Genomic DNA, 140,010 nt, shown 5'->3' on the forward strand with positions numbered 1-140,010 from the left:
CTCTCCAAAGCACACACCGACCCAGGCTGACGTTTCCCTGGGCCTGGCAGGCCCAGCAGAGAGCAGAGCAGCGCTCAGAAGCACGGGGTACCTGCACGGCACGAGGCCCCACACCGCATCCCCCTCCTGTGCTCATCCCCACTTCATGCACAGCATCACTATTTATACATGAAAAATGACTGCGATTTCCGCAAAAAAACAAACTGCCCCCTCAGTCCATTAATAAATCCGCTTTCGCTGCCAAAACATTTTAATTTCCACTTCTCCAGACTTGCTTTGTCTTCATTGCCTCTATTTTTACTGCATTTTGTGACAGACGGCTCGTCTCTGACAAATGCAAGTTTGCCCTTGTGGTAAATCTTCCTGCAGTACGGCCAGCGGGATATTCGCAGGGCAGGATCCTTGCCTTTTTTTTTTTTTTTTTAATTGTTCTGCTAATTCCCACCACTGCCTGCAATTTATGGGGTGGACTGGCCATACCCGGGGGAGAAACGGAAAGCAGGACTGCCCGCCTGCTTTGCGGACAGGCTGGGCAGACCACCAGCCTCCTGTCCCGGCAGCTTTAAGACTCGTGCAGAACTGGCTGACGTGCCGGGGGCTCCCATTTTTGCTGAAATTCCCCCCGAAAAAAAAAAAAAGAAAAAAAAAAAAACAGGCGTTAACGGTGCAGGGGGCTGTCGGTGGTGCTTGGAGCCCCCCCGGATTGAGGCGATGCCCACCCCTCGCTGCTCGCACACTGAGGCTCGTGGTGTCCAGCACCAGCTTGGTGCAGGATATGCCCCCCCGAGCCCACCACCCTTTATGGGGAGCCCCTTTTTTAACATTTTTTGGCTGGGGGAGTCGGGAAGGGCTGCGCAGCGGCAGGAAGGGGGCTCAGAGGGGGTCCGGGGGGGGTCCCACCGGTAACCCCGGAGGGAGGCACCGCTCCCGGGGGTTGGGGGGGACCGGGGCCGGTTCCCACGCCGCATCCCGGGGTCGCCGCATCCCGGCCAGGACCCGGCGGAGCGGGGCGAGGCGGGGGGGGGGGGGAGAAAAAGGGGAGGGGGCCGTTCCCGGGGCCGGCACCGACGGGAGGCGGCCGGGGGCGGCGGTGCCAGCTCGAGCCCTGCCCAGCTCCGGCTCCGGTTGGTGCCGTCGGACCCGGGGGGCGCGGCCACGGAGGGGCCGGTGCCGGTAAAGCGGCGGAGCGGCAGAAGGGGGGGGTCACCCCGCAGGATGGAGGGCCACCTGGCGCGGTGCAAGATCGTGGTGGTGGGGGACACGCAGTGCGGCAAGACGGCGCTGCTGCACGTCTTCGCCAAGGATTGCTACCCCGAGGTGCGGCGGGGAGGTGGTGGGGATGTTTGGTGGGGGGGGGGGGGACACGGCCGGGGCTCGGCTCGGCTCGGCTCGGCTCATCGTCCCTTCTCCTCCTCCTCCTCCTCCTCCTTCCCCCCCCCCCCCTTTAGAGCTACGTGCCCACCGTTTTCGAGAACTACACGGCCAGCTTCGAGATCGACAAGCAGCGCACCGAGCTCAACATGTGGGACACCTCAGGTGGGCTGCCCCCCCCCCGGGGAAAGGGGTCTCCAGTTGGGGGTGATGCTGCCCGGTCCTTGCTTGGGGTTTTTTTGGGGGTCCTCTGTTCCCTCTGCTCCGTGCTGGTGTAGCCTTTTCCTCCCCCTCCTCCCCCCCCCCGGGATGTTTCGGGGTTGGATTCGCATCTGTGCATCCCCGGCAGCGGTTGTGTAGGGCCACCGGTGAGCAGCAGCGAAACCAGTTTTGGGGTGGGAAGGAATGGGGAAGCCAAGCGAGGTGCAGCCGAGAGGGGAGACCTCGCCTCGGAGAGGAATGTGCTGTGGGAACGCGCCGGCCTTTCATCACTCTGCTCCCCAACAGAGCTTCTGGGCTGCTTTTGTTTTTTTCCCCTCTTGTTTTGGCTTCGCCTCTTCGTCTGCATCCGCAGCTGCGATGCCGCGGGGAGCCCTAGGCACGGCTGCCCCGGCCCCCCGAGACCCTTCCCAAACTTCACGCTGCGTTTCTGGGGAGGCGTGAACTGCTTGGTGCAGAGCTAATAAAAATATTGGCCTTTTAATTTACCTCTGGCAACCTCCTCAGAGTGCTGTGTACACACGGCGCGGCTCGGTGCTGGGCTCTGCCAGCGTGCATACATCGCAGGCTTGCTGATGCTCTTTCCCCATAATTTGTGGAGTCTTCATAACAAATGAAGTCTTCTCGGTGCTCAAGAGCAACAGTAAATTAAAGCATGACCTCTGACTTTTCTATGCTCGTGTACACTGAAATTCCTCGCTATAATTTTGCACCCGTCAAATTACAGCTGTAGGATCAGCAGAGGTCTACCTAGAGCAGTGGCTTTGCTGAGGCTTGGACTAGCTCTATCATGTAAAACGTGTTTGAGTCAGCTCTGGAGGCTTCCTGACCTGGGAGCCCTCACTTTTGCTGCTTTTATGCCCCGAGACAAAAAGGGATCTTTTGCTTTGCCTGCTGTGCTGCGAGCCCTGGTGATGCTGCCTCTCGGGGTGCTGGAGCAGGGGATGAGCCTCGGCTCCTGGAGCTTGGCAGGGTGCTGTGAGTGGAGCTCAGGATGGTGGCTGTGTGGTCGTTGCCTGCTGGATGGATCCTGCTGGGTTGGCGTGTCTGCATGAAGCCCCTCAGGTGCGGTACCCGCGATGCTGCCCTGCTCTGACCCTGAGCACCCGACTCCCGGCACAGCGGGAGTCACCGGGGTGCATCTGGGCACAACCCCGGGGCTGGGACATCCCAGGGGGGGTCCAACCTGGGGGCTTCTGCGGCTGCTGGGAAGGGCCTGGGTGGGGAATCTTTGTTCATTGCTGGGCCGCTCTGCTCCGAGTGCCTGCATTTCACGTGAGGAACTTCACCTTTGGAGAGTGCGGAAGCACGCTTGAGGCATTGTGTGTTTTTTAGGAATTCTCTGGAATATTTGGCTTTGATCTTACAAGTCTTAAAAGAAAAGGACATGATACAATGGCTTTAAAGCTGTGTATATGCATCTGATGCTGCTGTGCATTCATTTTTACCCTTTTCGACAAAAGATATGAGTTTGTCTAGTGTTGATCTCTATAGCCAAGAGGACACGGACTTTGATCCTTCCCCTTATGTAAAACGTAAGCCCTTTTTAACAGCTTTGCTGTGGATAGAGCTCAGTAGTTAGTTTTCCAGATCAATTCCCTTCTTTTGCAGCTCTAATTTTGAAATACACAGGAGCGGGTTCCTCAATAAACAGTCCTGCAAAGCAGCGCACGACAATTTCCTCCAGTAATCAAACTGACGTTTTTAGCTGCAGACTGCAGTCTGCTGCTGAATTTCCACCCTTCGGAGACGCTTGTAAACCACAGCTTTTTGGTAAAAGAAGTTTTTGTGCAACGGAAAATTGAACCAGCTGAGCCGAAGGGATTCTGCGTGGCTTAATTGCCCTCCTCGTGCAGGATGACAGGCGCTGGGGTGCGCTTTCCCTTGTCTCCGTGCTACCTGCTGTCTCTTTTTAGCAGCTTCACAGCCAGGGGCTCATTGTTTGTGCTAAATTCCACCCCAGCGGGAGCGGGAAGGGAGGCGCTGGGAATCTGCTCCCCTCCTTCTGTCAGGATCAGCCTTTACATCTTAAACACTCGCCACCTCTTAGATAAGTAATTGGAGCTGCAGGTCTCCAGGAATCAGCAGGCAGATCTGGGGACGGGGGAGCTGAGCGTTGATTCCTTCCCTCTGCAGCCTCGGTGGCAGCGGTTAGCGGCTCTGGAAGCTGCATGGGGTGAGCTGAGCATCACCCAGGCATGGGGGTGAGGGCAGGAGCCCTGGAAAACTGCCGTGCTGCAGCGCTCCCAGCCCGCCTGGCTGCTCCCAGGTCCTCTTGGTACTCCCCTCAAACTGGGATGTTGTCTCCTCCCGGGATGTGTAGCACTGGCTGGTGTTGGGAAACGCCGCCTTTCAGCCTGAATTTGCCCCTCCTGTGATGTTAGCAGATGGCAGGCGGGCTGGAAACCTAATTAGAGAAACATTGCCACTGGGAGGGTAGGAGTGATGGGGAACCAAATGGCTCCCACATTGTACTGGAACCCTGGATTTCCTCGAAGTGTCTTGTGACCATTTGCCCACTGATTAGTTTTTCCAAGGCTGGAGGGTGACTGTGGAGACTTCCCAGCACTGGGACTCCTCCTTGATAAGGGTGCCCTGCTCAGAGAGGGCAAGTGCAGGCTGAATTGCCTCGTGTCCAGGTGTCTGTCGGGGAGAAAAGTGAGGCAAGCGTGAGCCTGACCCTTCAGCATTCCCCTGCAGGTGCTGCTTGCGCTTTGGATTTCTCCCTCTTGAAGTCAGTCCCACCTCCAGGCCCAGTGTGAGAGCGCAGTTCCTCCAAGTGCCATTTTCCAGTGCGCTGGGGATGTCCCATCCCTCCCTTCCTCCTGAAAGCCTGTTCTACCTGCCATTTCCTAAAGCCTCTGTTAAAAAGCAATTTGACATCTCGGTGTGCAAGAGCGGGGTGTGGAGGAGACAGAGTTCGGGCTCTGACGGGCTCCTCTCATCGGCCATGTGAAGGACATGGTGCTTCGCCACCCTGCATGTCCCCATTCTGGCAAATTCTTTTCTGTTGACCCAACAGCGCTTGACAGAGAAACAACTTCTCTGCACGGCTCATGGAGGTGTGGGGAAGCACCAGTCCGACCAGATGCCTGCTGGCTGGGGAGTGCAGCTCCCAGGGGGCCGGGTGCCTGCTGGATACTGGGTGCCCTTGCAAGGTGCGGGCTGGGCAGGCTTCTGAGCAATGCACCAACTAATTCCCCATGTGAGCAGCACCTTTTGCTGGTTCACCTTTATTTCATTTTTTCCTTGGTGCGCTTTTTGCTGATGCACCGTTATTTATTTTTCAGCATGGTGCACCTTTTGCTGGTGCAGGACCTGGTGCAGAGGAGAGGTGTCTGTGCCAGTGGCTTACGGGGCTGGTGCTGTGTGTGTGCTCATTGCCATCTTCCAAAGCTGCTGGAGAGGACTTTTCTCCCCTCCGAGCACTGCCATTCACCTCAACCTGCCCCGGTTAAAGCAGTGCCTCTCTGCCCACTCCGTGCTGCAGCTCACGGCGGGGGACTCGCACGGCTGCCAGGCTTTTGCTGGGACTTGTGTCTCTTAAGCAGATGCGCTTTCAAGACAAGAATAACACTGGGAGTCGCTAATCCCTCCCCGCCTCCCTCTTTGCCTGAGCTCAGCAAACAGTCTGCCTTGGTAGGGCTGTGTGGGAACCGCCAGGCTCCGATAACAGCCCCTTCGTTAGGGGAACTACCCAGGAATGTTGATGAGATTAGAGAGCTGAAAGGGGCTGACTTTAGCAATGGCATCTCCATGGATGCTGGGACCGGATTCCCAGCGCGCGGCTCCGGGATTGCCATGGCTGCCTCTTCCCAAGAGCAAGAGCAAGCTCAGCCTTGGGAAGAGTTCAATGCCACGGGCACTCTGAGGCAGAGAAAAATGTGGAGCTGCCCTTTCCCTACCAAAATAGCTCCTCCCATGCTCCCCGTTGAGGCTGGGAGCCTCAAACCGGCATACTTGTCTTCTGCCTCAGCACAAAGACATAGTTAAGCCTAAAAATATGTGCAGCTGGGTCACATTCTCAGGCAGGTCAGGAACCAGTTGGACAGAAGTTGAAAGAGTTGCAGCAGAAACGGCAGCAGAAATGCTTACGCCGGAGTGGGTGGAGGCTGGAGCTGAGGAGATGTGACATGATGGGACAGGACAGGACAGGACAAGACACGATAGTCCCTGGGGGACTGTCGGGCCGGGCTGGGCATGGTGCGGGTGCTGCATGGCACAGAGATGAAGGCTGCTGCTCCTGTGCCTCCCTGCAGCGAGGCAGCATCCATCCCTTGTCCCCCAGACCTTTTTGGGGTCCTGGGGGGATCCTGGGGCTGTTTTAACACCCATCAAGCAGCAGCTCCTTAGCCAGGTGGTCACATAAACCAATTTGCAGAAGATCCCCAGAGGAGGGACTCTTGCCCTGTCCTTGGCACATGGTGGCTCGCCTTTCCGATAGCTGTCACCCACTTGGCACCTGGGTGCCCCTCACGGTGCCTCAGGGAGGCTGCTGGGGACACTTGTTGGCGGGGACAGCACCAGAGGAGCCGGTCGGTGCTGTGCCCCCGGCCCTGTACTTGCGGTGGGGACCTGGGCGCAGCTTTCCTCCTGCCCCAGATCCCAAAGATAAGATCAGCACCCGATTAAACGTCACGCGTGTACAGGCCCAGCCTTCCCTGTGGGGAGAAACCTTATCTGGCAGACGAGCAGCCGGGGAGGGATCTGCTGCTTGTGCACGGCAAACTGGAAATGTGCAGCATTGCATAAAGATAATTGTGCTCGCTCAACCCTCGGCTGTGTTCCCCAAAGCACGTGGTGGCTGGGCTGTGGGAATCGGTTGCCACTCCTAGTCCTTGTTGTATCCTGTAGAAGGGGTTCCAGGCAGCCTGTGGCAATGCCAGCCGCCCTTGTGACGTGACGAAAGGGCCAAGAAGGAACTTCTGGTTCCCGTTTGCCTCTTGTGTTGGCTGCTGGTTCCTAGTGTCATCCCCAGCAGCCTTGTGTGGATCCAGGGCCGGGCACTGGGGCTGTGCTCCCGTCCCAGGACGTGGTGGTGCTGCCTTGGAGAGGCCACCGGGGACTTCAACAGGGAGCCTCCACCGCTGCCTCCAGATCACCAGTGTGAGGGTCTGCAGAGGGGCCCAGAAATGTCACCTCAGCCCCTCCAAACACCCTTCCCTTCATCCTGACCACATCCATCCTGAAGAAACGCCAGCTGGGCTGCTTAGCAATCTGCTGTTGTTGTTTTTTGTGTGTGTGTGTGCATCACAAGAGCAAGGTGCAGAGAGGTTAATTGTCCAAGCTGGTTAGCTGCTGTTGCAGTCATGCACTTTCCAGACGATTGCTTGCTCCATGTCATGGAACCATTTCCTCCTCTCCTGGACTTAAGAGGTTTGCAGTTGTGTTGCACAAGCAAAGAAACATCGCGGCGCAGCCATCAGGAAAGCTTCCATCAGAGTCCTGGGGTGATGGCCGTGCTGTCTGATCCATGTCCCTCAGAGATCTGTGCTGTGGGGCTCCCTCTGCTGCTTTTTGTCCCCCTCCAGCTTGGGTGGGATGCTCCACGTCCCCTTTTAGCCACCTCCCCTCTGGCAGGCAGGGCTTCATTCCTCTGGCAAAGGGTAAATCCTTTCTGAACCCTTGCCCATGAGGAGGGCAGAGTCCCTCGTTATGGCACAGCCCGCCCTCGGAGGGGCTTCTGAAGGGGCTGGGCTGCTGAAAGCTCTTTGGAGATGATGGAAATGACCCCTCCAGGAGAGAAACCACCGCTGGCTTTGCCTTGCTGTGCTGCTGCTGCAACACGAGAGAGCTTGGTGCTGGCCAGGACACTTCATCAGCCTGGCACATCACAGCCTCTCTGTGCAGGGGGGGCTGGCTTGTGGGTGTTTGACTCTGTTTCACTCAGCCTCGTGCTCCCTTCAGTCTCTAATGTCACTAATTACTTCTGCCTTTGGATCTGCGACCCCTGGGTTGTTGGGTTCTGGCTTCGGCCCGCGGTGCTGTCAGCGCCGCTGCTGTGTCTCGGGGTTTGTCAGCAGGGCTTTAATTCCTGCCTCTTCCCCTCGTCGCTGGGACGGACTCTACCAAGCACTGCGTTAGTGTCAGAAATGTGGGCTTTGTGTCAGTGGGGTCGGCAATTCCTCTCCTCCTCCTGTGGTCAGGCAGGGGCAGGAACCCTCAGGCGGTGAGCCCTGCTGGCAGGGACCAAACAGGACCAGGCCCCAAAGAGACCCAGCCCCAAAACAGAACCAGGCCCCAAACAGAAGCAGTCGCTGGTTTGCTTGCAGGGCACAGGGTCTGGTTTCACCCTGGGAGGATGAAGCTCTTTGAACGCTGCCCTTGCGAAGGCGCCGAGATGTTCAAGGCAGGAGCTGAGCCCACAGAGCTCATGGGTCTTTGGAAGCGAGTGGTGGTCCTCGAGCAACCCCTTGTTGGAGGGGGCCTGGGCGGGTCTGTAGTGGCTGAAGAGGGGGTTTTGGGGTCTGGCTGTCCTGTATAGAATCCGTGTTCTGGCTCGGTCACCTCCTGAAGCTGCATCATCCCAAATGGGTGTCCCGTCCTCCTCCGGAGAGCTCCTGCACACAGCCCGTGACCTGCCTGGTTCCCAGCGGTGCTGGCTGGGCTTTTGTAGGGCCAGGCTGAGCTGAGTGACCATGGAATAACAATTTCTTTCATAGTCTGTCCCCAGGAGGATAAATGGATGGGGCATGACCCTCGGGGCTGTTTAACTGCTGCTCTCAAGAGATCCCTGAGGCTGAATTCCTCTTTTCCCCTCTACTGCAAACTCTGCCATTGTTTCCCTGGGCTTATTTCCCCTTTTGCAGCAATGGGGAAATATTTCTGGGTGACTCCGTGCCCTCTCGTTGCATCTGCAGAGGAAATGGCAGCTCTGAAGCATCCCGGGTGTCTCAGAGAAGCAGCTGGGATTTTTGCAGGCTCACCATGGGGACTGGGCTCTTTCCTTGCCCAGGGTGTCTGGGACAGCTGCCACTTCTGTCTCTCCCATTCACTGTCAGGTTTTCAATCCAGCATTTTTATGCTTTGCCCCCGGGAGGAGACAATAGCTGGGCTGTTCCGTGGGACATGCGCCTTTCTCATGCAGATGCGCTGCCTGCACATGGGGTGGGGAGCCCAGGGATGTCCCCCTCCCCAGTTCAGCCTCCCTGGAGGGGCTGGGCAAGGGACAGGGGCGAGGGGCACTGCTGCCCACCCGCTGCAGTCCCCATCACAGCTTTCTGCACCCGCTGCAGTGGGGTTATTCCTCCTGTGCGAATGGCTCAGACGTACCTCTTTGGTCTTAAAGGTGTGGTATAAATAAAATATGTTATTATTATTAACACCTTCATCATCATCTGCCCTGGCAGAGGAGCAACTAATCATGGAAGCTGTCAAATTCACCGGCACCTTGTGTAATATTAACGTGCCTGGGGGAACTCCCATGGGGAATGCCCATGGGGATGGGTCGGGAGCTGCCCTGGTCCCACCCTGCCCAGCCTGAGGAGGTGGAAAGGGGGCTCGGAGCCATGTCCCTGCGTGCACAGCCCCTGCCTGCAGCAAGCAGTCACCCAGATAAATTTCCCTGCAACACAAGCCACGTGGAGATGCGAATTGCCAGCCAGAAAGCCCTGCAGAAGCTGCTGGGTTCCTGGGGATAAAGCTTTGGCTGAACCAGGCTTTGTTTCAGGGACTTCAGAAAGCCGGGCAGGATTTCTGCTTCCTTCTGCAAGGGACATTCTTGGCACTGCGGGCGGCACGGGGAGCGAGCCCTCTGAGACAAGTGAGATGCTGAAAAATTTGGCCTTGGCAGCGCCCTGGTGTGCTCAGCCCGAGCTGCCGGGGGGCTCCTTGCGGGTTTGCTCTCCTGGTTTGCAGCGCGCTATTGTGGGGTGGGGGGTGCCCGTGTGGGGAGGCTCATTATCTCCCGGAACAGCTAATAAGGAACAAATGAAGATGAACGCCGGGTTGGTATGGATGAAACAGCAAATTTCAGTCCTCTGCCTGAGAGCAGCGTCCCCGGGTCCCAGCGCCAGGCACTCGGAGGGGCTGCCAGCTGATAAGAAAGAGGAGCTATTCATGGCTGCACCCGCCCCTGAATTTCAGACAATTATTTTTAAGCTGTTTTTGGTGTCTGGCTCGCTCCAGTTTTCTCTCTTTAATCACGAACAGATGCACATAGGTCCTGTTTTCTTGCAAACCTGGGTGCCAAGTGGGAGAATGACTCATGCAGCACAGGAAGGCTGGATCTGCAGGCACACGAGCCTTGGGTGCCTGTGTGTTCGGAGGTGCCAGACTGCGGGGCTCTAGGGTGTCTTGCTGGAAGAGCTGAAAGGCATTGAGTGCTCGGAATCGATAAAGCCAGACACCTGGAGTTGTGGGAACCGAGGCTTTTGTGTTTGGGTTGTGTTTTTAATTGCTGTGCTTGATGACAAAGTAATAGAGGCAAAAGCTAGAAAAATAATCGACCAAGGAGAATTCCCTGATTCAGCAGAGACATCTCCAAAGAAAGCTGAGGGCGGTGGGATTCTGGAGCTCAGCAGCTTCCCAGCAGTGCTGGACACACTGACCACGCTGAGCATCAGTCTCCTGGGGTGGGGAAGGGCCATGAGCACTGGTGTTTTTCAGCTCTCAGAGCTGGGTTGAGCTACCAGTGATGGTGCTGGGGCCGTTCCTGCACCCCAGAGCTGGGAGCAGCAAGTTAAAGCACAGGGAAGCAATTCTGAGCTCATGAAGCAAACGATGCTCTCGAACTGGGGCAGCTCTTCCCTCCCCTCCTCCTGCCAGAGGGGTTTGGGTTTTGTTCCAGCAGCTGCTGGGTGGTGGCCCTGCGTGTCCTGGCACTGGTCTGGGGCTCATGGGACAAGTGGGGACCAGAGAGGGGCCGTGCTCCAGGCGCTGCAGGCTCTGCGCCGGCGGAGCCGGTGACGTGCCGAAGGAAGCAGCAGGTTGCTACGATACAGTTTGCCGTAGCAATGTCTGCGCTGAAAGGAGCCAAAACCACCTCTACAAAAGGAGCATTCCTGGGCTGGGAGGGGGGCGGATTTATCTGCAGTGTTTATGTAAAGCGGAGGAGCTGCAGGGAGAGGATGTGCGTGGGAACGCTTCCCTCCCGCCTGGGGCAGGGGCAGAGCCTGGGGCAGATCCCCTGGTGTGCATGGGGAAAGGGCATGGCTCCGATAAAGGGTCTGGCAGTTTTAAGCACGCAGAGCCGTGCTGGATCTCGCATCCCACCCGGCAAATATGCACTGTTAAGGAGACTGCAGGCTCAGTCCAAAGGAGAGCTCGGTGCTGCCTCGGAAAGCAGCCACTGCTTCGCTGGGCACGGGGTCACCTCGCCCACAGGATGCCAGTTCTGCCCGTCACGAGCTGAAGCATCCTGAGCCTGAAGCAAGGTCAGAGGTCTCCAGGGCCCCTCCTGCCCTAGCCTGCATCCTCCATCCCTGCGTTGGCCAAGGCACCGCAGGCGCTGGCTCGTCCCCGTGCACGGAGAGTGACTTTCCCTCGAGGAAGAGGGCTGGGCTCTGCAGAGGTCACAGCCTGGTTCTGCTGTGCTGGATCCCGCTGCTTCTCTTCCCAGAGACTTTGCAGGGACAAAGAGCCAAGCTGTGGCTTCTCCTGCTGATGGGTGCCAGGGGTGCAGGTGCCCCTGCTGCAGCAGCATGGCAGGGTGCAGCTGGGTGACCCCACAGCTGGGTGTCCCCACAACTGGCTTTGTTGTGAATCCCAAAACACATCAAGTGCTGGGTGCTTGCTCTGCGAGCAGCGTGGGGCTGCATGGTCACTGCAGGATGGTGCTGGGGCCGTGCACCGTGGAGATGCCACTGGTGGCTCTCCCCAGCATCCTGCTATGAGCTCGGCACAGGGAGGGCGAGTGGCCGGACCCCACGGCAGGGAATCCACCCGTCCTCCTCTGATGCCACCCCCGGAAGATTCCCATCCTCCTGGCGACACCAGCCACTGTCACTCGTGGTTCTTCAGGTGCTGACCTCCAGCACGGGGCCGTGGGACAAGGACTGGGTGCTGCACCCTGTGCCGGGCTGGGAAGCGTGGGGCCGGATCCTTCCCGTGGGGCCGGGGCAGGAAACGCCTCCGGTGCCCCCAGCCTGCTTCCGAGGAGGCCGATCCAACAAGGAGCCCGGTGTCTCTGCTTCCCCTTTTCATAAATAAGCAGCTGTTTCTCATCCCCGCAGGAAGTTTGAGCCATTGTAAAGCCAAATATAAAACCGAGAGAGTGTTTTTAAGCAGCGATGAGCTGATTGCTCCATTACTGGTTAGTGAGGCATTTACAATCACGCACAGAATGCGCTTCAAATAAAAACATTATGGGACAAAGGCTTTAATGCCTGAAATTCACAGTGAAGGTGCGTGTGTGTGTGTGTGTGTGTGCATGGCAGCGCTGTGCAGGATTCAGCCCGGGCTCTCTGCCTGCTCACTGAGAAATCCTGCAGAATACAGAATCATCCCCTCCAATTTACAGCTTGCTCACCACCAAATCCTGGCACATCTTTCATGCACCAAAAAAAAAAAAAAAAAAAAAGAAAAAAGAATCTGCCTGATATTTTCCAGCATAAATCCAGCAAAATGCAGGGTGTTTTTTTTGTTGTTGTTTGTTTGTTTTTTACCTGTCTTAAACTCTCGCAGTCTTTGTGAGCAAGCTCCCCTGTATAAAGACATTGAGAGAGGATAAAAAATAGCAGCAGCCTTCCTTGTGGCCTGCCTTCTCTCAGCTACACCTTCCTGCCGTTCCTACAACAGCAACTGCATGACAAGTGATGGGATCGGTGTGCAAGCGGTGGAGGGAGGCATGTGCTGCTCTACGGCACCACAGCCCTTTCCTTTCCTTTTTCCAAGCTGCCTTTCCTTTCTCTTGCATGCCAGGTGCTCACATGTGCTGATGGCCCCAGTCCTAAGGGACCTGCGGGGAGCCCCGCTGGTGTGAGAAACAAAATTGTAGTTTTGCAATAGAAGGTGTTTTTGCAGTGGAAAACCCCACTAACCTTGCGTATTCAGAAGTGATTGTGCAGGCATGACAGTGGCATCGCAGCGGGGAGTATGTTAAGCAGATAAGGGGAAGGTCCCGCTGTCCCAAAATGAGGAGGATAGCTGAGAAACACAGGATGAGCAGTGTGAAATCGGGAAAAACAAAAATCACGGGTCCTTTAGTCACAAGAGAAGGAAAAAAAAAGGAAAAGGAGAAATTAACGGTTGGTCAAATCAAATTGTAGCTGTGGTATTCAGCCAGAGAGGAAACAGGGGAGAAATCAGGTATCGGGTACTAGGGGATATGAGGTTAGGATAAAGTTTTACTGGGTGCTCCTGCTTGTAGGACGCCCAGCATTGCAATCACGGATAAAACAGCTTCCCAGAAGGTCCTGTCAGAAGAAAATGACTGCGATTTTTTCTCACACCGGGTAGCGAGCAGCCCATGGATGGCACTTGCTGCTCACCGCTCTCCTTTCCGCAGGCTCAGCCTACTACGACAACGTGCGGCCCTTGGCGTACCCGGACTCGGACGCGGTGCTCATCTGCTTTGACATCAGCCGCCCTGAGACCCTGGACAGCGTGCTCAAGAAGGTGAGTGCCCGCTGGGTCCGGGCTGCTGGGATGGAGCCCCGGCGTTTTTGCCACCAGGGCAAAAAGCTCCCTTGGCTGGAGTTCTCCTGCGGGTGCTGCCCGTGGGCTGTAGTGGAAAGTGAGGGATTTCCCCCTGCAAGGAGCCCCATGAGTGATGCAGCCCATGGCAGCGCACTTGTGGGGTCTGTCTGCGTGCACACATGAAATATGGGGGCAGGGAGAGATGTAGGGCATCGGTTCTGCTCCTCGTGAAGCCCCCGGGGAGCGGCGTGCATCCCTCGCCACCAGTCCACGTGCTGGGAGTGGGAAGCGGCCCCTGGTGCCAGCAGGGAGCTCGTTTTGCTGGCTGTCCTCTCAGTTTGGCCTCTGCCCCCTCCAAAAAAAAAGGCAGCAGTCGGTTCCCTGCAGCTCGCCAACGGGAACAATGAGCTGTGGCACTGAACTTCAGCTTGTGCTGAAGCATTGGCCTCCTCCTCAGCTGCTGGCGGGGCTGAGAGGTGGCTCTGGGGACAAGGGGACAAGGGGACAAGGGGACAAGGGGAAAGGACCCTCGGGGTGGCTTGCCCAAGGCACCCAGCTCAGGGGCAAGCACCTTTCATGGGGCTGGAAGCTTTCGCTGCTCGACTTGGGAGCCAGCAGGATGAGAACACAGGCAAATCACCCGTCCCCTAATGAGATGCAAGCCCACCAGTAATTAGTGGGGCTTGGGCTTTATCGATGGCTCTGCATGCTCCTCGTGCGAGCCTGCTCTGCTCGCTGCAAGTTCTTCCCCGTGCAGCCTCGCAGCTGCTCCCAGCACCGTTAGCAATGCGTTTCTGATATGGTGACTTAAATTAAGCCCTGAATCACAGGGGATTTCTTAAGTGTCTCTGAGCAGATGCCTTGTTTCCTTTGGTGCAGGCTCACAGCCTATGGAGGCGAGGTGAATTCCTAAGGCACCATGAAGTTGAAATGGGTTTTAGCTGCCGTTATCAGGCGAATGAAGAGAATAACTCTCCCTATTCAAGCCGTGGGCAAACATGCTGGTTCAGCAGGGGAAATTTTTATTATTGTTGCCCTTCTGCTGCCTGGCTCGCCTGTATGGTCGAAGGGAAGGAGCCGCCTGAGAGCAAACAGCATCTCCTTTCACACAAAGAGGGTGTTCAAGGAGTGGCACCTCTGCTCTGACACGGCCGGGTGGTGCAGCAAACCTCGGCACGGCGTCAGTCTTGTGAAAAGAGGGGTCACGGCTCCGTCCGTAGCCTAGGGACCCCGTTACAGACAGCCTGCTGAGAACAGACCCTACAGCTCCATTTCTGCAGGGATTTTCATCCTTCGGGTGAATGAGGGTGTTTGAATTCCTGCTCCAAAGGAACTGCAGCATCCTTTTCATGCGGCTTTTTTGGGGCACGCTGCTGGGGCAGTGGGGACACGTGGCATTCCTGGCAGACAATGTCCCCAGCAGGGAAGGGGGCTGTGGGAAAGACTGGAGCCCATCTCGTGGTGGAAAACGTATTTTTTTTTCTCATTTTGCGGTTGCTTCGGTCTGACATTGCTTGAGTGAAACTTGTCCTTCTTGGCCCTTCCTTTCCCCACCGGGTTCTGGATGCTTGCCTGCGGTTTGGGTTTTCTTCCCCTTCCAATTGCTTGGGGTATTTGCCCAGTGGTCATGCAGCGTGGCAGGCATTGCTAGCTCCAAGTGACATCTTTAGCTGGTGACAGCCTCTATTTGACATCTGCCTGCTGCTGGAGCTCTAAAAGGTACCTCCAACGTGAAGGAAGTGGATGTTTGCCCTGGCCTTCTCCTTCCCTCGCTTCAATCCTTTATTCCCCTGGCTGGAGCTGTGCTCTGAATGCCTTAATGCCCTTAACATGTGGCTCCCAAGAACAAATAACGAGCGTGCTGTGCAGGCAGCTCCCCACTGAGTGGGACTCAGGAGGTCCCCCAAAGTGACCCACGGAGTCCCAGACCCGTGCACCAGGCCGTGCAGTCGTTATTTTTCCATATTCATACCCAGGAGGGGTCTCCAGTGGCTCAGCGCAGGGGACTGCGGCTTGGATGCAGCAGGTTTGCAGCAAGTGAGCATAAAGTTAGCTGAGAGGCACCCTGATGTGCCCATCCTCGCCTGGGGCACTCATTAAGGTGCCCTGACGAGCTAATTAGCCTCCAAACAGCTGTGACCCCAGGTTGGAAAAGCCGTGCACAGCTCCAGCAAGCAGTGGGGTGGCTACAGGGGGCAGCCCTGGTGAACCCCAGCTGGTGGGACCCCAGGAGCTGTGCAGGGCATCAGAAGGGCTTTGGGAACATCGAGCTGAGCCCCTGCCTTTGTCATCCCAACCTAGGCTCCTCTGAAGGCTGTCAGCACTAAGCAGAGCCTCTGCTACAGCCGAGCACCTTCTCTCTCTTGTCTCCGCTGCAGTGGCAAGGGGAGACTCAGGAGTTCTGCCCCAACGCCAAGATCGTGCTGGTGGGCTGCAAGCTGGACATGAGGACGGACCTGAACACGCTGCGGGAGCTTTCCAAGCAGCGCCTCATCCCCGTCACGCACGAGCAGGTGGGTTTCGGCGGCCACCTGTCCCCACAGGGCTCAGCGGGTGCTGGGGACGTTCCCTGGGGACCTCCTAGGACAAGGAGGCTCAGCACCAAAGGACCCTCTGTGGGTTTTGGGGACTGCTGCAGGGACACGGGTTCTGGAGCTGGGCTTGGCTGTGCCGAGCTGGTGACAGTCCTGGAGAGGGGGCTCCGGGAGGGAGCGGAGGATGCTCCTGGCAGGGTGCTGAGGTTCTTAACCCCCCATTTCTGTTCCTCCCCACCTCTCCGGGCCGCAGGGCAGCGCGCTGGCGCGGCAGATCGGGGCGGTGGCGTACGCCGAGTGCTCCTCCAAGGTGTCAGAGAACAGCGTGCGGGACGTCTTCCACGTGACCACGCTCGCCTCCGTCAACAGGGTGCACAAGAACTTGAAGCGCTCCAACTCCAAGCGGGGACTGAAGCGGGCGTCACAGATGCCCGGCAGGACGGACTTACTGAACGACACGGAGATCAGGAAAGACCGAGCCAAGAGCTGCTCCATCATGTGAAAAACAGGGCTGTAAATAACGTGTGTGTGTTTTGTCCATTTTGTACAGTTAAGCGGCCAAGACCAGGGCACGGCGCTGGCTGCGGGAGCCAGCCTGCCTTTCCGAAGCCTTTCTCGGTCTCCGTAGGGCCGAGCAAAGGTCCCAGCTGCAAACCGGGGTGCGGGAGGCACCCCCCACCGCGGAGACCCCTGGGTCGGCTGCCGCTGTGCTGATTGCTTGGGGTAAAGGAACCACTTGGCAGAGGAGCGTTCGGGTGCTGCGAGGTCCGCGGTCGGGTGGAACAGAGCAAAAGGGAGCGATGCTGCGTGCGTGCCGCCCTCCCGTCCCCACGGCCCAGCCTCCGAGTGATGATACACGGACGGCACGGGGTAGGGGGAGCTCGGTGGGACCTGGGCTGGAGGCTGGGAGGGGGGAACCGCGGGCAGCAGGGGGATCAGGAGACGGTCCTCTTTCCATCTGCCTTTAGAAGTGGTGTTTGAGCTGGTGCTGCCTGCAGCTGGGCTGGATGGGGAGCCCCCAAGGAAGGTGCAGGGCTGGGGGAGGCTCCTAAATGTGGTGAGGCACCACAGCAGGCCCCCTCCTGCAGAGAATGTAGATAGGCATCCCTGCTCATGGTGCTCTAGATACTTGAACTCCCATCAAACTGCAGCGGCGTGGATCTGGCTGCAGGGTCTGTCCCCCCGTAGATGCATCCTGAGAATCGTGGTTCCCTTCAGCAAGCAAATGCCGCTCGGGAAATGGTGGCCCAGCTGCTGCCAGCCTGGATCCTCATCGGGCTGCTCCCTGCCGCGGGCAGGCACGCCACCAGGCCCGTGGCTTCCCCAAAAGCTGACTGCAATAACAGCCCATGTCCTGCTCCCCTGCCCGTTTCCAGCTGCAGATTGTGTTGCATGGTGCCGTGTTTGTCTGCTACAGGTACCCAAAAGGACTGTACGCGTCCCTGCACCCCGGCCCCCGCCGTGGCAGCGGGAGGGCAGGTGCCCCCTGCCCCTGCTGTACAGCCTGCTGCTGCCAACACCTCTCATTGCTTCTGCTGCTGCCCTCTCTAAATGCCTTTGACTACAGTGTTAGCCTTGACCTAATGTCACATAGACACTTTATGGAAAAAAAACAAAAAACAAAAAAAAATCTGCTCCATTGCCAGTTCCAGCTGTGTCAGTGGGCTACAGAAAACAAATAAACATCGTTGGAAAATGCACAGTGCTTGACTCTGTTCGTTTTTAATAGTCAAATAGTTATCCTCTCCAAAAGCCTTCCTGCCTAACTTCTGTTTGTATCCCCATGGCTCTCTCCAGCTCTTGAAATACACTCGTGCACACTTGAGCGGCAAATGCAGAGGCCTTAGCTGCGTGCAGTCATTTGGGAGTGAAAACACCTGCCTCGAACAACCTCTCACTCCATCCTGAATCCTCCGATACCAGGCAGCATTTGCAGCTTGTCTGTGCCCGATGCCCCAGTCTGAGCTGACGGGAGATGCCCCCGTCCTCGCTGTGCCACGAGCTGCAAGCGAAGACGGTTTTTGGCTTAGTATTTTGTGTCTCCTCTCCCACCCAGGGCTCAGCCTTCAGCTGCACCGTGGAGGCTGTTCAGGAAACTGGAGTGGCTGAGTTACCAGCACGAGAAAAGCCCAAGAGGTGACTGAATGCTCTTGTGCTTGATGTGAGGTGCAAGAAAAAAGGACTGGAGCAAGGTGCTGTGCCAGGAGCAGCCCTCAGCACCACCATTGCTTTCTCTTGCTCTGCAGTGTCCCCGGAGCCTTTATAACCACTGTTAGGGACCAAAGCCATGCCCCTGCTCCATCAGAAGCAACTGGTGGCTCACAAGTGTCACCACCAAGTCCTTTACCTGCACACGTTTGTCCTCATTGTTCTTGTGTTATAATTGCTGTCTTCCCTCCCTCCATGTAAGCACAACTGTGTTTGGCAAGCACTCTCCCCTTTCCTATCATCCAGCATCTTTTGGGCTCAAACCGCTTTTGAATTTAATCTGTCCATCTCTACAAATGCAGTTTCTGGTCCGCTGATGGGTTTAAGCTCCTGGTGGCTCTCTATTAACTCACTAGCTCACCCTAAAAGCAAATCTCCGGCAGTGGGCAGCGGTTGTTGAACCCGAGCTGGGAAACTGGGGATGGAAGGAGGGCAGGATGGCAGGACAGAAGGACATCAGGACATCAGGATGGCAGGATGCTCACACCAGCCACTTGCCCTGCCTGTCCTGCTGTTGCCTGGTGGCTCCCCATCTGACCACGGCACTTGCCAGTGTCCCTGAGCCACTGGTGGGGAAACCCAGCTCAGCCCTGGTGGCCCTGCCTGTTTGTTGCACTGCAGCCACAGCTCTGCTTCACCTGCTGCTGAAGGCAATTTTCTTTCTACGTTGAACTTCCCAGGCTCTTGCTGCTCAAAAGGCCCTTGGGGATGGATCGTGGCGGTGTAAAGGCATGTCCCAGCAGCAGCTCTGCAAGAACCCGTCAGAATTAATGGCAGTCAAAGCCCCTCCAGAGACTAAAGCAAGTGAAACAGCCTCCAAGACCATTTATCATCAAGTAGCTGAGCGGGATCCTTGGACAGGGTGAAGCACAGACGTTAAAACCCACAGGGGTAAGCCCCTACATCCTCACTTCCCACCAGCAGGCTCCTTTCTTGCAGGCACATGAGCATTGCTGCTGCTGCAGGTGGTTCAGATGCAAAACCCAGGGCAGCCAAAGGTATTTGGGGTTGCTGGCCCCTAAAGAAGGTTTTTTCCAGGATCTGTGTCAGTGCATTCACTACTCTGCACGAGACCCAAGGGATCTCTAAATGCTTGGGGCATTTGCCGTGGTCTGCTTGGAGCATCGTGGTGCAAGCCTGGTTTGGGGCTATGGGAACGGGGCAGGACCTTTTGCTGAAAGCTTCTGGTTCAGGTTGTGTGGGTTTATTTTCTGTACCGAAGGGAGATGCCGTTGCTGTCTCCCTGCTCTCCTTGGCGTAGCTCGAAGTAGCTGGAAGCCAGAGGTATGAAAATAATGATATTGGAATGAAAGCGTTCTGTGCCCAGCTGCTTCTAGAACAGCCAAAAAAAGACTGAAATGAAAAAACGCGTAGCAGCCAAGAAATGTGCATTCTGCCAGAGTGAACAGGACCAGAGCTCGGCTGCAGATCTTGCCAGAGCTGAGCTAGACGTGGAAAAGCACAGCCTGCTGCAATCTAATGAAAACCAAACCGTAGCTGCTGCCACGGCTGAGCTGAACCCAAAGCACGCATCTGCCGCGCTCTCGCACGACCCGGACATCAAGTGTTTGAAGTCATCTTTGAAAGCCTGGGCTTCTGACTTCAGAGTGGGATCCATTCTGGGCAGCTGAGTGCCCCCATCCCCTCCTGGTTCCCTCCTAAGAGGACCACGAGGGCTGCTCCGTGCGGTCCCCATTCAGCACGCAGCTTAATATTCTGGCAGGCGCCTCTCCACCGGCTCGCAGGGCTGTGAAGGGTGGTTGGCCTCCCACAGTGGCTCATTTACGCAGACTTTTCAAAGGAGCCCCTCTCCCTCTCTCTCTCTCCATCTCTAAAGAGGAATAAACAAGATAAAACAGGAAGCAAATTCAAAAGGAGCGGAGAAGAGGGGAAATACATAAAATAAAGTGAAAGGAGAGCTACAGACCCACGAGAGGCCAGATAAAGCCACGGTTGGGTCCCTGCTCCACCAAACCCAACCAGCAGCCTGCCTGCGAACAGTCAGGGAGATTTCTCTTTTATATATATGGCAGTAGATGGAAAAATAGATGATGAAAGTGTTTTTTTTGTTTGTTTGTTTTCCTTTTTTTCTTTCTTTTTTTCCTTTTTAGCATGGGAACAGCTCCAAGGAAGCTGCTGGAGCTAATGGCAGACGATTTGGGGATAAATAAAAGGCAACAAGATGCCCGTGCACAGGATGCGAGCGGCACCCGCTGCCTAAGGACCAGAGCGCCGAGCGCTGCGTTCCTTCTACAAAGCACCAGCTAATTCGATAAGTGCTGAGCACACGGAGCAACGCCGTCTGCAGCAGGAGAAATCATCTCAGATCTGAGCAACGCAGCCCATGGGGTGAAGCTTTGGGGGGCAGAGGAGCCAGAGGTGCTGCCCCCGGACATGGCAGCAGCCAGGCACATTCCTGGGGGGCTGCGGATGGGCCAGCCCCAAAAAACGGAGCTGAGCAGCTGGGAGGAGTGGGACCGCAGCCTGAAAGCCAGAGCCAGCAAGCGACGGGGGACACGAGGCCTCTAATTAGTGCCTGCAGGAAAATGAATGAGCAGCGCTGCCAATGCAGGTGTCCTGCCTGGAAAAGCATCGCGGTAGGATGGGGAAGGGTGAGCAGGAGCTGCAGCATCTGGGGAAGGAGGCGGGTGTGCCTGACAGCCTTAACTCTCTCTTTACTCGTCTCATCAGGATCTTACGGCAGGGAATGGGCACGTCTCAGTGAGGCCAGTTAGGTCTGCTAGGGCGAGACCCCGCTTATAGGAAAGGGGAGGATATCTTCAGCAACAAACCTCCCACAACAATTAATATCCAGTTATTAGGAACACCTGAGAGGTAAATGGATCCCTGGCTCCTCATTATGCACTGTCACCTCGTATTACTGAGCTCCAGTATGGATCACGGGGATTTGCACGGCCCCGAGCTTGTAAATAAATGCCTGTCTGCTCCTGCACACGTGGCAACAGGCGCTTTCCCCACGAGCAATCCTCTGTTGTGGACGTACATATAGCTGGAGCTGTTTTAGGCGGCTTTAACTGAACCCTGAGGGTCTGCTCCTGCTCGGTGGCTGAATGTTCTCCTCTAATGAGTCCCCTTCTGATCAGAGCAGGGATGGATCCGCTGACTTGCTCCTAGGGCTGTCGGAGCAGGGGGAAGGCACAGGTGCTGACAGCCCCACGCGAAGGAGAGGCAAAGGAGGGGAGTTTCAGCACGAGCTGATAAATGAAAAAGCGCTTGCACATCTCCAGGCAGGGAGGGGGTTGCTTCTCTCATCTGGTGGTGCAAAACCACGTAACTACATGGTGAATAAACACCAGGTAAATAAATGGTGAACCAAGCCGTGCCAAGCCTAGTGGGAAAGCTGCCAGCACGGAGCTGCTCTGCCCCCCCCCCCCCCCCCCGTACCCCTTGGTGCCGATAACGGGCTTCCAGCCAGGGAGGGGCACTCGGCTCTGGCTTTTAGAGGCTGCTGAGTTATCTCGCATGCTGAGAAAAGCGCATTTGTGTGCACTGGGCTCGTTCACAACAGCGCTTTGTCTGCAGCCGCTGAGCCCAGGCTGCCGTAGCTAATTAGCACAGAGAAATGGGCATTCTTGCTGCACCCCTGGTGTCACCCAGGGAAGAGGGACAGGCTGCAGAGCCGCTTCCCAGAGCTGTGCCTGCCCCCGGTACAGAGCGGGGGGCTCTTCTCTCTGCATTTGGGCAGGGTTTCGTGGATTTGCATCCCCGATACGACACAGGAGCTGCTACTGCACACTAGCCGCAGGGTGATCAGCAAAAGTGGCTGCTGCATCCAGGCCACAAGCATCTGTCTTCCTTTCTGAGCCTAAATTCTGTTCATTTAGACCCTGTTGACCATGAAGGGATCCCCAAAGCATTGATAAAGCTGCCCATCACCTGCACAGGCTTCCTATTTGGTGCAGAAGCTGGCAAGGTCACAAGAAAAGCGTATCTGTGTGTTCCCAGGGAATTTCAACTTCCCAGGCAAACTGAAAACAGGAAGGAAAGTTTTCTTTCTTATTCAGAAGAGAGAAGCTCCTAAAACTCCACAAACCACTAAGAAGCTTGCAGCTCTCTCTAGGCTTAAGCCTTGTATTTTATCTAACCTCAGCCCTCTCCATGAACACGAGATTCTTCATGTTCTCTTCACCAACCACCTCTTCCCACATGGGCCCCAAAAGAACTGGAAGAACACACACACACACAAGAAAAAAAGAAAAAGAAAAAGAAAAAGAAAAAGAAAAAGAAAAAAAAAAAAAAAAAAAAAAAAGGTCTATTTAAGAGGTCAGAGCAACCACAAGAGATTTTAATCGCAAAGCTGGGTGATGCTGATTTTCTTAGAAATTCAAACTGCAGCAGAGTGCCTATCGGTTCACAAACATCTCGATCATTGCCATCTGAATTCCAAACAAACCTGGGTTGAATTTTAATTTTTCTTTTAAAAACAGAGTCCTTTTGGAAGAATTCCCAAAGCCAGCAGCCTCTCTCTTCATTGGGAATCAATGGAAATTGTGCTTGTGCCCATAAGGCTTCTGCATTAGCAGAGGCATCACACCCACAGGCCCTTCTCCAGGAGTACTTTCTCTGTTCACAAGCTCGCTCTCAAAATGCCTTTCCCCTACTGAAATCCCCAAGGGAATACAGACTACTACACAATTATTTTTATCTTGCAGGAAAAATAGTAACATATTATGAACAATCACCAAAGAGGTGCTTAGATGCACCTAGTTTGGACTAGAAATTAAAGGTCATAAGGACAATGAAAGGATATGTCTCTGGCACATAAAACTACAAAACTTCTTAATAGTTGATGTGGCAAGGAGAAACCTGTAATTCAGGCTGATATTCATAGCCCAACTGCTTATTAGGAAGCTTTAAATAAAAAATAATACATATTTTCTTCAGTACTAAAGAGCTATTATACACACTGCACATCTAAATCTGCTTCTAAGTTATAATGAAAATAGAGATTCCAAAGAGAAAGAGCTAAACCACTGGATTAAACACGAGAGATATAATTAAATTTGACACAATGTAGAAATTGAAAACAATTATTAGATTATAAAGGCAGTGCATGAGTCACCGGGGAAGATACTACAGGAAAATGGTAATAAATGGCAGGGCATCACTGCTTGCTGAGCTACTAAAGCATTGGGAAGCTGAATACTGTACGAAATGCCATTCCCTTGAAGTTCAGGAGAGGACTATCCCAATTAATCTTTTGGTTCCAGTTCTGAGTTGTGTTTTAGTGGGGCTATAAAACAGGGAAGTGGTCCCAGCCTCACGGTGGCTGCATGCGGTGGTGGGAGCTGAGACAGAACATCCCCAGGCCAGGTAGCACTGCCATTAACTCATGCTCCAGACACCAAGGCACAGGCTAAAATGTTGTATTTATTTTCATGAATTTGCCTGAATTTGGCCACTAATGTCAGCCAGGTCTTGGACTGATCCCACGCATCCAGGGGTGGCTTCCACCACCAGCACCCCTGTGGCAAAGACTTGAGCTGCAGCCTGGCACCTTTCACACGCAGCTACTTTAAAAGCTGAATATCACCGAATTAATACAGCCATATCTGCCATCGCCTGACAAGGATATGTAAAACGCAGCTTTAAAAATCATTCAGGTCTGTGACTTACTGGAAATATTTGTCTCCCGTGAGTTTTTACTGCTTCTATAGACTTTGGGAAAGGCGCTGTCGTAAAGACGCTGATTCAACAACTGCTGCTGGTTAAAGGAAGGGGCCTCTCCCTTTCCCAGTGGGGTTACCTATGCTTAGCACTGCGGCACACTGGTTGAAAGAAATAATAAATGTAACAGGCTCCTTGACGTGGAGGTTAAGCGCAGTTAATGACTGATCGCATTCCCCAGCAGCGCTGGGCTTTGTGTGCAGGGCCCCAGTTGCTTGATAATTTCTTGTGCAGCCACATTTTTCTGGCTCCTGCCCGGAATGTGAAGTTCAACGCCCACCAGCTCGGGTTCATTTCCCACCTGTGCCCCCGGTGCTTCCCCTGCGGCAGCCCCTTGGCAGCCTCAGGGATGAGGGACATTAGTCAGGACATGTGAGGATGGCAGGAGCTCGGATAAAACTCGATTAGGATTCCAAATTGTGTTTTAAGTGTTAATTAATGGGCACCTCCAAGGCAGGATGACACGTTACGGTGACAATTTCCTGTCACTGCAACCCCATCTTCACTAATTAATCTGGTGTTCAGTGTAATAACACTGACCGTGGTGAACTTAAATTATTGAAAAGAAATATATAAACCCTTTAATAATCATTAACAGCATCTTCCTGGTGTACTACTTCATTAAAGATCTGTAACCTGTAAAATTAACAATCAGGGGACCCAAGGGAAAAGGAAATCGAACAGATGATCATATAACGATGAGTGCATGTATTGCTGTCAGTTTGCTTTTTTATTAGTTCAATTATCACAAAACCTGGACAAATCATACTCTCGTTACCCATGGTACCATTTTTTCAATTGTTGCATGGCAAAGGGCTACCGACGCCCCAGCAGAAGTGGAATTTGCATCAATTCCTGTACATCTGCTATAAAAGGACACTATCGTTATTTCCTTGGAACCGTGTGGTCTCCAGATAAAAATAACAGCGCCTTCTTCCCTCCTGCTTGGTGTGTTTAACATTTATGATTGCTGCTCTACCTCTGTTAGGCATTCTGCCTGCTTTGGAACAATAGCGCATTTCTGAATTCAACATTTTCAGTTTTTAAAGCTGCAGGTCTCCAGGTCCCCTTAAGCTAAGACAGCTGAAAAACCAGCGCGTTCTTCCAACAGCCACTGGCCCCCTGCCTTGCAAAGCAGTTCAGCATTAATTCAGCATTAATTCAGCATTCCTCAGCGTGTGCAGCTTCGCAAGGGGCTGGGAGCTGCCTTCTCTCGGGCACGTACTCTCTGCCCTGGAGACCCACCTGCATCCTCACCCACAAACCCTCCAGCACCGAAACCTCTGTGCATCCACAGCACCAACGCGGCACTGCTGCAGAAGCAGGAGTTAATTTGCTGCTGGTGCCGTCAGTGCAGCATCCTGAGACGGGCTCATCTGCTGAGCAAAATGCACCTGGGAGCCAGTTCTCGGTCATCTCGGTGCTTTGCCCACCCGCAGCATCTTTTGAAACACCCCCCTGGCCAGTGGACCATCTGTAGCAACCCCTGGGAATTGATGGGAATTCCCCATCAGTGTCTGGGAGCCCGGGACGGGGATGGGGATGGGAAGGATGCTGAACTGGTCCTCCCAAACTGCTGTCTCCATGCTTGATGCACATGGGTGCAAAGACAGCATCATGTGGCAAAACCTGGCCCCTTCTGACTTCAGCAGCAGCCATCAGGTAAATCCTACAGCTCCTCAGACCATGGCTTAATAAATAGCTCATTTGTGCTCACCGAGTTCACTGACCTCTTTCCAATAACAGCTAGTGAGTCCCTGCTGTGATCCAGCCCGAACCGAGCATCCCTTTGTGCCCGTCCCCAGACTTCCCTGTGGATAAAATAAACTCCACACAGTTCTGCTATTGAAAGCTCAGGGGCAGTTAAAGTCCTGGCAGCGATATCAGGTGGAGCAGGACAGTGTGGAAAGTGCAGAGGGGGGCACAGTCCTGCTGCTCGCTAGGAAAGGCTCTGATCACCAAGCCTGCAAGCCCTGGAAAACCCAGCGACCCCGCTCTGTCTTTCATTGCAGGCACTGCTACAAGCTATTAGGGACTAAAGAGCTTTCTAGCAGCACACAAGTCCATGACCAGAATGCCACTAAAATCACAGTAAGTCTTAATAACTGCAGCAATATCCATCTACAAATTATTATAACGTTTGAAAAAAATCCTCACGACACAATTTCATAATGGCACTTTAGCAAAATTCATCTCAGGAAAGCCAACAGCGCAGCATCCCATGCTGAAGAATATTTTTTGCTTCCTACTAAATCTTGTTTGGGGGAGCCCAAAGGGCCGGGGAAAAACCTGCTACATCACTTCTTCCAGATAATTTTGATTTGAAATCCTAATAAGTCACTATCCTGGTCCCAGTTTAATACAGTCAGGTATTAGCTGGCACTGTTTCTATTTAACAAGGAGAGCATAAGAAGGAGAAAGGGAAAGTCTGAAGCCTTCATTCTTGTGTACGTTAATTCCTGTTTCCACTGCTCTGACACAAAACCCCATTTGTAGCCCATCCGAGCCTTCTACAGGAGAACCACGCTGGAAATGCAGCGCTGACCCTACCTGAAGACATCTCATCTGCCTTTTACTCCGTTGCATTAGTGCTCGTTGCTGAAGAAGAGGCAACATCGCTTTGGAGATACCGCACAGAGAAGGTACCAGAGGCTGATGTAATGCAGAGCAAGCGGGAGCTCAGGGCACCCTTCCTGCACTGCTCTGCAGGCTCCTGAAAACGCGTTATTGACTCCGAGGGGGAATATTTATGACTGCTCATTAGCACAGCGAGGTACATGCAGCAGCGGTCAAACAACAAAAGTCACAGACCGAGGACTCAGGATTATTTTCCTATGATTTGTTTGCTTTCTCTCTTTGGTTTGTAGCAGAGCAGCCTGCTTAGCAATTTCCAGGCATAGCACACGTCGATAGCGTGCCTTGCTGGAAATGCAAGAGAATAAAACTGCGGGCAGGCCTCCCTCTGGATCCCACTCATACGGGCTCCTTGATATGCTTTAATTACTGATTTGACCTTGGTCTTTGCCTGAAGAAGGAATGTAAGTATGAGATGCTGTGTAATTGCTGTCAGAAGTGGTTTAACTCATTAAATGTTTACACGAGGAACCCTCTTCACTTCCCAGCATCGCCAAGCAGGCTTTAAGGAAATTAAAATCCTAGGTCTTTGTAATCAGTCTTATAGTCGGTTGGGGGATAATTAATGAATGTATCTGACACCATTAAGCCAGCAGGTACTCCTCTGCACCACTGGTCAGCATTAACTAAAAGGGTGGCACAAAAAACAGTGCTGGAGCATTGCAGGAGCTGCTGGAGCAAGGGGAGAGTGCTGAACACATCCAGATCACAGAATTTATTCACAGGTCTCCTGTGGCCCCTGCCACTATTGCAAAACCAGGAATTTATCCTTACAAACCACCAAAAAGGTCAGGAAATGCTGTTTTCTGTGCCTTACAAGTGAGAGCGGATCCAGTATCTACCAGGAATAACATGCTGCTTGATTTTATAGAGGAGCTTGGAACTGAGCTAAATCAAAGAGAATTCTGACATAGATTAGGTGATCCCTGAGATAATTACTGAGTATACTGAGCAGAGCAGTGTTTGCCTACATATTAATGTGTCTACCCGTATATTTATCTGTGAGATTATCAGACACTCTCATGCCGCCCTCTGCTTCCTCCAGTTGTGTGCCTGGCTGTTAATGCCTGCTCATTATGCAGCTTCTCAAGCTGGGCTCTTACCTCTCCACCCCAGGACTTAATTCTGGGGTTAAGGTCTCTAATTAGCCTGCAGCAATTTAACATTTCTCTTAGAAATGCCAAATTCTCTTTTGGCAGGAAAATGTTTCGATTCCATTGTGGTGGTGGCTCTCCAGGAAAAAAAATAAAAATAAAAATAAAATAAAATCGCTGGGGCTCGTGCTCTTTGAGCTCACTTCGTGTGCCCTTTGGATGCTGGGGCAGCTTTCACTGCCTGCATCCCTGGCAGCCAGTGCTGTCCACTGGCAGAAAATGCCAAGCATGGAGCAAAAAAAGCCAGCTGCCTACCATGGGAACACTGGACTCTTGCTTTAGCCTTGCCGCAGCAATCAGTCAGCTCTGCTAGGATGGGAAGGGCAGATTGCATTGAGTGGGCTTGGATCCTTCCCTGCTAAGGTGTTTTGGTGTGGTTGCCGTTTTTTCCCACGCTGGAGAGGTGTTTTCGCTTCGGAGCCGGAACCGCAGAAGAGTTTATTACCCCTGAGCAACGGAGGGAGCTGGAGACAAGTACGCAGCTGGTAAATGGGTCAAATCAATTTGTGGAAACCTCGGTGCCACCGTGGCTGGGTGAGCAGAGGGAGAGGAGCATAGTTGTGTGTTGAGTTTTGTAACATCCACTGGAAGCTCCCAGTGGGATATGGAAAAAGAAACGTGAATATTTCTATACTCATAGATTGCTGATTGGCTTGGGAACGCCTCCTTTTACCTAATGAGGTCCAGCTCCTCTGGGAGATGGAAAACATCAGATCCACAGGTCCCAGGCACTTCACCTGGACTCTTCCACTCCTTCCACCTCTGGAGCAGCCTCTGGAGTCTGTTCTCTTTGTTCTCTGGTGTCTGTTCTCTTTGGTCTGGCCTTGGCTGTGCAGACTCAACCACATTGCCACACTCAGGTCGACTCTGGGCACCAAGCACCACTGCATATTTTCAGTGCCAGGGGGGCTGGTCGATGACATCTGGTACAGGGATAACCAAATTCTGCCTTTGAGTTTCGATGCAGTGATCTGGTCCACTGAGATCTTCTACAAGCACCCTCCCAAAGTTATCTTTTCCTCGTGCAAAGCCCTCCGAACGTAGCGCACAGCCTCACAGAGGTTAGAAGTAGGAACAACTCTGCGTTTCTTGCATCCTGGCAGCACTTGGAGCCTTACCTGAAGGCTCAGCTCCCATGAGGTTTTGTGCCTTCCCCAAGTGGGATTTACCAGCTTCACTCACATCTCACGTGGCCCTGGCATCGTTTGGTATTTGCTAGCTCCTTGCAGCAACCCTGCTGTTCTGGCCAAAAGGCAGAGGGCAGGAAAGCAACCTGGAGCAATCCAACTTCTGGGCGTGCTGGAGAACAGGAGCTGTTCCAGGAGGAACTTGACTCAAGTCCAGGATAGGTTTGCAAGTGCACGGAGCATTGCTTCTTTGAGATTTTTACAAGCATCTTACAGAGAGGTCAGCCCCTCAGGCACCCCTGCTAGGCTGCGCATATTCTTTAGGCGATGCTGTCTCTTCCCTAGCAATGCTTCCCATCTCTTAGTGGATCAGATGGTAAGCACAGGACCTGTTTCACCTACTCCATGCTGGGAGGAAGAGGAGGGCTCGGAGAGGAGGTGCAGCGGGGAGAAGGGCAGCCTGCCAGCTGCCAATGGATGCGCGCAGGGGCAGGCTGAGCGCCGCTGCAGCCTGGGTGTCGCAGCGTGGGGCTGCAATTTGGGTGTGTGCACAGATGGGAAGAGCTGATGTAAGAAGCCAGAGCGGTTCCCAGCTCAGAGCAGACCCATTAACCTCTCATGGCTGCGGCTCCCAGATCAGCTGAGAGAGAGCTGCGTAGGCTGGGGCGTGCAGCTGAGGCCAAGAGGAGTGCACAGAGAAGATACCGGGGCTCCTGGCACTGCTGCTGCTTTGCTTTTCACTGAACAGCGTCTGCCACTCACAGATTTATGAGGTTCTGACTCGTTTTAACCAAAAATAAGATCCCAGGAAGAGCTCAAAACCCCCATATCTAACACCCCTTGTTCTGAAGTGAAAATCGAATTGTCAGCGAGCCACTTGTCTTTTCCATATGTTTACCCTGACCCCAGCTGATTTCTACAACTGTCACTTAATTAATCATCCTATTTCATTTAATCAATCAGCCTATTGTAATTAATTGAAATGTATGTATGCAAAATGGCAAATGGTTCTCCCAGGAAGGGCCTTGGGGGAATGCGCTGTCAGCAGCAGCGCTCTGGGAAGCTTGTTTCATTTCTATAAACGCATAAATACAAATACTGATGACTTCATGGTCTGAATATTAATGCAGGTAATTAAACTTGCTTATTCTGGCAGGTAGCAGCACGCCAGGGCCTGGCCCGGGGAGGCTCCACAAGCCAAGCCCTGTGACACTGCCTGTGCTGCACGAAGACGTTCTTGGCCCTTGATTTATCTCTGCGGAAAGGAAGGGAGGAGAGGCACAGAGGTGGTCAGATAGGAAAGATAACGTGAGAGACAGGTGAGATTTCCTCCTCTTTGAGGTATTTAATATCTAGGTAGTGGGACAGGACACAGACCAGGCTGTTGTAGTGCTTTGAGATGGCGGCTGAGGCAGAAGGGGGGCTCCTGAAAATATTTTAGAAGTTTACCACCTATATGAGATTTGCTCACCCACATATGCTTTCCCCACAAGTTCTCAGCTTCTCTGCTGCTCAGCTTTCGTTTACAGCAGCAGAAAGCGTTGGACTTGCTGTGGAACTGGGACAGGAGAGAAACCGCAGCCCCTGTCCAGTTGCCAGAATCAAATTAAGATCAAGAAGGGGTCGGTGGCTTTTAGGAAGCTGCGTGGCCATCAGCAAAATAACGGGCTGCTACAATACACCAGAGGGTTTGCTGGGCAGGGCTGTGCCAGCAGCCCTTTGATTAGTATTGCCAGCACACACTTGCACAGATGCACGTCTGGTTGCCTGGCTAAGGGGAGAGACAGTTCAGCTTTCCTTCCCCCACCCTGTCAGCTCCCAAGAGCGGTATTAACCGCAGGACATGCCACACAGACCTCCGTGTAATTCAGGGTCCACACGGAAAAGAAAAGAAGCCTTATTATGTCTGTGCTCAGCAGCTCTCCAGGACTAGGTACAGAGCTCTGTACTGAGCAGTTTGAAGCCTGGATCCTTTATAAGGTATCAGGACTGAGTTTTCTTCCTGGGACAGGGAAAAAGAGGTTTATTTCACCTGTTAAACTAAAATAAAAGCCTGGTGAGGAAAAATAGCATGGTATTAGGCTCTAGGATTTGGTGCATGGGACGTAAGGACTTCATTCCTCCAGACCAGCATCCAGGATGCTGCACGGAACAGAGGGATGAGAACACCTCCAGCCTCTGGAGTTCCCTGCATGTCACAGCCCTTTGAGGAAAGGCTCTAGCTCCCTGCCACGACAAACAACCACAAGCACCAGGTGAGAAACAGATTGTGGAAAACTCTGAAGATTTCTCCCATGCACACTCAGTTCTAGTCACAGTGATAGTCCATCAGTACTGGGCTGATGGTGAGGCTTTCGGCATTGACTCCTTTTCCCCTAAAGAATAAGATTTTGACCCACGTTTGTCTGATTGTGACCATGTCTGAGGGTTTTCTTTCACTACTGATGATTTTCAGAAGTCCTCCACAGCAGGAGTGTGAAGTGTGTGACAGCACAAACAGAGGAGGAAGCCTCCACACACCTCCTAAAGACTTTCTGGAGAGGTTCTTACGAACAGGAGAAAATGAACAAAGGAATTAAGAGCTCGTGGGAAATGGTTGACCCAACATCCCCCCAGGAGAAGTATAAATAGCTGCCCTGATTCCCTGCATTCACATCGGATCAGTCTGCCCTTTGTCCAGTCCTGCCTGCTCAAAGCCTGAAAGCATCTCGGCAGCAGCTCTGCCAGCTTTGGGGGAAGGATCAGCCTTCCTTCAAGGTTTCTTGCTGTTCTGCATCCCTCCACCTAACGGGCTCCCACAGGCTGGCCAGGCTGGAAGAGCTAAGCCAGACCATAATACAGCTCATGTTCTTGGCAATCCCGTCCCGTGTGAAGGAACTAACTCCAAGCAGTAAGAGTACGTGTGCGCAGTACAGCGTGGTGCACTGCCAGCAGCTGGGGCTGCACTGGCATTTTGAGCTGGGTACAAACCTCGTTCCAGCAGGATTTGTTAGCAGGATGCAGCCACACGCTGATAGCTGCTCTCTCTCCAGCTCACCATGCAATTCCTCGAGGGTTTTCTGCTCAGCAAAACCTTGCACAATGTGACAACATCCAGCTTCCCAGCCCCATGCAGAGGCACTACAGCATAGCAGGAAAAAAAATAAATGAAAAAATCCAACAACTTTTTGACTTCAGTATTGGAATTGTTCCTCTGCAGGCTGCATGTCACCTTAACATTAAAAGTTTATGTCAAGCCAAACACCAATTTTGAACTGCACCCAGATTTCCTACATGTCTAGGGGCTAAATGCTAGGGTTGTTCAGCAGGCACAGCAGCAAACTGTGTAGAAGGGAGAGCCTGGCTGCTGCTATCTGACCACCTTAAAGGCGTGATTGCTCTGCATCCTGCTTTAGGGGAGACCTTGTATTCTGCTAAGAAAAAAAAAAAAAAAAAAAAAAAAGAACTTTGCAGAAAAAGTCATCTCCTGAAAGCTTTTTTTGGAACTGGATCTTGTAGGAGCAGCAAACACATAACACATGAGTAAGTCACAGCCTGCAGAATCTGCCCTCCCTCGTGTGCTGGGGGAGATAAGTACCTGTTGCTTGCCAACTGCTATCGTGCCTGCATTCTCAACATTAAAGGCTCGGAGCCCAGTGAGCTATGTCCTGCTCCACGGCAGAACAAGGAACTGCTTTGCAGAAGTGCTCTTTACATCAAAGAAAGAAGTGAACAGGAATCGATGCTTTTCAAGTCTAAGCTGAAGCTTGTAAGCTGCTGGTAGGCACATCCTGAATAGCACGGCCTTTCAAACGGAGAGGAACCTACAGAGACAAGGGTGAGTTCAGGCTCTGAAAAGTGTGTACGACTAAAAAGCAGCTGTTCCACCCTCCTCTGCTCCGTGACCTGCTGGTAATGCTCTGGTTCAAGACTGAAGCTGCTCGTCTCAGATCAGCTGAGGCTGAAGGACTGTAGGACTGTCACCGTGCCTTGAGCAAAAGGCAAAGCAAACTCACTGCTGCCCAGCACTGGGTGAAGAGCTGTGTTCACCCACGTGCCTGGAAGGACTGCCAGCACCAACCACCTCTCTGCATCCCTCAAGTCACTCCTGAACTCAGACCATCGATCTGGGAGAGGGGCCCAGTGCCCATCAGGCTGAGCATTGGCTGCTCCCTTGCAGCAGCCCCAGGATCAGACACACGAAACAACCTGCACGAGTGAGAAAACAGCTTGCCTTTGCTCCGGCAGCTTTTACAGGTTACAGTCAGGCTGCCAGAGCAGAAATCAACATTTCCTGACCTTTGCAGAGCTTACTGCTGTGCTGCACAAGCGAATGACTCTGCAGAGCAAAGGCCTGATGTGTAGGTATATAGAAAATAAATAAAACGTCTGCACAGTGTCTTATGAGCTCACCTCTGCACTGCAGAGCGGTTTCCTGCTGCCTCCACCACCCCAGCACAGCAGAGCCTGGTCTCTACTGTGGCCTCACCTGAAATATCCTGAGAAAAGCCCTTCTCACGTCTTTTCTTGGAAGGTGTCTGTTCTTCCTGCCTGTTCCAGACAAGCTATTACCTAGGCTCTGGATAAATGACTCATTTCTTCAACAGATCCCACTTGAAGCCAAATTCTTGCCACACATCTTAAGCTAAGCAAGGCGCGTTGGGCAACTCACACGGAAGAACTGCTGCACAAACCCTGGAGAGCGTGAAGAGCCTGTTTGCAGTCTCAGGACCAGAGCTGGATTCCAAAGAAAAGCCAGTAAATACCCAATACGACACGGGGAGAGCACACACAATGCCCTGACCTTCACTGCTTGGCCTCAGCTCCCATCACTTCTCCTGTGAGCCAGGTGAATGAATCCGTGGGCATCCTCCACCAAGCTGGATCCTTGCGATTATGCAAGATTTTTAACGCAGAATATCAGCAAAAGAAAACCGAGACCAGATCCAAGAGGAAAACAATCCAACAAATCACCAAGAATAATTATAGGAACACACTGAATATTTCTTTGATTTACCATCAACCCTAGTAATGAGTCAGACAAGTGTTCTAATTGCATCCGTGAATAAGCTGCTCTCTTATGAATGGCTTCAGATCTGCAAGGAAATAATCCTTTGTGTATGGGGCCTAATGCAGAGGGAGGGTTTCTGAGAGTAAACTAGTTCAGCAAAAAGCTCAGCGTGCAGTCATTGCTGCTCATCAGCAGTATTAGTAGGTCAGGTACTGAAATCTGGGCAACTTTATAGAGTTCTGAATATGAGGCACCCACAGAAAAGCCTGTCTGGTGCAGAACAGAGGTGGTGCAGAAAAAAATTAAATAAAAATCTCAAGGCACAGTCACATCCCTGCCCGTCTCCATTCACAGGGCAGCAGCAGCTGGTCTGGCAAAGATGCACCGTCTGGGGCTGGGATGCCTCCAGCCCGTACGCAGCAACGCTCCTCCTGATGTACCTACAGCCAGAAAAAAACTCAGAAAGTAAGTGCAGTAAGATCTAGCCTCAAGGAACCAAGGAACAGGAGAGAAGGATCAAATGTATCTGGAAAGCAGCTGCTGCATGAGCAAGCCTCGCAGGCTGGGCCGTGCCAGCACGATGTGCCTGCCAGAGCCCACAGCCCTTGAGTCAGCTCACGCCAGCCCCAGCGTAGGAAATGCTCAGGCACTCTCTGAATTGGTGAAATCTCTTGAATTTTAGGTTCTCTACAGGGCTGTGCAGAGGAGGATCCCGGCCAGACAGCGCTGCAGCCCTAGGGAAGAGGTAAATCAGTTCTGATAAATTAAAGACACGCTCTTGCATCAATACCCCTTGCCAAGAAATCACGACAAAGGGAAGCTGCAAGGCAGGGAGTGCAGGCTGCAGAGCTCCCCCTTCTTTAAAACTCCAAGCAGGGAAGAAAGGGCAAAATCTCCCTAAAGCCCAGCCAGAGCCCAGCCTGCTGGGGGAATCCCAAGAGAGGGCTTCTTCTTTTGCTTCCTCCATACAGTAAATGGATTTGCCACTTCAATATTCTTTTAGAGCAAGCTTTAAAGCAGCTCATTTCCAACGCACAGGGACTACAAGGCTCTGCTGGTAGAAGTATTTAAAAATCTCTATTGTAGCAGGGAGAGCAAGTCGCTCCTTCACCTTTTATTTTGGCTCCTTCACCTCCTTTTTGAGCAGAAGTTGTCGTCCGTAACCTATTGGGAGCGCAAAGAGAACCCCAGCAACTAACCACCCCCACCAGCCACCCCGAGTGCGTGCCGAGTCTACAAACCAGGCTGTGCAGAGGCAGAAAAAGCTGTACCCTGCCCTCAAACTGCCACAATTTGGCAGCTGGATTGAAGGGGATTCTCAGTTATATTCCCCACCCCCTGCAGCTTTAGCCTTCTCCAGGCTAAACAAACCCAGCTGGCGTTGGTGGCACGGGGACCCCCCTAGCATCTCAGCCTGCAGCAGCCACGCAGGTGCTTCCCGGGGCAGCAGCAGCAGCTGTGGTGGCTTCTGACACGTTAAAGAGTTCTGAGCAAGGAGGAGGAGAAAAAAAAAAAAAGTGACAATGTGGCTCGGTCTCACCTCCTTACGTGCAAAACGCCTGGTACTGGTGAGGAGAAAGGCATCAGAGGCACTGCACAAACATTTTAGGTCTAACCGTGCTGCACCATATTGCAGGGGGAAGGCTGCTGCTTTGTTCTCCGAACGGCCAGAAACTCCCTTCGCAAAGGAGAAGAATCCTCCATCAAAATTCAATATTGCCAAATGCAAAGAGCTCCCAACTATTGAGCAATATTTTCACTTTGATGCTTAATTACCCCCTACAGTCCACAAACCTCTCCCCGTTGCTTCAGTCTGCAGCCTCGACAAAAGCTACGAAGCAAACAGCAATTACACATTTATTCCAGCAACATTAATGTAACCTGAGTGGGCTCTGGCAGTGCATAACTTCGTGCTGCCTAGCAGCAAAATATAAAGGACGGTCTGAATTAGTAATAGGCTCCTTACTCTCTGCTGCTTGCCACATAAGCATGGCTGATAAGGATGCAAGACAAAGCTACACCTAATTAACATACATGAATTTTAACCATGAAGCCGTTCCCATATATTAGAAAATAAGCCCTGGACAGCTTCTGCCCCCCCATGGCTTGCTAACAGCTTCTCTGGTAGGATGAGGCAACACAGCAACAACACTTGGACTCGTTTGTTCTGGGGAAGAGGCAGGAGCAGAGCCCCAAAACACCCTGCAGGGCCTGAGGCTTTGGGCTCTGCCCCGTCCCAGGTGCTTCAGTGGACAAGATCCAGGGTAAATATTTGTGAGGAGCCCACCTGGTGCTACAGCTGTGATCCCTACTGTGATCCCTACTCCACGCAGCTGGGTGAAGTTAACAAGAGAAACTCTGCATGGCATGGCAGAGCACCAGGCAGAAAGCATTGCTCAGGATCGGGTGCTAAGGATTCCCACCACCACCTGAAGGGAGAAAAGGGATGGGTCACGAGAGTGCTAGTGCAGTGGTTGTGATTTAAAGCCAGCCCGTTCCTGTCCCAGGGCAAGCTCTCATTAGCACTTTGCTCTCCTGAAGCATCAGAAGCTTCTTCTTTGCATTAGGAATTGGAATTTAACAGCCGAGGGGAAAGGGGAATAAGTCAGTTTTTGCAGCCCCCTGCATAGCTTTGAGAACTGCCTGCAGTAAAGCTTCCCTCTGATGCTTTCCTGGGCTCCTCCTGATCCATAGAAAGCACGATGCCAGAAAGTACTGCCCTGCTGGAGCAGCCCAAAGCTCAGTGCCCAAAGAGCACTGACATACCTCTTCTGCAGGAGGAACAACAGCACTGAACAACAGCAGAGCTGTTCCTTGGAAGACCCTAATGCAGCAGCAGCAAGCTCCTGTTGAGTTACAAGAGGTGAGCAATTTAAATTACACACACAGCACTTAGGGGAAGGCAAAGCCTCAGGCAAATCTACAGACTGCACCAGCACTGATTTCAGTCTTCCCTCCCTCTAGTGAATAGCATTGAAGGCTCCTGCAGCCCCTTTCAGGAGGTATCCAGTCCTTTAATGACACAGGTTTGACTCTGTTACTAAGCAGCCTCAGGTCATGTCTGTATCAGGCACGGCAGAGCCAAGCCCTGGCTGTAAAATGCACTCACCCGAGCTTTCCTACCCAGAGAAAAGTGATAAAGCAGGGCTGCTCTTCCCCACGAGCAAACAGGGAGGGAACGCAGCTTGGTCCTGATGTACAGAAGGTGGTAGCTGTGGAACTGAGTGCCAGGGCTTTAGCTCTGAAGCTGGAAGTGAGACCAGAGCAGTCAAGGTGGGTGCAGTGACAGAGGCCACATCAGCTGCCCGCAGCTCTCTTCTCTGGATACAGGTGCTTCCCTCACCCGGCTGCCCACTTCAGACTTTCTTTGATTCGAATCTTAAATTGAGATGCAGATTACTACAGAAGTTCACAGATGCTATTTTTAATAAGGTAAGTGTTATTTCTAGAGATCTAGTCACCTGCAATGAAGAAGGCCACCCTCACAGGCATCATTCCCACTGAGAATTATCTATCTGGGGCTCGTACCTTACCTGCTAGAAAGGACAAGCCTCGTGTCGAGACCTGAGGGACCATTTCATAACAGCAGGAGCATGCCGGTCCTGCCTTTTCCTCTCATCTAAGAGGCAGCATTTAGTCCCCCAGAGCTATAATCTTTGGAGAGGTAGATTAAAAAAAGCCAATGTGGGCTCTAGAGATAAGAAGAGTGTCAGTCTGAAGGTGAGGCGGTGTTGATCAGCCTTGGCAGTTACGAAATACTGTCACATATAGAAGAAAACCGTAATGTATGGCAGCTGAGCAAACGCTTCCAGCACTCACCCTACCAATAGCAGTGCCTAGTCGGACTATATTTGCCTCCACTTGATAACGCAGTTGCTTCTCGTGTTGATAGAAATTACAATTGTGTCTCCAGCTCTGAAATTCTCATTTACATTTATGACCTCCTCCAGTACGTCTCCACACACACCCCCACTGCAGGAGGCTAGACTCCAGACATGTTTTCATGTATGCCTCAATGCAGAGGCTAAATGACTGATTCACATAAAAATGGAACAATTACATGAAATACTTGCCAGAATCAGTTTATTTACTTTAAGCATTGCAGTATTTATAAATATATTTTATACGTTTCCAAGACAATCTAGCAGCATCCAAACAATTCTCTGAACATTGCTACAATTTATTACTTTTTTTTTTTTTTAAACAACAACTTTATGAAAACAGGTTCACTTTCTGCTCTGAAAGTACAAAATTATTTATGAAGTTGCATTGCTTGGCAACAGAAAGAAGCAATATATTTTCTTCCATAAAAAGCAACGTGTTTTCTTTGCAGTCTCATTCTGCAGGCAGGGACTATTTGAAGCAGATTCTTACAGGGCTTATTGTAGGTCACTGGGATACTAAAGTGCATCTATTTATTATTTCTTTAGGTGCCACATACACTTCTCAGAAATAAAAACGAAAACAGAGGCTTGCTGTTTTAAGGAGTGGTTTACATTGGGAATCAAGTGCTGGCTTTTCAGGGAATGTGCTCGTACTAACCAGGAAAACCACCTACAGGTTGTGTAGGACACTTGTATCGTCACACAGTTGGATGTGTTGTATCCAGGGGTCCTAACAACAGGACTGCTGCTCGTATAGTTTTTGAAACAGATGTAGTCCACAGCTTAAGAGTAACCATGCTGATACACAAGTAATCACAAAATAGTATTCCTTTGTATTGATATACATACATCCTTATTCAGGCTATGTATTTATGCAAAATACAAATATGGAAGTTACTCAGGAGTGCAAGTACATTTTAATTCAAGCCCTGAGCCCAGTATTACTGTTGTAAACAAGTATTCCTTGAAAAAGACCTTAAGCATACAGGCAGGGACTGGCTGGGATGGTAAATAATGCATCACCATTTCTCTAAGGAAGCCATGTTCTAAATTCTAGTTAGGTTTTAACCTCAATTTGTTTTACATGGGTTTTAAGGGACTATTTTAAAATTAGAAATGTTGAACTTTACAGAACAGCAGGCAACTCCATCTTTACACAGTTTTGATTAATAAAAATAGTTATTTTACCCTGAAAAAAAAAAAACAACAACAAAAACACACTATTTGCACAAATTCTCTGCACAAATTCTCTGCATAAGATACTTACAAATCCATAGCCCTTAAAACAATTACTAAAGTATCAGCACTGAGGAGAATTAAAGCAATGGGAAGAGAAGTGCAGACCCCTTTAGGACACAAGGTAAGTGTCAAGCTCCTGGCACTCGTAGCAAGCAACGCTGTCTAGCACCCACTCTCGGGTCACCACGGCAACATTGTTCTTTTGCTGGATTGCTGCAAGACAAAGACACACTTGATAAAACTATTATCAGTGAGGCAAAGCAGGTTAACAGCAAGCTTTCCTGATACCCCTCTGGTTAAACTACTTGTTTTACCTTTGACATCTTAAAGGTTTTGATAAAAAGCAAGTTTCCAATAACAGCTGTGTGCCACTATTCCTTTTAAAAAGGCAGGTAATGTTGCTGCTCCATAAAGAACAGCTGCTTGGCAAATGGTCCAGCAGGAAGTTTGGAACACCACAGAACAAACACTAAAATCAGCGTGCAGTCCCTGTTATCTTTTAACTTAGGACCTCAGTGACATGTTGTATTTGCAACATCATCTTCCTGGTCCATTGTTTTGCTGAACTCCACCATAGCCTAACTTGCTTCAATTCATCCCAGTATCTCATTTAAAAGCAAGTCAAGTCTGGACCACTTGTGCTTTCCAGGTCACACTGTTTCTCTGGAAGCTTTTGACAGCACAAAAAAAAAAAATCTGTATCGATCTCTCTCCATATTTTATAAGTTAACACATGGTAGCTGGATATTCTTTCCAGACCAAGAGAATCTTGTCCCATCTGAGGCTTTCTGCTAGATTTTTATTAGTCAGAGATGCTTCTTCCCCTTTAGCAAACTTTCTGCAGTACAAAAGGTTTCTGTAAAGCTGATGATATGCAGGACAACTGAGCCAACAGCAAACACGCACCATCAGTATCACGTTTACAAATTATACTAGCAGACCACCTTTTGAAACTCCATTTCTCATTCTTGAAATAATATAGTCTGTCCTTTCAGACTTCAAGACATACCTCCCCCTTCAAAAGTAGTAGTAGTTTATTCCCACTCCTCTACAAATCTCTCTGATATTTAACTATTAAAACCACTCATATAATAGAGACACTCAATGTGTACCATAAGGCAATCCACGACTGTAAGCAGTTTTACCTTTATAGCTTGTGCCTTCCATCCAAGCATCTGGCTGCACAACCACAACAGCAGTGGAATTCTAGGATTCCAAGATAAGAAAATAAAAATGTTATCGGTCTGTCATTAAACGACTCTCACACCTATCTGCAGAGGGTGATAACTGGGCTGACTCAGCTTCAAAGAGGATTTCACAGGGGATGTTAAGTGGTGGTGGAAGAAGAAACACATTGGTTGCTAATTTTTTTCTGTTATTTCTCTCCAGGAATGCTGTGACTAAGTTAAGGCACTAAAGGCTTTTTGCACTGTAAGGTGAGGCTCAGTGCTGATTTCAATAAAGATTATCTAGCTGGCTGGCACAGAGTACTTGGATCAGTTTTCAGTTCAGTGTAAGCTTGACTCCAAGTCCAGAGTATGGCAGCCATGCAGTTTTGTATCGTTACTGCACAGTTCTCTCAAACATTCCCATATGCATCAGCCTTTGAGGAGTCCAAGAAGACTGGGTAATCTTTCAACACGCACATTATGTAACACAGTGGATGGTCTATAGCTAAGTGCAACATTCATTAACACTTACCGTTTTGTGGGTGAACAGATGAAGTTGCTTCACTACAGAGGCACCACAAAGCTCCACCATCCATTCAAGATGCCCTGAAGAAGTCAGATAAAAAGATAAATCAGATAAACAAACAGATAAAACAGATGTTTAGATGTAGAGCTCAGTGATATGGTTTAGTGGAGGACGTGTTAGTGTTAGGTCAGATGTTGGACTCTGATCTTGGAGGTCTCTTCCAACCTAAATGATTCTGTGATTCTGCAAGTCTATTACTACTGTGCTTTATATCACTCTGAAACTGACACCAGTCCCTGTATTTTGTTCCAAAGCACACTGTCACTGTAAAAAGGATGTTGGCTTTCGTACACTTTCTAGCCTGCTGAAGACACCATCTCCTTTGAACTTCTTCAGCAGGGGTAACAATATCATGAAAGGGATCATCAAGTACAGCAGCCAAAGGATGGAATTCCAAGTCCCAGGCGCTTTTGCCAAGTGCTTCCCTCACATTAATCAGAGCAACAACAAAAATCCAAAACAACACGTGCCCAAAAGTTAAAGAGAAAACCACCAACAATTTATTTCCTTTTACCATAAGGATGTAAGGCACGAAATTCAAATTGAAATCAGAAGTTAGAACTGTGATTATCTCTCATTAAGAGAAGTAGCTAAAGTATTTAATTTCCAGCAATTTGTTGAACTCATAGTGAAGAAAGTAAATAAGTCTCGCAAGTATAAGAGCCATAATTGATCATCACTGCAGCAGGTGAAAGCACTGCATCCTCTGTAGTAATTATTGTAAATGTCAAGAGGTGCAAGGATAATTCACCCAAAGTTATATTGGACAAATTGAAAGTACCTGCTGTAAAAAAAAGGACCAAACCACAAAAATACAAAGGGTATAAATATTTTAAATTTAAACTAGCATTTTTCTATTTAAGACATCTGCTATACTTCATTCAGTTTTAAACAAAAAGCTATCTTCCCCAGCTTTTCTTTCACATATAAACTGCTAGTTTTGTTGTGTTTCACTTTTAACATCTGCTAATAGAGAGAGAAGATTACGCTGATGATCTGTCAACCACTAGATAAACAAATACCTTAGAAACTGTTTATTAGGACAGCAAAAAAGCACTCCAAACGTAACTTTCAGTAGCATTTAAAACGATTACCTGACAGCATGATATTAATGCTTTTCCTTCATTTCTAGAGAAGCAGGGATAAGTTAGATAAAACATCTGTTTTTAAATACACTAGAACTGCCAGAGCATTTTCCTGAGGACATCCAAATAGAAGAGAACACTTTCTGTTAGGAGATAGAACTGGATTAAATCCTCCACCTACACCATACCTCACGTAAATATTTTGAAAGTTTCAAAGTAAAAGATGTACAAAAGCAACCAAAAAGAGCTCAAACGTGAAATTCTGGTGAATGCATACAACCCCTCTTCAGATATACACGTGTGCGCACATACTTATTTTTAATACTGGGAGTTTGTTCAGTTCCACCACAATGACATACCTGTAGTCATATCAGTGAAAGGACCATAGCAGCAGATCTCAAAGTCTTTAAAGATCTGAAAAACAAGGAACATGTTAACAGAGTACACATATGGCACCCTTACAAGACAACATTTAGCACACTGGTTTCACTGCAATTCTAGGACTGGTTATTAAGCTAATGCTGTTTCACAAAGCACAACTGAAACTTTTGTTTTGCAGGTTACAAATTAAAAAAAAAAACAAACAAACAACCACCAACCTTGTACTGCCCTATACCAATGTTATAAAGCAATGACATCCACTCTAAGCACTGAGAGTCATTTAAGCATTTTTATACGTGAAAAGTGAGCTCTGTCAGCAGCACTGAAAATATGCTCAATTTGCACAATTCCGTATGTACAGAGCAGCAGAGAAATCAGAAGTAACAAATAGTCAGCTGCTTTCACCACGTATCTGAAATGGTCAAGGCAGGAATGGGTTTTTCTCCCTGATATGCTTGTACCTTTTCAGTCAGAGACTGCCTTGCTCTCTTAGGACCTTGGTGGTTTCTCCCATTGATTACATCTCCTCTAACTTCAAAGGTCTCCTGGAAAATAAACAAGAAGCCTGAAGTTAGAGATTAAGAACACTTTCCTGGTCAGAGTTCCAGATCAGGACAGAAAGATATCAGATTTCAGAACTGAAAACTTCATTTTCTGCACACATTTAATTCTAAAGATTTTTTCAAGAATAAGAGAGCAGAAATGAAATCCCTGCAGCATCCTACAGTTTTTAAAGAAACACGTAGTCAAACAATGTTGAAATGTAACAAACAGTATAGGAATACTCCAACAATAAAATTAATTTATCTGTAAAGTCTCATTTGATAGAAGTTAGCTATCAGTACATTCAACATCTTTGTTTTATTTCAAGGCATTCATTTTGCAGATAGATTTACAACAAATCTAGTACTGCATATAATAAACACTTAATTCTCTACTACTCTCACTGATACAACACTCCCCAGAAATGTGTAGTTGAGAAAAAAATCCTAATAACATCCAGAAATACAAAAAAAAACCCTGAAATTAAGGTCATATCAAAAACTATTTCTTCTAGGAAAGGTACTGGAACAATACATTTTTAGTAGTTGTCTACTGCAAAGTTGAACAACAAAAACAAGGCATCAGTATTGATGGGTTCCCACACTATTACCTTATGCAGACTACAGATCTCTTCCTCTATGCTGTAATCCATCAACAGGAACACTTACTAAAAGGGATCCATTCAATAACACTGAATACCTGTCATCTAATTGTGGCTTTTGGTAAAATTAGGAACCGATTTTTCACAGCTGGATTTGCACGTATTTCATGCTTAGACAATATCTGAGACTACTAGTAGGTTCATCAATGTAACAGCATTGTTTACACATTTGGTATTTTAGTCTAAAACATAAAAAAACCTACCTCATCCAGTATCATTCCTTCTTTAAAAGACTGAACTACCCCTAAATAAAAAGATAGAACAGGACAAGTCATTTTATACAGTAAAGTTGTTCTTCCACTGCCAATAGTTTGACTTCACCACCATATTAAAATGAAGGTATTTGTACTAAGGGAAATTAAATACTTGAATGTGTTGCTTGAATGTACTTAATGAATTTTGTCAGTTTTTTTAAATACTAATTTTGCATTAACTGATACCATGCAGTTCAAAGATTTAAAGTACAATGGGAAAGGCACGTGACAGGGAAGAGAGCAATCCAATGCCGTTATTTGAAAGCAGAAAAAGTATTCAGAAGCTAAAGCAGCTCGATGTTACTTTATTTTTTAAAAAACTATTTAGAAGAAACTGCAAAACACCAGATGCTGACATATTCAAGACAGGAAAAGATATATATACGTATATATTTTTATCTGGAACAAGAGAAAAGTACATTTGTGGTAGAAGTGCAGAGACAACTTTCCTCAAAAAAAAAAAAAGTTATACTTACACTGATAACTAACTACCCATTTTCTTCCTGCAATACCCAGAAAGTACTTCAGTGTCCGTTCACACACCAGCTCCTTATCTGCAGAATAAACAATGATAGAGATCTTTTAGTTTTGTTATTAATGAAAAATAGCTCAGATAATTTGTACTGAAAACCAAAAGATTTTGCTAAGCGAGGCTGCAAAATATCAAGACCAGAGAGGTTCAGAAATTTCCGTGTCCTAAAATTTCCCTCCCAAACCCGCTCAACTGAAGGAAATGAGCAGAAATTAGTCACATGTAGAACTTCTGGACGCTTTTTTTAGTTATTAAAGATAACAGGCAAGGAATACGTATCACTATAGTAATGTTAGCATAAACTTTTAGATGACTAGCTATCTAAGCTCCTCTTCTGCTCCACAAGGACAGGCACAACTTTCAGAAGACAGATCACGCTCTTTGAATGAAGGCAGAACCACCTCTGTCTCCAAAACTACATGGACATCCTGCTAGTGATATACTGCAGGAACAAAAAAAGCGAGTCCATAGATTTGGGCTAGCAGGATTTTCTGGCTCCCTTTCTATGCAGGTTTTCAAAAGCAATGAAGGCTCATGCCATGGATTCTATCCAAACATGAGCCATCCAGAAGTGGTTCTATGACAGTATATAGCATGCCCACACAACCAGATTTGTCTGAAAATATTTTGCTTTTTAGCATTTTTTTTTTTTTTAATTAAAACACACAGGGAAACAAAGCACTCCCACACTGATTCTGTGAAATCAAATTAGAGAGATTTGTATTCCCAAACTTAAATACCAAAAATTATGAATACCTTTTCCTCTAAATTATTTAAATTTATTGCTGAACCATCTGCTTGTTGGTTAGTTGTTAGTCTAGAGTCAACTATTTCACTTGTTGTGTAAATATGGGGTTTGTTCACATGGCTCCCAACAAACCTGTTTTCATTATGACGTGTGTTGTTCCATCAGTAATGTGATTAGAAAAAGTGCTTTGAGTTTTTCTGGCAAACTTCTGGACCACCATCTGAAAAACAGTTTAAAAAAAAAAAAAAGAGTTAATAGCTAGCAAAACATTATAAAAACAAGTTTATAGTAGCAAAGCATACAGTAGTTATTTTAAATTAGTGGTTTTATTTGTGTTGGCACACAGAGTGTATGCTTCCATTAAAGACACAATAAAAGTCACTAATTTTGGCACCATCCAACAGGCTAAAGAGTTCCCAGTCAGTTTATGAACCAAAAAAATGTTTCCTCCTGGAAATGCATTGTAGAAACAGTTTCGAGCTAGTTACTGATGGTCACAAAAGAGGGATTTATTAAGGATCAGTAACTAGCACTAATGTTTTAGAAGACTATAATTAAAAAATTCCTTTCTTATGCTACTTTATTCAGAAGGCCACAAGATTCAAAAAATGCTAAGCAACAAAGACTAATGATATACAATACCTCTGCCAGGATTATTAGCAATTCAGAATTGATTAATTATAGAAATCCTCACTATGGAACAGAATTTGGATAATGAAGTAACAGCTGAGAACAACCCAATGCGAGTTTCGGAGTTTATTATGTATGATAAACTTGTCAGCAGCTTTCATAACAAAACTTAACAAGTTTAAACACATTCTAACAAACAAAAAAAGCATTCAAATTACTTCCTCCCTAGTTAAAGCTGTCATGCATCCCATTAGTGCAACTGAAACCTAGCAAAAGCAGCTTTTTTTAAAATTAGAATGTTTCCAAACAGCCAACCACTAAAGCATCGAACAAAAAAAAAATCTGTATAGCAGAATTTTTAGTAGTTATTAATAGTGATTTTAGCTCTCACTAAAAGACTGGTGAGAAATGTGAAAGATGTAGCAAGGCATTTCTCCCCAGTGTTCTCCGCAACAGTGACTTTCAGACTACCAAATGCTGTAAGCAAATTCTGAGAAAAGGGCAGATTTCCAGTCCCTTGTGATTACATTCTTAAACCAGGTAAACACCGGAAAAAAAAAACAAATGTGTGCCTTTTTTACCGATAAGAGAACTAATTCCAGAAGCTGACCAAATCATTTGCCATAAACATAAGCAGCAGTGCTCTGCACCACTGGCTATGAATTGAACAATAAACATAAAGGCACTGGAACAACATGGGAGTTAAGAAGCTGACATATACATTTTTTATGATCTCTGCATGTATCTCGCTTTAGAAAATTTTAGAAGAGCAGGCACTGCAGCATTTGTTTGCCAAGGCTTTCTAAAAATAAAGTCCTCTCACTCTGGAATAATGTGATTTTCCCCTAGACAGTAGGAAGTAATTTTAAAAGTTCAGACTTCAGTAAGCTTTCTAGGGCTGTTCACAGGCCACATTCCTCATATTTTTAGGAGTGAAGTCTGACTTGAGCTACTACAGTATGATCTGTAGATTACGCTAAGATTACCTTCCAATGCAGTTAGATCTGGGTTGACAACTACAGTGATCAAGTGGCATGATTTAAAAACAGATCTCTAAACATTCTGAAATATACTTACATGTTCACTTTGATTCAGACCTGATGCCACAATTGACATTTTTTTCCTGTTAGTCACAACTGGATTTGTAGCATTTTCTTTCCCAGATGCATTGTGCAGGACAGATGTAGGAAAACATACACTTCTCTTTGATTTACATCCTTGGGAACGGCTTTTGTTATCGTTTTGAGCTACTGCAGAAGTATTTGTTGCCTCTGCAGTTTGAAGGTGAGGAGGCTTTACAAAGGAGGAAGAGGCATGTGGACTCCTGGTCACATTTCCACAGAGATCATTTAAGACAGATGCCCTGTTTAATTTAGTCCCAGGCTTCTCGTCTGCATTTTCTAAAGGAAAAGGAATTAATTCTTATTAATTCTTGAAATAATTTCATGCTTCTTTTAGTCACAGTGGAAAGCTGTTGCATCAATTTTTAAGTTTATGTGCTGCAATCATTTCGTGTGCTTCTTTGTTTACAATTTCACCTTTGCCTGTCATTACTTTTTCCTGACAGATAGCTGAGACACCAGAATACCTGCAAAATTTTTAGCAATATGTCCTGCAAGAAGCACTGATCTACATGTGAGACAGATGACGACTCCCATCACTTTAAAAATGTTGCTCAACTCCATCCTGACAGACAGCCATACATTTAGACAGTTGGACTGCCAAACAAGACCAGCCAAACATGAAGTTACATCTTTTAAAATTGATCAGGAATACAAGAGTTAAAATCCTCAATTTACTTGTCAGCAAATAGCAGCTTTTGAGTGTGTGTGAAAAACACATGAACATCTGGAAAAAAGCAGAAATAAAACTATGTTGTATCCCTCTTCAATGTTACCTTCTTCACTCTGACTATATTCTTGCACTGCTTCCTGCACAGGCTTTGTCTCTTGAGGAGCTTTTTTCTCCACAACACTATCATGCCGAAGGTCTTCCTCCAGATCTGGTCTCTTTGACCAAGAGGATTTCAGAGAAGGATACGGCAGTTCAGGAGACCTTGAGAGGAAGAATTGTGATACTGAGAGTGAGAAAAGATGACAAGCATGCAGCAACAGCTACACTACTACAATTGCTCAAAAGCTGAGAGGAATTTACTTCAAAATTCTTTTCATCTTTTTAGAATACAAGGCTATAAATAAGAGTAAAAAAAGTTTACCTTTCAATTTCTAATTCTTTTACTTCACTGTTAGAAGAATCACTTGATATAACATGGACCTCATCGGCTGAAAATCCCTTTGAAGTGCTGCATTTGTGATTTTCAAGACTTCCTTCCGAGGTTGATTCTGCTCCTTTAAAAAAAAAAAAAACAAAAACAAAAACGAGCAATTCTTAAGCAAAATAACTGTTCTTAATTGTTTATTCAGATGAGAAGTCAAGCATTCTCCAAAAGCTCCATTTACATACATTTCAGAGTGGTCAGTGTCCCCAAACAGATATCTACACGAAATGCTACGCCCTGAGAAGCACAGCTAATAACTACATTTGATTTCAGATACTGCCATCTACAAAGCCGAAATACCAGCTGACCGATTAGGTGGAAAAAGGTGGAAAATAGGCCGAAGTTACACAACTTAGTGCAGTTTATTTACAAATCCCCTCAACACTCTACTGCATCTGCGTTCACAAGCAGCAGAAAGGCATTTATTTGGCAGCTGGAAGATGCCTGCAGTTTTTAACAAGCCATCAATAACGCTAATCAGTTTAAGCTTTTCCGAGACAGAAATCCATATTCTAGAATAAAAACGTAAACATGCACCAAATTAATTCAATTAATTTTCCAGCCTGAAGGAAACTAATCGTTAATTTGCTGCCTTAATCCTCAAACGTTCTATTTATAGGTATCTGCAACAGTTGGACTTACTGGCTTTAGAAATGTCACATCTCAAAACCTGTTTTATGAAATGACAGAGGATTCTCAAACCACAGTAAACGTTGCCATGCAAATTAAGAAGTCTCATTAAATAAGCACGGGTTAGAGACTAATCAGTCCCTTAATATTTTAACGATATATTTAACATTAATGGCTTAAGATATCCAAAAAGGTAAGATTGCTGTACTGTAAAAAACACGCACAGTAAAGGCTTAGTAAGACACTAAATGGCTTTGAATTCCAGAATGCTAAATTATCCTAATTGCCTTCAGAAAACAAAGGGAACTTGCTGAAATAAGGCCACAGAACTAGAAATGTATACATACGTATTTAGCAGAAAGTGGTGTAATAAAACACTGGTGCAATTTATCTAAGAGTTCAACAAGAATTACATCTTTGGAAGTCTTTAAATCAGCATTGGGTGCCTTTCTAGCACTGTGAGAAGTTCAACAATGAACATCTGGACTTACTCTAGGCTTTGGTGAAAGACTGCTCTACGTTCTGTTGCAGACAGCTTGTCAAAACACTAATCTCAGTATCTCCCTCTCCCTAACAAAGAAAAACTTGATATAAAGCCCTCTCATACAGACAGCAGCAGGTGATTATTAAAGAATTCTTCAGCATTTATTTACTGGCAAGGACATTTGTGTTCACGTACTGTTGAAGGGATTTACGATCTACGCACCACTATGGGTATTCCCCCCCCAACCCTGGCCCCAAACAGCAACCTGACCCTCATTTCTATTACTTTTAACTGCCAATACCTACCTAAACTCCTTTCTGTCTCATTCTTTCATATGTTAGAGGAAAGTTTCTACCACAGCAATAGAGGCCAAGTCCTTTGGGTATTCAGCCACCCTCTCAGCCCCTTACTCATCCCAGTGAAAAGAAAACAAGAAGAAAACAGGAGAAATGACAAAACAGGAACAGGGATTAGTCCTGCCAAGCCACAAGGCCTATTTATACTACTGCGCCATCCAACACAGATCTGGAACAGGAGTGTTTTTGGACGGCATAGTACCTAAGTTATAAATAAAACCAGGTTTGTCTCACCGAACAGCTGAATTTAAGCAAATTTTAAATTGATACATGAGCAGAATTTAACACTGCAATTTGTGGCAGAGGAGAAAAAGAGCTAATAATAGCCACACAAACATTCACAGGATAGCTAGGAAAGGTTTTGTTTGCTATTTACCTCTTTGCCTTGTTTGTTCCACTGCAAGTATTCTTTCACTCCTGGGACCCAGCAGCTCCCTATACGCAGGTAAGGGCTCGGAGTCCTGACTTCCATGCTCCTGTAGCACTGCTTCAAGTGCAGCCATTTCTTGTTGTAGTTTCTTCAGGTTGTTCTGCATAGCATTCTTCTGCTGCAAGCAGTGCATGGTTGCACCAACATTAGCAAACTTAATTTTAAACAATATTATCAATTTAACAAATACTTGAAAATTAGCACAGCAATTATGAATTACTTATTATATGTGGAAGAGGCAACTATGATGATTTTACTGTAACAAACAACACGTGCTACGTCAAAGGAAAGAAAAAGAATATTTTTTTCAATGTTCAAATTATTTCAGATTTAAAGGCTCACCGCAGTTTAATTAGCCAGGGAAAAAAACAACAACCTTTTGCAGAAATTTCTTTACAAATTATTTTGCTCCAGTCGCATTAGCTTATATTAGCCACTTAATTTAAAAATTAAGAATGAACATCAGGTATTGAGCCTCTGCACCCTCCTCCTTTGTGAAAGCCTTGAAGGCTGCTTACAAAAGGAATAAAATATTTCAACCTACTCTTTCCTACTTTGTCTCTGAATACTACGGTACCCACTACTAAACACATGTCATGTGCCTCCTCATAACATGAGCTTCAAAGGATTCTTTTAAAAACCTAGAAGCTTCACCATACAGGATAAAGTGGTTTCCACAGTCCTGAATGCTGCCATTTGTAGCTCTAGCACTGACACCACGTGGAGATTCCCTGTTACTGATTCAATGAAAAACAAACAAAAACAACCCCCCTCCCACCACACAACAAACAAAACAAAAGCAACAAATAAAAACGTACACCCACCAAACAAAACCCACTGAAAATCCCCAAAGAAAAGCTCCCATACTTCAATTATTCCATTCAAGCCAGACAAATCCCTTCTGCCCTGTAATGTAGCTTCGTTAATAATATCCTGCAAGTTGACCATGTCGTGTACTGATGCAGTATTTGGAACAACCACCCATAAAGCACAAAACTGCAGCTCCACCTTCTTTGAAATACATTAAAACCCACAGTAATCTTAATGCTCAGGAGGGAGATTTGGCATGAGACTTACCCTGAAGTTATCAAAGACAAAAACAAACAAAACCCTAATACATAATTTCAGGCTATTAAACAGTAATAAAAAAATTATAATGGAGAAAAGATGCTGTGCTAGATAGATCTTTCACTAAACACAGCTCTTACTCTTACTTACATTTATAATATTCTAATACAGATTTTTTATTTTTAATCTTTACCCTTTAAAGGGAAGGCTCCATGCCTCTAAATATAAGGACTGGATTTTTCGTAGCACTTATCACCATTCATTATAAATTCCACAGCAATGAAGCCTTTAAATATAGGAAGCTGAGGCTTCCAGCATTAGTCAAGAATGGAGATTTATTAACTAGCAACTTCCACAATTAAGCACTGTAATCAGCACCACGTAACAAGCTACAGCCATTAAAATGTACCATTACCATGGAAGACAAGTCAGACACATCACGACATAGAAGCCATTTCAAAGTTTTTGATTAATTAGGCCCTTGAATGTAACCTATTATGCTGAAAGCAGTTTCCCATTGCACTAACTTCACAGATTTGCTATATCCTAGAATGCATACTAGGCAGTGATGCTGGAAACGTACATAAACTATGTTTAGAACTGTGTGTAAACTCACTCACCTGTGTAGAAAGGATTTCACCCTGAGAGAATGGCCCACATGAATCCTCTACGTGACTTGTTTCACTGTCATATCCAGATGCTTCACCTTGGAGGAGATGGAAGACAATCCAAATTAGTTATAGACAAAAAAAAAAAAAAAAAAAAAAACCAACAATAACAAACCAAGCTATCCACAATTTTTATCACATAGTCCCTTTAGCCAAATTTTAACTATAGTGATAAAATGACAATGTTTGGAAAGACTTAACTTAAAAGCCCAGGTCTACTTCAAGTGAACCTTTCAAAGAACATCATGCCACATGTACAGCACAGTAAACAGAACACAAGGGAAGTGTTTCAACAGTGATGAAAGAGTCCTAAATATTTAGGAAAGCCATAAAAAGGTCAAAATAAACACTAAAGAATTCTATGACCAATTTCAACAAACATTTCAGCTGCAGAAACAGCTTAGGAAGGCTCTATGAAGCTTTATTGATGGATCCAAGTATAACATTATAATAACAAATCTAGTATCTCACTCAAAAATTAATTTCCATCAGACAGACTCAGGCTGGCAACTGGTGCCCAGTCAAGTCAATCCATATTTGCTCTGAACAAAGAACACTAGGAAGCTTAATTTCTTAATTTCCAGGAAAAAACAAAAAACAAAAAAAAAAAACCACCCTAAGTTTGTTGTTTGATTGCTTTGAGCTGATACATTCCTTTCCAAGAGCAAGCACCACGTGAACACAGAACAAAGTTCCTGTGCAACCTTCAAGAACTTACAGGCAGTGACATTACAAACACAGCCAAGGAAATAAAAATCTGGGTTTGTACCTAGGTTTGGGTCTTCTTGGCATTCATCTTTGGAGTTTGTTTTTCTTCTCTTCAGCCCTCCAGCGCAACTTTGAAGGGTTTCTTTGCTCTCACTTACATTGCTCTGTTGTTTGGACGCATGAACTTGTAATGAAGGTTTCTTTGGCTCCTGTGCTCCTTCAGCTGACTCTTCAGACACGTTGGACTGGGAAGAAAATAAATTCACAGAGCATTCTGACTCCTGGCTTGGTGAAGCACAGCCATTGCTTAGGGCAGCCTCAGGCGTTTTCTGCACGTTGTCCTCACGACTTCTACCCTGAGGCAACGCGTTGGGATTTCCTGAAGACCCCAACGCAGACGTCACCTGTTTATTGGTCTGCAAAGGCGTGCTTGCCGACTTGCCAAATATTAATGCCTGAAAACACGGCAGGTCTTCATCCTCACTAGATTCTTCAGATGAAGACTGCAGTTTCTGTGCCCTTCTCCGAGCCCTCTGAATCCCTGTAGATCGTGGCTGGGAACTGACACCTCCGTGGTCTCCTTCTTTCACCAAGTCACTTTTTACAAACACGGCAGACCTGTCTTTCCTAGGAGCTTCACAGAAGCTGACGTTCTCTTCGCTATCATCATCGGAGCACATTAAGCCATCAGGGGTTTCAGACGTATCTGTACAGTCACCGCAGCCTTTAAAAGGTTCTTCCAGAGTCTCTGCAACTAAACACTCCGGCACCCCTGTGCTGGCAGTTTGGGTTGCTGGCTCTTCATCCCCTATTAATCGTCTTCTTTTGCTCCTTCTTTTCTCAGTGTCTTTGCAGTTGAATTCTGCAGACATTTGCGGACAAGCTGTAGGACAAGCCATTGAGCTGGGCTGAAAACACAGCACCGGTCCTTCGCTGTCAACAAATTCGGCCTTTTCTGCTTGATCACTTTCTGAACTGAAGCACGTTTCACTGACTGTGTTAAGATCTGTCCTCTGGAAAACGTGCTCTTCTGTATTGCTCTGAACACTTTGACTTCTACTGCTTTTGCCTGGATTCTGTCTCAAAGTGCTTTCTGCCCCTGCGTCAGTTGACGCTGTCTTTTCACTTCCCTGCTCTCCCTTTTGTGGTCTGTTTTTGCCTTCACTGCTAGCAGCACCCATTCTTACTGGTGTCATCAAATTCCCTTGGTTAGCAACCTGTGAAACATCCTGACAGTCCCCAGAGCACGCACATTCAGCATTGCTGACAGTGCACGACACGGGACTAGCACAAGCAGATTCACAGTTCTTCATCTTCTCTTTCTCACAAACATTACTCAAGTTCTCAGCAGTTTTCTCTTCGTGCAAGTTTTCTGTATTGAAGTATTTACTATGCCTTTTTTCTACCTGATCAGCACATGACATTTTCAGCTTCTCAGATGCATCATCATCTATTTCACCTGCTTTCCTGGGAGCAGGATAAAGGCTGAAGGACAGACGCTTTGAATTCCTAAATATATTGCGCAGATACTGCGTGTCTAGCTCACTGTCTTCAGATTCCTTGGCCAGTTCTGACACATTTTTAGCCATCGGTGACTTTTCAGTTCTGAGGCCCTCTGGAACATTTTGTGTACTGTGCTCTTCGTCCTGGGGTAAAGTAGGACACGATTCAGCCCTCTTCCCTTCAGGCAGGTGGGAAGCAGTTTGCACAACAGTCTTTGAAGGAGACTGGTGGAGGAAAGGGTTACCCAGCACCTCACCTTCTTCTGAACCTGCTCTGGGTGAAGAGGAATTCAAATCTGAATGCTGGTGTGAAGGCGCAGGATTGAATAGACGTTTTCCAGTTTCTGCAGTCTCAGATGAATTTTTTGGACTCATCTGTATTGCGTTTGCTTCTAGATCAGCACTCTCCAGATTGGTGAGTGGCTTGCAACTCGATATATCCTGCTGCTCACACAGGTCTTCGCATTCAGAATCACGAACTAACACAGTCTTTTCAACCCCAGAGACAGGCCCTTCCTGGTCACCATCATATTTGCTCGCTTCTTTAATTACTACCCTTTTTGCTGTCTCTTTTGTCATTTCTTCAGAAAGTAACTGGAGCCTCCTGCTGCGCCTGACTTGCCGTTGCTCAGAATCAGCATTCCTTGGTTCTTCACTGCTTGGGTAGCTCTCAATCAGCATCTCAGCTGGATCAGGGGAAGCAGAGTTTTTATCCACTACTAACTGTAAAGCGCACATAGTTCTAGTTGAACGTCTGCATCTTTTTGCTGCAGAACTTGGATTTTTAGTGCTCTTCTGATCAGAGTTATTCAGTTCTAGCTCTCCAGAGTGCTCACACGTCACCTTTTCAGTAGCATTTTTCGACATGGATGCTCCTTCCTCAAATTCTGCTAGCGTACTACCCTTTCTTTTCTCAGGTGGGGGATTCTCCTTACCAGCAGAACTTTCTTCACATTTTTTCTTTTCAGCATCTCCAAGGCACGAGTTAACACTTTGAGGGCATCCACCTGCCTCTACAACATCTTTTTTCTTGATGAAGTCCTCAGGCTGTAGGTGACGGACAGACTTCCTTTTTCGTTTTAGGCTATCTTTTCTGGAATTATTCAAGCACTCCTGAACAGCAGGCACATCTTCCTTTTTTGTAGTAGGTAAAATCTCTCTAATGATAACAGGGGGATTTGACTTCCTCTCTCTCTCATATGTTTTACCAAATATTTTGTCTTTGATGCTGTCTGTTTTTTCTTTGGACCACCTCTTGTTTCCTTCAGACACTGTAGTTTCCATGAAACCCACCACAGGGCTGGTCTTCTCTGAAATACATGAATCTTTATCTGATAAAGCATCTCCTTCACCTGAAACATCACTTGCCTCAGCAGGATCATCATGGGATGAATTGGAAGACAGAATCTCATTGCTTTTTGAAAACCATTCATTGACTTTCTGAATGCTTCGTTTCAATCTCTTCCTAGAGACCTGATGCAGCGTAGGACAGTGTGGTGTCTCTGGCTGAAGGAGCTTCTCCAGAGGAGATTCTTTTTCAGAATCGTTCTCAGATTCACACATTTCCACATCTTCCACACTTTGCACAACAGCATCTATTTCCTTGCTTTTACCTGGTCTGTTCTCTGAACTATCTTCTAAATCAAACTCTTGGCTTTTATTACTGCACTGAGTTTGCTCTGCACCCGTTTCTTCTGCATTCTTAGAAAGAGACGTGTCCCCATCCTTTAAGGGACTGGCATTATCTGTTCTGTCACACCTCTCTGTGAGCAGGTCCGGGGAAAGAATGTTTAAAGGAGAACTCTGGCATTCCATCTCGTTCACTTGGTCAGGATTTGCATGTTCAGTGATGCTCTGCGTGCTTTTCTTGCTCAAGGCTTCCTTTGAGAAATCACTTTCACCTGAAGATTTATAAGCATTATGAATTATTAAGCCCTATTTTAAATGCACAGGAACAATGACAAGCTTAATGGCTTCTATTTGGTTTTAAAAGAACAGTTCTTGTTTCCCTCCGAAACAGGATGCTATAATGTACAAGCCTCTCTCCAGAGGAAGGTGAAAATATCAGATTACACGATGCATGTTCATTCAACTACTTATGCAAATTACCAGACAAAGCTTTTGTGTTCTGAGGGACAATATAATGGCTTAAATAGACCAAAGGATCTTTGCACTTTGATCAAATTTATTTTCCCTTCCGTTTCTGTGCGCAGAACATGCACAGTAAGTGCCTAGTCTACAGGCAGTCTTCTACTACACTGTCACTAGCTGTAGGCATCAACAAAACTACAGAACACAAGACTACAAGAATATATATTTAATAGTGTGAAATCAAAGTGTTAACTCGTGGTCTTTCTTCCAAGCTTTCCTCTCAACCATTTTTATCACTAAATTAATGAACATACCTATGACATTTGGTAGAATTATTTCTTTAGCTCTCAGCTCGGTGGGTCGTGTATTGCAAGAATATTCATTCCCCTTCTCAGGGCTCTTCGGTTCTTCTAGCTTTTCTTCAGATGAAATCTGAACCACTTCTTTGTTTCCTAACCTGTTGGGAAGGTTTGTGAAAGGAAAAAAAAAAAAAAAAAAATCTACTTTCATTACAGAGCTAACCACAATTTGACACAATAGGAGACTTAATTTAATTTTCCCCTTATTGCTCTTGGAAATAGCTTTTACAGAAATTAGGCTGCTGAGTAAAGACAACCATGCATGACTGACACTGGCCACAACTACATCCCTTCAGGATTTCAGATACTTTAACAGCCTCCCCCCCTAGTCCTGAACTTGATTTTATTTTCTAAGGCATACTACAAGCTTTTATTCTGAAGCATTATGTAAAAGACAAAATATTTAGAAAACAGCTTGGCAGCATACCATATGACAACCTAACAGGAATCAGCTAGCCATTCTACCCTGATGTCTCAAAGCTGAAAACCACTTGAGAGCTTGAGGACTCCTGTCAGTCCTATGTTAAGTAACTAAAGCAGAGTAATGGGCATACTGAACTGTTATCTTCAAAAAATACAAATTCCTTAATAACCCTTACTTACCCAGTATTGCCTGCCTGTTTGCAAAGCTCTTCAGATGAATCAGTGCCTAAAAACAAATCAGCTGTTATTCTGCGTGAAAGGATTCAGAGAAAGGCGACTTGTCAGTGTTTATTATCACAGAGGCTTGTGCACTTAATTCTTTCCAGAGGCAGATGCTTTCAACTTTCATCATATCAGATCAAGTTCAATTGACATAATTATCACAATTTCAGTGCACAACTATCTACATAGCTCCAGGATACAGGTCTGCTTCCTGTTCCAGGGGATGAGGTTTTTAAAAATAGTGACTGGTAACAGAGTAAGAGTTCATTTCTAATTTCCAAACAGGAAACAGTTGCCTGCATTGAGAACTGGAAGTCAGAGCATTACATTTGAATTTATGGCTCAGATCCTTTGCTTAATATTGGTAGAAGCAATAGTAATAATTACAAAATGGCAGTTATTTAGTTACAAATAACTATTTAGATTTGTTAATCTGTTTTACATTTCACTCTCTTCAGGTGCTGAATAAACCAGTGCTTTAAAGACACTGAACTTTTCCACCTTTCATTACTTTGCAAGCATCATACATGAGCTTAGCCAATATGGATCTACAACAGCTCTTACCAAGCTCTATAAATACTCCTTTTTCTAAGTCATGTTTCTGGTTTCGGTTTCTTAGGGAACACCTTTTCACACTGATGTCTGCACGCTGTGCATCCATGTTAGCTCCCTGCTGATGGAAGAACAGAAAGGAATAGTTATTAATAACAGTAGATTATTTAAAAACAAAAAAACAAAACAAAACAACCACAAAGTAATTACTTGAACTACACAGGGGGGCGAATATGAAAGAAGTAAAGGAAAGTATTTAAATTGGCAGCCTCTATGCGAACTGCCAATATATTTAACTTATTACCACTATTTGTAATCTATCATCCATTCTGGTATCAGGAATGGAACGTATTAATAAAAGCAACTGCCATGCATTTAACAGCTTAAATCAGTAAGAGTTTTATCATACTTAATATTGTAATCAGTACAAGTAGCTAAGAACAATTAATATTGCACTGTGAACAGACTCATACACTTAGCAGTCACCTTAAGTCCAGTTAATTCATGATCTTACCCATAAAAAAGTAAAAAGCCTCTACAAATAGTTATTTGACAGCCTCACTAAACAAGCTGTGAAGAAAAAGCTTTCAACCCTACTATCAGTAACAGAATATATTAAGGCAGTATTATCTTTTCATGATTTTTCTTTTTTAAGTAAATTTATGCAAGCAGCTTTTTTAACAAGACAGAAATATTCAAATATTCTTGTCTGAAATAATACTCAAACAGGAATCTGAAAGCACAGTGAAATCTCATATTCCATTTACCTATGTATATGTGCATACACATACTCCAAATAAAATGCTAACCAATCCAAAAATACATCTCGCAAAAAAAAAATAAGTAACATTACCAAGGTGCAGTTTTCTTGTTCATTTTCTTTAGCACTTCTTTTCCTGTTTCTGAAGCCCTTACTCTGGATGACAGAACTTTCATTACATGGAAGCTTTGCAGCAGTGGCTTCTGTGGATGATTTAGGAAGGTGATGGCTGTTTAAAACTAGAAAGTGTCAACAGAAATAAATTAAAAAAATATTTTCTTACATTGAGCATGACAGCAGGTATCTATTCATAAAATAGCCTAGTACTGACCCTATTACCTGAAATAAGTACTGAAACATTAAGTTAAATCTTGATCTTGGTAACTGATTTTCCCAAAAATTTTACTTTTATGGATAATCTAGCATGAAAGGGGTCCAGCAGTACTGATTTTAGAATGACTGAACAACTTGAAAGTCTAGTTTTTAATAGCACAATGTACTCCTTACTAAGGAAAAAATAGATTTATCCATCTCAACAGAACAACCAACACATATTATTCAAAATAGAAAAACTTCTGATTTGCCAATAGCTTTTACAAGGCACTGAGTGCTAGAAAGGATCAATTTGGATTCCAAAAGCACAGAGCTGAATGGAACAAGTTAACATATACTGTTAGGGCGCTTACTAATTCATGCCCCAAGATTTTCAAAGAAGTTAAGAGATGCAAGATTAGGTGTAATAACAAATCAAGAACAAGTCTTTGCCACAAAGTTATAAGTTAAAGATTATTTGATACCCATTCAGCCATAGTTCAGGAGCTGAAAGTTAGAGGACAGCTTGCAATCATGGAACATGCAGTAAAAACCCTTGAGAAAGTTTAAGATATTATTGTAGAAAAATTAGGGGAACTTTCAAGGGAACTTGAGCTTCTATATCCAAGAAAAACACTTTCAAAAATTCTTCCCATATTGAGTACTTCACAGTAAATGAAACACCCAGTAAATAACTATGACAAAAGTATCAAATTCCTAACACTTACATTTTACTCCAGTGTCAAGCTCAAATGCGTGGATGGCTTCCAACAGTCCTTCAATCAGCTGCTTAAATCTGGAATTTTCTGTCAGACTTCTGAAATAAGACCACCACATGACATGTTTTTAAAACAAACGTATGGGCAAGCTATCAACAGTTCTCTTAGAATAGACTGAATAAAAAAGGAGGAGCAAAGCTGCAAAGTGGAACGTGAGACAATAGAAAACTGTGGCCAAGGAGTATCAACACAATTCCCCAAAACAGCCTACTGTTGTAATTAACACTATCACAAAGGGAAAATGTCATAATACTTTTCCTCATGTTTAGCACAGAGAAACTAGCTGTAATGGCTGAACAATAATACAGCCTATAATTAATAGCACAAATGTTTGCTAAGAACAGTGTCTGTGACCTGTGACCACAGGTCACACCGTACTGAGGCAAAGCATTACTCCTTTGAAAGCTGACAGTACCCTCAATTAGTTTTTCTTTCACTTTTCTGCCAAAACATTTATGAAACAATGATTCATCTCCTCCTCAGAGCTCAACTCTCTCATCCCCAAGCCCACTTGCAAAGATGCGTTACCTCTTAGTAACTTCAGTCTTGCACAGAGGACACTGTACCACACCTTTCTTCTTTTTGCTGAGGAGTTTATACATACAAAACCTAGAAAAATAATCACAACACAGTATGTAGTAGAAATCCTTCATTTTCAAGCAGAATACCTAGATTCTCATTCTCATCTTACAATGAATTAATCAATCCAATGTGGTACATTTGTGTAACTGCATTAATTGCTTTTTCAGAATGTATGTTTTCCCCTTAAAATAGCCACATATTAAGTTACCAAAACACAGTAAACATCTTTAGTAGTAAAGAAGCATAATGCTACTATGAATACGAACAGATTGACTAAGCATCGCAATTAGAAGTTTGCAAACCTACCTGCAGAATATGTGATCGCATTTTGTTGAAACTGGCTCTTTCACTACATCCAAACTGCAGAAAAAAATAGAAAAGGAAAACATAACTTCCGTGTTCTCATTTGAAAATAGCAGCAACAGAATGAGCTTCAAAAATGCAGTCAGTTTCCAAAACTTAAACTTGGTGTTAGAATACTAGCAGCTTTTCTCTTTCAATTCTGACCTCCCATGGCAAGGGCAAAGGCCTTTGTAAAGAAGAGGTGCAAGAGCCCGTGTAGTAGAAAACAAGAAAATGTACCTTCGTGTCTTATAACCAGCAGATACAGGAAGGAGTTTCTATTCTCGCTATCTATTCTGTTGGGACATTAAGCCCATGAATAACCAAGCCACCCACCCAAGCCACCAGTGGTCACACCTCAGCAAGAAGCACACTGTCTTTTCATAAGGAACTAGGATTCAAGATTTTTTTTCTCCCCTGCTGTGTAGCTCTACAGACATTCTGTATTTACTACTCTGTGCTTTTGCAGTAAGCAATGTCATCAACATGGAAATTATTTTAATTCTCTAGAGGCAGTAATGTACGATGTTAAACACACATAAGAAAGATTTAAAGATTAAAAAATATTTGCCACAATAGACAAAAAAAATCTGCAACACCAGCAGCAAGAACCTTTAAGAACTGATCAGACATTGTAAATACCCAGACGTTAGACAGAATTTATGTTATTTTAGCATTTGTTTACATTGCAGAAGTACAAACCACACTTAACTTTTGGTGGCAAAGATCCACACTGCTTTCCAAACAATGCTCTAATCGGATAAGTTATATTTTTACTTTAGTTGGATAGAGCACCGAGTCATGGAGGTGGCAACACGAAAACAAGGCTTGCCAAAATACCTGAGCAAAATGCACTTCCTGTCTTGTATTTGCTCTTAGAAAACATCAACTTGAACTGACTTTAAAACATTACTCTTCGTATTTTCTTTTGACCCCACCACTCTCAAATCCCTTCACCAGAAGAGGAAAATAAAGACCAAGCCCCAGCGCTGATTCCCCGGCCGTACCAAATGGGGCACTCCAAGTTCTTCTGCATAGCCGAGAGCACATTCTGCACCTCTCCAGCGGCAACCACGGCCAGGTCCATGCTTCGCAGCCCCAAATACCTGCAAACAATAAAAAAAACACCAATAACCCCCTGCGTTCCGGGGCTGCTCCGCTCTGTGGGGATGTTTTTTCCCTTCCACCTTCCCCCGAGACGCCACAAAGGTCACAAAACACTGAAACACCCCGAGTCAGGAGGGGCCTCCAAGGATCACCGAGCCCAACCCCCGGCTCCACACAGGCGTACCCCAAAAATTCAGCCTGGAAAAATCCCAGCCCGGGGCCCGAACCTCAGCCCCTGCTCCGAGGCGAAGCTCCCCGAGCCTCCCGCACCCAGGGAGCACCCGACAGAGCCACGGGACGGCTCCAGGCCCCGCCGCACGGCCTGAAGGGGGCACGGGGGGGAGCCCCGCAGCCGTTCCCGGCGCTGCGGCTCGGAGGGAGGCCGTCTGGAGGCTGCCCGGAGGAGGCCGCCCGGAGGCCGCAGCGCTCCCCTCCCGCTCCTCACCCGCCCGCCGCCGCCCTGTCACATTTCGCGCCCTTCCCGCCAGCCAGAAAAACAACGCGCCCCAACAGCCAATCGCACCCGCCGGCTGAGTCACGTGGCACGAGAAACGCTCTCTTATTCGCTGCTTTCTTGAGGAGGGGCCCTGCCTCTGTTGCCACGGCGGGGATCGAGGCGTCTGATTGGCTGCGGTGTTACCTCGTGACCTTCAAAGCCTCAGAGGGTTCAGCGCCCCTGCGGCGCGCTGCATTGTGGGAACGCCGGAAGTGCGCGGCCGCTGGCTCGCCGCCCGTCCTCCCGCTTCCGGCTTCCCCGGGCTGTGTTATTGTTGTGTTTCCACCGCGTGCGGCCCCGCCTTCCGACCAATCAGCGCGGCGGAGCGGCTGAGCGACAGGGCGGATGACCAATAGCACCGCGAGAAGGGCGGGGGGGGAGCTGGCTGGGGCCTGTCCGCCATGTTAGGGCCGGCGGGGCGCTGAGGGGCTGGGGGCGGCGGCGGGGGCTGAGGCGGCGGTGGCGGGACCCCGAGGGGCCCTGGCTGCCGGGTCGGCCTCGGTGGGGTCAGCGGGCGTGTGAGGGGCCTCCCCGGGCCCTCCTGAGGGGCCTCCCGCGGCGAGGAGCGGGCCATGGAGCCGCAGGTGAATCTCCGCGTCAGCTGCCGCGGGGAGACCCAGAGCTTCCTCGTGTCCGACTCGGCGCACACGACGTGGGCCGATGTGGAGGCCATGGTGAGCCCAGGGCCCGGCTCTTTGGGGTTAAAGGGGGGGTGTGGGGGGGGTGTTGCACGGTTCTGTCGCCTCGGGGGGTTGGAGCTTTTTGGGGCTCGTTGTGTGCTCGCGGGGAGGTGGGAAGGGTGTTGTGGAGAAAGCTGCTGGGGGGTTGGTTGTGGGGTTTGGGTTTGGTTTGGGGTGGGGGCAGGGGACCCGAGCTGCGTGCTCTGTTCCTGTTGGCAATCCTTAGTTTTGCTCATCTGCCGTTCTGTTGTCCGTTTGAGTAGATGTAGTTGGATTGCTCACAGAATCACCTCCCAGATCACCCAGTCCAACCTCTGACCTAACACTGCCAAGCCCTCCACTAAACCATATCACTAAGCACTGTATCTAAACGTCTTTTAAAGACCTCCAGGGATGGTGACTGAACCACTTCCCTGGGCAGTCCATCCCAATGCCTCACAACCCTTTTGGTAAAGAAGTTCTTCCTAATATCCAACCTAAACCTGCCTGGCACAACTTTAGCCTTTCTCTGTTACTTACAGAGGATTTCTCTCATTCTCTCTCTCTCTTTTTATCCTCTGGGATGCCGAGTCACGAACATAGGCTTTTGGTTTCCTGTTTCCTGGTGCTTTGTGTACCCGTGTGGCTGTAACTGTTCCTGTCAGCAGGCCTTGCGTACCTAGGCAGGTGTCTATGAAGATCTGCATATCAGATACTTGGCATACTGAGAAGTTTTTGTCTAGGTTTTCCCATCCTATTTAGTCAAGACTCTCTTGTTGGATGTGGTTTATGTTGTGCTGTTAGGATTCTCAGAGTTACAATGGAGCAGCAGCGATTATTGATTTAATTTTGTAGTAGCTCTCCTGGTTTGTGTGGGTACATTGTTTGAAAAGTTGTATCTTAAGAGGTTTTACCATGTTTTATTTTTTCTCTTTCATTTTGGCTAATGTAGCCTACCTTGTGGAAGGTTCTTGCATGGTCACTGCTTCAAATTCAAAGCGTGAGCTGCATCGTCTGCTCTCTTCCTTGTGTTTGGGTCTCATAGAGGAGGTGCTAGGTCAGCTTCTGCACAGCTGCTAGCCCGTAAACCCTGCAAGAACCCCTGAAGGGGTCAGAGTCCTGCTTCTGTCAAAGCTGGGAGCAGGTCACCGTGTGGGCACGGTGTTGCTCTTTCTCCCAAGCACTCGCAGTGACAGTGTGCTTGTTCCTCGTGTGGGAGTCTCTTAATGTTGCTTCTTTAACCCAGGACGTAGCGCTGGGTGTCTGTGCTGTGCTGCGTGGATTTGCTGCTTTGAGGCAGCGCTGGCTAAACTGCTCCTTGGGTTTTCACTGTCAAAGGGTCTGGTGTTGGTAAAGGATCGCCAAATCTCTGCTTCTAGCTGGTGTTTTGGGGAATAATCTGGTCGTGATGTAGAGAGAGACTTGTAACTGCAGTTTCTTCTCACCCAGCTGAGTTGGTTCTCGTGCTGCACTCCCCAAATTAATTGGGGCTGTATCACTGGAGCGCCGTGACAGGCGCACGCATTGTGCAATTAAAGAAGCATCTTGTGAAGCCGGGTAAATCCCAGCCATCTGCTGTCTTCCAAGGCTGCTAGTCATCTTCTGTTAGATCCGGGCTCAGATACAGCAATCTTCGGGAGGAAAATGCAGTTTGTGTAGGTAAAGAACACTAAAGTGCACTTGAGCCTCAAAGATTTATTCAGTGTAGGGTTTTGCTGCTTTTGTTTATGGCTCCTGTGCCGTTGTTGGTTCTGCCCTGGTAATGCCAAGTAGCTGTTCAGCTTTGTTCTTATTCGGATAGGTATAATGGATTTACGTGTTCAGATGTGCAGTGCATCTGCCAGGGAGTTGTAGAATGCAATGCTTTGCTTTTCTTAGCACTTGAATTAATCCTAGTTTCTCAAAACACAGATGGGTTTGCTGGGGGCGGGGGAGGGAGGAGCTGCCCACCTCCCTGAGCTATCTTCCAGGTGCTTTGTGATGTGAAAGTTGGTGTTCAAAGATCGTTGGCTTTAGCCTCTGGAAGTGGGAATGTTTACCGTGTCTGAGTTTAACTGACAACAAGTCCTCTTTCCATGGAAAGGCTGCTCAGTGATCTTGATTCTAGGGTAAACATTAACTAGAGCAGGCGAAACAAAATAAATGAAATTCGTCTCTTCATTATAAAAAGTTGGTAAAGGTCGGAAGCGAGGCACTGGGAGCGTAGCTCAACTCCAGGAGGATGGATTTGGTAAAAGTGTATTTATTTCAGCAGAGAAACTGTAAGGGAGGGATGGAAGGGTTAAAGGTTTTTTTTTCTTTTTCCTATTAGCAGTCATGATTAACTGAAAACTGCTACAGCTCTGTCTCACTGTATTGGTAATTTTTTCCTCATTTTTTTTTCTTTTACTTGCAGGTTAAAGTTTCGTTTGACCTGGACAACATTCAGATCAAATACATTGATGAGGATAAGGATGAGGTATGATACCTTCTCCTCTCCATTCCTCCTTCCCCCCTGTTTCCCAAATGTAACGGTTTGAACCTTGCATGAGCGGTTGTTCTGCCGATCAGATGTGACATTTTTGTCCTTTAGAGAAGACAATAGCTATCAGTCTTTTGGTTTCAATCTTAATATAATATAGTACTCTTAATTAAAATGTTTTTTGAAGCTATTGCCTTTCTTTTTTTCCTACCAGTGTAACAGAATAGAAACAGCCAGCGGTTCTTTGTGCTCAGGGGAAGGGATGTGTCTGTTGAGGGATTTCTAATTTTATTTACTTTATCAGAATATGTTATAACTGGTTGTGTTTGCAGCTGTGGTAAAGCCCCGTCTCTTCAATCTGCATTCCCTCCTCTGAAAAATGTAGGTCCCCTGTCATTAGCATATGTTTACTTCAGAGATCTGGTGTACTGAAATCCTCTGCTTGTTTTATGCAAATGCTATAATCTCCAAGCAGATTACTGACTCAGAAAGCAAATTGGTTACTTCTAGTTGTCCTTGTTGAGTAACTTCCTGCTTGGCACAACCTCACCCTCACATTCTGTTTATCTAGAGATTTAGATCGGAATGTGAACATAGCTGCCATGCTCCAGTGATTGATTTGCAGCTCTGCTAAATTGCAGAGATGGGGATTCTTGGTTTTATTTTCTTAACCCAATGGGAAATGTCAGGATGCTTCCAGGAACATTTCAAGGAAAGATTTATTTTCCAGCCTCTCTCTTTCTCTGTGTATATATATAAAATGTATATGTATGTATGTATTTTTTGATATTTAAATATAAATATCTGTTTAAGATCTTCCACATACTGATAAAGTAAATACTGATCAAATCACGTAATGCTGTAGTGATTAAATAACTTCTTGTATTAATAACTTCTGTGTGCAAATTTGATAAATGAGCACCTGAAGTAGATGGTGTGAAGTCCTTTTGATTAGGAAAAAAACAAGGCAAGTGTTGCATCTGGCCACGAACAGCAAACGGTCCAAGCCCTGTTTATTTGTCTGGAAAGCTCAGTGATATCAGCGCTGGCTTCCTTCCACTGTATGAGACCATGCTCGTTCTGGATGCCAGCAGAGCAAGAGGCCTCACTTAGTATGCAAACCTGATGAAGAACATGGTCTACTTTAAACCACCACGTCATTAGTTAATAATTAAGCATGGCAGCAATAACAAATACCAGAAGGAATGATACTTTAGAAACACTGGATAAAAGTACATTTAGTTTGAAAGCATGTTAATTTTAAGGGAATCACAGAAATATTTAATTGTCTGTTAATCACTTTTTTTTTCTCTTTGCAGGTCTCTGTGAATAGCAAAGGTGAGCTATTACTTTATTAAAATGAAATGAGGTTTATAAATAGACCCCAGCTGTTGCTTATATTTATGGAGAAGCAGATGAGAGAGCTTACATGTTGATTTGGGGATCTGTGTATGATTTGGCATCAAATCCTTCCAAAAGGAAAATACTCTTTATCTACAGAAAGTTAATTTTTTCAAAAATGAGTAAATTAATGGAATGGGAAGTCTCCAGGCTGCAAGCGTGTTTCCTTGTTGCCATACGTACAGCTGTTTCTTTAGAAGCACTATTTTAAAGTAATTTACAGAAGGTATGGAAGACATTCCTAGTTTTTTTTAACTACAGTGTGCTAAGTTTGCATGTATTATTTGAGATAGGGAAAATTCACATTTGTTTTCTTTTTTCTTCAGAGGAATATGAAGAAGCTCTGAAGGTAACTGGTTTCTGACTTTTTCAATATATTCAACTTTCTCTGATGAGAATTGATGTAGCAGAGGGGGGGAAAAACATCAATATCTTGCTCGTAGAAATCAGAATAGCTCAGTTTCCTTGCTTTGGGCATTATCCTGAATATTCGCTATACTATTGTCCCACCAGCCTAATTTTGTTTTGTATAATTAGTTGAATATGCAGTTGTGATTCAGGACCCAGAGCAGACAGTCAAATTACTAGCTCTCTCAAATACACGAATTCCACATTTGGAGGTACTGGCCCTTTATTGGATCCCTTTAAAAACCTTGCCATGCAGGCTCCAACATTGCACTCTCTGGTAATAAAACTTTCGGTGATGTCAGTGCTTAGTTACTTCTTAAATGATTACATGGTTTTTTTTTTTTAGAAAAAATAAGGATTGCATTCCTTTAAATTGTACAGTACTAATGCTTTCAGAACATTTTTGCTTATGGCTTGAAATTTTAATCTGGAAATTGCTTGAAAATAATCACAAATGAGAATTTACTGGACAGAATCTTTATTGTTTACTGGCTTTATATAAACAGCTTTATTATAGATTGAAAAACTGTAGTATATCTGCATAATTTTTTTTTGCTTATAGTGGACTTCCCAGTAAGCATATCAGTAACTTTTAGGAAAGGCAGAATAAAAAAAAATCAGCTGACTGTAGCTTGGCATGTGACTCAATTCTTGTTTTTTTTTTTTTTTTTTTTTTTTTTTTCTCATGACCTCTCCAGTGCAGTGTAGTGCTGTATTTTTACAGGATATTTAGTGTTGTTTTGAAGTGAAGTAAATAGGGTCTGTCATGTAATCTTTATTTAGATTGCAGTCAAACAAGGAAATCAACTCCAGATGAATGTGTATGAAGAAGGCTCTTTGCTGAAAGATGCTCCATCTTGTTCTTCACAACCACGTGAAAGACCCGTGACAGAACAGTTGGCAGCTCTTAAAGATGAGAAAATACCTCTTTCACACTACTCTGTGGTAGCTCAGGGGTCAGAGGAAGACTTGAAAAATGAAAAGGAGCTGGCAGTTCAGGTAGGATGCAGAGTTGGACTATATATTCATTAAAAGAAAATTCATAAGTGTAATTCATACTATAGACTGATTATCATCTTTACTCGTACCTAAAAACTGATGCAATTAGAAGTTGGTCTTTGTAGCTACCTGTATGCTCCCATTACGGGTCATGAAATTGTTTGAATGTCTTTAAGAGGAGGTTTTGATGTTGCATTTAGAAAAACAGGCTCTTTAATGTTGACCTGAAGCTCTGATTTGACATCTAGTAACTTCTGGTTGACTTGATTTCTTTAGCTTCGATGTGTAATTACATTCAAATGCTAATGAGGTAAAAATCTTTCAGAAAACTGTAGTGGCTTTCTTCTGTAACTTTTCTGCTGTTTTCCAAAGAACTTGAAGTCTTTTTTGTAAAAGAGATGAGGGGAGTACCATTTGAAAGTTGTTACTCTGCTGTATTGAGGTTTGTTTTGCAGCTTCATGTGCTTAATGTGTTTGACTCTTTCCTTTTCCACCAGCAAAAGTTAAATCACAATAGAACAGGGAGAACAGATGAAAATCCTCCAGAATGGTTTACTAGCTACTTGGAAACAGTAAGTGTCTTTTCTTCTGAATTTTGGTTATTTATAAAAGGGCTACATAAGAGGTTATGGGAAGAAGATACGTGTAATGCCCAGCAATATATCTGATCATAGGTATATAGTTATATATATATCTGGTACTTGTGACCAGAGCTTTAAATGGCATTTAGGCATCTAATCACTCTATCTTAGTGAAATTACTTGTCCTTCCTTGTTTAAAACCAGTGGGATGGTATTTTCTAAAATAAATTCTCTTTGAGGAATGTGATACTTCTTCAAATTCATCTGGAATGTGTTGTTGCAGAGTTCAGTGAATTCTGAACTGCTTTATGCCTTGTGAGTTGGGAGATTTGGGGCAGCGTAATCCAACTTTTTGAAGCTGCTTGGGTTGCTTCAATTCATGACTTTCTTCTTCAGTTCAGGGAGCAAGTGGTGAAGGAAACTGTTGAGCAACTGGAACAGAAGTTGTATGAGAAGCTTGTTCATCACAATCAGGCTCCAGACTTTCCTGAGAGCTCTGTTACAGCAGCACCTCCAGCTTCAGAGACCCAGACTGGGAATGAGAACCAGTGTGACTGGCTCATCTCCTGCTGCAACTGTCAGGCCCGAATTGTTGGAGTTCGCTACCAGTGCAGGTAGGATATGATGAGTAATGGCTGTATGGGAAACTCAGTGTGTTGTGTGTGTGAATGAGAGTTTGAAAAGACATCTTAGCATCACAGATTTCCATTTTGCTAATCTTCAGCATGAGGTACGCTTCAGGACCGTTAGCATGTCTCTCATAAACAGCTTACGTTCTCTGTTCATGTGAACAGCCCTTATCTGCATAATAGCAAGATTAATACTGTTTTGAAAAAAACACGATCATTAAAACAATGTAAAAGAACTTATGTTTTTCACAAGCACTTTTAGACTTTCTTTGCATATGGCATGTAGTAACTGTAAAGGAAAATGCTTGGCTAAGTTAGTTAAACAAAAATGCAAAACTTATATACACTGTTTAAAAAAAAGTTGTTTTCCATTCTGACAGTCAATGAGTTTCAATGAAGTTATCCTTTTTTTTTAATGAGCTTTCTGGCAGTTTCTTAATAATATGAAATATGTTTTTATGAGTGTCTTAAGTGAGGTTTTAATTTGAATGAGGCAGTTACTTTTGTAGGTAGGTATTTTAGGCAGCAGCAGTGAATGGAATGCCAGTAAAGGTTTTCCTGTGGATGTTTTTCTCGTTGGCATGAGCTGGCAATCTGTTTTTACCAGTCCTGTTGCTGCTAGAGCAATCTCTTTTGCATCCTGAAAACTTCAGCTGTCTTATCCTCTGTATTTTCACAAGTGGAATGCTGTTTCTGGCATTTGAGTTCAGTATGAAGTTTTGTTCTTTATAGCAACAATTGTCAGGAGCTCATGCTAAAGAAAATGTCAGGTTTTTCAATGCTTATTCAAGAAGGAAGTGGGAACTGTCTTACAGCTCTTTAAAGAAGAGATATTGATCTCGATGTTCCTGATACTGATGTATAAGTGGATAAGCAGCTTCTGTTTCACTTGGTCACTGTTTAAAATGATAATTGGATACTGAGTTTGTTTCTCAGGAGAAATGTAAGGATTAAGTACTCTTCAATGTCTTTTTCTATTGTATTCTTTGCCTCTCAGTAACCTACTTCTACTGCTTTGCAGCCTTTGTCCAGCCTACAATATTTGTGAACAGTGTGAAGCAGGAACATATGCACACGATCCTAATCACGTCTTGTTAAAGCTACGAAGACCTATACTGTGTATTGCTGAGAACTACAACCTTGCACAGTTTTCACCTCGCCTGCCTGCTACTCTGGAGCAAGTTAGGTAAATGGTGGCACCTGTCAACACCTGATAAGGCTGTCTTGGTAGCAAAGTGGAAAAACCTGTCACGGGGTTGATGTTCAGCTTTTATGAATTTAGATTTAGAGATAACAGGAAATTGAAATAATCCTCTGGAACTATAGTGCAAGTAGCTAAAAATAGCTCTTTACAAGTGGCCTCAGACAAATATCTTCCTGGACCATTGATAACAAAGTAGAAAAGATGGGATTTTGTTTCATAGGTGGATGGTAGACATGGATAGCTTGCTTTTTCTAATCTGTCTTTACCCTCTCACTGAGGCAGTTCTAAATGTCTTCACCAGCAACTGTGAAGTTGTTCTTTTAAAGTCATCTGGTATTCAGTCTTGAAATGTGAAACATTCCATGAAACATTCCCTTTGAGACTAGGACTGTGTAGGCTAAAGCTGTGTTCTAATCAGTTTAATAAGGTAGTTCTCTCTCCCTGCAGGCTCCAGAAACAGATGGACAAAAGATTTCTGAAGGCAGAAAAGCAGAGATTACGAGCGGAGAAGAAACAGCGAAAGGCAGAGGTCCGAGAGCTCAAAAAGCAGCTGAAATTGCACAGGAAAATTCATCTGTGGAACTCTGTCCATGTGTTGGAAACTAGTGGCTCACCTACTCTGAAGTCTGAGAGTCTCCAACCCAGTACCTTACTGTAAGGGATGTTGTTAGCTGAGCATTTCTTAGTTGCAGTGTCTGGCCTTCTGTGATGAGACCAAGTTTTAAAATAACAGTAGGAAAATTATGAAATCAGTTGCTCATTTGAAGTATTATTTGTGATTGGACCCTGTGAGGATTTTGTCTAAACTGAATTTGCAGAGTGGAGTGTTTTCTTTTTGATTAGAGTATCAGAAGAAAAAAAGCAAAGCAACTGATTATTGTTACCAGAAACTTGAACAGATTTATGAGGAAGAAAAATACCTACCATTATATATACGTGCATGCACATGCAGTATGAATTAATGTTGCAGCCAGAGAAACTTAAAGGAAAAAAAATCTTTAAATAGCCTCTTCCAGTTTAGCCAGTGAAATAGCAGCTGAGTGACTTCCTCAGTTCATTTTTTTTTTTTTTTTTCCCTGAATCCCAGGAGTCCTAGTCAACCCGTCCAAGCAATTGTCCCAACACTAAGTGCAGTATTTGTGGATGAGAATTTGCCAGATGGGACTCGCTTGCAGCCAGGAACAAAGTTTATCAAACACTGGCGAATGAAAAATACTGGCAATGTGGAATGGGGCTCAGACACAAAGGTATCTTTCCTTTGCTGTTACTTTTACACATTAAAATAGTTCTAGAAGACTAAATACATGAATTAGGGATTTGAATTCTCTCTCAGAACCTGTTTAGGGTTTATTTTGGCCAGTTAATTTATAAACTGGGAATTCCTGGGCGTTAATCTATCTAGGTCCTCCTTAAAACTACAGAGGGTAGGAGGGAAGCTATCAACATAACAATCACTGAAACTGTCTTCTAGTGCTATTCTAATGTAATAGTAGTTCAACCTTGTTACAGCACATATGTTGCACTTCTGACATGTAAAAGTTTTTCTTCGAGTGCTGACTGAGTTCCTGTTTAAACAAATATTTTTCTGGTGATAGACTGAAAACCTTGACTAGCAGCTGCTTTTCTCTGCCTCACATCTGTGCAAGGCCTTTCAGCAGAACTTGAAATGTTCTTTACTCCATACAGATCACAAAGAAACAAGTGAAGTTAACTTTTGCTTTTTCTGTTGTATATTTCAGCTGAAACTTATGTGGGGAAACTTGACCTTGGCATCTTCTGAGAAGAAGGATGTGTTGGTGCCATCCCTTCCATCAGGACAAGTAGGAACTGTTTCAGTTGAGTTTGTGGCTCCTAATATAGAAGGAACGTACACCTCTCACTGGAGACTGTCACACAGAGGGGAACAGTTTGGGCCTAGGATCTGGTGCAGTATTGTTGTGGATCCCTCCCCAACTACTGAGTCTTTAGAAAGCAATTGGAAGGACTCCGATTCCAATCAAAAAGATAAATCCTCCTCCAGTAACAAACAGGCAAGTAATTCATACAGTTTTGAGGGCAGCGGTGAATTGCTGAGTAGATTGAGCAATGTATATTGTTCTCTGCAATGACATAGTGTTCCTAACTGCATTGATCTCTTGGGGATTCCTTTAGTTGATTTTTCTTCTGATCTTATTCTTAGTAGGGAAGAGAAACAACTTCTCTTGCGTTTATAAGCTCTGAAATGGTAGTTCTTTTTGACAGACGTGGGATAAGTTAACAGTCTGTTTCAGCTACTTGTATAGTTCTTGATCAAAATTAAATGTTACAAGATTTTTGTGTTAAATCTTGTCCTTTTGGCTCTAAAATGAGCTGAATTAAATATTTTTTCAAGTTGTTTTTGGTGTTCTTATACATAGTACTTAGGCTTTGCATTTTATGGAACTTTTATTTGCTGCCTGCCTAAGATGTTTTTGAGCCTTTTTTTGGCCTTTTCAGGTTGCTTCCTTGAAGACAGAAGGCGATGCTCAAGTGATGGGTGAAATTGTGGAACAGGCTGAGATACCTCTGCCAACTCTTCCTTTGAAGATGAAAAATCTGCCAAGCGAGAGAGAATTTTATATCCCATCTGTGGATCTCCTCACTGCACAGGTAAAAATGTTAACAGGTAGACATCAGCCAAACCACCTTGGATTTCATATCTAGGTACATAGACATCCGTAAGAAAAAAAAGTAGCTTCTGAACCCTAAAATAGCCACTTCTATTTTCAGGAAGAATATACTGCATTTTATATAGCAGAGCTGTTTCCCTGAATTAGGATGGGGGACTGTCGTTGGAAGGTTATGTGCAGGACAAACTAAAATTCTCTATAGTTACAGGATTGGGTCTTTCCCTGACCTCTAACAAGGGAGTACTTAGGTTTCCCTCTTGCTGCCTTAGTTTATGTACTGCTTTCTGTAATGTGGGGATGGCCTTTGTGGGAAAACATCCCCTGCCTGAGATCATGCTAAGTAACTAACAAAATGAAGTAGACCTCTTTGTAAGATATTGGGACCTAATGCTGGGGAGTACCATGTAGGATTCCAGTTCAGGGTTTGTTGATGAAAACTGTGTGGGGTTTCTTTCTGTAGGATTTACTGTCCTTTGAACTATTGGATATCAATATTGTGCAGGAACTGGAGCGAGTGCCACACAACACTCCTGTTGGTAAGGATTTTTGATACTCTGGTGTGTTATCTCTAGCTTTCTAAGCTACTGTTTACCCAATGAAAAGGTTTTATATGCAAAAAACTTTTGCTCTTCTGGCTAGAGAGTCCTCCCAGCTCCCATGTCTTTCCATTTTAATTCTTTCTGCAGCCCTAGAGGAAATACCTGATAGTCCTTTGTAATTTGCAGTCTTAACTTCTTTCCATCTTCACCCACTCAAGGCCATGAGATTCCAGGCATTGCAGAAGGCTGTCAATTTCTCTGCTCAACTAGTGCCAGTGTCATGCAAAGCTAATTCCTTTTCACCAAAGTATTTTGTAAGATACCTGGGCTTCAGTCTTGGAAGAACATCCTTTAAGGAAAAGATAACTTCTTAAAAGGCTGCCTCTTGGAGGAAGGAAGGTTCTTATTTTAATGCTCATTATCTTTGCTGCTTTTGTTTTTCAGACATGACTCCATGCATGTCCCCTTTGCCACATGATAGCCCCTTGGTGGAGAAACCTGGCTTAGGTCAGATAGAGGAGGAGAATGAGGGAAGTGGATTTAAACCAGTGTCCGGTAAGCAGTAATCACTGGGAGCCTGGGGAGCAGGGAGGAGGTATCATCAAGTCTGACTGGGCAGAAGTGATGTTTTATTTACTGGAAGAATTCTAACTCCTGTTGTTCTCTTTCTGTGTAAGAAAAAAACAGTAGTTTGGCTTATAAGCATGTAGTATGGCACTACTGTGATTGTGGATGTTGGAGTGTAATATCTGCAATTCAGAAATGGAAAACTAGATTTTTTTCTGCCTAGTAGAATTGTTGGGAGAATTCAGAATTTGCTCTTTATAGACCAGATTATACTGAACCATTCTAGATGTTGTCCCCCTACTTCTCAATCATTTTCACATTCAACATAAATGACTTCCAAAATCTTTCACTCTTTAAGGAGGAATCCACACACAAAATCAGCATTAGCCTTGGATAGCTTACAAATTCTTCTCATACTTGTGTTTCCTTGTTGTCATGTTTAAATAATCTCTCTTCCTTTCAAAGGAATAATTGAGGTCTGCTTTCCTACAGATGCTTGCATGGTGAAAATGAAAGGTGAACATCCACTGAACCAGGAGGAAGGGGAAGAAGACATGAGTGGGACTCAGTTTGTCTGTGAAACTGTAATTCGCTCTCTTACCCTGGATGCTGCACCTGACCATAAGCCCCCACAGAAAAAGAAAGTGATGAAGAGTGAGTACTGCCTTAGCTGCATTCTTTGGCTAGCTGTGGCTTTACTTTCTTTGCACTCAGACATTGGCCACAAATTGCTTTGCACTGCAGGTGGCGATATCTTTTTAATTGTTTTTCTTGATTATTGTATAGATTCTTTGCAAACACTGCAAGACACCTTCACTTGTAATGTACTAAGTGAAGAATCTCCCAGGATAAAAACTAAAAAGGAATCAATGATCTGTCAGTCAGAGGCCATGACAGAAAATGGCAGTGGTAAGTAAAGTCTGGATTTAAAGTGAAATTGTAATGGGCTACAAAAAAGCTGTAAGAAGATATCTGCTATTCTAAGAAACTGGATACTGCAACAATGATTTTCTTGATGTATCAGAAAATTGGTGTCAATACACTGAACAAGCTGCTATTTTAAGAGTTTTTTGTGTTTTTTTTTAAGAAGTGGTATTGAGACATAATGGTTCCAGTCAAGTATTCAGATAAGTGCTCAAAGACTAAGTATGGCTGGTGCTTCTGTATTTTGTACATGTAGCTTAAAGGCTGTGCTTTGAACTGTATCCAACACGTATAATTTAGGAGCTGAAAACTGTTCTCAGTGTAGCTGTTATTCCTGTTGAATTATGCTTAAGCTTACCAGTAAAATCTGTTGCTCTTTCACACCATACCCCCAACCTATTCCCAAGAGATCAAGAAAACCAGACAGTTAACATTGACAGCAAAGGTTTACAGTTATTTCTGAGTAGTTCCATTTTATATCTGGGACAGCACTGCTTTTGCTGTTACCCAGGCAATTTGGACAAATTTAATATGCTTTATTCTTTCTTTTTCTGTTAGGGGAACTTCTGTTTTCCGAGAAAGTAAACCCTTGTAGCAACACCGGCGATTCTGGTGATGAAGATGAAGGTGATGATAAAGATGATGTACAAAGTCAAGGCTCTTCTGCTTCATCAGAGGATTATATTATTATTCTCCCTGAGTGCTTTGATACCAGTCGTCCTTTAGGGGAGTCCATGTATAGTTCGGCTCTTTCTCAGCCCAGCCTGGAAAAGACAGGAGAAACTGAAACAGGAGCAGGGCAAGATGGGGGAAGTCAGCCAGAGATACACAGCGTTGCTGATACTTCAACAACATCACAAACGCTGCCTGTAGTACCCTTGACCCCAGAGACCACGGATACCTTACCCCAGACAGAAAGGTATGCTCTCGGAACAAAGCCATTATGTTAATGGCTGCAGGCTTAACAGGGCGGGGAATTGCACTCAAGTTCAATATTCAAATAGAACTGGTTGCAACGAAATCAGTGTTGTGTATGATGGAGTGAATGTCCTATATCCTATAACTCTTTATAAAACCTGATGCACTTAGCTAATCAGTGAGTAGGGAAGGGAAGAAGGGAACCTGTGAAGATTTTCCTGTTGCCTATAGATTGACTTGCCTGCATGTGTATGTGTAGAATGAAAGTGGTAAAAGTAATTTTTTGCCTTATGTTCTCAGGAATCTTGCATCTCTTCAGAACTGTATCTTCCAAGAACCAAACGTACCAGCTCCAGAGAATGTCTCTTCCACTACTCACAATCAAATAAGAGAAGGTATTGACAGTACTGACTGAAGGGTGCATTCGTAGTTATCTCCTATTCCTTATACCTGTGGTTGGATTTGTTGTCTTGTGTTCTAGAGGAAAGCAGAGACCTAGCCAAGTAATAATGTTTAGTTCTCTCTGGGTGTTTAAAATGTTACTATACAGAAGATTTGTAGAAAGCAATACAGCTTTCTGAATCCAGGTTAAAAGAGCACTTATTAGAAATGGTAGGAGGGTACTCAGAAGTGTTTGCATAAATATGGAAGATTACTTTGCTCTGGAATTAGAGCCTTGTGTATAAGCTATTGTTACAGTTATTTCGGGCTCAGACAGCAGTTCATCTCATGGTAAAGCAGATAACCACTGACTAATCAGCCAAATGATTCCTGGATTTTTTTTGATAGTCAGGAATGTGATGAGAATCTTGCATACCTAGGTTGCATCTGGATCACTGAACTTGAAAGTATTAACTTGGACTGACTCCCACTCCTTTCCATTTACATACGTGTTGCAGCACTTCGGCTTTTCATTTACTGTCCATGTTGATACGGTGTCTTTGCTTCTTCCAGAACCTAGTGGTGAAGACAGTCATGGACCAGGATCTTCTGGATTTACAACAAGAAACCAGAAGTTCTCAGAATACCCAAGGTAATGAAACAGAAGCCGTGACTTCAGAAATGACGTTTATTCTGTGGCTCTTCTTTTAAGATTAAGTGACTAGGAATCAGTGGAAGCCAGCTGCTGTAGCCTGGATGGATGTGTCACAACTTCCACATACAGATGCATTCTTCTGGGTGACAGTACTTAATTCCTTTCAAACAGTGGCAAATGGAAAATAGGCTAACAAAACTTGAGCATAAAAAGTTTATCAGAAAGTGTCAAGAAAGAAGCAGTGACTTTCCCAAATGGCTTGATTGATGGGGATTCCTTTGGATAATGGGTTGTTCTCTGACAAGAATTAAGTCTCAGCCAACTAATGGGGAGAGACTTGCATGCACACATGGCTTTGCTGACACCTAAAGTAATATCTTCTCTGTAGACACCCACAAGGAAGCAGTATTGCAGGAGAACTAGTTAAAGGAGCTTTATCAGTTGCTGCCTCAGCCTACAAAGCATTATTTGCTGGACCACCCATTACAGAACAGGTAAATGTCTTTTTCCTGTATACTGTGTGAATTTTACACCTACACTACAAGTTTTAAGGTTGGAATTTTGTATGTTTTATGAATGTATCAACATTCTGTATAGGACATTCTGCAGTGCACTGCAGGAATAGTAAGACTTTATGGCATCCCCTTGAAGTATGCTGCTTCACCAGCTGATAGGGAAATCCATGCTGTGGGGATGAAGTATCTCTTAAAGCATCGTGCAAAAGCAGTAATTCACCTTTGTAAGCGAACAATGGAAGTGAACACCAACAGCTTAATTGCAGACAAAAGGCCTCAGTGCCTTAATTATATTTTGGTTTAATGCAGGACCACTGATTGAAATGGGGAAAAGTAAGATAATAAATGATCTCTTCATATCTTTTGTTTTTTTGCAGCCTGCTGCTACAGAAGAGCACACTGACGCTCTTCTATCCAGTCTGTGCGAGATGGGATTCTGTGACAGGCAGTTAAACCTGCGACTGCTGAAGAAACACAACAATAACATGGTTCAAGTGGTAACTGAATTGCTTCAGATCAGTAACAGTGACTGGTACAGCAGTAGGTGCTGAACCTTCCTGGTGGAGCAATGAATCACCTTAATTGAGCAAACTCTCATTAAACACTGCAACAGTAGCAGGCTGTTCCTCATCTGTGTTCTGTTTGGAGGTGTAGATAACTTTAGCTTTTCTTCGAGCTTTTGATTTTTATTTTTTTTTTCTTTCATGGAAATGTCAAACTGCTTGTCACAGCATTTTATGAATTGGAGACCAGAATTCCAACTATACTTTGGACCTCCTGGTGAAATGAGTGGTCTTGAAGTCTGTCATTTTATACTGAATCCTTTTTATCTGGGAATTGTAGACAATGACTTAAACTTGCACCCAGATGAGAACTTCCCCTTTTACTGTATGTAAAATAGTTTTGGCAGCTGGGGCTCTTGTTTTGTTGACTTTTAACAAACTTTGGAATAGGAAACAATGTAAAATGTTTCTGTAAAATGTAGTCATGCCTGATCTACAAGAGATGCCCACAAACAGGAAGCTGTTTCTTCTTATATAACTTAGTCATTGATCTTTTTTGTCCGATGCATGATAGTAATGTAACAGATTTAAATCTTACAAGTCATTCTAAGAAAAAAAATTGCTTATAGACTGAAATTAGTCTTGAACCATCGAACAGTTCTCAAACAGTCTGAAATCACAACCACTGTTAATTTAAACTGACGTTTACCAGGAAAGTCATTGTTTCTTATAGCAGAATAAAGCATGAATGTGATTTTTACCATTGAACCATCTCTAGTAATAATGCAAATCATATCTCTAACAGAAAATATAGCCTATGTAAAAATATGTGGTTAAAGATGGATTTGTAAATGTGGGAAGGGCCTTTCTAAGAACATTTAGAGGTTCCTCATAAAAACGTTAAACTTGACCCCTATCTTCTTTTTATCAAACCTCTTAACCTGTTAATACCACACAGAAGAATTGAAGAATGTGTAAAAAGTCAGATCTGAATTGAAGTACAAATTCTGGTAATGTTTGAGAATGGGAAGAATGCTCGAGGTAGGGATTGTGTGACTTTTTATACTTTGAAAAAATGTAGTAACTTAAGCAGTGTGAAGTGTACGGTCTCCTGTGATGGTTCTAGCTGTGTTTCCATAGACACATCTGTAGGACTCACTTTCTCACAAGATTTTGCTTTGTATACCCATATTTAATTTGAAATTTAAGAATTCCCTTCTAAACATGCCGAGAGGAGATTTGATTCTGAAGAATCACAAGAAACCAGCAACATACACTGCTGTGCAGTGGTGTGTCCTTAGGGAACTGTTCAGTTTGGTCCTCTGAAAGTGACAGCAGTGTTGGCTACGTTCTTTTTGAGCAAACTTTCTTGCTGCAGGAAGAGACGATTGATAGTAAAATATTTATATTATTGCTGCTTCAAAATAAGGTGTTTCTGTTTAGGCGCAATGTAGCTGAAGCAGTTATCAGTATTGTAACTGACCAGGTGATCAGTAGTAGTAATGTTTTTTTTTTTCAAAAGACATAATACCCTCAGAGATAAGATACCAGTAAAATAAATGAAGAAAAAAATGTATCATACTGTTCCTGTTTTAAACCTATTTTTATAGATTGTGGAAGATATACTCTTAAATGTTTATTTTGAAATACAGTAGGACTATTTTGCAGTGTGTTTCCCATCTGTCTGTACCCCAGTGCAACTGTCTGCTGTGGACCAGATGAAGATCTTTCTGTAACTTGAAACTCCTGGATTTTCCAACCATAACTTACACATCCTGTTTTGAGTACCTTTGGCTTATGCTTACTATAGAATGAGGAGGAGGAAAGGACATGGATGAAGTGCAGTAGCTGGTGAAATTCCTAAGCCTGGCGTGGTTGTCTGCTTTGTTCTGGAATGCCCAGCAGGACGTTTGTTATTTCTGTGTGTACCTTTCTACTTAGGATTTTAATGTATTCTGTAAATTAACAAAACACTAAAATGTATGAGGAAAAAGCACTTCATTGCAGATTGAAAGGTGAAGTGTGAAATGCTGTTTTCCTTAGGTTACTTTTTACTAGGGTTTAGATAATGTATGCTCGGGCTTAAGATGTATTTCCGTTGGCTTTGTATATTTTGTTAATGGATGCATGGTATAATTTATAATATATTCTATAGTGCAAAACGTGACCTCTGTATCTTATTTAGGGTGAACATTTTTAAAGTCAAGTGTCTTGGGGAAGGGGAGGAAAGGGGAGGAGGGCAGAAAACCACCTCTTTCTTCTCTCTGCTGACAATAAAGCTCTTTATTTGGCTGGCTCTCATGGGGCTTTTCACAAGCAGCAGCTCTGGATGGAGCTCTCGGTCTCGGCTGTGGGCATACAGTGCTGTCCCAGCTGCTCACTCCCCCGTGGCAGCACCAGGGCCCCAGCTGGGCGGCCGCCCCCGCTTCCCTTCCGGGGAGGATCGCAGCCCGCCCCGCGCTGCTTTCGGTTCCGCTTCTCTGGGCTCAGCAGCCACCCGTGGTGGGCGACCGGTAAGCGGGGTGGCTGGAAGGGACCCCAAGCAGCTCCAGCCCCCGGTGGCCTCTGGCAGGGCTGCTGGGGGCTTGGGGCTGCTGTTGGGGGAGTGTGGGGCTGGGCCCAGAGAAGCCCCCTCAGAACAGTGGGGCTGGGGCTGGCCATGGCGCAGGGGCAGTCGGGCCTGCAGGAGCTCGTTGCGCCCCCGTGGTGGTTCAAGGTGAGGCGACCTGATCCCTATCAAAGCTTGCCTCTGTTGGTTACCTTCCACTTCCCCTGACAGACCTCAGGACTGTCCCTGAGGATAGTGGTGTGTGGGGCAGGGTGTGTGGGTTAGAGCAGACCCAAAGGACTGCCTGGGGGCAGTACCTGATTGAGGTGAACTTCTCCACCTGCTTGCGGCTTGCACTTGGTCTCCCTGATACACACAAGTGAGTCTTTTCCCAGCTTCCGTGGTTGTTTGTCCCAGCTGTGTGAAGAATCTGTTACTTCTCCTCCTCACTGCTTGTTTCTGAAAAAGCTGGTAAACATTAACTGAGAGATTAGAGAAGCTGCAGCTTTGCTTCCTGGGGCGTTCAAGAGACTGCTGAGATTGTAACGCAGTCCCTATGGTAACGGGGCCCTTCTTCTTTCCGTGTTGGGGAAGCCCAAATCCTTCAGGTGTCCTCATCCTTCTCTTTTACTCAGTGTTCCCCACCCCCTTGCAGCACACAGAGTTACCTGTCTTGCAGAACCTCCTCAAGTCCAGGGGGTTCAAGGCTGCGGAAGGTTCCTCTGTGGCTCTGCAGGGCTGCAGCCATGTCCTGCTCCTGGATAAATGAGATCCTGATTCTTCCTTTGTCAGCTATGAAAGGAACAGCTGCCCCTGGAATCAGCTCTCAGATATGCTCTGGTTTCTGGGCTGAGCGATAAATCCCCTGTGATCCTATGCAATTTGACTCTCGTGGTGGTTCTCCACTAGCAGGTGGTGATGTTTCCTCCCTGGTATGTTTTGTAATAGAGCCCTGAGGGGTTATTCACTCAAAGCCTCTCTATCATCTGGGCAAATGTAGAGGCTGCTGGTATCAAAGCTAAGCATCCTACCTCTGAGTCGCTGAAACCAGAGTGCCTACAGCAAAGACTGTCACCAGTAGCAAACTGGGTTCAAGTAATGCCTTTTGTGATGAAGATGTATCTTTTTCTCTGCTTGGTATCGTTAATGCTATTGAGAGGATTACTAGGAGCTGAGAACTTAACTATCAGAAGTCTGGGAAAATGAGTTCAGCTGCCACTTTAACTTTTAGAGATAACATAAGGCTACGGAATCTAAAGATAGTTTATGTTTTTACATTGAGTACTATTTGATTTTATTCAGGCTAGATTAGGACTGCCAAGGGGACACACGTGAGTAAAGACTAGGCAAGAATTTGAGAGTTCTACTTCTGAGCGACGTTGTTATCTTAAAATGTTCACGTGCTTTGAGTCAGCATTGCGCTCGTTTTACCAAATACCATGAGGTGAAGAATCTGGCATATTTGTAAGTGGCATCCTCAGACTTTTTCCCGCAACTAGAGTGTCTAGGAGATCGAATATTTAAAAGATAGAGTCACTCATCTTTTAAAGCAACTTCAGAGCTGTGCTTTAGGAAACTTAGCGAATATAAATGGCGTGATACTCATGATCTCCTACTGTAAACACTGACGGTGCTGCTCTTGTAGATTGATTTACCCAGGCAATGTTCTTAATGCATTTTTTCGTGTTGGACACAGAATTCTTCCTTCAGCCATGGGTGGAAAAATTTCACAGTTCTGGAAAACATCTGCCCAAAAGGAGAGTGAAGGGAAGCTGATCTTACCTGGGCAACTGGATGCTGAAGATGAAATCGCCAATTATGCGAGCATCAATGGAGGAGATTCTGCTACACCTGGCATGCTTGGTGCAGGCATCTTACGTCGAAGCTACGTCAATTGCCCAACATGCCAGGGAACAGGAAGGATCCCCAGGGGTATGTAATTCTTCTGCATGCTGCCTCTGTGTTTTTAGAGACTTCTGAGGTAGGAATGTGGCTCTTTGCCCAAAGACCTTGGCTGAACCATTTCATCTCTGGTTCACCAGTGACTTCCATGGGTGCCCCTGCTGGGGGAGAACGGGGTGGGAAAGCAGATAGTGCGGCTTTTAGATAATTATTTGAAGCCTGTTAAGGAGCTCCTGAGGAGTTGTTTCAGTTCCAAGCTGGGAATGCCCAAGCTTAACTCTTAATTACCTCACACTTGCCTTCTACATTGGACCTGTAAGCATGGGCAGACATTAAGCTGCAATGCAGTTTGCTTTATTCACTTGTGTGGTCTCTGATCTGCTGCTGCCTCTTTCAGAGCAAGAGGAGCAGCTGGTGGCACTGATTCCATATGGTGACCAGAGGCTGAAGCCCAGACGAACGTAAGTCCTACTAAATGAATCCTTTTTCTCATTTTTTGAATGTTTGTTCTGTGTGCAGAGGGAAGCATCAGTCTTGTGGGTGTTTTGCTGTTTGTGCTCTGGCTTGCGGTAAGTTTAGAGTTCACAATGTCTTCAGCAGTAGGTGTTGGACAGTCTTCTGTGGGGGAGGAAATGCCCAGTTGTTGGGGATATCCAGTGATCTCTGCTCTAATTCAGCATGCCGCTGTGTGGGACTCTATCCTGCTTCTGCTGTGGTTTGGGAGCTGGCAAATAGTTCTGTTTTCTGGTATTCCTCTTGTCCCCTGGCTTTCAGCTGGAGCAGGGCTGCAGGTGCTTGTGACAAGGGTGACAAACCGTGAGTGACTGTGGCCTTGGTGGTATTTTGCAGGAAACTCTACGTGTGTCTTGCTGTGACAATCTGCCTGCTGATGACATCTCTCAGTATCTTCTTCCTGTTTCCTCGCTCCATTACTGTGCTGCCTGCAGGGCTGAATGCCTCCTCCATTGGTTTTGATGTCAATACCACCAGTATATACCTCAACATGACAGTAAGTGCTCACTCAGCTCTCAATCAAACAGATTTGAAGGGCTCCCTGCTTATCTCCTGTGCCACTCCGTGTAGGCTGGCTAGCCGATGGCTGGCTGATGTCAGTCTTGTCATTCCTGCCATTTCAGTTTAATCTCAGGCTGCTTGGAAGCAATATCAGGAGTATGTTTCAGCATCAGAGGTGTGGCTGCATACGAGCAGGTCGCAAAAAGGGGCCAAAGGGGGCTGCGTAGAAGCAGCACTGTGATTAATTCTGGGAATCCTTTTTCTTTCGCATCCTTGAGCTTTTTGGCTGTACCCCTTTGGCTATCATGGGAGACACTGCAGCATATACACCTCTGTGGCTAGGCTGAGTATTTCTGGTGTCTTGAGAGGGACTGTGTGGTCCTGTGCTGCTGCTGTAAGACCATAACAGGAACACATTTGAAGTTACTTGGCAACAATAGCCCGTGGCCCTGCTACAGGGTGGTTTTTGTCTTTCTTTCCTCAGAATGTGCTGAATATAACTAATAGCAACTTCTACCTGGTCACTGCTGTGCAACTAGACATAGAGGTTTTGCACCAGTCCCTGGTAGTAGGGAAGACCAGTGTGAAAACCCTGCTGAACGTCAGCCCTTTGCAGAGCGGCCAGGTAAGCTCTGGTGTTTCTTGCATTTCCTTCTAAACTAATCTGGATGTCCTAGGCAGGGAGGTCCTTTTTGCACACTTGACCCACTCCTTTGTCATATACCTCCCAAATGCTCAAAGTCCCTCAACATGGAGCTTCCTACATCCCACTTCCAGAAAGTGTGATCTAAGAATGTACCTGTTGCTGGGTTTGAAGCCATACCAACTTCTGGCAAGGCATATCTGTTTTCTTAGACAGGACTCTGGAGGGAGCACTTTGAGTGCAGCTGATCCATCCTTACTGTGAAGGTCATGTGTATGGCCTAGATGGCCTTCTTAAGGTCTTTTTGGACTGAATTTCTGATTACTTTTTTTTACATACTGTTAATAATTGCATTGAATTAGGCCTTGAAATGCAGTTTAAGACACCTGATGACAGTCCAGCTCTGGCTATTTTTAGTTTTTCAGTTGTATGCAAATGTAACTCTAGTTCTTGTTTCTTGCTCTCTTCAGATCTATTACATGGTGGCCAGTATTATATCGGATGACAACACTTAGTGAGTAATTCATAAAGACTTCTTCCTTTGATTACTAAGTAACCCTAGTGCTTGTAGGCATTTTATGACTAGATTTCCTGCACTGGTCCTGTCTGCAGTGAAGTGAATACGTTCTTTTCAGTTTACTGCGTGGAGTCGATCCGGATAAAAGTTTGGCACATTCAGTTTAAGCTTGTTTTCTATTCTCTGCTTAGTGTTGGCTCAACAATGTTGTTTTCCATATGTTCTGATGAGGAGGCAATGGTATCAGTTCAATGTCCAGGCTGTAAACTTCTAATCTCTCATTTGTGAGAAGCTAAAGGAATTGTACCTTATGCAAACTACAGTTCTCTGCAAGTAACCAGCAAATTATGCAGAGTTCATGGTAACCAAAGCTTCTGTGCAGGCAGGCTTTGCATTGCATATATACGAGACCTGTGCTTACTAAATCCTCAGTTGTGTTATACTGGCAAAAACATCTACTGGTGTAGAAAGAGCTGTGCTTGAAGAATTTTGCCTGCATAGCTGTTGTCAGAATAATGCACAGAGATGTTTTTAGGGAAGCAGAGCAACAGTGGAATAACTGAGGACAGGAGATGCATGGTGCAGGCAGCTCCCATGAAATTAATTCTCTTTTCTCTTGCAGTAACATTTGCACCTGGACAAAAGTCAGAGTTCACAATGTTCTGCTGCACCTACAGTAAGTGTTGCCTGGATCAGAGCTATAAGTAACACGTGTGTGAACTGCGTTTCTTTCTTGGACACCATTCTAAAAGAAGGTCAGCCTGTCAGTGCTCTTTAAGACCAGAACTGCCTTCAGTGCAAATACGCTGTTACCTAGATGGGTGTCCTGAGGTGTGGGGGGAGATGATTGTCCAAAGCCATTGCTGCTGTGAGAAGTCCCTGGGATTCAGGCTTCATGTAAGCAACAGTGACAGCTTGAGCTGTCACAAGCAGGCCTGGCAGACTTCTGTCCATAATACTAATTGTAGCTGTGAAGTAGCTCTTTGTCCCAGAGCTGGAAGTTAATTACTAGTTTGATTATGCCTGCTTTCCTGGTGCTGTTGGGGATCAGCCTGGACTCTGTCTGGCTCTGTCTGGGTGTCTGACCCCAAATGTTGTAGCAGCAGGTGCTGAGAGCAAGACGGGAGAAAGCAGGCTCTTCTGTGTATTCTGTTGCCTGAGGCAGCTCTTTAAACTAATGCAGTCTGAAAGATGCTTTTCCACTCCACCGTGTGAAATTGAGCTGAGGATATCTCAACTGCTGCATTCTGGGGCTGTGTCATTGGGACAGGAGAGGACAGCAGTGGAAGCTCACCACAGGACCTTTGCATTATGATAAGTCTTTCCTGGGACAATCCAAGTGCAGCTCTGCTCTGGTTTTGCCTTGCAGGGGTACCCTGACCTGCACGTACCTGTGTCACTCGGAGCAGGTGGCTTTTGAAGACTACCAGTACGTGGACTGCCGGGGGAACGCTACGTTACCTCACGCACTGTACCGCCGCCCACCGTGACAGGGCCAGGCTGGCAGAGCTTTTGGGTGCTGGGTATTCCATCACTAAGGCAAGTTGTAGGGAGACAAACTCGTGGGGCTGCTTCTCAACCCATGCCTTAAGCCAGGAGGCTTGGTGTTTGCTGGGCAAGGCTCCTATCTCCCTTGTGAAGATGGTAATGTACTGGGACTGTACTGCCCCTAGATTGCAGCTTTTTCTCTTTCAGTTCCTTATCGTGGCTGACCCTACAGCTGAGTGGCCAGAGGATGGGGTGTCACACTCTGCCATGTTTCACTGCTCCATCAGAGGTGGTGTCCAATTAGTCTAACCCTACTTGTTTCTTCCTTGCACAATTTAGTACTGATGTCCTGAATTTAATAGCTCACAACTTGCAAAGGGACTGGGGTGAGACCTGGCTGGATCACATCTGTATCACTAGTGTCTGACACTTGCACGACCTGTTCCACAAGGGCAAGAAACAGGACTGATGTCTCTCTTGTTTTTTTTTCTCTTAAAAAAATCACAACCTACTGCGTATTGTGCCAAAACACCACGTGAGAGTGACTCTGATACCTGCTGTTTGAGCTCTCTGGTGTAGGAGGCAAGAATGCAATGCCTTGATTTGTCTTTTTATACATAAATATATATTTTAAAATAAGATCATCCTCCAGGTGTTCTGTAATGGGAACCATTTCAGTGAGAAAATGTGGAAGACTTGCTGTTTTCCGGCCAGTGGTATATGGTAGCTGGTACCTGCTGTTTGTTGAATTGCTTTCCTGTACACTTTACCATTGGATGCTCAGAACGTGAGCAAGCATGAGTGAGAAAAGCATAGTTTGCTCAAATGTCAGGAAACAGACCTTTTCTGTGTTTTAGTTTGTGCAAAGCTGCAAGACAACCCAAGAGCCTTTTACAAGAACAGCCCTGGCAGCCTTCTTTGTGCTGACACTAGTGTTCCCTATGCCATGGCTGAGTTAAATGTATGCCTTGGGTTCTAGTTTGGGTGGTCAAATAGTAGCCTGGTCAAATAGTAGCCTGGGAGTTTTGGGACTAAACTTTTAACTCCACTGCTGAGCACTTTCTCTGCCCACTGGAGGGCAGAGCAGGGTGTCAGGTGCAGTCAGAAGAAAACCTCTGCTCCTTTCTTCAAAACATGTTTCCCAAACACCTAACTCTTACAGAGCTGTTGCAGTGTTCCTCCTCCCTGTCTCATCACACTGAACTGGTAACTAGGCACCTTCCTCCCTCGAGCAGCTAAGTAATCCTGGAGTAATCAGCCAGTAATCCTGGAGTCTGGTACTACTGGCAACAGCACTTCTGCGGGCAAGAAATAGGACTTTGGCTGTGGGAAAGGGCTCTGAGGAGGGAAGGACACGACATGATAGAACCAGGATCCCTTTGAGATGTGATGTTTTACTTAAGGATTAGCTTTTACTGCTGAAGGTGGTGAAACTGCCCCTTAATGCTGTACACTCGTAGTGCTGGATTCACGAAGCTTGTCCGCTTCTGATGGAGATCCTGGGTCTGACTTCTGGCCTGCAGCCTACTCCTGTCTTACCACTGCTGCAAGTACTGCAGAGCCTAAAAGTGAAACAGCGATATTATTAATCCTTCAGCAGCACAGCACTGCGTGAAAAACCACTCTGGTTTCCTCGGGGTGTGACGGAGCTGAGGGCTAACTCCGTGTTATTCACAAAGGACTCACCAACCGCCTCCTTACCGCTCTGAGCCGTGAGCCCTACTGAAACCAAGCAAGAAGTGATAACAATAAAACCACAAACAGAGCCCAGAAGGAGTCACACCAAGAAATTAACGCCCATTCCCTGGGACTCCGCTGGGTGCCGGGGCCCTTACCGTGAAGCGGTCGGGCAGCTTGGCGCTGGTGGTGGGTGCTCGGTGACAGGGGCAGCAGCAGTGGGACATCCGAGGCTCTGTGGAGGGACCGGAGCCGCCGTGAGCCGCTCTGCCTCAGAGCACCCCCCGCTCCCCTCACCCCCTTCCCGGTCCCGTTCCCCTCACCGGGCGGCGGGCTCGGGGTCACGCCGGTGCCGGGGCTGTGCTTGGGGTCCCCCTCGAGGCTCGCCATGGCCTGGAAGCAACGGGGAGGGGGCGGTGAGTGCCGTCCCGGGGCCGCTCTCCGCCTCCTCCCGGTCCCGGTCCTGGTCCCGGTCTCACCCTCAGCCGCCGCTCCAGCGCCGCCTGCCTGCGCCGCGCCTCCCAGTGGAAGGCCGACATGGCGGCGGCGGCGGGGAACGCCTAGCAACAGACGCGTCACGAGCCCCGCTCGCTCCTTCGGCTGCGCTGATTGGTTCCCTCCCGATCAGCGTGGGGGACCCTCTCTCTCTATGGTCAGTGTGGGCGCGAGGCGTTCTAGCACGCCCGCTTCTCTCTCTATGGTCAGTGTGGGCAGGCTGCATGCGGCGCCCCCTCGCGGCTTCCGGCGCCGGCCGGATGCGGAAGGAAGTGGTGGTGGCGGCGGTGAGGGGGCAGCGATGGCGGACCTGGTGGCTCTGGAGGAGCTCGCCAAGCTCGAGTACCTGTCGCTGGTCTCCAAGGTGTGCACGGAGCTGGACAACCACCTGGGCATCAACGACAAGGATTTGGGTGAGTGGGGCTGAGGCGGCGGCGGGTAGGGCGCCACGGCCGGGCCTGGCGCCGCCATGTAAACAAATACCGGGGATCCCAGCGGCAGGGCCTGGAAGGGGCCTGAGGGAGGAAGGGGCCTCGAGGGATCGCCTGGTCCAGGCCCCCTGCCGCAGCAGGAACGCCTGGGTCAGGTCCCACAGGTTTTGGATGTCTCCGGGGAAGGAGAGCCCACAACCCCCCCCGGGCAGCCTGTCCCAGGGCTCTGCCACCCTCAGCGTTAAAAAGTTTTGTCTCGTATTTAAGGGGAACTTGCGCTGTTCCAGCCTGCACCCTCTGCCCCTTGTGCTGTCACCGCTGGGTGTGTTGGGGTTTAACCCGGATGGCAGCTCAGCACCACGCAGTCGGTTGCTCACCCTTCCTCCTCCATCTCTGGGATGGGGGAGAGAAACGGGAAAGTGAAGCCTGTGGGTTGAGATAGAGACAGTTTATTAGGACAAGAAAAAAAAAAAAATAATGATAATAGTAGTACCACTAATAATGCATACAAAACAAGCGATGCACAATGCAATTGCTCACCACCCACTGACCAATGCCCAGCCTACCCCTGAGCAGCTGGTCCCCCCACCCCAGCCAGCCCCCCTATATATTGTTTAGCATGACCCTGTATGGAATATCCCTTTGGCCAGCTTGGGTCCGCTGTCCTAGGTCTGTCCCCTCCCAGCTCTTGCTGCACCCCCAGCCTGCCTGCTGGCAGGACAGAGGGAGAAGCTGAAAAGTCCTTGGCTTAGTGCAAGCACCGCTCTGCAACAATTAAAACATCAGTGTTACCGACATTCTTCTCATCCTTATCCAAAACATAGTGCCCTACCAGCTACTAGGAGAAAATTAACTCTATCCTAGCTGAAACCAGGACAGGGTGTCACCGAGAAGAGCCTGGCTCTGTCCTCCTGACACTCACCCTTTATGTATGTATAAACATTGATGAGGTCACCCCTCAGTCTCCTCTTCGCCAGGCTACAGAGCCCCAGCTCCCTCAGCCTTGTAAGGGAGATGCTCCACTCCCTTAATCATCCTCGTAGCTCTGCACTTCGCTCTCTCAAGCAGTTCCCTGTCCTTCTTAAATTGAGGGGCCCAGAATTGGAGATGATATTCCAGATGCCACAGAACAATTTTTGCCCTGCTGTTTGTAGTCTTTCCAGTCCTGTGCTCTGATTTACTTTCTGCTTCTTCTCTGCAGCCGAGTTTGTCATAAGCCTTGCTGAGAAAAACACTACGTTTGACACATTTAAAGCTGTTCTTCTGAAGAATGGTGCCGAGTTCACGGTGAGTGAGATCTGGGTGTTGCTTACATGTTTTTGTCCTGGTGTGTCAGAGAGAGCTGTGAGGACTGACTATTGATTTTCTTCACCTGGAAAACCACGCAGTGTTTAGCACCTGAATATACATGTCTGATTGAGTCTCCCTGTCTCACAGTCTTTGTGAAGCCTCCTTTTGAGGCTGTTTACTGTCTCCTGTCTTGTTTAGCATATAAAATACGGAAGAAACAAATTTTCTTGGAGTTAAGTGTTAGCTTAAAGCATTTTGTGGTACTTAGATGCGGGGTTAATGAGCTTCTCAGAAGCTACTGTAGTTGGCTTAAATACTTAAAGAATAAGTGGAACAATCACTTAAATTGATTTATCTTAATCACTTTCAGATTCAAGTTATATTGTTTTTTGGGTGTAAGCAAAATGTAGCAGCACTTTTCTCTTTTAAAGTGAACATCTTAAGAGCTGAGCCTTTTTTGCCCTATTTACCTCTATTTTGTGTTTTGTAAGAATGACCAAAAGTAATGCAGATGCTTCTTAACCTATTGTTTTAAATTTTGCAGGATTCCCTTATTAGTAATTTGCTCCGTCTCATACAGACAATGCGGCCTCCATCAAAACCAACTACAAGTAAAGGTATGTGTGTAATCTTGTCCCTTTCATCAGTTAGGTGTAAAAAAGGAAAACCAGCTACTTAAACAACATAATTCCTAGTCTTTTTTATTTTTTAGCCATACTGCATGAGCTTGATGTAGTACAAATTCTAATCTTATAAGGCAAGATCTTCATAGCCTTCTGTTGCATGTGGAAGACTCTGTTAGTAGTGGTGGGTTAGGAAAGCTGTTCAGATACAAAAAAAACAAACATACTGAGCACACTGCTCAGACTATTTAATATCTCACAGATTCATGCATAACTATGTAGGAAAGTAACATCATCATTGAAGAGAATCTCTGTAAAATCTGTATCTAACTTTGCGCTCAGATGAAAGTTAAGCTTTGCATTTGATTACAGAAAAGCTGGTGATAGATCATTTTGGACCTTCTAATTATTTATTTTTTGCTTGTTTGTTTTATTAACCTCAAAATCAGAGACCATTGTCAAACCCAAATCAGAAAAGGAAAGGTTGAAGGAGTTGTTTCCAGCTCTTTGCAGGCCGGACAATCCCAACATAAGGGTAAGACCATAATTCCATTTTTCCTTCATGTTTCATCTTTTCTTTTTTTAACTTGCATTCTTTCTTAATAGAGATGGATGATATTGTTCTGTAGATTAATTCTCTGCGACTTCTTATCAGCCTTCATACAGAATGATTCTCTGTTCTTGCAGAATATGCTGGATGAAGATGATGTGAAAGTGGCAGCTGATGCGCTTAAAGAACTTGAAGCTCTGATGCCTAGTGCAGACAGGCAAGGCAAACAGAGGAACAGTGACCACCGGTATGGTTCTAGAATATCTTTGAGGGATGGATATTGGCAGTTAATATTGCCTGCTTGCTCTGTTCTTACGTGCAAATATGTAATGTTGGTTTGTTAGGACAAAGAAGAAGAGGAGGAGCCGAAGCCGTAGCAGGGACAGGAGACGAAGGCACAGATCTCGCTCTAGGTCTCGTTCAAGGACTCGGGATAGGAACAGGGGAAAATCCAGATACCGCTCACGGAGCAGGAGTCGGAGTCCTAGTAGGGACCGGAGGGATCGAGAGAAGTATCTCGAGAAAGGCAGTGAGAGATGGAGGGACAAGCACATAGACCGTCCACCACCTGAGGAGCCTTCCATCGGAGACATATATAATGGGAAAGTCACGAGTATAATGCAGTTTGGGTGCTTTGTGCAGCTGGAAGGACTAAGGTATGTTGTGATGTTCACAGCAAATCTGGTACTGCTCCATCGGTGTTCTGTTTTCTGCTAGTGTCTTAAAAAGATGATGCTATAATAAAACATGATGAGTTTTGATGCCAGAATGAAGATCTGGTTCAGCAAAATAAGTCTGACAGCAGATAATGTTCTCCTTAGAAAAAAACACAGTGTATGAATGTACACAATTAGTTGACAACAAAATACTTTAATCTAGACTTTGAATGATCTAAAGGACTGCATGAGTGATAATGGTCAATGTCATACGTTTCTCTGTTTCACCTACAGGAAGCGTTGGGAGGGCTTGGTCCACATCTCAGAGCTTCGAAGAGAAGGACGGGTTGCCAACGTTGCCGATGTTGTGAGCAAAGGACAAAGAGTAAAAGTCAAAGTGTTATCCTTTACTGGATCCAAAACCAGCCTGAGCATGAAGGTATAGAATGTGTTCTGTGGCACTGGGCATCCTGTAATCTCTATTCTATTTTTTTTTTTTTTTTAAACATTATACACTTATTAAGTATGCGTTACAGTTCTAAGTGATCTGTTACTTTTTACTCGTTTTCCTTAGGTTCTTTTTTGCGTGCTTCTGATGTAACTGTACTAACAGGATTTTTTGCCTTGTCACTTAGCGATGTGACAGGTCAAACCTCAGGCAGTGGCTATGCTTGGCTTCCTTTATCTGTAGGAGAGAAGCGTTTTGTTTTGAATGAAATCACTGCAGTTGTCAAGGCAGAGTGTCCCAGACTTTGGGATTTACTCAGCTCATAATACTAGAAAGAAAAAAAAAAAAAAAAACAACACAAAATAACATTTTTTAATGTATTGGCTGTCATTGGTAGTATTCTTTCTGAGAAACACACTCAGTGTTTTCGTGTTAGAGAAATTGCTGCTGTTAATGACAAGTGAAATTTAGGTAGAGCTGATTGATTAATCGATCTGATGTAGGATGTTGATCAAGATACTGGAGAAGACTTGAATCCAAACCGGAGGAGGAACCTGGTTGGAGAAACCAATGAAGAAACTTCAATGAGAAACCCAGACAGACCCAGCCACCTGTCCTTGGTGAATGCCCCAGAGGTGGAGGATGACACCCTGGAACGGAAACGCCTCACCCGAATTTCAGACCCAGAGAAATGGGAAATAAAACAGGTATGTTTTGTACTGAGGGGAAATAAGGTGCTGCTCAGTAAAATTGTTAGGGAGTTTTGTGGACTAGAATACAGCTCCTTGTTTGTTTCTTTAACTTAGTCCTTATCTAAATTGCTGTCTTCCTGTGAACTGGGACTTGTAGCGTGGTTCTGACTCTGACGTTAGCTCTGCTTTGACCAGGAGGCTGGACCAAGTTGTCTCCAGAGATCACAGCAAGTTGGGGCATCCCTGTTTAGTGATACTTAGTTATTAGTGCAGCCCTCTTGAAATCAGAACGTTCCTTTGTTCCTGATATGCAAGTCTGGTAATATCATTAGAACTGAGACATCATGGGCGTAAGCTGTGTTCATTCTTTGGTTTAAATTCATGTTTTATTCATTCTGTTCTCAGATGATTGCAGCTAATGTGCTTTCTAAGGAAGAGTTTCCTGACTTTGATGAGGAGACTGGGATTCTTCCTAAAGTCGATGATGAAGAAGGTAGTATTTCCGAGTAGTCTTATTGTTGTATATGCTTTCTGTTTCTGGACATGTTCTGATTCAAAAAGAGATTGGATGTGAAACAAATCACAATTTCTTAAACATTTGGAACTAGGATTGCTCCAGCCTTACATTTGGATATGCATCAAATATCTGTGTATTTTTTTATATAGTGTTTTCATTTTTAACACTGGCTAATTATGTGATAATTAAGAATACACAGGGAGCACTATTTGAAGAGGTACTGTTGTTATTGTGTAGCTGAAAGAAGGTGCTTACCTTTCTATTAAAGTTGTCGCTTCTGGATTTTAGATGAGGATCTTGAGATTGAGTTAGTTGAAGAAGAGCCACCATTCCTTCGAGGTCATACTAAACAAAGCATGGACATGAGTCCCATCAAAATAGTAAAGGTAAGAGATTTTCAAGACTAAAGATAGCATACTTGATTTAATCAAATAAATGTTTGGGAATTTAATAACCAATAACCAGTTTTCCACTTAGGCATTTACTTAGAGCACTGAAAAATGTTGTCACTGAACTCAAGATCCTTTCTTTACTTACAAACTCGTGTTCTTACTTAGCTGGTGACAGTGAAATAGAGCAATAGAACCAAAATGTTCTAAACTTCAGAAGGACAGTGGTGACAGAAAGATAATTTAATTTGAAACATTGGGAGTACTTGAGATCTCAACTTTTTTTTCTTGTTTTTCAGAATCCGGATGGTTCCTTGTCCCAGGCTGCAATGATGCAGAGTGCTTTAGCTAAAGAAAGACGAGAACTTAAACAAGCACAAAGAGAAGCAGAGATGGATTCTATTCCCATGGGTCTCAACACACACTGGGTGGATCCTCTCCCTGATGGTATGCCTGAACACATCTAAATATGAACTGTGCATTTTTTGGGGTAATTGAGCAACTTAGGAGAAATACCATAATGCCTAGCTCATGATAACGTGTTTTTCTGCCTCACTTTAAAAGTGAGATAAAGAAGAAATTTGTCTTTGCTGATGCAAAATAGAAGTGTCAGGGGAACGTGCAGGTATATCCTGCTGTCCATCAAGATTCATTACCAAAAAGCAAGATGGATGGCAAAGCATTTTTTTTTTAACATGGAAATTAGTGTAATAGAGGTAACGTATGTGTAGGAACTTACAAAATATATAAACTTAAATGCACAAGAAAAGTGTAGAAGGCAAGGATAATGGAGTGTTAGGAGCAGGATCACTGGGATCTGTGCTGCACAAACCTAATGTGATGATGAAATTGTTTCTTTTCTAGTGGATGGAAGACAAATAGCTGCAAACATGCGAGGTATTGGGATGATGCCCAATGATATCCCAGAGTGGAAGAAACATGCATTTGGTGGCAACAAAGCCTCTTATGGTAAGAAGACACAGCTTTCTATCATTGAGCAGAGAGAGAGTCTCCCAATCTTCAGACTGAAGGAGCAGCTGATACAAGTAAGACTCTTGAAATGTCATTCTTGTTTGAACAAGCAGTAATTTAATATAAATACTGTTCCAGCCTGTTAACAGATGAATAGCCACTTGATAATTTTAAGTGTGGAACTGTAGCTTAGAATAATTATTTTAAATAACTTGTGTGGGTGTGTTTGTATATTTTAGTAAAGCTCCAGGTATTTACTAATGTAAATCAAAATTGAAACTAGGATCACGTGGGCAAAGGGGTGAGTCAGCTAAGGGATTGAGCAGTTTGCTGGCTTGGTCAGTGAGAATGCTTCAGTCTAGTCTGAACTATACTTTGTTGATTCTTGTTTGTTCTTGGTTTTTAAATTTTAACAAGAGCATCTGTTGTGACCTTTTTTAGGCTGTGCATGACAACCAGATTCTGATTGTTATTGGAGAGACAGGGTCTGGGAAGACAACCCAGATTACCCAGTACCTGGCTGAGGCGGGATATACATCAAGAGGAAAGATCGGATGTACTCAGCCTCGCAGAGTGGCCGCGATGTCTGTAGCAAAGAGGGTGTCAGAGGAGTTCGGTTGCTGTTTGGGACAAGAGGTGAATTTCCACGTTGAAGAATGTGCCGGAATAAGCATGGAGAAAAGTTGGAAAAATCAGTGCTGGGGCTAGTTTATTTGTTCATGTCCACATGTCTCTTCCCATGTAGGCTGTAAAAATGATCTGTCAGAATAATGAAACTGGGAATTAATGGTGCTAATAACTTAATTCTATAGATTCAGTTGTGATGTGATAAGAGAGCATTGCTTTGTATTCAACTCTTCTTTCTAGGTTGGCTACACCATTCGATTTGAAGACTGCACTAGCCCTGAAACTGTCATCAAATACATGACAGATGGTATGTTACTGAGGGAGTGCTTGATAGATCCTGATCTGACCCAGTATGCCATTATCATGCTGGATGAAGCCCATGAGAGGACAATTCATACAGATGTGCTCTTTGGACTCCTGAAGAAGGTAATATAGCATTTGATTTTATTGCTTTGGTGTCCTCTGTATGCTATGTATGGGTAGGAGCCCCTCAGGAGAGGCAAGGTCACACGAGTCAAGTTCATTCATGTTTTCTAAGAGTCTCTTCAGGAGCAAAGCAAGTACTCCTAAGGATCTGTAGTACGGATTTTCATAAAAAGAGCTGCTGGGTGAAGATAAATCAAGTAAAATTCACAGAAACAATGAGCTTTGGCACTCCAGAATGCTCGTAATGATGGATGAGCAGATCAATGTTCTTGCTTTGCTCTTCCTTCCTTCTCTGACAAAGGCTTTCTTTGATAGGTGCTGCCGAGAAAGGTTTAAAATGTGACCTTGGTGGTTGATTGTTTGAAATTATGGATGCTGGAATGAGCTGCCTGTTTTACTTATAGAGGTTTTGGAATCTGTCAAAACGCCTGATATAGCTGGTCATAATTCTTTTTGTAATGTGAAGTATTGCTTTGACTGAAGTCAAATGCTATGTATTAATAGTCCCAAAGACAGTAAATGACCAGAGAACTTTCTTTCCTGCTATAGACGGTACAGAAACGGCAGGATATGAAGTTGATAGTGACGTCAGCGACACTGGATGCTGTGAAATTCTCTCAATATTTCTATGAAGCTCCAATCTTCACAATTCCTGGCAGAACATACCCAGTAGAAATCCTATACACAAAAGAGCCAGAGACAGATTATTTGGATGCTAGTCTGATTACAGTAATGCAGATCCACTTAACAGAGCCACCAGGTGAGTGGGGAATAGTGAATGAGGGATGGTGAATCTAGGGTGATTGGTAATTCAGGTCTTCTTGAGTCACTGATCATGTGTCAGAAGCAGGAGTAAAATAGTGCCTTTGGCACTGTTGCTGCTGGCTAAAAATTGTTGCCCAGGTGCTAGCAAATGTGGGGATCTCTTCATTTTAAATGGAAGAGGTGAGGGCTGGTTATGCAGGAGCTGTACTGAGCAGAATTGATTCTGTGTGTGTTTTACTTCCGTGTAGGTGACATCTTGGTATTTCTAACTGGTCAGGAAGAGATTGACACTGCCTGTGAGATCCTCTATGAGAGGATGAAATCTCTAGGACCTGATGTTCCAGAGTTAATTATCCTGCCAGTATATTCAGCTTTACCCAGTGAGATGCAAACCAGGATCTTTGACCCAGCCCCACCAGGAAGCAGAAAGGTAATTTCAGCTAAGGGTGGCTTCATCTTGTGCTGTTTTTTTTTTTTTTTTCTTAGTACTTCTCATTCTGTTAGTTACCGCTTCAGACGAAATGGGGTAGTTTTGAAGAAAAAGACGGCTAATGAATGCCTAGAGATACAGTCTGTGGAAGTTTTTTCTATCAATATGGACTGTGTTTAAATGATAGGCAGAAATTTTCCCTGAAATCATTGCAGCCTGTGTACAAAATTACAGTGATATTTCACCTGCTTTTAATTGCAAATTTTATTATGCTCTCTTCCCATACTGTCCAAATCTAAAACAAAGGTAGATAGAGGTTTAACTCCTCACCATTCTTGACTGTAGATAATTTTTCGCAGTTCCTCAGTTCCTGAGTACATTTTTCCTTTTAATGTTAAACAATTAGAGTTGAATCTACAGTGACCTGATTATATCATCTACAGTGAACTGATTATATCACATAGGATGGATTATTCAAGTTGAGCAGCATGTTTGGCTTGCCAGCCAAACACAGCACTGATTACTGAATCACTGTTGTTTGCAGGTTGTCATTGCCACTAACATTGCTGAGACATCGCTTACTATTGATGGAATATATTATGTGGTTGATCCTGGCTTTGTAAAGCAGAAAGTTTACAACTCCAAAACTGGAATCGACCAGCTGGTTGTTACACCAATTTCACAGGTGAGCATTCTGTATTTGACGCTTTTTTTTCCTGCTGCTAATGTGTCTTGATGATGGTCCAAGACCGTGGAAACAAAGTAAGGCAATTGAGATTACTTGAGGCCGTATGAAGGAACTGTAGTGGGAACCTTGGTTGGATTGGAAATCTCTTTTTCTAATAATACAAATAAAATCGTGAATAATTAATCATTTCATTTGACTTGTTTTCAACTGTACTTGTTTACACCTGTTCACTGAGATTCTTTTCTTTATCTTTAGGCCCAAGCAAAGCAGCGAGCAGGAAGAGCTGGGAGAACAGGGCCAGGAAAATGCTATAGGCTGTATACAGAGCGTGCCTATCGAGATGAAATGCTAACCACCAATGTGCCTGAAATCCAGAGAACAAATTTGGCCAGTACAGTGCTCTCCCTGAAGGTGGGTATTTCTCTGACTTCTGGCAAGCCAGCCTGATCATTAGCCTTTCAATAAATAAGTCTGTCTTTATAAGCCTCAGATCCTCCTAGTGAACAGAGGTATTTTGAAAGGGAGATTGCATCACATGCAGTTCTTAGGCACTGAGCTTGCTCCTGCATTTTTCTGTTGAGGGTTTTAGTGTTGAATATCCACCTAAATTACAAGTCTTAGCTGAGCAGAACAGTTAGTTGCAAGAGACTTGAAATACAGGAATCTTATGAGCAGTGTGCGTTTCCTGTGTAAGGTATGTTTCTGTTAAACACGGACAGATAAAATACACTGTTTTAGAGTAGGTTTTGTTCCCCAAGGATACACATCTTCTAAGCGTATATCATTCTTCTGAGTGCCCACAAATGGGACCTTAACTCAGTACACGGAAGCTGGGGAAATGTCTGTCTTTCTCCTCTTTTGGGAAAGGGGAAGGCTGGAGACATACTTAATGTCCAGTGAGGCTGTTATGTCACACTTATTTACAAGGCAGGAAGTCCTCAAATCCATCATTGAACCTATATGTTGCCTAGATGGAATTATTTTGCTTGCAAGAGGTATGGAACAGTACTGAAGAAACAAACCAGAAAACCGAATGATAGGTGAAAGCCATGGGCCAGTGCAGATTATCTGAAGTGTTGAGTTCAGTGTCTTCTTTCTCCTCAGTGCTGTAACTTGGTTGTTCTCCCTTCCCTCTGTTCAGGCCATGGGCATCAATGATTTGCTCTCTTTTGACTTTATGGATGCTCCCCCAATGGAAACTCTCATAACTGCCATGGAGCAGCTGTACACTCTGGGAGCTCTGGATGATGAAGGACTTCTCACTCGACTTGGGCGCAGGGTAGGTTAAATAGAATGCTTCATAGTGCTGGCTGGGTTGCGAGTGTTTAGAGGATGACAGGGGAGTAGTTGTTATGTATCTTTGCTTTTTAAAGAGCAGGTATTACTTCTCTAATAAAAGCAAATGTATTTGTCTAAAATAATCCCCTGTAAGTATTGGGATATCCTTGGGAGTGTGTATATAATTTGTTTCATGTTGAATAAAGTTATTCTGGGTAAAGCACACTGTTTTGATAAGAAAGCATGGAAGAAAGAGTTTTCCTCTCTTGCAGAGGGAACTCGGGATTTTTCTGAGAGGGTACCCTGAAACATCTTTCTTGCAGATGGCAGAATTCCCCTTGGAGCCGATGTTGTGCAAGATGTTGATCATGTCTGTACATCTGGGATGCAGCGAGGAAATGCTGACCATAGTCTCCATGCTGTCTGTACAGAATGTGTTCTACAGGCCAAAGGTAAGGAGTGCAGCCAAGAATTGTTACAGTTTGTGTGTGTTTTCTGTTGCCTGCCTCAGGTCTTAAGGAGCGAGTGTATTTACCCAAATAAACCTGTGGCTTGGTTGGACTGTTGGTTCATACATTACATACCTGATGTACCTTTTGGATAAACACCTTGTAGCTATGGATGTTGGTAGTTACTTTGCAGATGGGAAGATGAAAGTTAGAAGTTTGGCATTCTCTTTCTTACTTTTAAGTCAGCAAGCAGCAGATTGTGCTGTGGTAGTATTCTTTCACAGCAGACTCTTCTTGTAACCATTACTTCTTCATTATGATGGCCTGCTGCAACTTAGACCAAAATTGAAATTAACAGACTATGTAATTACAGTGTCTGATTAACTTTTTATGAGCAGATTGGACAAGTGAGGAGGGATGGAGGGGTCAAAAATACTGCTTCAGTACCTTTGATGGTTAGTCATTGAGGTTGCTTCAAGAGCAATAAAACTGCCTAGTTTGATTCACGCTTGTACTGCCTACAGTATAAGTGATTAGTTTCCTTTGAAGTGCTCTTTCAAAATGAGGGGCAGAAATTAAATAAAATGAGGAGAGGGGAAAAAAAAAAAAGAATTCGTCTTTCCTGGTCAGGTCCTTGTCACCTGTGAGAGTCTTCAGGGAGCCTACAGCAAGTCTGGCTTCAGCAAGGGCAGTTCTAGGCTTTCCTGTCATACAAGCGTAGGTTTGGCTTAGTGAGAGCTGTCCCAGGGACACTTAGATGCTCCTCAGTAATCCTTAGTAATTCACCACTCAATTTTGTGTCATCTTCCCCATTTTATATGATCTGTTTCTGGGTAGACTTAAAAAAGCACGGTATGGGTGATGAGGAGTCAGTGTCTGTCGGTATTTGATGGATGCATACTTTGTGTGTTAGGATAAACAAGCACTTGCTGATCAAAAGAAAGCCAAGTTCCACCAGACGGAAGGAGACCACCTCACTCTGCTGGCTGTCTACAATTCCTGGAAGAACAATAAGTTTTCAAATCCCTGGTGCTATGAAAATTTTATCCAAGCCCGGTCCTTACGCAGGGCACAGGACATCCGCAAGCAGATGTTGGGCATTATGGACAGGTGAGCACATCCGAAAGGATGAGTACTGACTGTTTTCTTAGTGTTCTTATACCATAGTAGCTAAACAAAACCTATCAGTCTGTTAGTAGCTCTACCTGAATGTGGAGAACTCTAATTTTTTTTTTCTCCCTAATTCTTCTCTGGCAGACACAAGCTGGATGTGGTGTCCTGTGGCAAGGCAACGGTTCGAGTCCAGAAGGCCATCTGCAGCGGCTTCTTCAGAAATGCTGCAAAGAAGGATCCCCAGGAGGGTTATCGGACACTCATTGATCAACAGGTGGTCTATATCCACCCATCCAGTGCTCTTTTCAACAGACAGCCAGAATGGTAAGGAAGGGCTTGTTACATAATTCTGTTTCAGTTCAGACTTTCTAACTGAGAAGCCGATGGTGTGCACTATTTGTAGAATACAGCTTGAAGTATAGGCTGCTGACTTCTCAGCAAGGAGCAGAGTGAGAAAAGTTTCAAGTCTGCTTTTGGCTCTTTCTGCTGCTAAAATCTGTGCCTGTGCAGATGTGAGACTTACTTTTCAAACCAAGGCTGGGACTGAAGCCTTGTGATTGTGTTCCTGTCTTGTGGAATGGAGTTTCAGTGTTGAAATGTTGAGGGAGAGAATGAATCGTTTTAAACAGAAGAGAACAGCTTTATGCTGAAGAGTAGGTGTGAGGTAGGAGAGGAAAAAGATGATGACTCTTCTGGATAGCTCTTATATAGCCTGCATCAGAGCTTATAAAGAGTCTTATGCTTAAAGAGGGAAGAATCAGAGATAAAAGGGTGAGCTTACATACTGCAGCACTTGCCGTGCCTCTTTTTGTTTGGAAATACTAATATCCCAAGTTGCTCTCTTTTTACAGGGTGGTGTATCATGAGCTAGTGCTGACCACCAAGGAGTACATGCGTGAAGTGACAACTATTGACCCACGCTGGCTGGTGGAATTTGCACCAGCATTCTTCAAGGTTTCCGACCCAACCAAACTGAGCAAACAGAAAAAGCAGCAGCGGCTTGAACCCCTCTACAACCGCTACGAGGAGCCCAACGCTTGGAGGATATCACGTGCATTCAGACGGCGATGAGCCTAGTTCCCCCCTAGACTGTTACTGGTTTTACATTTGTCATTTTGCAGTGTTGAGTGTCCTTTCTGTTGGGACTCTTGCAGTTGAAGCTTACCTACAAAATGAAAAGTATTTTCAGAGCAGAAGCACAAGGGGGCGATGCTTGCTCATGTCAGTTGCCCCTCAGATTCTACAGCTGCGTGACAAATGTCCTGGGACTCCTCAATGTATTGCATCATTTCAGGAATGGTTCTTGAAACACTTTTTTAGTCGTTCTCCTTTTTTAGAGAGAAAATCTTAAGACTCAGAAATGTGGGCACTGAGCAGAACAACAACAAAAAGATGGTGATTAAGAAATAGTCGTTCACCAACCTAACCGCTCTGAATGACCAAATAAAAACTTATTTCTTTACCCTGCTAAAAGGGATTTATTTCAATTTATGCTCTTGGACAGTGGCAGTTTTCTGGGAGGTGCTTATCCTCAGTTTTTCCTATTTTATGCATTTTTCTGGTCACTGTAACTATTTGTCTCTTACGCAAGCCATCTGCAGTGAGGTATTTAGTATCTGTGGCTTTGGAATAATACAAGAAAGATCCCTTGAAACCCGGCTAGAATGTCTGTTATACTTGGACAATGGCACAGGTCAGACTGCAAGCCTTATCCTTCATCACCATCTCCTGTGTGCTGAAGGCTAGTATATCAAATGGTAATTAACCACATCCACTCTGCAGCACGGCTCTGTCTATGAACATAAGTGCTTACAGATGTTTAGACTTTCTCTACAATGTGTCATGTGTTCTATTTCCACTTACAATGCTTGGTGACATCACAACTGTTGTGTTTTTTTTTTTTTTTAATAGAATGTTCTCTTACAGCTGAAATGTCTGTAAAACACAGTGTAACAGTTCCCTCTTGAAAAATGGATTTGACGATCCAGTGTGTTTTATGTCATGCTGAAGCTATCTGTAAATTATTTTTTTCTGTTGCAAACAGATGAAAATTATTTGACTCCATTATTTGACTTTTTTTTTTTTTAATTCTTTTTTTCCCCAAATCTGGGACATTGTTAAAGTTATTAATGAAATGAGTAGAATGAGCTTGGCAGGTTGTCTTCTACTCTACTTTGAAGAATGTTTCTCACTGCTAAGTAGATATATTGGAACTCTGTATCTATGTACAAAGGTGAGCAGGGATGCTGTATATAGTGTTTTATTATGTTGTATAAATACCCTGAGCTTTTCCTTGGTGTTACATCTTTATAAAGTTAAATAGAATTAGAAACTTTGTAGGGTTGGAGACTCTTTAATTATGTCACTGTGTGAACATTCTTCCAAGCACATTTTCCTTCTAAGAGCTCTGCAGCTGCTTCTGTTACTGTTTCCATGAAACTTTGCAGTTAATTTTCAAAAACCAAATGAAGTATGTGAAAGAGAAAATGCAAATAGTGAGAGTCCCAGTTGGACAGCATATTTTGGGGTATTTCTGTTCCAAATTAATTTGATTTTTGCTTTTCTTGTGTAGCCTCTTTCTCACCTCATGGTATGGCAAAATGCATCAACAGTTTCTTTGTTTTTGGCAATTAGTTTGTCGATAACATCTTTTAATTCATTTGCAGAAAGTCCATGTGGATCTCAGCTGCTTCCTCTGAGAACCCCCAACAACCAAAACTGATCATTTTTTTAAAAATACGTTTTACCCACCTATTACATTCTGAAGCTTTTAAGCTTAACATGCTAATTACTGTTGATGTGATTCTTTTTGGTTGGTTTATCTTGTATAATGGTAAAAAGATTCTGAAAACCTCAAAATACACGATGTCATCCCAGCATAAAACCACAGGCATAATGCTTTCTTCTGGCAGTACTTGCATCAGCTGACTGCGTGTTTTAGCCCCTTGCTGGGAGAAAGTGTTTCTTGAGCAATGCTGGATGAGACGCTTGTATGAGCGCTTACCATCTGCCCCTGTCTAAATGGTCTGGATTATCTTAAATAGTATGAGCTGTAGATTTTCTGGCTTGTTTTCACTGTCCTGAGTTAGTGAATGAGAACTGATAACAAAAGTTTCTTATCTTAAAGCCAAAAATTCTGCCGGCAGAGGCCATGAGTCTAGTGTGGAATGCTTTTTTGGAGGTAGGCAGACTGGCACCAGCCTTCATGGGGAGGCAGGTGGAGGCTCTTGCCTTGTGCTGGTTGCTTTTAGTTTACCTAAAATGATGCACATGGATAACATCTCATTTTGAAAGCTTAGTTTTTTTTCCTGGAAGCCCAAGGAGATGTGTGAGCTGCTGAATGGGCCCTCTGAGGACTTCGAAGCCACCCGTGAACCTCAGCACCCCGAGCAACACAGGCTGGTGTAACACTTAATGCAAAGAGCATGGATGGAGCACGGCTGGCCCCTGGGGTTTGGTGTTTTGTTCCTTGCCTAGACGGGGACCCCATTCTGCTTGTGAATCTCTCTGAAGAGACAGAGCAAACAATACTTGGTTCTAAACTCCAGCAGCATGAGCTGCAGGCCGATTTCCACGTGTTAGCTGCTGGTCACAAAGGATTCAGAGCCACAGAATGACTTAAACATCCACGTGTACACGCACACACGCTCATACACATCCCAAACCAACCTTTTGCCCTTAATGCATGAAAGATAAATATGATTTTTACAGCCACCCCACACGTGCTCCATCTGTTAGAGTAACTACCTTAACGTCATTAACGGGCTTGTTACCAGAGCCGGTGTGACAGCAACGTGCTGCTCGGACAATGGGGGGATTGTTTGGGGGTAATTCGCTTTTCATGACGTTTCTGTGACAATCGCAGAAGGCTGCAGGACTCGCCCCGTAGCAGTTCCGTGGAATTTTTCATTTATGAATGCATTGTTCCTTCAATCCAGCGGGGAATACGCTGAGCGAGGATCTGTTTTTAGCCAACGTGTTTTGTATGCGCGTGTTCTGCAGCCTCCATAAATCCTCGGGCCGGGCCGTCGGTGCCCACGGGGTGGTGATGCGGGGTGGTGCTGCTTGGTTTGGATCGAAAACGATGGGGGAGTTCTCGTAGCTGGTGGGTCCTTCAAACACAGATCCACTCTGCACACTGCGTGGAAAGGAGAGTTCAGTGGAACGGAGAAAAATCTCCTGTCTGTGTTCAATAATCGTCCCCTTTTACCGGAAAAAGGTCAAGGAGGTGAGAGCGAATTGGCTCACGACTGGTGGCAGATCCCGGCTGTTTTGGAGTGGGACCTTTAATTTCCACCACCTGGAGCTGCTGCAAGTGACAGCGGCTGAAAAACCTGCGGGTGGAAATCCAGTGTTAGACTTCAAGTTTAGGAAAAAAAAGTCTATCGGGTGTTGAGAGAATCCTTATAAGTTCTTGTGCCTCTCTTGCCTTTGATCGGTTCTCTACTGCGTCCATTTAAGACTTAAACCTGTATGTGCTGGAGGGTCCTGCTCTGCTCTACCCCTGGCACAGAAACCTCACACTCTGAAGAGCTGAGGTGTGCTCACAGCCACCCAGGGGGGGTTCGATTTCCACCTGAAGTATTTTGGACCCCGGGTTTCTCTCCCTTCCCCTCTGGGCTGGGCTCATGTGCAAGCTCTGGGGCTCGGTGGGGATTATCCTGGCAGCTTTTGCAGCCAGGATTTAGGGTTTGAGGGGAACCCACCCGGCTGCCACCACCCACAGGACCGCAGGTAGCCTGCTCTGCCCCACGCTGGCTTGCAAACGGGAGGGGGGAGGCTGCTTTACATCTCACCTGGGGGCTGCTGGGTCTCCAGGATCGTCTCTGAGGTAAGTTAGCCTTGGGATTCAAGGGTGTGTGCCCTGCCTCAGGGTCCCTTGAATAGCCCAGGTGACTGTGGTTGAGCAGAGCTCAATTTACTGCATGCAGGTGGCCGGGAAGCGGGGGTGACACTCATGGAGAAGAGCTGGCCTTGAGCTGGGGCGGCCAAAGCCACCTCACTGCCACTGTTCCTGCAGCCCAGGGCCAAGCCGGGGTGCTGGGTGGCATCAGGGCGTGCTGAAGGGGGTTGAAGCAGCATCCTGCTGGTGCAGCGCCCGAGCTTGGCACAGGCAGGGCTCTGCTCTGACCCAGAACAGCCCCTGAGGGACCCCCTGAAGGATCAGAACCTGGGAGACCTCCCAGAAGCTCTGCAGGCACCAGTGGTCGGCGCAGGCGCTCCTCGTCTCCGCTGGGATGCTCGTGAGGTTTGCTGTGCTGATTTCTCGCTGTAATTCTCTTAACAGAAGTGGGAGGATTTCATAATTCCCATGTTCCTGTTACATGTTCTTGCAAATGGGCTGAAAACACCATATCGGCCGGGCTGTTTTATAACCACTTTTAATTAATTTGTACTGGGATTTTTAGTTTTATTTTTTTTTAACTATGTCAACATGTTCAAATAGAAATCAGTTCAGTAGGTGATGTGCCTCAGTAACCCTGGCTGAGGGAGATCTGTCTGTCTGTTTGTCTTACAGAGTCAAAGCAAAAAGGGCAGCCGTGGCACTGCCTCCAAAGCAGGCACGAAGCTAACGGAGGGAAATGGAAACGGGTGGCACCAGGCAGCAGCACAGCAGCCCACCTTCGAGGCACGTCAGGTGCCATTAGTTAGTGCAGCTAACGAGCTCCCCCATCATCCCTCCCTTCCTGCTGCTTTGCTTTCTCACCTGCTACCTGCCCCTAGTTCCAGGATAGCCGAGAGAACAGATATTAACCTCCCGAGCAGAGCAAGCAGCAATCCCCTTGAGGTGCGTGGATATTTGTTGGTTGGAGGCTGGGCTCTGCTAAAGTGTTTTTTTTTTGGGGGAGAGGAGCAGGTTGCATGTGGCCGTCCCTGGGAGCAGGGGATGAAGGGGATTTTTTCCCCAAGTGAGGGGCACGCAGGGCTCAGGGGCAGCAAATTTTTGGGGGGGAGAGGACCGAGGGGCAGCCTCCTGTTGGGGCTGGGTCCTCTGCTCTTCTCCACCGCCGTGTCTAGCATGCTGGCGGGCGCTTCGTCTCCGCGGTGTCTCAGCCATCGAGGTGCTGAGGGATCAATATTAATTGTGCGAAATGGGCTCCAGCGTGGTGGCAAATTGCACCGTTCCCCTGATTCCAACGCAGGGGAGGATGGGGAGAAGTGCATAGGTGTCATTAGGGCCGACTCATTTATCAGAGCGGCTCTCTCGAGCATATTGGCAAAATTAATGCCAATGTCTTTTTCAGGAGTGTTATACCTCCATAAAACGTTCCAAGGAGTCAAATGTCCTGGCGTTATTGCCCCTGGAGTTACCTGTGCTTGGCCATGGCTGGTGTAATGGTGTGAAATGTGTCTGTCCAGCACGGTGCCTGATGCTCTGTGCTAGGGGACAGGACCAGCACCAAAGCAGCAAAAGAATATCTGCTGCAGCTGGCTCTGCTTTCAGCTTTTTCTGCATAAAACACTTCCAGCTGACTCTATTGCCTTCCTGGTCAGCGCTCAGCCTGTAAGGGGAGGATTGCTGCTGCCCTCGTCCTTCATTATCACTACTCATACTTATTTCAGGGCATGAAATCTGTCAATAGAAATATTTACTGGGTCAGCCTCAACAAATTGCATCAGAAAATCCTGTCGATGTGGTTCACAGAACGATTCAGCTCCACTTGCAACCTGTTAGGGCTAATTCCTTTGCCCCTGACAGCAGATGCGAAGGGTCCATCTGGGACGTGCTGTAATGTTACATGTTAATTATTTACTGTGACCAGAAAGGAACTTTGCATCGTGTTCTGGGTAAGGGATTTATGGTTCGTCCTGCTGGGCTCTGCGCTGTGGCTGTCGGTGGAGTAACAGAGAGGCCACGGTTACAACAGCAAGCATGTTGGGAGGAGGAAAAAAAAAAAAAAAAAAACTAGAAAAAATGACATTAGAAAGAAAGGACTGCTGAGGATTTATTTCCAGCTGGTCCCAAAGCACCAGAGAGAAATAAGCCACTCAGAGGAATCTTGAATATAATCAGTGAACTGTAGTAAAAAGGGAGAATATTTGGTATGTTTGCATCCAGGTGTCGGTGTTGTTAGGAGCAGCACCCCATCGTTGTAGGGTTTTCTGTGAAGAGTGCTGTCTTTCTTACCTCTCCTCCCTGTCTAATGTGGAGTAAAGTTGTGCTGTGAATCTGTAAGGGGAAGGGACACCGATGTTCATGCTGTGCTGGCACCGCCACGTGCGCCTCTCCCCGCTGATGTGCCAAACGCACACGGCGCAGGGCAGGGCAGTGCTGCCTGCAGCAGTCGTTGCAACTTTGGCACATAAATGTGAGTGACTGGGGGGGCGATGCTGTAAAAATCCCATGTGATGGGACGGGGCCAGCACTTCCAGGAGCAGCACAAGACCTGGTGACACTTGGCTGCCACCACCGGCACCTTTCCCTCAGCAGCAGCAGCCTCTTCTGGCATGCCGAACGGGGAGCAGGGTGCGTTGGGAGGCTCCGTGCTCTCCGAGCTGCTGTTATCAATCTCTGCCCTTCCGAGGTCACCGCCCCTCAGTTCTGAGAACCTGATCTCACCCATTCCCAGAACTGCTCCGCGCGGTATCGATCTGAGCACTGACTTGACAGATCCGAGCGAAACGTGGGGCTCCGATTTCAGACAGAGGGGGATCAGCCCCTCAAATTCCCTTTCTGGAAGGAAGGTTGGCTGGGCAAGAGGGTAGCCTGAAGAATAGCAGACAACAAACACAAAACGCTCTGGGAATCCTGCAGAAAGAGCTGCCAGATCAAAACAAGCTACCAACTGCATTTGTTGGAGACTGAGAATAACACAGCAGGGCCCATCCCACACCTACAGGTCAGCTTCTCATTACCACGAACGCTTCCCTCGGAAACATTCACCTGCCTCGAGGAAGGAGGCAGATGCAGCAGGACAGGGCTCCTCCACGCCTGTGTAACTGTGGGCTCAAGACAGAGACAACGTGCAAGGAACAATTGCTTTAATTAAAACCACGGAGCTTGTCTCGGTGGCTGGTGGGTGGTCAGGGTGGGAGTGTGGGCTCACTGTAGGCAGAGGTTGGGTTTTCGGGGGAGCGTTCAGGCTGGGCTGTGAGGGTGACTGCCCCTGTCCTGCTTTCAGCTAGGATGGGGTTAATCCTGGGAGGATATCCAGGGAGGGAACCGTTTGTTTCTGGAACACCCCCAAAATCCAGGAGTAAGCCCCCTTCCCTATGTTCTTGCTTAGCTACCCAGGGCTGCAAGCTGGGCAAACCCAGCACGGAGGGGAAGAGAGGACCAGCCAGGGGCTGAATGAAGGGCCGCTGGCCAAAGACATAGACCAATTTATTAATTATAGTATTTTTACACTCATAAATAGTAAAGGCAGATTATACCAATGGCAGGGTTCCTTTCCCCCCTCACTTCTGGGACACCAGAGGCACCTGGTGGGAGCAGGGCAAGGCAGAGGAGGGCCAGGAGCTGCCAGGAGCAGGGGGAGGCAGCAGCAGAGGAGGCTGCCCCACGTCCCTGGCCTCGTCTGGGGCAGGGAGAGCTGCTTTCCCTGGCCTCGGGCCCAGGAGCAAGGCTGGCAGGGCTGGCATTAGCCATGCAGGGGTGAGGCAGTGGGGGAAATGGGGCTTTCACTCAACACACAGTTTCCTCTCTCTCCAGGCATTGGCAAGGCTCCGTATTCAGCAGCGAGGACGTCAATCCAAAGCTGAGGGAAAAAAAGCTTTTTTTCTTTTTTTCTTTTTTCTTTTTTTTTGTATGGGTTCAGTGTACTCCTCCTTGTCTAGCTGGGCGCACGGCCGGAGCACCTAATTAAAAAGCGTGGCACATCTCACTGGGGATGTGGTGCCCGTTGTAAATTTTCACTATTGTGGAAAAACAGGCAGAGAGTGGTTCAGCTGCACACGCTGCGTTTGGCTGCAGAGATATCTGCCCTCCCGACGCAGCTGAATTTCCTTCAAACAGGCAACCGCCTGCAGTGGTGAAGTCTAAATTGAGATTTTAAGAACTCTGGTTTAGGTCACTTTGAATAGCTCTTTCTTAACTTGCCCCACCAGGTTCTTTTCTCGCCTCAGCTGCTTTTCCAGCCAAGCCCGGGAGCCTGCCAGGTCTTCACAGATCCCAAGGGCTGCTGTAGAAATCGTTTGGGCTGGAATAACCACGCCACTCAGAGGGACTGGTGGCTCAGGGCTGGCTGCCTCCTGGCTGTCCCCCTACCTGACGGTGACGTTGGCTTTGACCTGCACCCCCGAAACACGCCACGAGGCAGCTCTGCAGTTCCCCCGTGCTGGAGCAGGGCTGTGTGCTCCATGCCTGCTCTCATCCTGGCCCCTGTCTCCAGCTGCCTTGCTCAGACAGAGCACCAACATACCAGACAGCCCTGGCAGGGAGTATTACGGGCAGGGAGGTGACGAGGCAGGAGCATGCACAAACAGGACGAGCATTCCCCGTTCCCACAGAGCAGTCTACAGGGAAGGCGTCGGATCTGTGGCGCAGCCCCCTGGGGTGGAGGCAAGGCTGGCTTTGCAGAGGTGAGTCCGTGCAGGTCCAAACCATCCCTTGCTGAGGACAGGGCATCCAGAGGCTCAGGACCGGAGGAGCAGAGCCAGCAGCAGCACTGTAGCATCCTCACATCTGAGAAAAAGCTGAGCAGGAGAACATCTCGCCAAAGAGAGGGGCTCAGCAGGAGAGTTTGCTCTGGCAGAAGGCAGCAACCACCCGAGGTGCTGCTGAAGCTGGGGCTGCCCTGCTCGGAAGACGTTTGCATCGCTGAGACCTGGTCCCATCCTGCCAAACACCAGGGTGGCATTGCAAGCACCCAGGAGCCCTGTCAGCTGCCAGCTGGTTTATCCACGCATCTGCCCCAACCCTTTTTCTGACCGTGGCAGGTATTCACCGTTCAGTGCAGCCTCAGGCTGGCCTGGGAAAATGCCTATACGGATTGAATACTAACCAGACATCTCCTTATATACACAAGCAGGGGGTGGCAGCCGGCTCCCAGCAGCACTAATAGGTGTAGCCTTTGCCATAAAGCTGCGGAGGGAGGCTCCCAAGGTCCGGCAGGTAAGCGGCGTTCTCATCCAGGTGAGACAGAGGCACCGTGTCCTCCTCGCTGATCTGCCGGTCAAAGTCTGCCTTCAGAGTCGGCCGCTGGTTATCGGGGAAGGCCAGAGAGAACAGGGCTTCGGGCTCGCACACGAATTTGTACACGTAGCGCTCCCCAGCCACCTGCAGGGAAGAGAGGAGAATCCTGCAGGCACGCGGGTGGCACCAGGGCAAGCTTGCAAAATCACCCGGCAAACCCATCAGAGCCTCACGAGAGGCTTTGCTTTGCAAACTGACCTTCTGCATGATGCCCTTCTCGTAATAGTAGCGAAGGGAGCGGCTCAGCTTGTCGTAGTTCATGGCTGGCCGGTTCTTTTGGATCCCCCACAGCCTGGCTACCTGCAGGACAAAGCCACAAAGCACGTGGATGTCTGAGCGCCCGGCCCAAGGGCACAAGGCCATTAGCCAGCTGTTTCTGTTTTGAGGAGCAGGACCACGCCAAAGCACATAGCAACCCTTCTAACATTTCAGTAATAGGCTCAATATTTGTCTAGCAGCTCTTCAAGAGGGAGAGCAGAACTCAGACTGAAGCAGAGACATTTTTCCTGCAGAGCTCAGTTTTGCTGCCCCCGCTTCTCATCCTCCAGCACTCTGACAGCCTGAGGATGCTGAAGGACTGCTTCATCCTGTGCTACGCTTGATCTGCAAGAATCAGATGAGTTCACCAGGAACCCTCCTCCACTGGAAGAACAACGTGCCTCTTACTCCCACTACGTGGAGCTCAGCTTTGTCCACAAGGCTGAGGAATCTCTTGTAAGCAGGTCAGCCCACCGAAAAAACTCATCTGCACTGGTAAGTGCCCAAAAAGGTGATATGCAGCATGAACAGGGCTACAAGCAGCTCTGATCAGATACAAACAATTCCAAAAGTCTCCTAGACATCATCAGGTGGATTTTTTTTTTTTTTTTTAAACATGGTGGCATTAAGAATGACACCTTAGTTAACATTATTTTTGATACCGAAATACCTTTAGACTAGGCCGTGGTTTCTTTCAGATTTTCATGAAAGCTTCCATGATCAGTAGGGTTCAAAACCCCAAACCTCGATGCCAGCCTCAGGCATGGAACATGAGGAGACAGCACAGATCACTGCGAGCTGGGGACTGAAGTGTGTCGTGTGTTGGGAAGTGGAGACGGGGTGATTTGGCTCGCTGCACTGCCAAGACCCTAAACGTACAGCCAGCCTTTGTTCAAGCTGATACGGGTGTCACCCAGGTGTTTGGACCTCTTCTAAAAACCTGGGCTTTCTGCGGGGTTTAGCCAGTACCCCTGGGAGGCAGGAGCCTTCGCAGGGCAGAGGAAAACCACCAGGGAATTTGCATGCTCAGAACCAGCAGCTGCTCCCCTGAGCCCGCGGAGAAGCTAGAAGGTTTCACCTCTTCTGGCTCAATCAGCTTGAACTCCATCCCTCTTCCAGTCCAGGCGATGAAATGGGAATTGGTCGGATCGTCCAGCAAAGCCACAAGAAATTGCCAGAGCTGGAGAGATCCCCGTCGCTGGTAGGGAGGTCCTTCCCGGTACCCTCCGACCTCCTGCTTGATGTCTCCTGCTGAGGAGGAGAAAAAAGCTGTTTCTAAGGGTAACAGCGTGGAGAAAAAAAAAAAAAGTTGCAAAGAAAACGTATTTCACAAAAACGCACCCAGAATATTTCAGTTCACATAAACCAGAGCAGCAAATTTACCGTTAGCTCTTCTAGGAGGAGCTCTGACGCCCCTCACAATTAAGCTACGGATGCCAGAAGGCCTTTGCTGCTTAAAAAAAAAAAAAAAAGCACAAAATGCCGAAAGGGCAGTATGAACCACAGCTAACACACCTGCAAAAACACAGCGCAATGAACCACGTGGACAGCGGCCAAGCGGCTAGCAGGGATGCCGAATAACCCTGTCTTACAGCAAAACTAGAAGTTAGTCTTTCTCTGACCTTCAAATTTTTCTGGAACCACGCAGACGTCATCAGAGAAGGATCTCATCTGCTTGTCGTAGCTGCAGCCTGAAAGAGGAAAAACCCACACAGGGCATCAGGGCCAGGGGAGCAGCAGAGTGCAGTGAGGCACAGGGAAGGGATGACAATCGCTGAGTTCCTCACGTATTCAGATAGTCATGTATTCAGCAGGCTGGGTTTGCATGACTCCTCTCCCTCAATTACCTCAAACTAAGCTTTATCTCTGTGTTATAAAGGCATTAATGGAGAGCAGCAGCATCTGAATGTTTTCTACAGGCAGCGGCTCAGAAATCTCCTATCTTACATCTCCCTGGCTTCTTCCCATCAAGACAGGGAGTTCTCCCGGACAGATTATTTTTGCCTGTACATTTTCTCAGCTAAGTTTGCAAACAAGCAGATCTTTTTAAGATCTCTGTGCAGTATGTATCATTGCCTGGGCAGTGTAATTTATATCCTCTAGATCTCATTTCCAAATCCCACATTTGCTGAAACAAACCTATTTTCTGTCCACGGCCAAAATGGAAGCTGTATCAGGGAGCTTTGGAAAGATTTACCTCGTACCCTTTATGCTCCTCTGTAAAGCCATTGTCTTCAGCAGACATTTTGCTGATGCTAAGGGCGGAAGGGTACTCTGAGCTGACAGACTGTGCGTTATTGCAATCATAAACTACTCTCAAAAAAGCATTCTTTGGGGTTTGCACATTTTCTTCCCCTATTTGGGCAGAAGGACCCAGTGAAAGTGTAGTATCAGCAGCGATGTATTCCTTACTCTCGGGGGAGCTTTTTCTTTAAGTATTTATTTCTGCTAAAGTGACCAAATTCAAAGTGTCCATTAAAACACCGGGACACCAGAAGCAACGCTCCCTCTAGAACAGCTTATTGGGCAAGTGATGTCAGGGCAGCAAGTCTTTGGACAAGTCTGCAGAAAAAAAATAAGATTTATCCCTCGTGGAATGTAAGAGAATTACCTGATTGCTCTGGTGTCTAGAGAGCTATTTTTGGAACTATAAACTTTATTTCTATTGTGATCCTCTGAAGTCTCTGCTATTTGCTCTGTGCGCCCTGTTTCTATGGGAAGCAGCAGGTGGAGGTTGGCTCGGCACGAGGCAGCTCAGCCCCAGCTCCATGCTCACCCATCCTTGGAAGGGGCCAGGCTCTTGTTAGCCACCTGAGTCTCTTCAGCCTCTTTTGGTTTTAGACTTTAGGATCTGTTTGTCAGAACAGAGCAGGTTTATCTCATACGGGGCACCAGCTCCCTCAGGGAGCTGCTGAAGGGAGCAGCACTAGGGTTTCCAGCAGCAGCCGCTGTCAGCAGTGAAAGCTGATCCCCGGGCAGCCGGGCTGGGAGCGCTGCATCTCCTGACGCCTCCATTTTGTGAATGAAATTCCTCTGCCTCCATTCAGGGATTCAGGGAAGAGGCATGGGGCCAGGCAGCTCCGTGAGCCACAGCTCGGGGTCACCCAGCACAACCCCTGCACCCAGTGCCCCTCTCCTCTGCTGGGGTTCGAAGGTCACCTCCTGCTGCAGGGATCCGAGATGGGTTTTCTGTACGGGCTCCAAGATATTTGATTCCTTCCTTTCTGCTGTCATTTACAGAAGGTTTTCAGTGTAAATCCTTTAAAGCTGACCTCGCTTTTCTCCCTTTCTGCTACCTAGCGGCCCACACAACCCCCTCAAGGCCAAAACTCTCTGCAAAACCAGAACACTCTCTCCTCCGTTTCTAGTGTCATGAGAGAGAAACTTCAGTGGCTGGTGGTGGAGCTCACTGCACAGCGCTCTCTAGCATATTAATTCGTCAGGTTTAGGGGCTTTTACCTAGTCACTGCTATGGTTTCTGACTGACATACATATGAAGTGAGGAGAAATAGTGTTGAGATTCATCTCTGTGTTCCTCTGTCTGTGAGGTCTCTTATGAGACATGAACGGGGGGACAGACAAATTTAAAGCAAGTAAAAAGTCCTTTATACACTGCATAGTATCCTGTGAAGTCTACTCCCCTGGGGGTGTTTTTACTGAATCCAAGTTCTTCATAAGCTTTTGACATTTACATGAATAATGAGACCACCCCATAACATTAGATTAAATACAAATGCATAAGGGAGTTTCAAGCTCCTAAGTTACATGGCATGAACTGTCCTCCAACCACCTTGAGCTAGGAGAAAGTTTCTCTCCTTATGTCCATTCCTGTGCATTTGTTTGCACATCAGTGATGAGCACCAGGCATAATCCAAATTGTGGAACTGGGCAGCACAAACCTGGAGCAGAGGCTCACAGGCTTTCTTGTTAATGGGGCAAGCTGGTTTCTTTGCTGTACCTTTTCATGTGCCTGAGGCAGAAGCCCCAACTCCACTTTCTCTGCCAGTCCTTCAGTAAGTTCAGCCAACCCCCATGAGCAAGCTCCTTTCCTTTAAGGGCTCATCTTTGGAATCTAACCAGAACGATCAGCATTATCTGACCAGATAAAAATATATCTAAGAATGCAAGATTTCTGTCCAAACCTCCCAAATGCATTGGGCTGGCCAGGTGCCAAAGTGTTTTTAGAGATTGCAGGAGTCAGGGCTCCAGCCAAGAAGCCAGGGCTGGTTCCATTAATGGAAATGGAATTGCCATTATTTATTAACACAGCGATCCAGCCTGGCTGAGATGAGGCATGGCATTGCATGATCATTTTCCATGTTCGTTATCTGCAAACATTGTATGGAGAGTGAACGTCCCGAGCTTCTCTTGGGCACTCTAAGCAGTCCAAATTAATTGCATTTCCTACTCCACAGCCAGTTTCCCAGACCACACACCCCCATAAGTTAAAACCCGGTTTATACCTGAGTCGTACACGTAGTCCACCTGCTCCTGCTTGACCACCACGGCTGCTGGGTACTGGCAGCTGCTGCCTGCCCGGCTCGCCTGCTCGTACCGTGGGTCGTGGTACTCCTGCTTGAAGCCCTGCGGAGGGTACTGGAGGCCGGGCTCGGACAGCTGGCGCTGGTAGCCAACGGGGGCTTCTCGGGCCATGCCCTGCGAGGAGGGGAAGGAGCGGCACATCTCCACGGGCGGCTGGTAGGCAGAGCTGGAAGAGGGGAGAGGCCATGGGATGGCTGCTTGCCTGGCCCTCTGAGCTGCAAGGGGTCTGCTCGAGGGGGCAAGTCGCCTTGTTTTGCTTGTTACGAGGGCTGGAGGAGCTGCGTGGGGCAAGGAAGGGACCCAGCAGCAGGCATTTGCCATGGTGGGCTCAGTGCTGAAGGCTTCCTCTTCAAACCTCAGGCAGCAGCTGTGGGTCCCAGGTGCTTTAGGGTTTTTTTTCCTGGGATCCTGAGGTTGCTGGAAGCTGAGCACTTGGATCCGGATGCTGCAGCCCCTCCTGTTCTGAACAACCAAAGCCTGGCCAGCAGCTGCTCCTCCTAGCGGGAACTCACCTGTTTTCGATGAGGTATCCACAGCTGGATGTGGGGTGGGGTGGCCCCGCAGGGGTCAGGAAGCTCCGGTCCTGTCTAGGGAACTGTTGGAGCGGTGACTGTATCGGGGTTCCTGGGTCGGGGGACTTGATTCCGACTTGTCTGGGCTGATCATAGGCACTGGGACAGTCAAACAGATACGGTAGCGTTACAGTTCTGCAGTCAACATTGCTCTCAGCAACAGGAAAGTAATAGGGAAAAGAGAAGGCGTTGGCCCAGATCCCCTCCCCATGGCTCCGAGCTACCCCACGCACTGGAGATACCAACCCCAGGGTGATCTGTACTGCACCGCACCCCCCTCACCCAGCAGCCAGGTCAGATGGTGGTGACACCGCCCCATCAGATAAGGTGGTAGCTCTTTGTTTTAGGAAACGGTTCCCCATAGGCGCCTGGGGGAGCAGCGTTACCTGGCATAAAGGCACTGCTCGCCATTGCGGTACTGGAATGGCTGCTTGTGGTTGCAGGACAGCGTGGGGTCCGAGGAGGGACTCTGCGGCTCCTTTTTAATCTTAGCAGGAGGACTGTGAAAAGCTACTGTGGGGGAAGACGTGAAAAATTCAGTTGAAGCTTTTCTTGGTTACGGAGAGAGTCCCGAGGGGTAGCGTGCCTATATCCGTTTTTTTTGTGGGCTCAAAAGCAAAGCTTTGGTTTGTGTTATGCAAAGTGCTCCTTTGTTAACACACCTGGCAATCACGTCTTGTGGGCAGCATTACCAGGGAACACCGCATTAAGGTACAACATACTTCTATGATGTTGCGCTGCAGATTTCCTGATAGCATAGTTCGTCTTGTAGGACAATAAGTGAAGGTTTTGGCAGACAAAGCTAATGAGCTGAAAGCCTTCCATGGGAAAATACCATTATATACATTGCATCCTATTACAGGCTGTCACCAGACTGCCTTGCACGCAGACACCTCACAAAAGTAGCATTTCCAGAAGCACTAACCAATTTATACAGATATATTATTATACGTTATTTGATATTAGCTATTCCAGAAGAGCTGCATCAGTGTTAGAGCAGAGTACAAAGCAGAAGCCTGACTTCCAAGTCCCCACTTTCACTAGAAGCCACCTCCAAGCTGGAAGAGCGGCTTGCAGGTCCTCTTCGCAGCCTCCCTCCTGGTGCAAGGAGGAGGAATATTTCTGGGCTGGCTAGAATTTCATGAATAACAAACGTGGGCTGCAGTTTACGGCACCAGGATGTGGGTATTGTTACTTCTTGTGCTTAATTAAATCCAGCAGGGAGCAAAACTTCCCTCACTAGTTCATCAGAAAACCTCATCCTGGCTGCAGGGCACACGGTAAGCATCTTCTGCCTTTGCCTCTGGGCTCTGCTACTGCTGTTAGGAGGCTGCTGACACTTGGGAAGGAAAGAAGAGTAACCCCAGAAAGGTGCACAGGTCTGGGCTTGTTTCTCAAACAAGGGAGAGGTCTGTCCTCCAAATCAAAACCGTAAGCTCTTTCTAAGGCTCGCTGCAGTCCCCGTTTGCCAGTTTACTCCCACCTCTCGAGCTGACACAACGCTGCTTACGAGGAGTGGGATGCTCAGAGCTGTGATTACAGTTCCAAGGGTGGAAGGTCACATCCTGAGCTGCAAATACCTCATACTTTTGCTGGGTTTCTTTCAGCACTAACCCAAGCCATATGAGCAGCAGCCACCCTCAGGACAGCTCTTGCTCCCAGCAAATCCGCTCTGCCCCTTCAGAAGCGCCGTAGCAGGCTGCTAGCAAAAATGCTGCTGCCTCTCTCAGCACAGGAGGGTCTGGCCACTTCAGTTTGCCAACACACCTCCCCAAAATAGTTTTTCTCAGCAAGAAAGAAAAAAAAACAAACCACAAGTCTGACTCCTTTTGCCTGCCTTGGGATTCAGCCTACCCCAGGAAAGCCCATCTTCACTCTCTGCGTCGCACCAGGACCCAAACGGCTCCAAACAGCCCAGCACAATCAGTAGGAATAAATCCGTCAATAAGAGACCAGAGCCTCATCCTGCTTCTGGCTCCTGCTCCTCCTCAGGGACAAGGGGCTCCCACGGCCAGCTCTGAGCAGCTCTTTTCAGCAAGCAGAGTAAAGGGATGGACAGAACCCATCTAAAAATGCTGATGTTTTGGCTGAGGCTTTGGAAAGAAAAAAAAAAAAAAAGCTCTGTCCAGTACACTGAGCTCCATTGAAGCCTCGAGAAGCTAAATGTGCTAGGAGCAGCCAATTCTTTCCGGCCCCTAATAGCTGGAACAGGCTATCGCATTACAACTGGCTCATTCATTCGGAGTGAAACATGGGAGCAGCCCTCTCCTCAGTTCTAGGTCAAAGAGAGGAAGAAACAAGCTGCATGACTCAGAGAGCACGCCAGAGCCAAGGCGGGGAAGGAGGTAGGCGAGAACACCGCATCAAAGTGCTTCATTTTGGTTTTCACAGGGAAAAGCGCCCCAGGCAGAGAGGGGCATTGGCATGGGAGAGCAAAATTGACTGCAGCAGCTTTAAAGGAGCACCTCTGCTCCCTGTGCTGCCAGGCGTGCGTGCCCAGAGGATGGGGAAGCATCTTCTCACAGCCCTGACACGCCGCTGAAATTGAGGCTCTGGGTTCCCGCAGCTATTTCGAACGGTCTGGATTAATTTCAAGTGTGTAGGCTTGGTCAGCTCAGCACCAGGCTCCAGCTGAGCTGGCAGCACCCTGCAAGGACTGGCTGAAGCAGGCCCAGCGTGAGAAGAGCAGAAGTTGTTGCACAGCCCCAGTGGGGAACTTTCCGAGATCCACGCCTGGACCTGCGCAACGCTCAGCTCCTCTGCAAGGTGAACGCTCTGCCCAGCTCTCAGAGCAAATGTTTGCGGTGTGCTCCGCACACCCCTGTGCAAACATGTGCCGTGTTTTCAACAGATGGCTCCTCGGGGCAGGGAGAGGCTGTGCTGGCAGCATGAGCTCAGCCAGAGGCCACGCAGGTGAGCCCCAGAGCAGCACCCGGGGACACGCAGCACCTGGAATCCCATGTACAGCACCTGGAATTCCACGTACAGCCCCCTTCCTTTTGCTCTGGGGGGCAATCACTCAAATTCTGCCTTTGAATATGATACTAATGCACTTCCTATGCTCTTCAGGGATAGCTAATAATTCACACACACCCCAACCAAGACATCTGCTGGAAGCACGCAGCATAAGGGACTGGTAGCTCCCACCACACACATACCTTTACATTGTCTAGGTGGGGACAATTAACTTTTTTTTTTTTAATTTTTTTTTGCGTCTTGTCTGTCACAACAACGCAGGAAGGAGCACTGCAGCCTCAATGCCTGCGTGTTGCATTTACATATCCCTTTGGGTGAAGTGTCTCCTGCCCTTCTCCCCAGAGATGCACCGAGATGCAGCGTCCGCCCGTCGCCCCTGCGCTACTTACGGTTCTCTGAATGGAAGTCAGGCACAAATTGCTCATCGCTGTCTGGAACCTGAGCTGCCGGGGGAGGGAGAGAGAGAGGAGAATTAGATTTGGCACTTTGCGCGGTGTAATTAACAGTAAGGTAGAAATAAGTCTATGCAGGAAAGATCTGAGCTTTCCGCGGGGATGCACTTTAGTGACTAAGGCTACTTTCCCTCTGGGATTAATGAATCCCATTCCTCTGCCTGCAGTTGTGCTGCATCAGCCTGCCACTTTCTTGGTCTCTTACCTTGGAGAGAAAAAGGACACCGAGTTTATTAGCTCAAGGCTCACATTTTTCCTCAGAAACATAATATGCAGAGATTTTTAAGCATTTAGCAGGGGGAAGATAATTACCAGCTGATAGATTTGGCAGGGTTATGCCAAAGCGCTGAGCATGGGGAACATCTATGGCTTCAACAGAAACAATCCTTTCAGTAGCTCCAGAAGCAGTGGATAGGTTGGCACTAGCAGAATAGGCTACAGTATGTAGATCAGCAGAAAGAGAATATTTCAGAAGAAAATAATAATAATAATATAACCTGGTACCAGGAGAGAGAAATTATTTATAATGCCTTGCATGTGTGTATGATTTTGTAAGTGGGAAATGTAAGAGCAAGCCTGACTGCAAAGCACTGCTATTTTCCCAGTGATCAGTGCTGTAAAGCTTATTTCGAAAAGCCTCTGCCCTGTCGACAGCACTGGTAGCACCACTCCAAGAACACTCAGATTTCTCAAACCTTGCTGGTATTTCCAAGACTGTCTAAAAGACAGCTGAAAGCCTGCAGAGGCCCCGTTCACCTGGCAGCAGCAAACCCCCTACAAGATGTTGCTGAAGGTGATAAATCGTTAACAACATTAGCATCTCAATGACGTTGAGAAGCTTCAGGCCTAAAGCCTCCTGGAGCCAAACTGGAGAGGCTTGTGGCATGAAGTCACAAGTGTGCTGTCTGTAGTTTGATGCCACTGGGTGAGCCAGGGGTTCACATTTAGTAATTCTGATTTCCACGACTAGACTTTGCTAAAGCTGTAAAAAAAAAAAAAAAAAAGCTGGCGAGAGATTCCCATAGCATCGACATCAGAGACATGAGGAAAGTCTTCCCCTGTGTACTTCATCATTCTTCGGACTAAATACTTATTTTAAATTAAAATACTGGAATTAAAATATTGGAATTCCATATTCCACTGGAATACGGAATTGCTCACCTGCCTACACGCAGCTGCCTGCCTTTTCTCAGCTCCAGCTTTGATCAGCCTGTTCAAGGATCACCTACCTCGAGGTGGCCTTAGCCCATGCCTGGGTTACCTTGAAGCCATTTCAGAACAGGGAATTAAAACATACTGAAACAGCCCAGAAGATGGAAAAGTTTTATTGCAAGATGCATAGGTGCCCTTGACAGATTATTCTAACGCAAAATCAAATGCTAGAATAGGAATTAAGTCATTTTGGTACATGCAGCTAGTGCTGGTCTGTTTATTTTGGTTACTAGCTCTTCTGGTTTCACAGAAGCCAGCTACGCATGTTCTCCAGTTTCTGCTTCCCTCGTTTGCCAAGTGAAGCATTAATCAGCTCTGCCCTTGCACATTTGCAGAGGAAACAATTCCTGCAGATTTTTCAACCGTAAATACAACCAAGCACGCTTACACCCTCCTACAAGATGGTTTGCTCCTCTCTTTCCTTAGCTCAGATGGCTTCAGTCCACCCCCAGAGCAGCCCTCCACTACCCAGAGATAGCAGCTGACGTGGTGAATTCAGACCTGACAAAGAACTGAGCACCTAGGCAGGCTCTGGGAGAAATTGCCATAGAGAGAACCCTTAACCACAGCACGTGTCGCGTTACAATAATATTTTATTACTTCCAACAATTACTTTTATGTCCCTTTAATTGCAGGGAAGGGAGAACTTTGCAGCAGATGCTTATTTCACAAAATCTCTCAGAAACTATGGCTGAAAATAACGTCGCTGTTAGTTCATAGCGGAGCCAGTTTAGGATATTGCAATGCAAACAAAAATACTGCACTTAGCTCTAAAGCAAAGGTGAGGTAGTCAAAGTAAGGGGAGATGAGGAATGGAAGCCCAGTAATCTCAGTCATGTGAAGCTGAGCTAGACAAGACAAGCCAAAAATAAACCTCAGGGAATAATACTGCACTAACGACAGGCTGCGGATTGGAATGGAAGGAGCCAAGCTCTTCTCACTGCTCCTTAAAATAACCTATATGACAACTAATGGGAACCATAAGTGGTAAAAGGAGGGGAACAGAAGCAAACCTACATAAAAGGAATTATGAACTACCTTGAAAAAGTGACATCAAAATAGGAGAAATAACAGGGATCACATCACAGGAGCTGAGTTTGGATTTCTCAGCTTACTGCCCATTGCATTGCTGACAACCTCACTCAAAGAATCACTTCTGTGCAGCTGCCAGCTCCACATCACATTCTAACAGATTCTGCTTAAAATGGTGTAGATGAGGACTTCAGAATTTTAGTAACAAGGCCTAGGGTTTTCTAAGCATCTGTTTCTTTTTAGAGCCATCTATCTGCAGATAGTGTTTTATGCAAAAGGTGAAATCAGGTGTTAATTGCTACTGTTAAAATACTCTAAAAAGCTAACAAAGATACCCCCAAGAATGAAATCATATGCACATATACACAAAAATATATTCATACATATATACTCAAGTGTATACATGGTTGAAGTTTTATTAACATTTTGCATATGGCTGAATGTTTGTTGTAAATTTGTATCTAATATTTGCTTTCTTCCTATTTTTTCCCCCTTAATTTAAAAGTAACTGTAAGATAGAATAAAATAAAATAGACAAAAAAGCTAAATACCCTGCTTCAAAAGGCTTTTTTTTTTTTTGGTTAAAATTCTGCAACTGGGAATCACCATGGGAGAAAATAGGTCCCTATGTGTGCAGTCTAAAGTCATAAATCAGATGATTAAAACACACACTGAATTTCCTCAAAAATCTCACTTTGACTATGACTGGATGCGATGAGCTGTATAAGAAACCCACTTGCTATTTTCTGAAAGCATGCAATAGCTATCATCACTGGGCATTTCTTGCATTGCAACAGCCAGTTTCTAGAAAGTCAAGCGTTTCTCTTGCAGCCACCCTGGATTTTTAATCTAATAAAGACAAAAAGATATGGGAATGGAAATTCTACTTGCCAAAACAGAAGAAACGAACAAACAAACAAACAAAAAAAAACAACAATAGCCTTCCACAAGTTTTTTTTATCCAGATTCTATTGTGACCTTTCCAAACTAACCCCTGCTACAAAACCATCTCTGAAGTCTTCTGTATCTACCATAGTTTAACGATCATTACTTCTGGACTCTACCCTCATTTAATTTTGTCCCTATTAAAATCTTGTCTTCTCAGCTCTGAAGATTCATTAGTAATTTCAAGAAATCTCTCTGCATTTTCATCAAAAAATCTCATTAAGTTTTATGAAGCACTCACTGCTGTGGGGAGGGTATTGCTCTTCATGTTTATGGCACAAAAGCAGGTAATGGGAAACCTGGAGCCCATTCGGAGCCGTGTGATTTTGACAAGCTGTTGGGATGCTCTGGGACTCAGCTATCCCAATCAGAAAATCAAGACTGCAATGCATAATTGACAGATGTATTGCAAAGAAAAAAAAAATACAGGAAGTGGCAAAGTTCCTGAAATCCTTTGAACAAAGGATGCTACAAAGCATTAATACTTCTAAAGATCAAGCGAGAAGGTAGGAACTCAGGGAGCTAAAGTCCGTTCACTGACAGGAAGCAAAGAGCAGAGCTGTTTGGAGAATCCAGAGTTCCTTCCACTCCAGTAGCCACTAAAGATTTCTTCCCAGAAGTGGAAGGTATTCAATAGGAAATACAGTTTTGTGCTGCTACTTTTCTTCTAAGGTTTGCATTACAATTTCTCAGTCACAGGACAGCAGGTTCCCTTTCTCCGTTCGGTGCTACAAGACCCTGGGATGACCTTCTCTTCACTCGGGGTGCTGGTGAATTCATTCTACTAACACTCTGCTACTGACAGTTGTATCGTAGTGATTGTGTGCAAATTGTTTGGATTAAGGAGCTATTTAAAAATATTGGAAAGCCTAAAATTGAAAGATTACCAGAATCCGACTGAGGCAAAAAAGTCTCATCGGCATCTCAAGGTTTTTGAAGATTTAAGAGAAACCGGTCTCAAGCAAGCATGCACACTCTGCAGATCTTATAGATGATCAGCAATTAATACCTATTTTTCTGCTCCAAATTAGCAAATTGTTTAAATCACAGAGGAGCCTCCAGATAATTCCTTTTGCATCCTTACAGTCCTCACACCCTTGAATGCTGCCTGATCAATGACATTTCATTTGAATTTGAAAAGAATGTAAAACACTTTTTTTTTCCTTACTAACCTTACTTAGGTTACTACCTTTTTGAAGGTTTTTAGAAAAAAAATACAGAAAACTGTTTGACAAGTTTGTCCCTCACTTGTTGAAGAATTCAAGGAAAAAAACCTGCTCAAAATGCCATGCATGTTTTCATACTATTGTTAAATATTTGTTAAGTACCTAGATGCATTAAGCTCTCTTCTGTTTATCAAAAGTCTGTACTTGAGGATACATTTTGAATTCTTCTAGAAAAGGGATCATTTGTAGTCCTGGAATCAGAACAAATTCATTATGCCGTTTAGAACCACTTTCACTTTGAATTAACGGCACTCCCTGGACCTTGAAGTTTCCTCTTCCTTGAAATCAAAAGGCAAAACAATTTAGACTTCAAACTGAGCAGCATGTAGAAAGACAAACTCCAGGAAGGTCCTTTCAGAGAATTATCTTTAAAAAAAAAAAAAAAAAAAAAAACAACTAAGAAAAGCACCTTGTTCCCCGAATTAAAATAACAGATTATTGTTTGTTTAAGAAAATATCAATATTTTGGCAACTAACAAAGATAAGCAAAAAATTAACATAAAATCAAACCAGTAACAAGTAGAGGCTGAAACGAAAATTGTAACCAGGAAAACGGGCTAACAGCCAAGTTCCATTCATAAGCAAATACCCAGCACAATAGTGTGATTCATGCTTCTTCATTTACACAGCCCAGAGGTTGGCAAGTCTGAAAAAAAAAAACACTCAGCGTTTGGAGCTAGGCAAACGAAGCGAAGGAGCAGAACAAACACCGAAAGACGAACGAGCGAGAGCCGAACAAACCAAAACAGAGCGAGGGGAAGGAGCCTACCTTCTGTCAGCCAAGTCTCCTGGAACTGGCTCAAGTCCTGGAAGAGGTCTGCACGAAAAGCGAGAGGGTTCCTCAGTGGAGCGCTGGGGAGGGACAGCAGGATGCTCCAGCGGCGGAGATGCCGGGCGGGACGGGGAGGTGGGGGCGGAGGCGCAGGGGGAGGACCTGCTCCCTGCCCAGAAGCCTTCAACACCCCCAACCTCCCCTCCACCTCCCCCCTTACCTTCCGAATCCTGCACCGGAGGCAAGCCCGGCTCCACGGGGCTCTTCCCAGCGCCCTCCGGAGCCCCGCACCCGGGCCCCGCATGGCCGGGCGGCTGCTGCGGGTGGAGAGGATCAGTGCGGGGGGCTCTGAGCGGGGGCTCTCCCGGCCCAGACCCCCCAAAACCCTTCCCACCCCCCGCCCTGCGGAGCCGCCACTCACCTGCGGGAAGGTGAACGGCACCTGCTGGTCCAGGTACCCCTTCATCCTGCCGCCCGTGCGCTACCTCCGCGGAGCTGCCTGCTCTCGGCGGGCACCTGAGGGGGGGGGGCAGAGGCACGGCGGGGGTTAAACTAACAACGAGCCGAGCCTCCCGCACCTGCCGAGGCCAGCCCACACCGGGTGGGGGGAACCCTATACCCGGTGGGGGGGCTCCTCACCGCTCCCCAAACTTGAATCAACGGGCGGCAGTGAGGTCGCCTGGCCGGGACGAGCCCCCCCCGCCTGAACGGGACGAGCCTCACCCGGTGGTGGCGGCGGCGCCTCCCGGCCCATGCGGAGCCCGGGGCAGCCCCGCCCGCCCGCTCAGGCCGCCGTGAGCCCGGGGCCGGGCTCCCATTGGCGCATCGCCGCCCGCCCGGCCCGGCTCCCCGCTCCTTTGTTTCATTGACTCCCTGAATGAAGCCCTGCGCCGGGCACGCCCGCCAATCGCAGCTCGCGCAGGGCCTCAGCCAGGGGGGAGTGGGCGTGGCTTTATCCTCCGGGGCCAATCAGCGCGCGGCGCTCGGGTGTTCATTCAAGGACGGAGCGCCCATTCATAAAAAAACTCCCGAAGTTCATTCATGAAAGGCTGCGGAGGAGCTCGAGCTGCGCCTGGCAGCGTGCTCAGCCTGCGCTCTGACTCCCACCCAGCGGGGCACACGACCGGGCCTGCCAATTCTCACCCACGCAGCAGTCATTTTGAAACAGTCTTGAGGTTGTTTCTCTTCAGACGCTGTTCTGTTCAGGAATTTCTTCAAGTTTCGACAAGATTTGGAAAAATCTCACTCATCTATCTGGAGTTAAAATAACTAAAGCCTGAGCTAACGAAAACAGTTTGACTTGCAAATGTTAAAAAGGCAAGAGGCCTAAATTATCCCCAACACTTAATGGAAACTGTGCATTTTTGACAAGTTTTCTCTACAGTTAACATATACTGATGTTCCCGTGACGAAAGGAGTATCTGTTATAGAAAGCAATACATTTAAGCATCTAGTCAACATACATCCTAACCTTTCTGCTACCAAGATGCAGATCTGCTGTTACCAGGAATCCACTCTGTCAGAGAACCTGACCAAAATGCCATTTTACCCGGTGCATTGGAGCAGAATGAAACTGTGTTAACTGTTCCCACATCCCCACATGTTGCAAATATGTAGTTAAATACAGCACTGGAAATTTAACTTACTCTGGCCTGAGAAGGCCACTAAAGCATATGAGTTAATTTTTTGACTTTTGAATTTTACTGATTTTGTTTCTGTTTATATATTTTGTAACGATCTATTCAGGCTGTTAATTTAAATTTTATTTAATTGGAGAGCCACAAGAGAATATTTCTCCCAGTCAGATTGTTGTTAGGTGATTTATACTTTAATTATTCTGCAAAGTCTAAGAGTCATAAGATACTCGTGCTTTGCACTTTTTCCTATACAGATCATTGCAAAACAACAGTTTGACTCTTGCTTATTTCTGCTGCGTTTCCTGGTTAACAGATAATGGAACCTTTGTTATTTCAGGTCTGATTTCAACATATGGCTGTGCTTTGAAGTGGATGGGATTTTCTACTGTAATATTTGTTTACTTTATGACATTCTAATTTCCCATTCAACAGGTAGCAACAGAAATGCTGTTGTAGGAGAGACCTTGTGTCCCAGCATGAGTCTTTTCACCTCTCTGTCTCTGTAACACAAAAACAACCTTTCCAGCACTCTTTATTGCTGTCAAGTGCAGCGACACACTTAGAACAAGAGGCTGTATAGACACACTGGAACTTGACTGTTAACGTCAGATAATCTAAGGATCTAACAATGCCGTATCAAGCAGACTCAGCCTTTTACTTTAGAATACATAAAATTTCTGTCTCAGTTCAGACCTTGTTAACTGAGAGCTCATAGATGCACATAGTACCTCACCTTAAAAGGAAAAAACAAATAAACAAACAAAAAACAAAAACAAAACACCACCACAACAAAAAACAACCAAACAACAAAAAAAAAGCCAACCAACAAACAAAAACATTAATCAACAATACAAGAGGTGCAGTACTAGAATGGGGCTGTCATTATCCTGGTATAGCTGGTCCTGATGGTGAGTTAAGTGAGGTCAACATGAACCTGAGGCTTCCCAGGCCAGTCTCCTTTAACCATGATGACAACAATGCCTTTGGGGGTCAGTTATGCTTTAAATCTGCTCACCTGGCCACCTACTGGTTCCTCTGCTCTGTACTCTCCTCAGCGGTACATATGGATCCCTCCTTTTGTTTTCAAGTTATTAAAATTATAAAAGTGTTGTTGATTAGTAGCATGGAGGATGGAGGGTTTATAAGCAACAGGAGAGAAAGGTGTGGGTTCCTAAAAAGACTGCTGACTTCATGCTGGGAAGCACTCAGGATAAGCAAAAGGTTAGTGGAAGTTATAGGTACCAGATTGTGTCGTTTCCTTGCTTGATGGTTTCTCTCCTGTTCTTGTGTACTTGTTGCAAAAATATGTTATGTGTTTTCAGATGTTAACTGATCAAAAGGGGGGATAGGGCTCTGTTTATACGTTCAAGAGCTGGCATTCAGGATCATTAATTACCTTCTAAAGTTTTCTCTTTGTGTGGTGGAGTGCGTGAAGAGTTCAGAAGTGATATACAAACCAGAGGGAAGCTGTCTCTTTCTTGTTAAGTATTAGTAATAGATTTACTCTAGTAATGTAATTCATGCTGCCTGGGATGTTTAGTCCCTGGACTTATAGCTTTTTTCTTTAAGTGCTAACTAGGTGCTGGGTCTAATCCTGTGTCAATCCCCATGATTTAACTGTTTCCATCTACTGTATAGGCTTGAGAAAACCCATTCCTGAGTTTCAGATACATTCCCTGTGGTCCACACTAGCTATGGTTAGTGCAACATAAAGTTCCCAATCATAGATCCTGACACCAACAGAAACAAATAGTACATCTTAGAACATGGTAAATTGCAAGATGGAAGGGGGGGGGGGGGAAGCTCTCTGTGCTGTAGAAAAGAGCATGAACAGACCTGTACCTTTATAACAGAATAAAGAAACAGCTGGATGAAGAGCTCAGGTTTCTTCCCATCAGGAGTGAAATCAGCCCAGCCGCTCTCCAATAGCCCATTGTTCCCTGGGCAGGAGGATTGTGAATAAGGTGCTGAGTCTACCCATTGCCTGTTGATATTAGACATCTTTCTCTAGCAAGCGTTTGTAATATCTGAGAAAACACAGAAATCCTGACACAGGAAACACTTGCTAAATATTTGTGTGCAGTTCTACCTTAGCCTTGTGAATGACAGTGCTCAGGAAGGAGCCTGGAGAGAAGGAGCATGTTCCCTGAGCTATGTCCAGCCCCTGCTTCTGCCTCTTGCTGTCAGGTAGGTGACAGGAACACCAAACTGGCTTCTTATGCTGCAGAGAAGCAGTGAGGGGCAGCTAACTGGAGGGAGCATCAGTTACAGAGTATTCCTAGAGCGAAAGACTCTGTGTTTTAACAGACAGTCCAAAAGGCATTACACATGTGGGTTCTGTTGCTGTTTCTTTCACCAGGGGGAAATACCTTGTCTGCACTGCTGGCTAGCCTACTTTTCTCCTGTAGCATGCATGGTAGTGGTCTGTGCCTTGACAAGAACGGCTTGGGGGCTGAGCCCTTACAGCCTGTCACGGCTCCCTTGCATTCTACTCTCTCTGCAGCAGCCTCTTGGTAACACTCTTCAGGCTATGGAAGCTTTTGCCTACAGAGCTGGTGAATATGTGGGCAAAGATGTTTGCCTTGGAGTACTTGCAGTCTTCCTGCCAGGCTGACGGAGTGACTCAGGCAAGAATCCTAGTGGGGGTTTTCCAAGTCCACACAGTCAGGAAGGGAGCATTAAAAGTGTGGGGCTTAGCAGCTAGCCATCTGACCACATCAGTACTGGAATGGAACTGGAGAGCTTTGGCTCTGTAACGTGTAGACTGTTCTGCAACGTGCTTCCTAAGGCATTCATCAATGGGCATTTTGGGGTGCTATTGCTGTTCTTGACCCATTTTAGTAATGGGAGTGGCTGTTTATATCCTTGAACTGCTATTTTTGGCAAACTAAGATGAAAAAGTGGTAAGGCTCTTTGTTAGAGTGAGTCTCCCTCCATCAGCATAACTTCATTTTAACAGTGTTATCTGATAATTGCCTGGCATTATGTCCACAGATCAGAAGCATCATCAGCTAAGTCAGTCTGCTCCTCGTCCTTTTATTTTGCAAGCTGTAACATCAAAACTAGCTAGAATGAATAAAAGGAACAATGTCATCTGACTTCAAAGATGGATGTTTGGCAGTGACCCCATCATAACTCATCTTGAGACAAAGTGAAAGAAAGGCTGTGCCCAAGGAAGCCCAGAAGCTGATCTGGCACAATTGGTCCATATTCCTAGAAACAGGTGGATAAAATTGGCAGACACAGGCTATTGATCAGGGTTTAAAATGCACAGTGTGTTTTCTTGCTAGCAAGTTCTTTCTCAAGCATGAATATTTAAATTACAAGGATGACTTTTGTTCAGGCTTTCTGCAACCTGCAAGAAGCTCTATGGGAACGAGTTATTTTGAATTTCACATTTTAATTTCAATATATTATATAGGAGCAATACAACAGGAGTCTTCCACTAGCCCATAGAGGTTTGCTTATGAGACTTACCATGCACTTATGGGTGACTTTCTGTAGTCAATGCAGTCCCAGTGTGCAAGAAAGCATCTCAGCAGGCTTTTGCTCTTTGGGAGCTGTTTGGAACACAACAGACTCTGGCGACAGCAGTTTTCTATAGGGTTTTGTGATCAGAATGCCCCTCTTAAGTATTCATGCCAGCTACTTTTTATAATGTTCTGAATGAGAGAAGACAGCTCAGGCACTTTGTCTGCAGGAAGGAAGCAATTAAATTATTAGCACTTTGAGAAATTAAATGATATAACTTATGGCAGAATAAGTTTAGCAAAATCTTATAATGTAAGAAAACAATTAAAAAGAGTTATATAAGGTTGGGTGGCTTCTTTATTGTGATAGAGTGAGCAGTTAATTGATTGTCATCTTGCTGTAATGTACCAGGGCGGTTGTGACAGCAAATAGAGGAATTTGTGCTCAGGATGTATGGAGATTAAGTGCAGAGAAAGGGGAATGTCTTCTAGGGAAATGGGGGTGAGCAGCAGCCACCTACCCTTGATTCCTTCTCCTTGTATCCTGGGGGGAGAGATGAAGTAGAGAACTTCCCTGTCCCCTTCTTCAGCTTCCAAGGCCAGATGTTGTAAGATCCCATTTAGCAATTATAGCAATTGTTTTCTTATAATGCAGCTTGGTACCATTGTTTTAAGTGCAGAAATCATTGCAACTTCTCCTTAAATGTTTACATGTTATCACTCAAACTGAAAGGTACATTCAAGTAGAAGATTTACATAGGCTGTCACTCTTAAAAGTGTTATGGAGTTGAGGCTGGAAGAGAGTCAGCTCAGCCTGAGCTGCAAGAATGATGCTGAGGAAAAGCCTGGAGGAGCTTGGAGCACGGACACTGTGTTGTCCAGTCAAAAAGAAGTTATACATTCATTGTCAGGCATTTCTGCAAATGCCTGCCTTAATTACCAAGCTATGCTTCTAACAGGTATAACCTTAAGATTCCCAACCTTCCTTTCACATGGGACGGAGCAGCAGCATGAAGCACAAGTACCAGGGGTCAGTCCCAGAGCAGTCATGTCTGCAAGCTCTGCTCTTTCCTTTTTCTTTGCTCTGCTCTTCAGTTATGGATTCTAAACCCAACTTTCTGCCTGAGAATCCCCCACTCAGTTCCATCTTGAAAGGGGTGAGGTGGTTCATGTGCTGAGGTGGAGCCGACTGGGCTGCAACCCTGGAGCTGGGGGATGTTGGTGTGGCTGTGGGATGTGTGGAGCTGCTGGAACAGGGGGCCACGTGCAGTGAGGAGGAGGCTGGTAGCAGCACTTGGCCGTGTGAATGTCTCCTTGTATTGAAGGGAAAGAGGACAAAAGCAACTGAGCTGGTAAAGAAGGTGCTAGTAATTACCGAGCACTCAATCAAGGCAGGAGAGGAGCCCAGACTTCACTTGTCGCTGTACGGAGCTGGGGTACCAAAGCAAGACACGCAGCTGTTAGCAGGTACTAGCAACTTACCCCATTATGGTTGAAGTAACCACCAATAAAACCTAATCAATGAAATCCCTTTTAAGTTGGTTGGATCAGTGACCCAGAAAATAGCTCCCCTGCAGAAAAGGAAATGATAGTCTATAAAGTGAGAAGTCAATGGGAAAAATCTATTAAAGTGAGTGAGCTATCAGGAGACCTTTGGTGTTAACTGAAACCTTTTGGAAAGAAGCCACAAAACTTGCAGCAGACTTTTTAACCCTCCAAACCCTGCCGTGCCAGAGGAGAGCCATCTGTCCTGCTGCAGCCCAGCAGAGGGCAATACAGACAGCCCAGCTCCTGCTTCTACAAAGCGATGCCTGTCAGCTGGAGAAGGGATGCAGCAGGAACACCAGGGCACTCAGTCAGGTTTTCAGGCTTCAGCTGAGGAGTTGACAACCCAGCAGTGTGGGTGGTGATAATGGGGAGCCCTGGTCTGGTGATGGGTTCATCTTGCCGAGCACTGGACTTTTCTCCCCATGCCAAGGAGTCCCTCCGCAGCGTACCTGGAATTATCAGCCAGCTGCTTCAAACTGGGGAGCTGGCAGGAGCCCAGCAATCAGCACAGCATCCTCTGCCTGGGGCAGTATGAAAGGTGATTTTGGCGGACCCAGAAGAGCATTGCGAAGTAAAGGGTCTTTTGGCACCAAAATTCAAAATAAACCAGCCCCTAGAAAGTGGGGAAAAAAACAACACACACATTAATTTGATTTCTCATTGGGGTCTTCTTTTGGTCCCCAAAGCAGCTCTCCTTTGTCTAGCTTTAGACAGTAGTGATTGATCATTACAGCCAGAAGACAAAAAGCAGAATCTCTGCCTTGCTACTGCCCCTTCTCAGGAAATTGCTCTGTTATGTCAGAAACTAAACAGAGATCCAACAGACATGGGAACATAATTAAATCACACATCAAAAAAAAAAAAAGAGAAAGTACCTTGAAAGAAGTTATTAGCGTAGACCTCCTGAAAATCTAATCTTTCAGGTTTCGCTATGCATTAAATTCCAGCTAAACTTAATTGGGCTCAATGAACTTGCAAAGCACTTTGCAAAAAGTGCTAGTTCATGCACTGTCCCCATTTACTATGTAAAGCTGGAAACAAAGTCACTGTTTCAAAATAAGTTGGGCATAAGGGAAAATTAGCTATCCAGAGCTCTATTGTCATCAGTTCTTACAGAGTTGATTCTTGCACATGAATCACGTGGTAGGGAAGAGAGAACATTCATGTGGAAGCAGAAGTATCAGTCAGATCTGTTTCCACAATTTCAATTTAAAAAAGTATTGGAAGTACTATAACACATCTGCCCCCTGGACACTCATCCCTTTTGTTCTTCTCTTCACTTGGTGCCTCTGACTTTTTTATTACATGTAAGCAGAAAGGAGGAAAAAAAAGACTTGTAAACACCAGGAGACTGGGTGAAAAACATGTTTAACCTCTGCATACCCTTTTAAAAAGCAGTAAGAAAATCCATAGAATTACAATGTGAGGAAATGTATTTTCTAAAGAAGCTGCCTTGGGACTGGAACGTCAGAGCTGCAGGAGTCGAGACTTTTTTTTTGCCTGCAGTAAGAGCAATATTAAAACTCCAGATCCTGAAAGTTTGAAAGAGGCTCCTACTTTATCAGATTTTACCTTGTTTTCTTTATAAACTGTTTAGTCCTGGTGCTTGGCCAAGCTTCTTGCTTGCCAGAGAGACCTTGGTGCTTAGTGAGGGGAAGAAGTGAGTCATCCCTTTACAGCACTACGTGTTTTCTGAATGAAGCCCTGGTGGGGTATGGTTCATGCTTCTTTACACCACATACTAGCCTGGCTGGCACTGAAAAATCTCAATGTATACAAATATAATTTACATTACGAAATACCTTTTTTTAATCGTTATTCTGAAGCTGTTTTAATTCAGCCTAAATCTGCCTGGTAGTGGTGTTCAATCTTTTTTTTTTTTTTTTTTTTTTTTTTTTTTTTTTTCCAGGCTTAAATAAAGGAAAAAAGTGTATATTTTTTGGCTTTAAGAGGCTTCCACCTAAAATGAGGCTGGGGCTAGTGGTGCTTAGGAAATGCTGTCAGCTCATCTGCTCATGGAGCTGCCTTGCCCATGCTGGCATGTCTCAGATGTTCAGCAGAGCAGAGCTGAGGCTCAGAGCCTTGTGGCTCTCCCATCTTGCAGCATCTGTCTGAAAAGTGATGCTGCAGCGTGCTTGGGCTGTGAAAACCCAAGCTTCCACAATGTCCTCATCTGTGTCAGAAGCCTTGGTGAAAAGGGGCACTGCTTTGTGCCTCATAGATGAAGGTATGCATTTTAGAGCATGGAATGCAAAAATCCCCAAGCCCCTGGATCCAGGAGCTCTTGCAGCCCAGGTATGTCCTTCTTCCTTTGGTACAAATCGTGCAGGAGCAGTGGGAGCTGAACCACGCTTTTTCTAATGACTGTGTGCTTAGAAGCATTGCTAATCCCACACCCTGGGTACAGCATGTGGTGTGCTAAGCAAGATGCTGCTTGGTGTGTTGGGAAGGACAGAAAGGAGTTGCTTGGGCCATTGCTCATTCCTATTTTTAGCTCAATTTCTCATCTGTAAGGAGGTTAGACACTAGTTATTCCAGCTCATCTTCCAGCAAGGGACCTTCATGGTCTTCTAGTGAGGGAGTCCCTTCCAGCAAACCCCATGCATTGCAGCTCCTCCTGAGCAAAGACAACCCCCTGTGGCTCCTTCTGTTTACTCCAGCAAAGAGTGAAGTGATTAATGGGGCCAGAACATATCTTTCTCCCCAGGATCTGCAGATAGGCACAGCTGAATAAATACCCCATGTTATTGTGGTCTGCTTGGTTGGAAATCAAACTACAGGTAGCCAAGAGCACTGCCAAATGTATTTATTGCCACACTGCATCCACCAACAGTCCTGCAGATAAGGGCAAGTCAGAGAGGTTTAGAAGGACCAAGTGGCATTTCCAGCTCTCCCTGTGCAGGAACTGGAGTGCTCTGGGCATCCACTGGGGAATGAAGTGGCTCGACTGCATGCTCTTCTGGTCTTTTAGCAAGCACCTTCTTGTTTGTTTGATGCACACCATAGCTCAGCTAGTGCAGGCTGGTTTTTGTATGGTTATTCTCAGCCCTTATACAGAATTTTCATTTCTCCAAAGTGATGATTCATTTTCCCAACAAGTTTTACATGGTTGGGGTTCATGCCCCTGTGAGATAGCGTGCCAAGTCCCCATTAGGACACAGGCTGAGAAAGGGTTAATGCTTTTCACACTTAGCCAGCAGCTGAGATTGGGTTCAATCAGAAGCACGAGGTCTTATGGAGACTTCTTATAGCCACTGCTCCTGAGTTTGCAGCAGTTTTTTCCTCCTTCCACTCCTCTGCCTATTTTGGTAAATGCTGGCAGAACAGAGCTGATTTTGCTACTTAAAAAAGAATTAGTATCTTTGGAGAAGAGCTTTTTGTGAAAGGACTTCTGTGCTGATGAATTTTCTATTTTGTAGCTAGGGAGATGGTAGCATAGAAAAAGGCAGGCTTGCTGGAGTGAATCTGCTTTCATTTCATGTTTTTATTCAATAATGTGATTTCAAAAATAGTAAGTTCAACTGTGTTGCTTGTCTTCAAGCAGACCAGCCTTCCACGCAGCCTGTATTCTTCTGTGACCCCTGTCTTTTCTCTTGGTGCTGTTCTTGGCCAGTTCAAGGTGCTCCTCTGCATTTTGGATGTAGAATAACAGTGAATTTGTCTTTTTGAATGATACCATCAAATCTTTTGAGCTTAGGCTGGTATTATTTAACATGAAGTTATTGAACCTATAAAAGATGCTCTTCTGTATCTCAGTCAATACGGTGACTGGAGGAACACCAAAACTCAGTGCCATATTCTGTAAGGTATTTAGTTCTTTAACAAAAAGCCAAATAAGCCCAAGATAAGTACAAGACCTGCAGTATGACACCTCCCAGCCATCAGGAATAAGATGGGTTCCTGAAAGAGGAGGGAAGTTTTGTCCAAAGCTTTCAATCTTTGTTAGTGCTCTTGCTCCCTATGGGTTGTTTCATAGACTTCCATCTGACTGTCAACAACAAAAACAGATTAAAAACAAAACTAAAGCAAAGAAATGAGAAAGGAACAAAACTAAGTCTTCAAGATGTGTACTGTGCTTGGGTCTCAGCAGCAGCATGCTAACAGGAGACGACTGCTTCCCCTCCAGGTTTTTCTGAAAGGCAAAATGTGGAATATTGATTCCCAACGGCTGCAAAGTCAATATCCCACACACTTCCAGGCCAGTATGGGGGGACACAAAGGTTATAACTCGCACTGAAGTCTGAGGGAATCCTGAGCAGCAGATGGAGCCATGCAAACGGCATCCCTGACTGTTCCCAACCCCGACCTTGTCCCTCTGGCACGTACAAATGGCTGTGCTTTGTCACGGTAGCTGCTCTAAGGACAATTGCCTGGAGTAAGGCGTTTGTAGGAGTGGCTGTAAGGCTTGGGCTCCCTGCTGGGTTTTCCAAGTCTGTTGAAGCACCTCTTGGTGGCAGAGGGCAAAAGGGTCTCTGCCAGGCTCCAGTTTGTGGTCAGTCACTGGTGGCACTGGGCTCGTGGCTGGCAATTAAGAACGGGAAACAAAGGTAGCAAGAAGAAAGACGAGGAGGTATAACTAGGAAGGAAAACACCGGTGATATCCTTCTTGAAAGGAAATCAGAACCAAATCAAATCCATTTATTTTCATGTTATATTTAACTTCCAAAGTGCTAAAGTGCCTTGGGCTTGCAAATAGAGTGCCTCTTTTGTAATCCTTTTCTCCAGCCTGCAGAGAAAACAAAGCTGTTGGTTTAGGACGTGGAGCAGAAGGTGCGGGGGAACCTGCCGGAGGCTCCTGCTGCGCGGGGTCGTGGGTCGCGGTGCGCAGCCGGCTCGGGATCAAGCTCAAGGTTCTCAAGTGATGGAAAAACCGTTTGACACAACGTCTCTGCGAGCCTGCCTTGCTAACGTGAGCCAGCTGAGGGAACACAAACAGAGGCACTGTAACCAGCCCAAATCCCACCTTCCTCTGAAACTTCCAAGCCTCTTTTTTCCTGTCAGATTCCAGACAGATGAAATTTTCCTGGCGTGGGCTCACTCCTGATTTATCGCGATTCAGAGATGTTGCCAGGACTTGAGTTTGCTGATTGACAGGCTAGGAAGGGAAGGTGTCTGGCCCCGCAGTTCAAATACGGCCTCATCTGCCCCTGTTCTGCCTCCTCCTTCAGGACTTGCCATGCTATTTCTCATTTTTCTGGAAATCCCAACTTAAATTTGATTCCAAAGCCTGGTTGATACTGTTGTTTGCATGATAGTGTCAAGAGTGAGCACATTCCTTGGATCATAAATCATCTCAACCTGACCCCAATTAATTACAGGCCCTGGGTTTCATTTCTCTCGGTTCTTACCAGCCATAACAAATGAGGTCATTCTGTGTCAGTGAGACATCGGAGCAGACACCACTGAGGAAGTCACAGGGGACTCTGATCCCGTTATGCTGCAGGAAGAGTAGAGGAGAAGGAATGGGCCACATCCTCCCATTGCTTCCTAAATAGGAGCCATGGGATGCTCAGCAGCAGAGTTGAAGTTTTTTTTTTTCTTTCTTTTTTTTTTTTTTTTTTTTTATAAGGATACATGAAAACTATTTAAGTTTTATTTAAATTTTGGCATCGTAGTGAATGAGGCAATCTTTGACACTGAGGGCTACCAAGCTTGCAAGAAATGTCTTGGGTGAACCCATCCAAGCCCTTGTGCTCCAGCTGACCATTCAATTGGGTCTTGAGCTCAGGTGCACATCAGAGGCATCTGAAGGGGCGTAAAAGTGCAGTAACAATGCAATAATGGTGAATGACCACAAATTCTGTCTCTGTAGAAGGGCAACTGGATCCATTTCGTAAAGACTACCAGCAAGAGAAATTTCCTAGAAAGCCTAGATCCTTTTCCTTAAAAATGCCTGTGTGAAGAGATGAAAAGAGATGCAGAATTGAACCACAGCTGCACAATAATATATTATTAGTTATGGCGTAGGCATTGCAAAGCATGGAAAAAAGGATGGAGAATGGTTCATTACAAACTGGAATTGGGGCAAGTGAGCACGGCTGGGGTATCTCATGAGAAGAGAGCAGGGGCTGAGCTACCCAGGCTAAATTGCAAGGCTTCATCTGTATATACATGTAAAGTACACAGGTGTATTTTTCACCACGTGTTGCCTCCTCACCTGCCCAAATAGTTGTGTTCACTGTGACTAGAGGGCTAACTGGCTATGAATGATGGCCTGATACTACATGATGCACAATGAATGCCATGAAAGCAAGTTGGAGCTGCCAATATTCAGCACATCTGAGCATCGCTCCCATATACACAGCTATAGGACAGGCAGGTTTGGCTGTTGATGAGTGCTGTGCCAGGCTGGCATGGGGTGGGCTTAGTGCTGCATGAGATGCATTCTCAATGCTAGCCAGCTTCACATCTGAAGAATAATTATATATATTTTTTTAATCCCCATTAAAAGCTACCTGCCATTTAACCCTGTCTACCACTGTCTACTTCTGGATGGAGTAATATTGGTTTTTATCTGTGAAACCTCATACTGTTAAATGCGATGAGCTCATCCTATTTCTTGGCATCGTCTCATCTTGATTTTGGCAGAGGCAGAATGAGATTTCAGCAGAGAGAAGACAGTAATAAAAGCTCATTTTTCTCCTAAAAATAATGCTAGTTGAGTTAGTCCTAAAAACTGTGAAAGGAAAGTGAACATCCAAGCCAAGTTTCATATTTGAAGCTGTATGCAGATTCCAAATCCAACATTATTGCCCTTGTGTTGTTTCCCAAATGGTATTATATTCTTCAGATGCACAAAAGACAGTAAAGCAAGTGCAGCTGTTTTTCTCAGCATCCAGAGGCTGATCTCCAAAGGACAACTTTTTGACTGGCCTCAGAATATTTGTTGTGCCCATCCTCAGTTCTAGAAAGCTTCAGGTGCCATCTCCTCTCCAGCTGCCTCTCAGCTTGTTGCTTTGTTCAGTAGAGAAACACACTCAATACAAAAGAATTGCAGTAGGAATGGTTATGTACCAGTGACAGTGAGATGCTGTGGGCCAGACCAATCTTCCAGATGAGTGGAGTTGTTCCTTATAATGCTGTCAGGATAAGTAGGATGCTGCTGTTGATCTACCTGAATGGGGCTCCAGAAGTCTCGGTTCCCCTACAAGTGCTCTGCCAGCATTTCCCAAATTCCTGCTTTCCATCTGGAAAAGGAGGGCACCAGGGGACCACTTTTGCTTTCTTCTGGAAGTTTGGTATTTGAAATGACAAAGTGCCTTAAGGCAAGACCTGCTCTGAGCTGAGCACTACGAGGCTCTGATCTCAGCTGAAGTCTCTTGGTGCTACCGAACCCAAGGATAAATAACTGAGAATACTTTCCACTGAGTATGTCTCCATTATGGCTTTCTCTGACTTTATAAATGCGACTTTATAAATGCTCTGCTAGAATTGGGAGGCTTTTTCTAAGAAATTTTGCAAAAGCACAAGAGCAGGAAGAATTTGATTCTTGCAGTAGAATGACTTTTTTTTCCATGCTTATTTGTCTAGCGTTTGAATGGTTGGAAATGTCTTCTCAGTATGTGCATTAAAGACTTCCTGCCTGGAGTGTGCAAAGGACTCTGAGCATTCACAGGATATTAAACAGATTCGTAATGGAACCCAACAGTATAAACATGTCTTCAGTGCAGACAGGAATGCCACAAACCCTTATGTCGTGTAATGTAAAACATACCCCGGTTGTGTCTGTCTTCTCTTCTGCAAATAAACAAGGCAGAGATGTGTTTAAAATGTTTCCTTCTGAGACAGACAATTTCTCATCTCATTCTTTCATTCTCTTTTTTTTAATAGATATATTTTATTTTTTTCAGGTGAAGCTTTAAAGATCTTTGACTTTGCTTTAACTCAGTCCTGACAAATTAGGACTCTTGCAGCAGCCCGATCCAAGTCTGTGCTGCTAGTCCTTGTGAATGAGAAGCCTTATTTTACAGGTTATGTTTCTGGTAGAATATAGAGTATAGGGTACATACATGTATGCATTGGCAAATATTTAAATCAACTGTCCCATGACTGAAAGCGTGCTCTGACACAGAATTCCTTTTCTCTTTACTTTCTCCTTGCAAAATCCTTCATGCAGTTTCTCCCCCCTCCTGTCCAAGTCTCCTCTGTGGTGTGACATCACTCTTTTCCCTATTAATGCCCCGCCAGACACTTCCTAGAGCTGCCCACAGCTGCCCTGCCTCTGCTCTCCCCAGCAGGGCTGGTGAGGGGTTTCCATCAGCTGTGGTCAGGCGGGAGGCACCAGCCCTGTGCTGAGTGACGTACCCTGTGGAGGAAAGGCACCCTTGTCCTTCTCTGCTCCTTGTCCATAAGACCAATTCCACCACATTTAAAATCTGCTGTGCAGCACACACAAGTAAAGAATGCATTGATGCTCTGTCATGAGAAATCTGACAGAAAGGAGCATCTGAGCCAGTGCTGCTGCAGAAATATGGAAAAGCAGCTGTGATGTACTGGAGTGGAAGCTCTTAAAAGGAAGACCACTTTTTTTTTTTTTTTTTTTCCCTCATTGCCATGCAGTGTTAGGATCCTTTCCAGCTTTTCTTTCTCTCTACCAGCATGTGAGAGCACCCTGCTAGGTCTGATCAGGCTGTTCCTTTTGGCTTGTTACCTGCTGTGTGCATCCTGCACATGCTGTACGTAGCCCACTTGGTCGTTGCCAATGCCTGAGCACATCCAGCAAGTGCCTAAGATGGGCTGTGCTGTGTTTCAAGTGCTCGTGGTGGCAAAGTAGCTCAAAGCAGCCCCAAGGAGTGCATAGAAACCTGCCTGCCTGAGAGCAAAAGCAGCCGTAGGTACCTCTCCTCCTGGTGGCTGGCTTCTCTTCTGGATTTTACCCCTCAAAAATAAGGACAGTGACCATCACAGCATTGAAAGTGGAATAATCAGGGAGTGTGGCTGCTGGGTCCGTCCTGTTAGGAACGTGGTGCTCTTCAATTTCACCTGCTCTCGCCTCGTTTGGAGGCCTGCTTCCAGCTTTGTCTGAAAATGCCATGTATTCGGTGAGAACGCTGCGTTCTTCCCTCTTTGCAGTGTGCAAAGCTGGAGACTGCAGGCTGATCAGAGTACGTGAAATTAGATCCCTTGAGTAAAAATCAGCGAGTGATATCCAAGCATAGACTGAGGTTAGCCTAAAATAGTCACAGTGAAGGAAAGAAGAGTCATGCTGACCTCGGGTGGGAGCAGGACTTGAACTGAGCAAGAAATCTCA

At 46.1% G+C, this 140,010-nt stretch overlaps 6 protein-coding genes across 10 annotated transcripts; 4 read left to right on the top strand and 2 right to left on the bottom strand.

Annotated features, from left to right (window-relative positions):
* Nucleotides 1-1,215: 1,215 nt before the first annotated feature.
* Nucleotides 1,216-16,203, top strand: RND2 (Rho family GTPase 2; the record flags this gene model as incomplete). The annotated part of the gene is made up of 5 exons (XM_084301050.1): nucleotides 1,216-1,317; nucleotides 1,449-1,536; nucleotides 13,037-13,146; nucleotides 15,546-15,680; nucleotides 15,955-16,203. 5 exons carry the CDS (start codon nucleotides 1,216-1,218, stop codon nucleotides 16,201-16,203), a joined length of 684 nt encoding a protein of 227 aa, XP_084157176.1.
* Nucleotides 16,204-37,614: 21,411 nt separating this feature from the next.
* BRCA1 (BRCA1 DNA repair associated) lies at nucleotides 37,615-59,445 on the bottom strand. Its single transcript, XM_084301099.1, has 20 exons — nucleotides 59,365-59,445; nucleotides 58,786-58,874; nucleotides 57,839-57,984; nucleotides 56,998-57,103; nucleotides 56,392-56,437; nucleotides 55,744-55,886; nucleotides 51,898-55,239; nucleotides 51,081-51,166; nucleotides 49,339-49,510; nucleotides 47,430-47,562; nucleotides 47,112-47,269; nucleotides 46,292-46,614; nucleotides 44,717-44,804; nucleotides 43,781-43,858; nucleotides 43,254-43,294; nucleotides 42,308-42,391; nucleotides 41,825-41,879; nucleotides 40,327-40,400; nucleotides 39,771-39,831; nucleotides 37,615-38,838 (listed from the first exon to the last, which is right to left on the bottom strand). The coding sequence occupies exons 1-20, from the start codon at nucleotides 59,436-59,438 to the stop codon at nucleotides 38,735-38,737; spliced, it is 5,403 nt and encodes a 1,800-aa protein (XP_084157225.1). The 5' UTR covers nucleotides 59,439-59,445; the 3' UTR covers nucleotides 37,615-38,734.
* Nucleotides 59,446-61,823: 2,378 nt separating this feature from the next.
* NBR1 (NBR1 autophagy cargo receptor) lies at nucleotides 61,824-79,543 on the top strand. The gene is made up of 21 exons (XM_084301020.1): nucleotides 61,824-62,037; nucleotides 64,418-64,480; nucleotides 65,803-65,821; nucleotides 66,211-66,233; nucleotides 67,076-67,291; nucleotides 67,789-67,863; nucleotides 68,269-68,486; nucleotides 69,523-69,687; nucleotides 70,153-70,359; nucleotides 70,793-70,952; nucleotides 71,445-71,735; nucleotides 72,181-72,333; nucleotides 72,814-72,889; nucleotides 73,337-73,447; nucleotides 73,952-74,113; nucleotides 74,246-74,368; nucleotides 74,942-75,302; nucleotides 75,602-75,696; nucleotides 76,256-76,334; nucleotides 76,726-76,831; nucleotides 77,230-79,543. Exons 1-21 carry the CDS (start codon nucleotides 61,936-61,938, stop codon nucleotides 77,401-77,403), a joined length of 2,979 nt encoding a protein of 992 aa, XP_084157146.1. The 5' UTR covers nucleotides 61,824-61,935; the 3' UTR covers nucleotides 77,404-79,543.
* Nucleotides 79,544-79,831: 288 nt separating this feature from the next.
* On the top strand, nucleotides 79,832-86,028 carry TMEM106A (transmembrane protein 106A). Its single transcript, XM_084301010.1, has 8 exons — nucleotides 79,832-79,868; nucleotides 81,600-81,835; nucleotides 82,203-82,266; nucleotides 82,655-82,814; nucleotides 83,304-83,444; nucleotides 83,933-83,976; nucleotides 84,602-84,655; nucleotides 85,349-86,028. Exons 2-8 carry the CDS (start codon nucleotides 81,616-81,618, stop codon nucleotides 85,467-85,469), a joined length of 804 nt encoding a protein of 267 aa, XP_084157136.1. The 5' UTR covers nucleotides 79,832-79,868; nucleotides 81,600-81,615; the 3' UTR covers nucleotides 85,470-86,028.
* A 1,899-nt stretch (nucleotides 86,029-87,927) lies between these two features.
* DHX8 (DEAH-box helicase 8) lies at nucleotides 87,928-102,250 on the top strand. Its single transcript, XM_084301225.1, has 23 exons — nucleotides 87,928-88,052; nucleotides 89,272-89,357; nucleotides 89,905-89,977; nucleotides 90,433-90,518; nucleotides 90,671-90,780; nucleotides 90,878-91,189; nucleotides 91,484-91,628; nucleotides 92,141-92,344; nucleotides 92,735-92,822; nucleotides 93,135-93,232; nucleotides 93,535-93,682; nucleotides 94,100-94,281; nucleotides 94,649-94,843; nucleotides 95,075-95,260; nucleotides 95,810-96,020; nucleotides 96,274-96,455; nucleotides 97,000-97,140; nucleotides 97,399-97,554; nucleotides 98,285-98,422; nucleotides 98,745-98,873; nucleotides 99,784-99,980; nucleotides 100,128-100,307; nucleotides 100,835-102,250. Exons 1-23 carry the CDS (start codon nucleotides 87,941-87,943, stop codon nucleotides 101,052-101,054), a joined length of 3,579 nt encoding a protein of 1,192 aa, XP_084157351.1. The 5' UTR covers nucleotides 87,928-87,940; the 3' UTR covers nucleotides 101,055-102,250.
* Nucleotides 102,251-108,292: 6,042 nt separating this feature from the next.
* Nucleotides 108,293-124,968, bottom strand: ETV4 (ETS variant transcription factor 4). Of its 5 annotated transcripts, none has more exons than XM_084301257.1 (12): nucleotides 124,829-124,968; nucleotides 124,527-124,621; nucleotides 124,326-124,419; nucleotides 124,103-124,150; nucleotides 118,856-118,909; nucleotides 115,877-116,003; nucleotides 115,431-115,589; nucleotides 114,840-115,084; nucleotides 111,999-112,067; nucleotides 111,455-111,627; nucleotides 110,317-110,418; nucleotides 108,293-110,202 (listed from the first exon to the last, which is right to left on the bottom strand). In XM_084301257.1, exons 2-12 carry the CDS (start codon nucleotides 124,569-124,571, stop codon nucleotides 109,981-109,983), a joined length of 1,338 nt encoding a protein of 445 aa, XP_084157383.1. In that variant the 5' UTR covers nucleotides 124,572-124,621; nucleotides 124,829-124,968; the 3' UTR covers nucleotides 108,293-109,980. The 5 variants fall into 5 exon arrangements, with proteins under 5 accessions (XP_084157383.1, XP_084157380.1, XP_084157381.1 ...); XM_084301254.1 differs by having other exon boundaries at nucleotides 124,326-124,422; XM_084301255.1 differs by having other exon boundaries at nucleotides 124,326-124,422; nucleotides 124,725-124,955.
* Nucleotides 124,969-140,010: the final 15,042 nt, after the last annotated feature.

This window comes from Netta rufina (genome assembly GCF_964035555.1).
Source record: "Netta rufina genome assembly, chromosome: 24".
Taxonomy (NCBI): domain Eukaryota; kingdom Metazoa; phylum Chordata; class Aves; order Anseriformes; family Anatidae; genus Netta; species Netta rufina.

Bases quoted from the DNA above. Each gene is read 5' to 3' on its own strand.
- BRCA1 (XM_084301099.1), bottom strand. From the start codon at position 59,438: ATGTATAAACTCCTCAGCAAAAAGAAGAAAGGTGTGGTACAGTGTCCT. The intron at 51,167-51,897 runs GTACAAACCCAG...ATCTCCTCCAAG, and splicing joins CCAAGAAGACCCAAACCTAG to GTGAAGCATCTGGATATGAC. The intron at 42,392-43,253 runs GTAGGTTTTTTT...TTTATTTTCCAG, and splicing joins AAGGAATGATACTGGATGAG to GAGACCTTTGAAGTTAGAGG.
- NBR1 (XM_084301020.1), top strand. From the start codon at position 61,936: ATGGAGCCGCAGGTGAATCTCCGCGTCAGCTGCCGCGGGGAGACCCAG. The intron at 72,890-73,336 runs GTAAGGATTTTT...TTTGTTTTTCAG, and splicing joins GCCACACAACACTCCTGTTG to ACATGACTCCATGCATGTCC. The intron at 76,335-76,725 runs GTAATGAAACAG...TCTTCTCTGTAG, and splicing joins AAGTTCTCAGAATACCCAAG to ACACCCACAAGGAAGCAGTA.
- TMEM106A (XM_084301010.1), top strand. From the start codon at position 81,616: ATGGGTGGAAAAATTTCACAGTTCTGGAAAACATCTGCCCAAAAGGAG. The intron at 81,836-82,202 runs GTATGTAATTCT...TGCCTCTTTCAG, and splicing joins AACAGGAAGGATCCCCAGGG to AGCAAGAGGAGCAGCTGGTG. The intron at 83,977-84,601 runs GTGAGTAATTCA...TTTCTCTTGCAG, and splicing joins ATATCGGATGACAACACTTA to TAACATTTGCACCTGGACAA.
- DHX8 (XM_084301225.1), top strand. From the start codon at position 87,941: ATGGCGGACCTGGTGGCTCTGGAGGAGCTCGCCAAGCTCGAGTACCTG. The intron at 90,781-90,877 runs GTATGGTTCTAG...TTGGTTTGTTAG, and splicing joins CAGAGGAACAGTGACCACCG to GACAAAGAAGAAGAGGAGGA. The intron at 98,874-99,783 runs GTAAGGAGTGCA...TTTGTGTGTTAG, and splicing joins ATGTGTTCTACAGGCCAAAG to GATAAACAAGCACTTGCTGA.
- ETV4 (XM_084301254.1), bottom strand. From the start codon at position 124,571: ATGAAGGGGTACCTGGACCAGCAGGTGCCGTTCACCTTCCCGCAG. The intron at 118,910-124,102 runs GTAGGCTCCTTC...CTCCCCCGGCAG, and splicing joins GGAGACTTGGCTGACAGAAG to CTCAGGTTCCAGACAGCGAT. The intron at 110,203-110,316 runs GTCAGTTTGCAA...TCTTCCCTGCAG, and splicing joins AGAAGGGCATCATGCAGAAG to GTGGCTGGGGAGCGCTACGT.